This window comes from Magnolia sinica, chromosome 13 (genome assembly GCF_029962835.1).
Source record: "Magnolia sinica isolate HGM2019 chromosome 13, MsV1, whole genome shotgun sequence".
Classification (NCBI taxonomy): Eukaryota; Viridiplantae; Streptophyta; class Magnoliopsida; order Magnoliales; family Magnoliaceae; genus Magnolia; species Magnolia sinica.
Window position 1 is genome coordinate 9,565,666 of NC_080585.1, and position 143,981 is coordinate 9,709,646.

Genomic DNA, 143,981 nt, shown 5'->3' on the forward strand with positions numbered 1-143,981 from the left:
CCCAGTGTAAACCGGCAAATTGTGGAATCCACTGTAGTTTCAGGTTGGGGGAACAATCCTTACCTTTCATTTATGGACAGTTGTTTTTTTTTAATAAGATGATAGGATAACTTTTTATTTCTAACCATCGAATAAATATCCAACAATCTAATTATATACATATAAAACGATACCCATAATTTGGACGGTTCAGATTGAATTATCTGTACGAGATATAAACAATTTCTCTGTAAGTTCTAACTCCCTGCGCATCATCCATCACACTCTGCCGGAGTATCAAAATATTTATCTACAAAGAATCAAAGCAAAACAAATGAATTATTAATGTTGATGCCTCAAACGTGAAAAGTGCCTGGATGCACCATAATGAACAAATTGGGCAAACGATTTAGTCATCTGGACCGTTGATCTTATGGTTTGTACTATGGATGAGGGATCTCTAAAAATTATTGGAGATTGGATCTTTCTGACCACTTTGATAAGTTCCCCATCTATAGAAGGTTGAAATAAAGGACAGCAACTGTTCATAATAAATACATAATATTTAGTGGATGGGATCTTTAAGGATGGCCGACTATCTTTAGGTTAGCCCCAATCTACATTCGGTTCTACAATATCAATGGACTGGATCGATGAACCGTGGGCCATACTTGTAAAAAATGGGCCCATCAGGACGATCTTCCCCTCCTCATGCATGAACAGTCTGTAAAATTCAGTCACAATCGTCCAAGCGTATGTTGGTGTCAAGGAATCGCGGCGTCACTATCCATCGTGCCTACTAAAAACGTCCCACCGTCACTAAAGCCTCCAATCCATCGCGCTGGATCTGATGGGTGTTTGTCGCCCAGTGGCTGAGACTTGGCAGGTGGCTGGGATGTGGATCCAGGCCGTCCACGTAGTAGGTTATGACTATAAGGGCCCGTTTGGCCGGTCGGATTGCAAGGGATTGGATGGTATTGGAAGGGATTGGAAGTTAAATCCCGGGATTGGCTGGGCGTGCCAAACAGAGTCGGTGATCTGATCCCAATCCCATGATCTTAAGACAATCCACTGACAACACCATCATTACCTTTAAATCCCATCCAATCCACCCTAATCCGTTCAAATTTGCCTGGGACGCGTTTGGTCCGAGGGATTGGAAGGGAAGGGAAGGTTTAATCCTGGGACTGGCCGGGCGTGCCAAACAGACTGGATATAGCAATTCGGTATATAGCAATCCCATGGATCTGAAGACAATCCACTTACAACACCATCATTACCTAAAAATCCATGCCATCCACCCTAATACCATTCAATCCCTTTCAATCCACCCCGCCAAACGGGCCCTAAATGGCCCACACTTCAAAGGATGACCTTACACAAAAGCTTCTATCGAATCCATTTTTATTGATCATCCATCTGGAGCATCCACAGGATGGATGCTCTGGATCCGCTGTCCCACCTGTTACTTGTCAAGTATCCATCAATGAAGTCCTCTCATGGTCGCAGGACTGCTTTGCAAGCATGATGCAGATGATACGTTGCGAGGCCACGTTGGAAAGGTAGTCTATCTGGAAAAGCATTGTCAGGGGATTCTATCCTGAGTGGGCCATGTGTTTTCCATCAAACGGTCCCAAACCAACTATCTGATTTCTTTGAGCAGTGGTAATGAAACCATCCTACAAGTAGGCTGACGTGAAAAAGTCAGTATTTCTAAAGAAGGATATCCCACCATGATTGTACCTCAAACATAGCGAAGGATGTTTCCATCACAACCTTTCAAAAGCTTCCCTCTGCTAAATCTCGGTAAAAAGAATTTACTTGTTTAGGGCCTGTTTGGACGCACAGTCAAAATTGGGTTGGGTTTTGTGGCATGTTTGGGGGCCATCCGACAGACATTGATTTAATCCCCGGGCTTCTTTGGATACTATCTCTCGAGGGTTATTTGGACAGATAGATGTAAGAGTACGGAGACGACGAAAGAGACAAGTATTATAATTATTTTTTAATAAAGAATAAAGCTTTATAAAGTTAAGAAAATATATTATCAAGTCATATAAATCCTTATCTTTTATATTTTGTTTTTTCTTTAAATGTGTTTTAAGAATCTTTACTCGATGATGAATTTACGGGAGTTTCAACACAAGATCATGGATTCAAGTATAAATTGTAGTGAAAAAAATCATTATGATGTGAGTGCGTGTGTTCAGAAAATATAAAATAAGACTTATCTTTTCAATTACCCTTTTAACTTCCCTCTTAATTTATTGTAATTATATTGTTGTTTTTCACCAATGCCATGTTTTTTTTTAGTTTGCATAATGAATAGTTGAAACTATCAAACTCCATCACCACGAATTAGATAAAACTCGATATAATGAACAAGTTTATAATACAAACACCCATGTCACTCGTGTTAGAAGGATTTGAGAAATTTACCACTGTACGACCCATTAATGGCTAATTTACACGCTCAAGCCCACCCCTTACCTGACCAGAATAAGCCCCAACTGTACAAATGACTTGCCCAAGGTTGAAAATGCCCCTGCTTTTTCAGCTTTATCAAGCTGAGGATCCATATCACTACGGATTATAACCGTAGTTATAGCTGTGGTGCTTTGCACTTTTCTCGCTTTATTTTTTATTTTTTATTTTTTACATGAAAAAATTTATTATACCTACATTTTTCCCTAATACATATTTATATAAATATGTATATATAAGCATATAAATGTTTTTATCTCTTTTCTTTTCATTTCTTTCTTTATCATTTAACAAGAATATCTTCTAAACCAAAATTAGTTACTTGACGTACCATATATGATTTGGGGGTAGGAGAAGCTACTTTAGCCAACCAACCTAATTATTTTCCAAGATTCCATTGAGTTGATGGTCAAAAATCCATTTCATTCACTTCGCAGTCAACTCAATTCATTTCACGGCCAATTCCCTTCACTTCACGGTGAATTCCATACATTTCGCGATCAATTCCCTTCACTTCACAGTCAATTTCATTCATTTCACGATCAATTCCCTTCACTTCACAGTTATTTCCATGCATTTCACAGTCAATTCCGGCGATTCCTCTTCATTTCACGGTCAATTCCCTTCACTTCACAGTCAATTCAATGCATTTCACAGTCAATTTTGGTAATTCTGTTTCATTTCACGGTCAATTCCAAGGATTCCGTTTCATTTCATGGTCATTTTCATGCATTTCACGGACAATTCCCTTCACTTCACGATCAATTATAGTGATTCTGTTTCATTTCATGGTCATTTCCATACATTTCACGGTCATTTCCATTCACTTCACGGTCAATTCGCTTCACTTTACGGTCATTTTCACGCATTTCACAGTCAATTCTGAAAATTCCGACGATTTCGTTTCATTTCACAGTCAATTCATTGCATTTCACAGCCAATTCCCTTCACTTCACGATCATTTTCATGCATTTCAAGGTCAATTCCGGTGATTCTCCTTCACTTCACGGTCAATTCCATGCATTTCACGATCAATTCCCTTTACTTTACGGTCAATTCAATGCATTTCAAGGTCAATTCCCTTCACTTCACGGTCAATTTAATGCATTTCACAGTCAACTCTAACGATTCCCCTTCACTTCACGGTCAATTCCATGTATTTCACGATCAATTCCCTTTACTTCATGGTCAATTCAATGCATTTCACGGTCAATTCCCTTCAATTCACGGTCAATTACATGCATTTCACGGTCAATTCCGACGATTCCCCTTCATTTTATGGTCCGAAATTATAGATTCTTAATATACAGCAATTCCAAAAAATTAACATTATACCCTCCGAAACTATCTCACATACACCATCTGCATTGACCTTCACGCCATTTGCTTTCAATGGGTCAGTATAAAAACGAAGTGGAGCCCAAACAGCTTTCAGTCGAACGGAGTCGACCCCATCTAGTCCCGGTCGACCCTGTGAAATGCATGGAATTGACCGTGAAATGCATTGAAATGACTGTGAAATGCATGGAATTGACCGTGAAGTGAAGGGGAATCGCCGTAATTGACCATAAAATTAAGGGAATTGACCGTAAAATGCATGAAATTGACCACAAAGTGAAGGGAATTGACCATGAAATGCATGGAATTGACTGTGAAGTGAAGGGGAATCGCCGGAATAACCATGAAATGCATGGAATTGACCGTGAAATGCATTGAATTGATTGTGAAATGAAGGGAATTGACCGTGAAATGCATGGAATTGACCGTGAAGTGAAGGGGAATTGCTGGAATTGACCGTGAAATACATGGAATTGACTGTGAAATGAAGGGAATTGACCGTAAAACGCATTGAATTAACCGTGAAGTAAAGAGAATTGACTGTGAAGTGAAGAGGAATTGATCGTGAAATGCATGGAAATGAGCGTGAAGTAAAGGGAATTGGCCGTGAAATGCATTGAATTGACCGTGAAGTGAAGGGAATTGAGTGTGAAATGCATGGAATTGATCGTGAAGTGAAGGGGAATCGCCTGAATTGACCGTGAAATGCATGGATTTGACTGTGAAATGAAGGAAATTGACTGTGAAATGTATTGAATTGACCGTGAAGTAAAGGGAATTGACCGTGAAATGCATGAAAATGATCGTGAAGTGAAGGGGAATCACCAGAATTGACCGTGAAATTCATGGAATTGACCGTGAAATGAAGGGAATTGACCGTGAAATGCATGGAATTGACCGTGAAATGAAGGAAATTGACCATGAAATGCATTGAATTGACTGTGAAGTTAAGGGAAATCGCCATAATTGACCATGAAATGCAAGGAAATGACCATAATGTGTAGGGAATTGATCGTGAAATGCATTGAATTGACCGCGAAATGAATGGAATTAACTGTGAAGGAGAATCGCTGAAATTGACCGTGAAATGAAGGGAATTGACCGTGAAATGCATTGAATTGACCGTGAAGTGAAGGGGAATCACCGGAATTAACCGTGAAATGCATTGAATTGACCATGAAGTAAAGGGAATTGACTGTGAAATGCATGGAATTGACCGTGAAATGCATGGAATTAATCGTGGAGTGAAGGGGAATTGCCAAAAAATTCCCTTCACTTCATGATCAATTCCGTACATTTCACGGTCAATTCCCTTCTCTTCATGGTCATTTCCATTCATTTCACGGTCAATCTCGGCGATTCCCTTTCACTTCACGGTTAATTCAATGCATTTCATGGTCAATTCCCTTCAATTCCGGTGATTGACCGTGAAATGCATGGAATTGATCGTGAAGTGTGAAGTGAAGGGGAATCGTCGGAATTGACCGTGAAATGCATGGAATTGACCATGAAGTGAAGGAGAATCACTAGGATTGACCGTGAAATGCATGGAATTGATCACGAAGTAAATGAAATAGATGAAATTGACCGCGAACTGATTGAAATTGACCGCGAAGTGAATGAAATGGATTTTCGACCATTGACCTGATGGAATCTTGGAAAATAACCAGGTTAGTTGGCTAAAGTAGCTTCTCCTACCCCAAAATCATATATGGTACGTCAAGTAACTAATTTTAGTTTAGAAGATATTCTTATTAAATGAATAAAGAAAGAAATGAAAAAAAAAGAGAGAGCAAAAAATTTATATGCTTACATATACATATTTATATAAATATGTGTTAGAGAAATTTGTAGGTAGAATAAAGTTCTCCATGTAAAAAAATTAAAATAAAATAAAATAAATCTAGAGACTGTTGCTGTGACAGTCTGTCTATGGCTATGGTTATAATCCGTATCCATAGGGGCTGCCAGATAAGCATGGCCCCGCCGGACAGGCTAACAATTGGGAGGGGGGCTGATAGTTCGACGAGCTCACCTCGGACAAACCTTTATGGCTACGGATTATGGTATCTATGGCTATCGTTATAATTCGTAGCCATAGGTTTAACTGTAGCATGCGACCTTACCATTATGCTTGAATGTCTATTGTTAAAACCCTTTTAGGGGTCACCGAAGTTTTGGATCATTATAAAATTTGTTTGTCCCTTTCATCTAGGTCTTTGTGATCTTATGAATAGATTGGATGGAAAATAAATGTTATGGTGGGCCCTACAAAAGTTTCAACAGTGGAAATCAATTTTCCGCTGCTCTTTATGTTGTGGTCCAGTTGATCTTTGGATATGATTTTTTATTTTTGATAATGCTCCGAAATGATCTTGAAATATGGATGAACGCTGTGGATATAATAAATACGTAGCTGTGGGGCCATGTAACTTTGATGTCTTTTGAACCGTCCGTACAACTCGGAGTTTAAGGAGCGTGAGTGCTCGTCTTCAAGCACTAGCCGATCCGCTTGAACGAAAAAGCAGGGGCATTTTTGACCTTTGGCAAGTTGTCCATATAGCTAGGGCTTATTCTGGTCAGGTAAAATGGGGTGGGCTTAAGCGGGTAAATGGGCCATAAATGGGTCGTACAATAGTAAATTCCTCAAGGATTTTTAACAATTGTTGCAAAAAAGCACTTGCATGCAACAAATGCATGTAATGCACAACTACAAAGGAAAATGAGCTAAAACAAAAGCTAAAGCTAATGAGGTGCATAAATTTATGTAATTCGACAGTATACTTACATCTATTGGGCAGCAACATATATATTATTTATTCTTCATTAAAATAAGAAAAACATAATTATTAGGGTTATCTCTCTTTCTCTTTGTATTAGTGTGATTTTTCTAAAATGAAAATAAATTCCCTTTTACTTACCTGCATATGTATGTAGGTGCAGATGGACGTGTATGGTGAAGCATACTTTCATTAAGCTTTTACACGTTCTTTCTCCTATATCCTATACTTATATAAAAGGAAGCATGTGTAGAAGGAAAACATTCTCCTAAGCATAGGCATGTTGCAAAATAATGTATATTTTTGTGCTCTCTGTCACTTGCCTTTTGTATTTTGACTCTTTGTTTTTTACTAATTTGCATTTCTTATCTTATGGTCGACTCATGTTTTTTCTTCAACATTGGAAAATGAGAATCAACCGAGGAAAGAAAACTATTTTTCTCTAGTTTGACTATTGCAAAAGCTAGCCAAGTAATTAGGTGAGAAAATAGATTTCATTTCCTCAAATTTTCTGGGAAAATATGTTATTTTCTTTGATCTTTAACGTAGAAAATAAAGATTTCTATATTTTCAAAAGGCAATTCTCACTTTTTGACTGTTAATTATTTTACATTTCTATTGAAATCATGCATGCTAAAATAAATTGGACAGTTAAACTGAACACTATGCCATATGCATGGGTTGTAAATGCATGTATATCATGTGTCAATACACTACCAGAGTTTTAAATAACTCTTTTACAGTTGCACAACCACACACGCGTCACGTCTGACCAGCTGCTTGTCCTCTCACGTGCATTGTAAAGGTTGAATTGTATCAAATAACCTGGAAAGCATATTTGAATTCCAGAAATTCCACACACGTGGGCGTCCTGTCCATCCACACACATGTTTTCATCAGGTGGGCCACATAATTTAGATTTTTTGGCCCAACGATGGGGGCGCTTCACACATTAGGTGGGCCAGGATGCAATAAACACACACACACACGAAGTATTATATTAACAATCAATTTACCTTATACACTGGCACACCTGACTGAAATTCGTACCTGAATTTGTTAGATTAAGATCTAAGCATTATACCAAACAAGATGGAAAGATCAGATCTGACACACATGTTCCTTATTGGCACATGTGCCTCAACGTAGATGGACAGGTCACCCCACGGCTGTGGTCCTGCGGAATTAGCCAATCTCTTCTAATATGCGCTTTTAGCCATTGGTATTTGGAAAACCAATATTCTAAAAATTCTAAAGACGTGGTATCCTTTTCAACAACTAGCAATTTTCGTTTGTCACTATCTTAATTAATAAACGTTAGCTTTTGTAAGTTGTAGCATTATGGTAAAGCATACCTTCTTCATGTTATTATCCCTTCTATATATATATATATATATATATATATATATATACACACACACACACACACGGAAACGCTCACCTGCGAACCAGTTCGTACATACTACGTACGAGCTTTTTTAAGAATCCATTATACGTGATGTGGATCCAAAATCTGAACCGTTCATGTGAAGCAGCACCTCCTGAAACCTCCCGGGCCCAAGTTTTACTTTGATCTAAAACTTTGATGGGCCATGAAAAATGAAAACAGTTTCCTCCCTTGATTTTCATTTCTTTTTGCTGTGGCCCACCAGAATATTATATCTGGGTGAAAATTTGTTACAAAAGGTTTTATGGGACTCCGCATCACATGGACCGTTCAGATTAGACACCCATGGCACGTGTGAAAAGGTGAGCACGTGCGTAGGTGCGTGGGGGAGCATGACTCATATATATATATATATATATATATATATATATATAGAAGTTAGCAGGTCACACAGCACATGTGCTAATTTGGCAAGAATGCGAGACGTCCGGCCAATGCATGATGTGTCCAAGCACGAAATGCTGGCGGCTTGGCAATTTTGGTGGGCCAACATGATTTTTGCTATGGTGGGCTACCTTGGGCACAGTTCAGAAATCCTGTGCACTTGCCTTATTATAAGGGTGGCAGTGGGAAGGAAGCCTGTCTAAACCAGCTTTGAGCTGGGCTTGGGTCCACATGCATGGCTCAATAATTTTTTAGGCCGGGTTCAGCTCGAGTTTATTTTAGTCAAAGTCGACTCAGGCTAGCCAAGCCCGACATGAAGGAAAAAATTACTTATGCTTTTAATTGAGTATAGCTTTGTGTTTATACATGAGATATGGCCTCAAAAGAAATTTTATAATTAATTACAACCTCATCAAATTTCTGTAAAAGGAAAATCAAGAAAAATGAATATGTCATTCATAAAAATAATCCTCACCCATCTATCTTGAATATGTATACTTGTTATATCCTATGAATCTAACATTATAATCATCCGTTGGGCAACCCATATATCTTAAATATGCATACATCTTGTATCTTACAAATCCAACATTATAATCCTCAGTTGGGCAACCCATCTATCTTGAATGCAGATGGTTGGTTTCATTCCTTTAAAATGGCTATCGTACATGTGTAGCCCACTTGATCAATGAATTAATTAAGAAATTTAAGCCGGAAATAGGGATTTTGTCGATGTGGGTTGGGTCAGGCCCGGCCTCACCAATTTATCAGGTTTAGACTTGGGCGGAGCTCGGGAATTGGGTCTTAAGTGCCAGTATGGGCCCAAGCCTAGCCCAGCCCAAACCTGGGCCATTGCCATCACTTGCTCAGCTGATGCATGTGCTGCATTGTCCATAGGTTCTTTTTATATTAAAAATATAACTCTCCCATTTTGGACTACATGATTACAATTTTTGGACTACATAATTACAATTAAGTAAAATGAATTGAACTCTTGATTGAGTGGCAGCCAAACATGCACTATAGATCTTTAAATGCTTATAGATTCTCCTGAAATAGAGGTTCAAATAGGGGTGGCAATGGGCCAGCTTTGGGTCCCATCACCTACGGCCTATCATAGATATATGGATCCCCTTTTTGGATCATCCAGGCCATTGATCTTATTGTCCATACATTGGATGGGCCACTCCTCAAGAAGCGATATGGATCTCGCACGAGTCTGTCACGCGACGCGTGTCCTCTCGCGAGCCCCGATGCGCGAGTCCGTTCGCAAGGCTCGCCCTTTGTAACTAACGAGGGACTCTCTCTCTCTCTCTCTCTCTCTCTCTCTCTCAACCAACATAATTCTTTCCCGCCCAAATTCATTTCGTACAAAAAGCCTCGAGGCTGTTGGTTCTGTTACGTTTCGCGCATTTGCATTTGCATTTGCCCCCCCCCCCCCCTCTCTCTCTCTCTCAAGAAGAAGAAAACCCTAGCCCTAACTCTGTGATTTTGGATCCAAACGAGGAAAAGAGAAGGGAAATGGCCGTCGCCGGGGCCTCTCTTCCCAGCTCTTCCCTCTACGTGGGTGATCTGGACCCCTCCATCTCCGACTCTGACCTCATACAATCCTTCTCCGCCGTGGGCCCCGTCGTTTCCGTCCGCGTCTGCCGAGACTCCATCTCCAAAGCCTCTCTCGGCTACGGCTACGTCAACTTCTTATCTCCCTCCGACGGTAAAATCTCTCTCTCTATATCTTCTTTCTTGGAAAGATGACAAGTTCGTTATAATTCGAACCATATCTGTGTGTGTGTGTGTGTGTGTGTGTGTGTGTGTTCTTGGTAAAATGGCATTGTCGTTATCATCCGAACGACGCTACTCTGCTTTTTCTCGATTTAGGATCGACGGTATTTCTCTCTTTCTTTTCTTGGTAAAATGGCATTTTCGTTATCATCCGAACGTTGCGGCTCTGCTTTTTCTCGATTTAGGACCGATGGTATTTCTCTCTTTCTTGGTAGAACGGCGAAATCGTACAAATTCAAACAGTTTCCGTATCTTCTTTCTTAGTAAAATAGAGAAAACAAAATTGTTTGAACAGCTCTGGTTTTGATTCCGGATCGGAAATGTTGATATTGTAATTCATTTAAATGATGCCATTGCTTTTGTTTCCGTTTGTCCCTATTCTATTGGTAAAATGGGATGACTGTAATTATCTGAAGAATGGCATTGCTTGTTTCGATTATGAAGCTTCCAAGGCTCTGGAATCTCTCAACCACACCCAGCTGAAAGGAAAGCAGATGCGAATCATGTGGTCATTTCGGGACCCACTTTCCAGGAAGAGCGGCGTGGCCAATCTTTTTGTTAATGTACCATTTCTTCTTCTTCTTCTTTATTTAATTTTTTTTTTTTTTTTTTGGTTCTTTTGTTGTCTTACCCTCCATTTTTGTTTCCCAGAATTTGGATCTTTCGATTGACAGCGCTGCTTTGCGTAAGATATTTGGGAAGTTTGGGAACATTCTTTCCTGTAAAGTGGCAGATGAGAATGGAAATAATAAGGGGTTTGGATTTGTTCAGTTCGATTCTGAGGAAGCTGCTCAATCTGCTGTGGAGGCGCTTCATGGTAGTCTTGTTTATGGAAAGAAAATGTGAGCAATCTTGATTTCTTTCGGTGTTTTAGTTAGGTTGTTGGCGTTTCTTCTTCCCTTTTGTTCTGTTTGAATTGGGTTTTGTGGGTTTTCTTTTTCTTCTTTATTATCTTTTTCTTTTCTTCAATTGGGTTAATGGTTCTCTTCTTTTAGGTTTTTGTTTCCCATCGAATTGGTTGGTGGGTTTTCTTTCTTTTTATTCATCATCTTTTTATCTGGATTTGATTCATGAGTTGTGTTTCTTATTCCTTCAACTTCTTGTTTAGTTGATTTTGTGGATGTTGACATTTAACATGGGAATTTGCAATTCCTTTATTTTCTTGATTTTCTCTTTCTAAATTCTTTTGTTTTGCAAAGGATTTCTTTATCAACTAGCTTCTACTTCGATTTGACTCTCACCATTCCTCCTGTTTCATTTTATTCTATTTTTCCTATTTGAACTGGGCTTGAAGATTTTCCATCATTTATTTATCTTTCTAAAATAGGTTTTGGTTTGCATGATAGCATTGTGCATTTGGGTTTGCTTTATTTCACGATCACCTTTTTTACCGAATTCTTTTCTGTCTATGTTCCTTTTGGAATGCTGTCCTATGATTTGGTTTCTTCACTGGAGTTGGACTCGTGGAAATTTTCCTTTCTTTGTTCTTCTTCTGAAATGGGTTTTGACTTGTATGTTTTAAATGACATTTTTCTTTTTGGTTCTGGTAAAGTCTTTACATTCATGTATTCAAAATTTGCCTTCTTGTTCAGTTACGTGTCTAAATTTGTCAAGAAGACTGAGAAGCAATCAGCCTGTGAAGAAACCAAGTTCACTAATCTATATGTAAAGAATCTGGAAAATGGGTTGACTGATGATCTCCTTCGGGAAAAGTTCTCTGTATTTGGGAAGATAATCAGTGCTGTTGTAATGAAGGATGATTATGGGAAGTCTCGGGGCTTTGGGTTTGTTAGCTTCGAGTTGCCAAAAGACGCTAAGAAGGCCATGGAGGCCATGAATGGTGCACAACTGGGTAAGTTATGTTCATTGTAGTTATTTCTGTTTCTCTAATTTGCAGGATCATGAGTTCATATGAATACTTACAGCAGGATCTTTGTTTGTTGGTCAGGATCAAAGAATCTCTATGTAGGAAGGGCTCAAAAGAAGGCTGAACGAGAGCAGATGCTAAGTTGCCAGTTCAAGGTAAGGCATAGCCAACAGTTTCTGAAGTTTCAGGTAAAAAAAATATTTGTATGGATCCATGATTGTTGTCAAACTTATGGTGAAGTTGTAATCTTAAATGTATTGTACTCTGCAGGGTTTGAATGTGTACGTGAAAAACCTCGTTGACTCTGTTGATGACAATGAATTATGCGAACTTTTCAGTACTTGCGGCAAAATAAGTTCAGCAAAAGTGATGCTCAATGATGAAGGATTGACTAGGGGATTCGGTTTTGTGAGTTTTTTCACTCCTGCTGATGCGGAAAAGGCCATTTCTACTTTTCATGGTAGCTTATCTGGTTTTCTTCTTTTTGGCGGTCTTCTCCATAGGACCTGTTTCTTAGTTGACTAATTTGAGCCCAACTTGTTCATCTAGGAACCATTGTCCATGGCAAGCCTCTGTATGTGGCTATAGCCCAGCGAAAAGAAGATCGTCAAGCTATATTGCAGCATCAGTATGCCAAACATATGGCTGCATTGCCATGCTCTTTCACATCTAAAATTACCCCCTCCAGTTATTCAGTAAATTGCCATCCTCCTCCCATGAGTGCTCTCTCGCAGATCAACCCGTATCAGCCAATCATATGCCAGGATTTTGGTCGGAGCCCAAGCATTCTTCCTCCAAGAAAACCGATTTATCCCACAATGGTATTTTTTTTTTTATAACTTTATTGATTCCTAACCTGTCATTCATAGCCACCAGTCAATGTGTTCTCTTTGATTCATCCACAAGTATAAATAATGGTAACATATACATTGTTTATTGTTTCTCCGCAGCTCTCAAGTAAACAATGGCAAACAAGCGAGTGGGTAAATGAGCTCCCACTTCTTGAGACTCCTCAGCATGCCGCGCTTTTTTCTTACATGCAACCCCCGCTTCATCAAGTAAATTCAGGGAAGGTGGGTCTTTTCTCTTTGATGTAACTGGGAATTTGTTTCACAACATAATAAACAATTGCTGCTGGACCATAATTATGTTCACATTAACTGTCCATATAACATGAGGCCATCCTACCCCAATTGAAAAATCTTATGAAGAGCTTCTCACTTCTATGCAGAATCATTGCCCGAATTTCTCATTTAAAACTTTTGATCTCTGAGGAAATTGGACCTTGTAGGAAAATCAAGATACAGACTAAGTCCAAAAAACAGGATTATAGTTTCTGATAACGAACAAATCAGTCATCAATAGCTCTTTCAATGGATCAGTAGTCAGGCCAACCCTACTCAATGGTAAAACTATGCTAGTCTAATGGGCTGATGACTAGGACTGTCTAATGGGCTGGCCTTGAAGAAGCAAAATCATAGTTTTACCATCAAAGTGAATTTGGAGCCAGAGGAAATGAAGGTCAGACAAAAACTTTAAGCAGCCAATCAACTTTAAGCAGTTGTGTTTTTCTAGTTAAAGACATCGATTGGTTTCCATGTCAGTTGAATGGTTAGACAATAAATCAACTTTAAGCAGCCAATCACGCATTCCATGTTTAATGCTGGTTTTGTGGAATGATAGAGTTTTTCTTCATTTTACAGCCAATGAAATACGCTGGTGGCAAAAACCATCAGGAGCCAAGGTGTGGGCCTTTTGAGAATCGAAAGTCATGCTTTTATAAGAGTAAGGTGAAAAAGCCAACTACAGGGCCTTCCAGTAAAGGATCAGAGGCATTAACAAAGACGCTATCAGGAGTGGCTCCTAGGCAGCATAAAAAAATTATTGGGGATTATCTTTACCCGCTGGTTCAGGAATATGAGGTGATTCTCTCAGGTTTAATTCATGAAATAATGTTTAAATGCAAAATTTTATTTCTGGTTGGCAAAAACACCCCAATTTCCAAATCATCTTGAACGAGAAGGTTCCTGTCCATACCAAATCATTTTCCCTTCAAGAAAGACTAATTGGTTAATCTTAGGTAAATGGGACAGTAGGCCACTTGATTGTGTAATGTGGGATTGCCTCTACTAATGACAGTCTCTCTCTATGTGATAGTATGAGTTTGCTGGGAAGATAACAGGGATGCTGTTGGAAATGAGTACCTCTGAACTACTTGCATTGGCGGAGTCACGGGACAAGCTGGCTGTGCGGGTCAAATCAGCAGTTGAAGCTCTGAGGGTGGTGAAGCCTAAGACTGGCGATTCACATGATGGTGATAGCAACATTATCCATCTTGACAGTCCCACTGTCAACTGATGGAGACTCTCTCTCTCTCTCTCTCTCTCTCTCTCGTCTGTATGCAGTTTCTTCCATCCGGTTTTGTGAGTTGTTGTTGTTTTGTTTTCTGAACATATACCATGTTTCATTGTCAAAGAATGGAGTTAAGAATACTGTAGATCTGCGACCGCAAGAGATATTCATCACTCTTCCTATAATCATGTACGTCTCTGTTATTTGGCTTGTTCTTTTTTTCAATTTGCCATTTAATTTTTTTTTTTTTTTAATTTGGAGTGGCACATAGCAAGTGACCCTCTCAACAACACCTAATGTTCAAATATTGGCCATATTATTGGTATCACGGGTTAGCAATATTAAAAGTTTTGCCTCCCATGAATCACAGATGGGACTGATTTTTGGGCCTTAGGCCTAACTTTTAGTGTTGCATGCAATGGTTAGAGAGGATTTCATTTAATCATCATGGTGGGCCTAGAGACAAAATCAAGGGTGGATGTGATGTGTGTATAAGATCAACACCCGTGCATTCAATGGGTCCCCTTTAGGTTATGGGATATCCCATACGGAACTTAGGTGGGCCATGCCATCTAAAATCATGTGAAGATGCGCCTAAAACCTATAAAAGCACTTGGTGGGGCCCACCTGAGTTTTGGATGTGGCCGAAATTTGGTCTGACTCATCCGATTGGGACACACACAATGGATGGTCTAGATTTGTGAACCACATCTCAGTGATTATGAATGTTTTAATGGGAGAGTAACCCCTCTCAACTGTTGTATGTGGTGTGGCCCACCCAAGTAATGAATTGACTTGATTTTTAATCCCATGGCCCACCACGGAATGGTGCATTTGACTGATGGGGTAGATGTTAGACACACATCGCAGTGGGCCCACACAGCTCAACCTCATGGGAAGCTCAAATGAGGTCGACCATATAGTACCATTATATATATATATATATATATATATATATTGATTTTTTTCAACAAAACATGATGGCCAAAAATGAAAACTTATTATGTATAATTGTTTCTCGCAATATTTTAATTCCTACATGTATAAACATGTCTTTTAATCTCTATTAAAATTCCACATTTTTCCCAATGTTTCCCCAAATAAATTTCCCACACCAATACATGTTTCTGTATCCCCAGTCATTGATACATGAAATATGTAACGATACTGAGACATTAAATACAATCGGCATTGCTCATCTGTTGCGCCTCACCAGTCTATGTCATTCTTTTAATAGGCTCTCCCATGGATGGGCCACATGACACATTCACTAACAGCCCTCACCATCAAGATGGTGTTTTAGTGACCTTTCTCTGTATGGTGGTGAAGGTCTCTAATCAGTGGGCTTGTTGCAACATGGCTGATCCCCCCACTAGATGAATGGTCTGGTGAACCGCTTGGTGAGGTATAAGAGATGAGAATACATCAATATCCAACAGGAATTGATCTGACCAGATTATCATATCCAAACACGGCCTTGTGTTTGAGAATACATCAATATTCACCAGATTGGGCAGAGTAAGTGGGCTTCAATTGGCAAATGCAATCACAAGACATGGAGTGTGGTCCATAAACTATCCTTCATCAATCTACCTTTTACATTTTCCAGTCCAAGGAAGGACGACTGAAAGCTTGAACAAAGTTGTTAATCATCAACCTTGTTCCTTGTAAGGAGTCCATATCAGCTTGCTCACGTCAACCTCAAGACCACCCCGGCCTGCTGCTTTTAGATGGCGATCTAGGACTTTTGGGTCTGCACAAATCACATGCTGCCCTTTCCTGTATTGGATTAGGTCTAGACTCTGTAGCGTGCTCAAGATATCATCAGCTTTTATGGCCGTCATATCACTGAGTTCCTGCACAAGAATGAAAGAAGACCCATCTCCCCATATATCATATCAAGGAAACAAGGTATCAATGGCAAGTGCAAGTACTAAAGATAATGAATATGTACCAAAGTAACAAGTAGGTGTTGTAATCCTAAATTAGGATGATCTGATGTTGGCGATATGTATAAAAGTGGAATGCCATGCAGGGAGCATGTTGCGCACACACTTGAACACCACCCTATCGTATAGGATCTTGGGCCATTCATAGGTCGAACCTGCTCTTAACATGCACCCAAAGTCATACAAGCCCAGCCGTCAGGCAGTCATTGACTTCACCTTTGTATCACACTTGCACATGTGCCCATATAGTTGAGAGCACTTTTCCTCAAGTACTTCACAACATGCCTCTATTCAAATTTTAAAAATCGGAAAAGAGAAAAGATGAAAAGAAGAAGGTGGCCACATCAGCAGCCCAGCATGGGAAGAACTAAAGCATTCGTGTATCAGTATTAGTGATTCATGTAGTTGGTTTTTATTTTTGTCCCAGTCAGGAAAAGAAAGAAGATAATTATTTATTTTTAATTTTATGAATGGCGATTATTGGAAAATGCAAAAACAAGAGCAACTGAATAAATGAAAACTACGCAGCCCAAAAATCTCACAACCTGGAAAAGAGGCCCACTATATCCAAATAGAATTTTAGGACCAAATGCCCACATCATCCAGGAAATCTGCAGCATTGTTAGCAGACCTGGGCATCTTGGAATAGGTCACCAAAAATAGGAGCAAATGTCTGCAGCCTCTTCTAGAGTATCAGCAAGCCTCCAGGGGAAGGAACCATCTCTAAGCCCATTTGATAACATTACTAGAGTTCCCTTTGATGATTAATTGCTATTTATGCAGTTAATTCGAATAGTTAACACATTTTCAAGAAGATGATGCTGTTAATTCATCTTATGAGATGTCTTAGGTTTGAACCATGCCTACCTTGATGGAGATGTTGCCTTTGTGTTTCTTCAGGATGTCTAGAAGAACCCTTGTCCAATACCCTCTGTAGCTCAAAAGTCCAAGGTCAGAAAGTGGTCGTTCAGGCGTCCCCACTTTGCCTTCTTTCTTTGAAAGCTCATAGGCTGCTTGACAATAGCATCTCATCAGTGGCCACTTTGAGTAGATACTCCAAAATAAAGGGTAAAGGATAAGTGGTTATGCAGACTATAGAAATGGCATCTGTGAATCATAATCATATTTACAAGGAAGCTATGCTGACCAAGGTCCTAGGGCACATTAAAACCAAGAGAAAATTCAAAGAGATAATCAAGGGCCTTTTGGATAGGAATCCTGGTGGATTTCTAAGTGCCCGTTTGGATGCATTGAAGAGTATTCGCAGAAATGCGTTTATGTGGAGAGAGAAGATTGCATCTTCCACATCCGGAATGTAGCTTGGCTAAAATAATTTCCATGAAATTCTGTTTCCATGGAAGCTCCCAAATGTTTCAAAGAAATGAAACTTTCCCATTTGAACTTTTCAATGCATCCAAACGGACCCTTAATATCTAGCAAGGGTGCCAACGTGTCATGTTCCCATGTGGGAGGAGCCCCCAGAAAGCTGGGCTTGATTTTTGGCACCAAAAAAAAAGGGTGGCGTGGAACCTTGTCCCTGACCTTTGGGTTTTGAGTTTGTAAAAGTAGGGGGAAGTAGTCCCCATGATTTAGTGATTGAATAGTTGATACCATGGGCAGATAGTTGATATTATGGCCTCCATTGTGGATGGCCCAAGCACCAAAAAATCCTCCAGATTGGAAAATTTGTAACGATTCAATAGTGGTCAACAAATAAACGGTCAAGAGAGGAAAAAACAGGAGTGCTTCACTTTCAACTACAATGGTCTAGAATCTTTCAATCTGGAGACTTGGTGCATGAGTCATCCACGCTGATGGCTGCCATATCAACGGTGTAGATAATTGAACCATGGGCCCTGCTTGTACACAATGAAAAGATTTCTCCTGTGCAAACAGGCCCTAAATATTCTTTATTAGTTACCCATACAGGAAAAAGAAGAAGAGACGAAAAATGGGAGAGAGCTTACAGAATGCAATTAGAAACTTTCCGTATCCTTTTCTCTGGTAAGGGGGAAGAGTGAGAATGCAAGCCAAATTATATGACTCTTCTGAGTGTTTTTCCTGCATAATCAGATGAAGAGTTGAAAGAAGTTTTTTTTTTTTAAAAATAAAAATAAATTATTGCATTCTAAAAAGAAGAAATTTTGAATTAAATAGGACATATAGGCGCATTCCCATAAATAACCTGAATTGAAAAAAAAAAGAGTCCAGAGTAGCAAAAAATTGGAAGATACTGAGAGTAATTGAAACATTCATAGCAAGCAATATGCAGAGAACAGGAGAAAAGCAAACAACTAGAGAACCTAATATTTGATAGCTTACATCAGAGACCCCTAGCTTCAAATTCCCCCAATAGTTGGCCACAAATTAAAAAGTTGTCATTGAAAGAAATGAAATCATATTCCAAACAGGCACTACCCAAAATAATGAAAAGAAATTGATAAAAACAAATTTTGAATTAAATAGGACATATAGGCGCATTCCCATAAATAACCTGAATTGAAAAAAAAAGAAGTCCAGAGTAGCAAAAAATTGGAAGATACTGAGAGTAATTGAAACATTCATAGCAAGCAATATGCAGAGAACAGGTGAAAAGCAAACAACTAGAGAACCTAATATTTGATAGCTTACATCAGAGACCCCTAGCTTCAAATTCCCCCAATAGTTGGCCACAAATTAAAAAGTTGTCATTGAAAGAAATGAAATCATATTCCAAACAGGCACTACCCAAAATAATGAAAAGAAATTGATAAAAACAAATTTTGAATTAAATAGGACATATAGGCGCATTCCCATAAATATCCTGAATTGAAAAAAAAAAGAGTCCAGAGTAGCAAAAAATTGGAAGATACTGAGAGTAATTGAAACATTCATAGCAAGCAATATGCAGAGAACAGGTGAAAAGCAAACAACTAGAGAACCTAATATTTGATAGCTTACATCAGAGACCCCTAGCTTCAAATTCCCCCAATAGTTGGCCACAAATTAAAAAGTTGTCATTGAAAGAAATGAAATCATATTCCAAACAGGCACTACCCAAAATAATGAAAAGAAATTGATAAAAACAAATTTTGAATTAAATAGGACATATAGGCGCATTCCCATAAATATCCTGAATTGAAAAAAAAAAGAGTCCAGAGTAGCAAAAAATTGGAAGATACTGAGAGTAATTGAAACATTCATAGCAAGCAATATGCAGAGAACAGGTGAAAAGCAAACAACTAGAGAACCTAATATTTGATAGCTTACATCAGAGACCCCTAGCTTCAAATTCCCCCAATAGTTGGCCACAAATTAAAAAGTTGTCATTGAAAGAAATGAAATCATATTCCAAACAGGCACTACCCAAAATAATGAAAAGAAATTGATAAAAACAAATTTTGAATTAAATAGGACATATAGGCGCATTCCCATAAATATCCTGAATTGAAAAAAAAAAGAGTCCAGAGTAGCAAAAAATTGGAAGATACTGAGAGTAATTGAAACATTCATAGCAAGCAATATGCAGAGAACAGGTGAAAAGCAAACAACTAGAGAACCTAATATTTGATAGCTTACATCAGAGACCCCTAGCTTCAAATTCCCCCAATAGTTGGCCACAAATTAAAAAGTTGTCATTGAAAGAAATGAAATCATATTCCAAACAGGCACTACCCAAAATAATGAAAAGAAATTGATAAAAACAAATTTTGAATTAAATAGGACATATAGGCGCATTCCCATAAATATCCTGAATTGAAAAAAAAAAGAGTCCAGAGTAGCAAAAAATTGGAAGATACTGAGAGTAATTGAAACATTCATAGCAAGCAATATGCAGAGAACAGGTGAAAAGCAAACAACTAGAGAACCTAATATTTGATAGCTTACATCAGAGACCCCTAGCTTCAAATTCCCCCAATAGTTGGCCACAAATTAAAAAGTTGTCATTGAAAGAAATGAAATCATATTCCAAACAGGCACTACCCAAAATAATGAAAAGAAATTGATAAAAACAAATTTTGAATTAAATAGGACATATAGGCGCATTCCCATAAATATCCTGAATTGAAAAAAAAAAGAGTCCAGAGTAGCAAAAAATTGGAAGATACTGAGAGTAATTGAAACATTCATAGCAAGCAATATGCAGAGAACAGGTGAAAAGCAAACAACTAGAGAACCTAATATTTGATAGCTTACATCAGAGACCCCTAGCTTCAAATTCCCCCAATAGTTGGCCACAAATTAAAAAGTTGTCATTGAAAGAAATGAAATCATATTCCAAACAGGCACTACCCAAAATAATGAAAAGAAATTGATAAAAACCATCAAAAAAAGCAAATACCTCATTTGTGAAAAGACAGAACAAAAAGAAGAAAGAGATGCAAATCATCTCCACATGATCAAGCACAAGCATATGGTCATAAAGCTGAATTTCCTCAGTTCTTGCTCTCCTCTCACTTCAATATTAGTTCTTGCTTTTTTATCTTATGGACAGCAAAATAGTGAATACACTATTTGTCTAAAATATTCATTAACTTGTTTTGTTTATCCATTGACTAAGCAAACACCTTCCATCATCTTATCACCAAACTTATTTCTTGACAAGGAAACCAATTGACATCATCCATGCAGTAAGTTACACTACCTTCCAGTTGTCAGCATAAGCAATTGAGACATACAATACTGATATGCAAGTCACAGAGAGTGTGATCTCTTTACATAGACATTCCATGATTTGCTGCTAATTCTGATATAGAAAAGCCCATGTTGCCTAGACAAAAATATCACACTGGCTTCCATATCTCGTTTTTCAGAAATATTTCCGTCTTTCATATTGCATCCATCTTTCATATTGCGTATAGTTTCAAGTTTAGCATGGAACTTCAGCACCAAGAGATGTTGGTTACTCATCCTTCTCATTCTCGTTTGTATAACTATGTTGCCTATGAACATAGTCAGAAAGTTATATGAACCCACTACCTTATATGCTGAAGCTAAAAAAGATGCTCCACTGGAAAACAAAATTAAGATAAACACCTTGTGGTGAGGCATATCATTCCATCAAGCTGATCTAAACAATTCAGAAAATCACAAGTATTACACTATTCTCCAACACACGATACAAGTGACCGGTTCTTTTTTACATGTATGAATAGTCTGAGGCTATCAAGCAATTTAGGGTATTGAAGAAAACAAATTCAAGTATGGCTTTACTTACAAAAGTTTAAATAGAAAATTCTCTGTACCACTCCTAACAAATTTATCTTTTACGTTGTGTAAAATGAATCTTATGTAATGAAAATCGATACACAATACAAGTTAAATATAGCAACAACCAGAGAGACATGTGGATACATTTACACCTCACAGTGAATTTTTTTTTATAGGTGTGCCTTACAGTTGGTAGCAAAAATAATTACACTGCAATATTATTTAGTAGCAAACATAATTACACTACCATATTACCTTGGAAAAATATCCAACCATGTGGCACCCTCTATCATCACATTCACATAATATGTAAAATAGAAACAGATCAACGTCATAGTAAAGTGTCTTGTGATCAAGAAACAGTTTCGCCAAATAGCAAAGATTCTGGCCATACACCTTGTTCTTCTTGCCATCAACCTGTTGAAAATTAATTCCATGATATTAAACAAAGGTGCTAAAATTCAGTCTCAAACAAACAGCAGTAAAATGACCAGATATAGTACTTGAAACATTCAACCAGAAGAAAGTAGTCAGGAACAAAACAAGATAAATAACAAGGTTACAAATAAATATCAAGCAGCAGATTCTAACAGAACTGGTGTTAAAGACTGCATCAAAACCAACACCTGAGCTAAAAATATTGTGAATATACCTTTCTTTTGGGAAGAATGGTGGTATGCCATGCAAGCTTGCATAAGGACAGGTAATATCAAGCAATAATTGAAATTAATGAAAGAGTTCAAAAATAGATAACAACTTAATACCGGCCTTCCCTACTCAATTAAAAAGAAGAAGAAGAAGAAGAAGAAAGGAAAAGAAAAAGAAAAAGAAATTGCATGTAAAATTAATTCAGAAAGGACAAGAGTAACCTGCCTCAAACATTGAGAGTGTGCCACTGCGGTAGATCTCATCACCTGGGGGATGCTTGAGATCACATTTCCTCTACACAGCAAAACCATTTTGGGTTAACATGAACACCCTTGTGATAGCCAAAAGAATACCCCAAGATTTAAATAAGAACAAAGAAACTCAATAATCCCATTAAACTCCACGACCACACGAGTCAAGTACAGTGGATCCCCTACAAGCAAACTCTCAGTATGTGGGTATGACAAGGATTGGTTCCAAGTTATGTGTCTAATCATGCTAAGCATTTGATGGCAATATTGCAAGTTGGGTCTGAGTACAATTGGCACAATTCATCATAAATTCCTATCACATTACTAGGTGTGAGGTTCAAAACACTAGCAAATCTAGAGTTTCCAGTCGCGAAAACCTTATCATTATCCAAGCATCTGACTCAGGTACAGTAGCTTTTTGAAGGATTCAAATATCATAATTCAATACCCAAATTTTAAGTATACAAATAAATCATCTGAATATTAAACAAAAGGTGAAAACAACCAATTAGGTCCTAAACTCCTAATTGATACTCAGACATAAAATAGAAGAAATTCAGGCTAGATGCTCTTACACATTTTTTTTTTTTTGGGAGAGATGCTCTTACGCATGCTCAACTACAATAACAGATATGCCAATTTCTTTCAGTGTATATAAACTAACAAGGCCAAAATCATCATTGATGTTAATCTTTTCTGGTCCACATTTGCAGTGTTTTTTGTTAGTGTTAAGCATTAGTGCCCCCAATAAGTGGGATGTGCAATGTCCAGTACACATCTGATGGATGCTGTTCAGAAGAAAGTGAGAAATGCACGCAATGTGAAATGCAATGACTCGAGAGTTGAATATAACATTTCATGAGAAAGGAAGTGGTCCATGCAATACCATAATAAAGCAGTTCACTCTTTAAAAAAATAAATTATAATAAGCAGTTCTTAAATAGAGTAAAATTAGAAAAAATTGAGCAGCTCACCATATGCCTCTGAAGCTGTTCCTTGCGCTTCATGAAGTTGAGGCAAAATTCACAAAAGTACAGCTTCAGAGTATCGTTGTATTCTGGTGGAAAAGGCGAGAAATACCATGTCTCAATCTCATATCTTCCAAGTTCTATGGTTGCTATGTTTTTCACTTTTGTAAATTCCTCGTGTTCACGTAAGCTGGCAGCATCAAGCTCTTCATGGCCCTGGCTAGGCAAAGGTGGTGTTAGATCAAGAGGAATTTATCAGAGTAGGTTGAACATAATAGAACAGCATTTACAAGCAACTCTTGCAAGGAATCAAGCTAATAATGATTAGGTTTTCCGTCAAAGACCTCTCTAATACCAACTGACGTAGATCGGGATCCTCAAATTGACAAAAAACCCATCTGTATGATTTTCCATGCAAAAGAGGGAATAAGAGGGGAAGGGGAATCAGAAAAATTCAAGGCAAGGAGAATCAGGGAAATTCAACCACTTGAGGTCTTGGTATCGATCCCTAGTGCATGTGGCTAACATGGAGTGTGTGTACTAACAAGCTAACCCAAAAAATAAAATAAAATAATAACAATAAATCAGGGAAATTCAACAAAACGGGATGTCCAAACACTCCCAAAATCAACTTAAGAAGACAAGAAAAGGGCTAGAGCAAGCTCATATCTCAAATCCCTCACTACTTCTCAAAATTCAATTAAAAAAAAAACAACCAAATATGTGATCAAAACAGACCTTTTTTGTAACCTGCTAATATTTGTGATTATTTTGATAATCACAAGTAACACCCAACTAATCAAAATTAACTCCAAAAAACAACCAACTGAGCATCCACCGTTCAACAGATAGCTTCAAGTTGCCCAAAGTAGTGTTTCATTGTTGGATGCCGGTGTGGAGATCTGATTTCTGCAACCATATATTTTTGTCCTGTGTCGATGTTTCAAACAAGCATGTACTAAACCAACTGTAACACAACCCTCTTAAGTGGAAACACCCCTAAATCTCACACAACATCAAGCAACACTGGCAAGTATGGCTTGGTAGTTTTAGTAGAACAAGAGTAAAAAAACGAAAAAGCATGAAATTTAACAGATCTAAAAAATAAAAATCAAATGCCATTAAGAAAAGAGAAGAAAAGGTAGACATGTGCGTAAAAGAACGGATATGGAATCAGATCACATTTCTTTTATCGGTGACGAGAATGCCATCGCAATAACAAATAGTCAACTACAGTAACACAACTAAACTGCAGCACATATTTACACATACCTCAACATGGGTCTCATCGATTTTACGTTTCTGGTGACGCGTCATTTTCAAGCTTGTTGCCTGAAAAGACCATGTGTAAGAAATTTCTTCGAAGCTGTAAAAATAAAGATACTTACCCATGAGATGTAAAGCAAAGGTGCATGAAACTGATAATGAAACAACTAGAAAACAAATGGAGATAGATACGGCAGAACTTAAATAAGAGGTGTTTCCTCATAAATCACAAGTCAGCAAAGAGAAGTTGTGTGGCATGGAAGTGCTCCTCAAATGCCACCCAAATAGACAGTATAAAATCGCCAGTGAGAAGACTCCCCATTATTATTTTTCATTTTTTGAAAGTTTAGAGGACTCTCTATACCAGGTTCATGGCATGAAAAGTAGCTGAAATACAACCATCTCAAGTGCAATATAATCTGCAGAGGAATGCCATTTGCAGCTGCACAAGAAGATGCATGACACAAACTCCCTTCATGTGCCAAAGTAGCACACAAGTGAATGTACCTAGTCCTAAAATCAGGCCAGTCCATGTATCAGAAGCACACATGTACTTTGAATGTGAACACTGGTAAACCATCCATTGGGTCCGTGCAGATCTTGCCCAATTGATGAATGGACCAACCTGCCCTTTGGACTAGCAAATTCATCAAGAGCCTGCCCTTATAAACAGACCAGACCTCACATGTATCTGGCCCCCATGTATACAGTGCAAGAAGCATTACTCATGCATTCTGAGAATAAAACTGGCATGGATACGGAGAACAATACCTTATCCTCGACCTTTTCATCAACATCAGTCTCCACTGTATCAAGATCAAGTTGTTCTAGCTTAACCCACTCGTCAAGCCTTCTATTGACTGCAAAAATAATGCACCCCAACTATAAATAGCAAACATTTAAGAGAGAGAGAGAGGAATTCGATTATGTGGTCTATGAGGTCGATATATAGTTCAGTTGAAAGGCATGTCAGAAGAATACAGTTACCAAAGAAATAATTTGTTGTTAGCAAAGTGGTAAGAGCGGTTGATTTTAATCATAAAAAAGGAAAAACATGTTGGAAGAACGCACAGTGTAATGTATGCAGATGGTTGTGGCTAATGTCCAGAAATCAACTTCTTTGCTATAAGTGGTGGAAAAAAACTATTGGGATGAGTGCTTCAAGCAAGCATTTCAGTTTTCGAGAGTGTTAAAGGTGAAAACCATACCATACCATTTCCAGTAGGACACAAAACAAAAATTGATTCAGGGAAGAAATGTATGTGACTTCTAGCTCAAGTTAGGAAAATTTTAACAGCCTGTCTCACCCCCCCAATGCTAACATTAAATGTCAATAAAGAGGAAATGGGTATCCGGTTTCCTCATGTATGACTGGAAAGTTATGTAAGGGCCTGTTTGGATTCATGGAAAGAAAAAAGGAAAGAAAACACCCTAAACCCATGAAACTCACTTTCCATTGTTTGTCAAACCTTTCTTTGTGAGAATTTGTGGGGAACAACATTTACCACTTTCTTTGTTGGAAAACAAACAAATTTAATTTCCCACCTCCACCCCTAAGAAATGCATTTTCTCACAATGGAAGGAAAATGGTTTCTCAAGGGTTTCCAAATGTGCCACCATTCATATTCAATCGTCTCACATGTCTAAAAAGCCATATGTGCTACCATCCATTTTCTCTTGCATCCCACATGTGCTAAAGTGCCACACGTGCCACTATCAATGTTGTCAAATCGCATATGCGATCGCATGCGAACAACACATGTTGTTCACATAAGCAATTGCATAATCGCACGTGTCATCGCAATTTTGTAAAATTTTTTGAAAAAAATTGAAAAAATTATAAATTTTTTTAAATTTTTTCTAAAAAATAGGAAAAACTTACCTAATTAGTACACATGATTGGATTGGGTTATTTTACTTATTTCATTATAGTTTAAGTGTTTTCATTAAGTTAAATATTTAATTACTTATATTATATTTACATAAATTTTAATAAAACAATCAACAAGCTACATTAAGAAAGAATTAATTATTAAAAACTTCAAACATAGAAATTTATTGATAAATGGATGACTTGAAACTACTCACAAGTTACAACTCACAAAATATAAAAAATAAACATACTTGAAATAGTTGTAAAGAGATTAGAGTAAGAGAGAAAGAGGTATAAGAGAGAGAGTGAGAGATCTACAGCTTTGGAGTAAAGAATAGTGAAAATGGAGGGGATATGAGTACCTATTTATAGACAGAAGTGCACCAAATTGGGAAAAAAAAAAATTGATTGTTGGGAAATATGCAATCGCTATGCAGTATGTAATCGCATACTCGCATATGCGATCGCATGTTGGTCGCATATTAAAGTATGCCATGGCATACTTGCCAGATCACATATACCATTATAGCATATGTGATTTGATCCACATCATGTGCATATGCGTATATGCGATCGCATTGCCACCATCCATCTTCTCATGTGCTAATGTGCCTCTTGTGCTACCATCCATCTTCTCATGTGCTAATGTGCCACATGAACGGTTCATCTTCTCTCACACCCAACATGTGCAAAGCGCTCCACATGTGCCAATGTACCATCGTCCATTTTCAATCACTCCAAATATGCCACATGTGCCAATGGTGCCAATGTGCACAAGTGCTGCCATCTAGCTTCAACTGCCCACGTGTTAAATGTGCCAATGAATGTCTTGTGCCATATGTGCCACCGTATAGCTTCAAGCACCTCGGATGTACCATGTGTGCCACAATTCAGCTTCAAGTACCCACATATGCAGCGTATGCCATTTGTGCCACTATCCATCTTTAAGCATCCCACATGTGCCACGTGCAAATTTGGCACATGATAATGACTATGTAGAATTATTTTCCAAGAATTATTTTTTTCCAAGCAACAAATTTAAAAATAGATGCTAAATTTCTGGAAAATCTTGCTGAAAAACAAAGAATAAAAATAATGTTTCCTTTCCCACAGTTTCCTGGAAAAAAGGTTTCCTAATAGAAACAATATTTCGTTTCCTATGCCTTCCATTAATCCAAACAAACCCTACTTGAAATTTTGAGCAAAGATCCTCTATATAAATGGCAGGGAAGGCAACTAGGGCTGTCAATGGGCTGGGCCTGGGCCAAGGAAAAACAAAATTTTGAATAAGCATTCCCAAACAGTTCAAAATCTGTACCGAAGCCAACCCCAGGCCTGGCCTTTTGACAGCCCTAAGGCAACTACAATTTGGTGCCTTCTTGATTCGGCAGTGCATCCAAACACACCATGAACGTGGGCCAACCTTGCACCCGCCTTTCAAAATTCCATTTAAAAAAAGATAATAATAATAATAAGAAAAGAAGCAGAAGAAGAGAAAATGCTAGATCAGCCCAAATATGTATTTGTATAGACATCCAAACAAGCCCTAAGTTTTCCTGCTACTTCAACACTTATCAACCTAAAACCCTAACCCTAAAACCCCTAAAGATCAGAAACGAAAACATATAAATTGAGAACAATTCCCCTAATTTTCCAGTCTATCAAACCGTTCTCGCCCAAATGAAAGCTAAAATCGATGGGAAAAAGGATAAGTACACGTAGTTTCAGTATAATGAACATAATTCTCAAATTCAATCCAAACCCTAACCCTAACCCTAGAAATGAATTCGAGGGATGGGGTCCACTCACATTCGGTGTAGTGGACATAGTATTCGTAGTCGTTAGGTCCGCCACACTGCATCTTCCGGCGCTCGATGACCTTGACGGGATGGTATTTCCCGTCCCTCCACCGGCACATGACGCGGGTCCCGACCTCGAGCGGCAGCACGCCCGCCGACTTCCTCTTCCTCGGCCCATCAGATTCCAGCGGATTGCCGGAGGAATCCTCGCCCGGCAGCGGCGGATCGTTGCCGTCGCTGTATTCGGGCCTGGGCTGTAGATTGCCGTTGCTGTCTGGGGTTCCGTCGTTCTCAACCGTTGATCCCGCCATCGAACCCATTTCAAGAAAATAACGCCTAGAGAGAGAGAAAGATACGGTAAAAGGCCTTTAAGACAGATTTCCTGGGAAAGCCTTTTCAGGAATTTCCTACGCAAGGATTCGGGGTGGGGCCCACTGCAATGCTCGTGAGAAATCCAACCCGTCCATCCGTTTTCGAGCTAATTTTAGGGTATGTTACCAAAGATAAGGTGGATCCAAAACTCATATAGGCCACACAAGAGGAAAAGGTGGGGATTTAGTGACCACCGTTGAAATACTTATATGGCCGCGAAAGTTTTGCATCGGTCTTAGTTTTTGTGTTTTTACTTCATTCTAGTGAAAATGACCTTATAAACGGTTTGGATGGCATATAAAGATTAAGGTGGAGACTAGAAAGTTTTCAACAGTAGGAATTTCTTTCACAACTGTTTCATCTCGTATGGCGCAGTTGAGTTTTGTATACTCCTCATATTTTGTCGCATGAGCTAAAATTAGCTCGAAAAATGGCTGGACGGGTTGGATTTCTCACAAACAACACGGTGGATCCCACCTTTCTTCCCAGCGCTGGAACTTCCTGCGAGGCTTTGCAGGAAATCCGCGTCCGTGCGAAATGAAACCGCGACTGGACGCGGTTTGGGTAGTGACGCTGCCACTAGCCAGTTGGCTAGTTGTCTCTGTTACGTGGGCCCCACCATGATCTGTGTGTTTTATCCCCACAGTCCATTCATTTTTACACATAATTTTAATAACCTCTCCCAAAAATTAGGCAGATCAAAATCTCAGGTGATCCACACCTGGGAAAACAGTAGTGATTGAATGTCTACATCCAACCTGTAGATTAGGTCATAAAGACTTAGATGAAGCCCAAAAAAACAAATATCAGCTTCATGATACAAAACTTTTGTAACCTCAGGAAGTTTTTTATGGTGGGAATTCAATCAACACTGTACGGCCCTCTTGAGATTTTGATCTACTTAATTATTCATATCATAAAATTATCTGGAAAAATTAATGGACGGCATGGATGAGAAACATACATCATGTTGGGTTCCACAGAGCACCGACACTAGCCATTGGCTAGTGGAAGCTGGAGTAGCCGATCCGTTTCCGGGATTCCGTAGTAACCCTCCTGTGGGCTACACCATGATGTATGATTTCTATACACGCCATCCACCCATTTTAAAATCTCATTTTAGAGTATCAAGCCAAAAATAAGGTAGATCCAAACCTCAAATGGATCACACTACAAGAAACATTGGATGTTGAATACTTACCGTTGAAAAGTTACTGCGGGATATAGTTTTGGATCAAACTGATTTTTAAAATTTCCCTTATCTAAATTTACTTAACTTTACGAACAGGTTAGATGGGAAATAAAAATCCCCTATGGGCAATAACAAGGTTTTAACTTTAGGAACAGGTTAGATGGGAAGTACAATTTGTTTTTTTGTTTTTTCCTGTTTTTTTGCAGTTTTATCCAGGCCTGCATTAACTTATCAAAGGCATGGTCAATAAAAATTACAGTGTATCTTACAGAGTTTTTAATGGTGAGCAGTGAATAACCATTTTTTTTTTTTGTTAGCTTGTTAGTATACCCCACTGTCAGTTCACACTTCAGGGAATCGATACCAAGACCTTATTGTTGAAACGAGGTATCTTTCACTTTGTCTACCACTCGAGCTATGGATCGGTGTGTCAGTGAATAACCATTGTTTCTTGGGACCCTGGCTTAAAATAATCTTTAAAAAAACAGATGTAGGGAGTGGATCTACAATGGGCCGCGTCTCACCCACATCGCTGGTTTGGGTCGCACGAAGTCGCGCTCCTAATTCGAGTCCGCCCGCGATGCTTTTTTTTCGAGAGGACATTCAGTATGATGAATGTCTGGCCGGACCCCACATCCTTGTGCATTTAAGGGTATGATGAATCAGTCCTGGACCGAATTTCAGGTGGGGAAGGCCTAAATTGGGAGTTATTGATAGACGCCGACTGTCGAATCATGTCAAACTGCCTGTCTGGATCCGGAAACATGGTCAATGATCAGTATGGATTCTTCACACCTTACAGATTAATCTATGATCATGCTGGATCATTTTATAACATGTCCGCCGTGCAATCCACGGCCTAAAATCACCCTGATCGGAGAAAATAAAGCCATCTGAGATCTTACGAAACGAATGACCATTATTACTGTCTATTCCCCATTCGATGATCACACGATCATGGTGATTCTGGGGCCATGTGAAATGTACAGGAAGCCCTGCATCATAGGTGGGCCCACCTGGACTGTATGGAGGAATTTGCACCAGAATAAGATACAGTTCTGTCCTAAAATCATGTTGGAGAGGAAATGTACGGAATTGAGTAATTCAGCTAATTTCATTGAAGAAGCCTTGTTTAGTAGGATGCTGAAATAGGGCCCCACACATTTCATTTTCAAGGTGGGCCGTGATCTATTTGCCATTGGACTACACCCATCTTGTGGGGCCCACCCCAAGATGGCTGTAAGTCCTACACTGTTGGATGCTGGAGTGTAGGGCTCACCTCCATCACATTTTTAAGGTGGGCCATGCCTTGATCCACTTGCTGTGGGAGGACTACAGTCATCTTGGAATTCCAAATCTTCTCCTCCAATGAGGCTTGACTCAGTACCAAAATCACATGGCAAATGTAGAGTTTTCCCTCTCTTCAACCAAATGAAAATTTCTAACCAAACTGAGTAAAAGCCTTGAAGACGATAATCAAAATGGCAAAATGAAAGACACTGTTATGTTTGACAAACAAATATAGAATCCAAAGCAGTGATTGCTGCAGTGGTGAATTGCTGTTCGGAAACAGATATTGAATCTGAAGCAGCGAGTGCTACGATGAAGATGATCTGCTGACAGGAGCTGTGTAATCACCTTGCACAAATCCAGTGAAAAATCCCTCTACCTGTAGGAAGTTGAAATCATCAATCATCGTAATAAGGCGCAGGTGCAAGCACGGTCAAGCAGCTCGGCTAGCAAGGAAGAGCATGAGCCTTCCGCCTCCCACTCGAAAAGACAGAAGTCCCTCCTAGCATTCATTCATGTAATTGTCTCCAAACAGAGGCATAGTACAAATGCTTGATCAGAAGGAAAAACAATGTTTGTTTGACCAATCAAATGTATGGCTGGGGCCCACTTTTCGGTATTCTTAACGCTCGTTTGATGGGTCCCATCAAGAGTTGGGCCATTCTCCGACATCTCCCCTATCAAATGAAAATTGGATTGAGTTCCTTTATCGTATGAAGTAAACTCTGTTGGGCCCACCATGAATGTATGTGGTTTATCCATGCCATCCATCCGTTTTTCCAGCTCATTTTAGGGGTTGAGCCCAAAATTGAAGCATATCCAAAGCTCGAGTGGACCACACCAAAGGAAACAGTGGGAATAATGATTTCCACCGTTCAAACCTTCCTAGGGCCCACAGCAATGTTTATTTGTCATCCAACCTGTTCATAAGATCACGCATACATGGATGAAGGGAAAACACAAATATCAGCATCGTTTCCTGTGGTGTGGTCCACTTGAGCTTTGGATATGCTTCAATTTTGCACTCAAGCCCTAAAATTATCTGGTAAAATGGATGGATGGAGTGGATAAAATACATAAATCACGGTGGGCCCCACAGAGTTTACTTGTTACTCAGTATGCAATTCGCTTTCCTATCAGATGATCCTAGTATCTGGTTGGAAGCTTTCAAATGGCCAATTATTGTTGAAACTGAGGTGATTTTTGGGTATTTTCCAACCATGATGGGACTGACCATATGACGGTTTGATCACCAAGAGGTGAGCCACCGCACAAGTGCAGTTGTCAGACTAAGCGAGTTCCCAATCAAAAGATAGAATATTCACCATCATGGCCTTGTCCTGGCAAACACTGCATATTGAGATTGAAGAGGCAATTCACAGCAACATAACACACCTGTGCGATGTCCTAGACAGTCACCAAGTGGGGCAACACATGTACCAAAACACGGACTATTATGATAAAGGTGACCAACGGTCTATATTCAAGGTGCATGTGCAGCCCACCTGATTAGTGGAACTTTATTTTGGTCTAGGGCATGTTCAAGATGGTCCCAGTGGAACTTGATTTTGGTCTAGGGCATGTTCAAGATGGTCCCAGTGGAACTTGATTTTGGTCTAGGGCATGTTCAGATGGTCCCAGATGATGAGCGGCTTTGACTCTGCGCATGTGTGCATGTAGGCACGTGGAGCATCAATTCGCCCCTTCAATATCTCCTAACACAAATCACCTCACATTTCTCTTGAATATTACCTCTGCTAAGGGCCCATTTGGACGCACCATCAAAACCAGGGTTGATAGATGAAACTCTCGTTTGGATCCGGAACCCTAGTTCTGTGGGCCATTTGGATCGCCACCCGCAAACTGTCTTTTTAAACCCATCAAGCAATTTAGGCAAAAATCAATCTGATTGGGCTTTTGCGGAAAAGCCATTTGTGACAGTTGCATCTAAACCGGTCCTAAATAAACCACTTCCATTTTACTGAATCTCATTGCAGATACTTCCTAATCTTCAATGAACTAATCTAACTGCTCTCGGGTGTGATTTACCTGGCCAGGCGAGTGTTTTAATGCGCGTCTTGCTTGACGCTTTCCCTTAGGAAGTCAAGCACAATAGAAGCTAACTCATCTCGATGGGAATTGTATCCATGGTTGGCTCCTTCTAGAATATGCAGCTTGTGGTTGGGAATAAGCTTGGCGAACTCCGATGCATCTTCCACTGGTATGATCTCATCTTCTGATCCATGCACAGTCAAGACCCTGTACATGATTTCTGCTTCTAGTTACAATAGCCAAGAAATTCATGTAAAAACTACATGTAGCTAATCATAAACACTGACCGGTGAGTCAGGCCCCATTGTTTAAAGCCAACCTAACCACGTGACCCATTAATCGCAACCGTTGGTTATTTCATTTTGAGATGCAGTTAATGGCCTGATATAGACAGAAAACCATCCCCAGCGGTGGTGTTGGTAGCATTTGAATGGGAAAAACTTCAACCAAGAGATGAACCCTCAAGCAGAAGGATCAGATCTTTGCTGATTTGAAATTCAATTAACAGCAAACAACTACCATGCTTTGGTTAGCTGGTTGTTAAGGTGCAACTTCTGCATCCATCACAGGCACGGAACTCTGTCCAATGCTCAAAAACCATAAAGAGGACATGCTAAATGAGATTTAGATTGTTTGTTCATTGGGTGGGACCTACCAAGGAGGGTCCATAGCTAAGGAATCACACTGAATGGATGGTGCTAACCATCCAATTGGTCCCTACTCCCTACAAATGAGCTCCAAAAGACAAGTGAAAAAGGATCTATACTCAATGGATAAAATACTTCTGTTTGGTGGGTTATGATTGTCCAATAAGTTATTTTCTTTTATTCATGGACGATCCATTGTAAGAACTGCCTGATGAATGGTTCAAATATTGTACAAGTTAGCCAGTTATATGGTGTCTTCATGACATAACAGTCTTTCTCTTTGTTAGTTTTTTGTAACATTATTACTACAACTCTACAAGGAACAACCACTTCCTATGCAGACAACAATAATTGTTTAACACTGGCACAAACAGAACAAAGGTTATCAGGGCCTTAGATGGATACATACAGGAGATATTGACAATGTTGCAACTTGCAATTACAGCTTGATTTCAAATTTGAAATCACAGGTAGCAAATCAGGCATGTTTATGATAGGAAGACAAGCTAACAGAATAATAGAACGTGGCCATGTGAATATTTAAGGGCCCATTTCAATGCCCCTGAAAAGAAGGATCATTTCTGGTTTATCAATGGAACCACTCCCAACAGTGGATCGGTTCCATGGATAAAGTGTAGATGATGATGATGATGCATCAAAATGTTAGGAGTGTTGTGATGTGAAAGTTTTGTACAAATGGGATCCTTTGACCATTGGTTCAGATTGTTTACCTAACAGGCTCCACTGTGAATGGGGATGGACAATCATCTTTGAGATGGGAAGACCCTTTACCTAATATTCTCCACCCTGGATGGGAATAGCACAAACATCTTTGGGATAATCTTGAGATTGGAAGATTGTTTACCTGATAAGCTCCGCTATGGCTCAAACATCTTCGAGCTTGGGAGATCCTGGCCATTCAATATTTGGCCTTTTTACCAGACCATTTCCCCCCCAAAAGATCTAGCCCCAGGTAGAAAGGAGCTTCAAAAGAAGGCGCGGAAGTCTCGGGTATGGGGAGAGCCGCTTGAGCATATATTTGTAGGCCACTGATCGAAGGATTCAGATCCTCAAAACCCAAGAGATTTTTGGATCATTCCACAAGAACTATGGGATTCATCATATCAATAGTTCTGGTCCTTCTGGATCACCAACCCATGGCCAGACTCATACAAACAACACGTCAGGACACACAAGTTCTGATACATCGAGACCTTATAGTTGCTCATTTGATGTATTTATCATCTGAACTAAATGATGGTTATGGTAGTGTATTGTTGAATATCATGCACACAGAATAAACACAAAGTATTAGAGAATGCATTCAACCTGCAGTCTTTGTCAATTGAAAGGCATGCTGCACGCATATCAGTATTTAGGCGATCCATCAAACTTTCCTCAGTGACACGGAACTCCACATTTCCTAAAATGCCATAAAATGTTAATCATATTTCTCAAAAAGAAAAGGAGAAGCAAACAAGACAAGGAAGGTAACCCGAGGATAGAAATACCAATAGCTCATAAGGGTCACATCATAGCTACATTAAACATTGTGAGGTTTGGTAGCCCCACAGACACCTTTACATGCCAGCCAGGAATGTGTACGGTACATCGTGCAGTGCATGAGGTGTGGGTCCACCATGCAGCAGATTCAACTGGCAGGTGAATCATGTAATGTTGAATGTGGACAGAGAAAGTTCTTTTAAACCATTAACTGTTTGAATAGAGGTTCAGCCGAACTCGTAAGTGGACCAACCTGATTTTTTTGTTCAAAGTCATCGACTCATCTGTACCAGATCCACCTTATGTGGATAAGATGCCCCACACATGACGTACTGTGTATAAAGGTGCTTGTGAGTCTAGCAAACCTCTTAACTTTTAAATGCATTATGGTAACCTAAAGTGCATTACAGTATAAAGCTTATCCATGCATGTGATGAATACCAAGTAAAACATTACCCGCTTCGTCCTTGACATCAATAAACCCATCATTCTTGATTCTTTGCATAAAATCTTTCCCTAAGCGATCTTCAATGCCTCGCTCGAGATTAAAGCGACCCGAGACATTGACAACCATAGGAACATCATGGTACATAGAAGCATATAAGACCACCACATTTCCTCCTGCGATATTCCATTTCAACGATCAATCCCTTTGTAAAACACACGAGGATGAACATTTAGCAAGTGTACTGAACTTTCTAGATTAGATAGCCATCTTCAGACTAGGGCTGCAACTTGGGTTTGGGTTGACCCAACCTGAGTTCCGTTCAGATTCTCAGGATCCTCGGGTTGGGTTAGGAATGGAGAACTCCGATCCAATTTGAAATCAGGTTGGTTTCAGATGGAGCATATTCAGGTCGGGTTAGGTCAGTTGGGAATAATCACATGTATTTGTTTCAGGTCAGGTCTGGTTTCAGGTTGATCCTCAACCCGAACGAAGCCACCCGAGTTGCACCTCTACTTAGAGACACAAAAATCATATCATAAACCATGAAACGAACCCCTCAATAAAAGATATTTATTCATTTAGAGAGAGAGAGAGAGAGAGAGAGAGAGAGAGAGAGAGAGAGAGAGAGAGAGAGAGAGAGAGAGAGAGAGAGAGAGAGAGAGAGAGAGAGAGAGAGAGAGAGAGAGAGAGAGAGAGAGAGAGAGAGAGAGAGAGAGAGAGAGAGAGAGAGAGAGAGAGAGAGAGAGATTCCCAAACTCAAATTCTGAATATAACCAACAAGATTTCCATCTGTTTGTGCATTGTCCTTTTGCGGGGTCAATATGGGTAGATATCCTATCCCGTTTCCATGTTTTATGGTCATTCCTGGGTACCGTCAACTCATTATTGGCTTGGCATGGGATGCAGTTTGGGAAGGCCAAGACTAGACTTTAGAGGATGGCCCTGCAGTTTGGTGGGCTTTGTGGGAAGAAAGGAATGCTAGATGTTTTGATAATTCCTCCAAAATGGCAGATAGTGTCTCTTCTAGGGTGAGGACGCTTGTCGTTGATTGGGCTACCTCCTCCAATTTATTGGGGGATTGTTGTATCGATTTTCTTGTTTATTCTCAGGTCCTCTCTCTTGGCGCCCCTCCTTTGCATTTCCTTTTTTTGGCTTTTTAATAAATTCTCAGTTACCTCTCGCAAAAAAAAATAAAAAATAATAATAATAAATAAATTGTTGGTCCACAAATCAGGGTTGACCATTAATCAAAATGACAATCAAATGTTTCACATATAATTTTTTGATCTCTTTCCTAATCAGTTTGAAAAGAAAAGGAAAGAGTCCGGTTATGCATTTCAGGACTAAATTTAACAAATTAGATCAAGAAGCTCAAAAACTGTGGTGTATTTCATCTATATGAAAGCATCGGCATCTAAAATGCAGATTTCTTGGACACTTTTTGAATGCTGGAGAGTAACTTGACATGTCATAAAAAATTACACAAAAAGAAAACTGCTTGGTGATTTGCCCACCTTTACTGTGGCCAATAATGGCACTTATTTCACGTTTTATCCCAGAAAAATATAGGACCACAGCATGCAAATCATCTGCCTCTTCTCGGTAGTTACCATACTGAAATGAACCTTCACTCTCCCTGGAATGCAGAAGATGATCAATTCCTTAATATTAGCTGAACCAAAATAAGAACAGCTCAGAAAGTATTTGAATTCCAAAAATTGACATCCACAACTAACAAAGATCTACAGAAAATTGAATGGAAAATAGAATTGAACATCAAATGTAAATACTGTTCAGTCATTTCTCACAGACAACACGCTGCTTCACAGAAAGCAAGGTCATCTGTTACCCCCACAGTCTTATGAAAAAAATTGGCAATGAACAACATAAACAAATGAAGACTGGCAAGTAATCAATAGAAAGTCCCAGTAATGGCTACTTATAAGAGTACTATCCCTGAAATATGAATGTGGCATGGGTGTGCAAGATCCAGGTCGTTCATCAGTGGGTCACTTCAGCATACTGAACTTGGACAATTGGTCATTTTTTACTGATCCTTTTTTTTTTAAAATATGCATAACCCACCTAATGACCACACAAGCCAATATTTGGACCACACATACACAGTGGGACCACCTTGATGAGCTATCTGGATCTCCCACAAGCATGCTAGGAAGCATAGGATCCATAGCTAGTAGCCTTCGCATTTCTCATTGATAAATCTGCTAACTGAACTTCTGTGTAGGATGATAGGATCTCCATGTCAGAAGACATGTTATGCTTATAAGGTTTGAGAAACATCAGAGATGGATTCCAACAGAGTAAATGAGATACTGACCAACTGATAGTCTCCTCAAAGAAATTCTCCCAGAAGTTTAAAAGGCTTTGAGAAACAACAGAGAATGGCAAGCTTTTTAGGGTTTTGATGAGCAGAAAGGGGGAAGGGGGCAGAGTAGTGCCCAAATGTTTAAAGCTTACAAACCCAGAAAAGTGGCATTCAGATTCCACATGGGTTTTAGGCACGAAGACACTTTATCACAGTCAAGTCATAAAATTTTGATCAACTCGAGAGGAATGGGCCAGGTTTACTTAGTCAATCCAGCTTTTCAAAGGGTTCTAAGAAAAGTATTACACGTATGACTCCTTTTTTTCTGCAAAATTTGATACACCTACAACACTGACCGGGTCTCAATCAAGTCACATTGACTACTGAATTCAATCAGATTTTTAAACCTTCACCCTAATCAATAAAAGTTGAGACAAACTAGAAATCAAAAGGGCCATTCTGTTCAAGTCAAGAAGTCCTAAACTATAATAGACAATTCACTTGGAGTGCCCTCAAAGTTCCATGACCTACAAGTTTAAGGCTTTTGTCAATGCAAATCATATCATATATTCAACTTCTTTTCATTTTTTCTTCATGCTATCCATTTACAAACTGTCCAAGCACTATCATAAGAGGAATAGATGATTCTCAACCCAGGTGCAAGATAGTAGTATCCTCAGGTGCTCGGTTTCTATAAGCAGCACCCATGGTTGGTGGTCCTTGGACTGTTGATCTGATGGGCCCCACAGTCGATGGACTAGAAACCCAAAAAAACTGCCAAAGCAGAAGATCCCCTCTTTCAATTTGTGGACTGTTGCTGTATTCCTTTTCTTAACTGTCTGCTTTCAGGTCACCAACCAAAAGGCTAGGATTGTCCCAATCAAAGAAATTTTTGGGGCATCCAGCATGGGCAAGTCAGATAAACAGTCTCGAACACCCATGCACGGGCCCCACTTGAACAAACTGAGGATTTGAGGATACCATGCATATCCTTAGGTCTAGTGACAAATAATTTCCTCCTATCATGATAACGAGAGGCAATACCAGAGTCTAATCCAAATGAACAGTTTCATACGTTCTATCGCCAAACAGCCAGTAGATAAAGTGGGGACCAAGGTAGAGGTTTTGTATTCCAACTTTTAAATAAAACTAGCTTACCCATTTCCAGAAAAATCAAAGCGGAAAGTACTGATTCCTTCTCTTGTCAAAGCAGCAGCAACACTTGCTATAGTTTTGCCTTCCTGGAGATATAAACACATAGGTCTATAAAATCATCCACACATACCACAAATCCAACACCATCAACAAACCAAATGCACAAACAGGAAACACACGGAATGCAGATTACTGAAACAGGAATAAGGATGACCAGATGGCCGTCTGACCAGGTTTGACCAGAAGAGCTTTTTCCAGTTTGGTCAATTCAAAATCTCCAAATCTAATAAGCCACTCAAACCAGACCAATCCAATCTGAGTCAGTACAAAAGGACCATGGAACTGTTAAAAATCAGCAGGTGGAACAGTTTGGACTGATTTTTTTTTTTTTCTTTTTCTTTATCCTTTTTGCACCCAAAAAAAAAACCCTTTTAGGTCTGAAAGTAATGTAAATGCAATTCGGAGCCCTGTACCTTCTCCACAGGAATACTAAGCTGGTTGCAGATCATTTCCAGTCTCTTGAACTAATTGCAATTCAGTTCTATTGCACACCGAATGCAACTTAATGCAATTGCCATTTCTAAAGAAAGCAAATTTTCAATTAGGTAAATTGGGCAATTCATAGACCATAGCCAAGTGAAACGCACATCTTCCCTTTGCCTAAGGCCCTGTTAGGGATCAAGGAAATGAGAATATGCATTTTGTAAATCCATGAACTTGTAATATTCATAGATTTGCATTGGATTTGGATTTGGCAAATTCCATTGGCTGGAAGTGAGGTGCAAATCCATGGATTTAGGGAGCATTTATCGTGAGGAAATAGCTTTTATCGCTTTTGAGAGAATCCCTTGTTTCGCGGATTTGTGTTTTCCATTCTCCTTAATGGCTCTCCAATAGAATTTTTTAAAAGCTCTAGGGGCCTTCGCCAAATGGACCCTTTATCCCCGTTTCTCTTCCTTATGGTGGTAGAGGCTCTAGGGAGAAGGTTTGCTAAGGGATAGGAGGAGCACTTCTTCAGGGGCTTTAAGGTGGAGGGGATGCCCAAGCCCATCTCTCACTTGCAATTTGCAAACGATACTCTATTATTCTGCAATGCATCTCCCGAAATGATGGATAATCTACGCACGTGTTTTGAGGGGGTGTCAGGTTTGAAAGTTAACATTGCAAAAAGCAAGATGGATGGGGTGTGGATGGATATGGATGAAGTTGAGCGATTGGTCGAAGGGCGCTCCTGGCTTCTTTTGTGGGGTTGCCTCTTTGTGTGAGTAAACCAGCCAAACATCTTTGAGATAAGGTGATCGAGAGATTTGAAAGAATGCTTTCAAGGTGGAAAAGCAGGTATCTCACTCTTGGTGGTCAAATTATGCTTAGTAAAGCGGCATTATCGAATCTCCCCCTATACTTCATGTCGCTTTTAAAATGCCCAACTCACGTGCTTTCAAGAATTGAAAAACTTAGAAGAGACTTCCTATGGCAAGGGGCGGAGGATAAGCAAAAATTCCATTTAGTGAGCTGGGAGAAGGTATGTAGGTCCTATGAAGAGGATGGAGCTGTTATTAAGGACCTTAAATCAATGAATTCAACATTGCTTGGGAAATGGCTTTGGAGTCTCGGGGAGGAAGGAGGAGCACTCAGGAAAGATGTTGAAAAAAGTAAGTAGAGATGCTTGAAAGAAGGTTGGTGGACAAGAGATTCGTCAATATATAAAGTGTTGGCCTTGTGGAAAGGTGTTTCTTCCATGAAAATGGCTTTCATGGAAGGTATAGGATTCTTGTTGGGGAATGGGAAAGAAATCAGATTTTGGGAAGATGAGTGGACAGGAACCACCTCGTTAAAAGCTGAATTTCCTACTATCATTCATTTGGCACCACATCCCGAGGTTAAGGTGGCGGATTGCTTCTCCTACATAGGTGGGGCGGTGGTTTGGGAATCTCCATGCAGGCAATTTCTCCATGATGTGGAGGTTGACGACCATGAGGCTCCCCTTCATCGCATTCATCTGTATACTCCTACCTATTCCAAAGCAAACAAGTTATTCTGGAGGGTCGACAAATCGGGTGTATTTTCAGTTAAGTCTCTCTATTCCCTTCTAAATAGGGAGGACCAATAGACGGAGGTTGTGTGCACTAAGGCAGTTTGGCACTATAATGTCCATCCCAAGATAGCGGCCTTCGGGTGGTTAGTAGGGAGGAAGAAAGTCCTTATTATAGAAAATCTCTGGAAGAGAGCTATGATCATTCCTTGTTGAAGTGATAAAGTCCCTCGATATACATTGATACACCACACTCTGACAGCTTAAGCTTTTGGAGTAAATGGGTGTTTGGCATGGTATCAGAGCGGAAGGTCCTATGTTCGAATCTCGAGAGCAGCAAATATGCTTCGCTAATATATTATTCTCCCATGGGCGGTCAAGAAAATCAGGTCCGGCCCAAGGATCGGGAAATTAAGCCCGGCCTATTTATGGTGTGAGTGTCCCTCCACCTTCGTCAATATGTTCCTATGCGGAGTTCCCACCTCGCACGTGCGGGGGGGTGTTGAAGTAAAGTCCCTCGATATTCATCGATACACCACACTCTGACAGCTTAAGCTTTTGGAGTAAATGGTTGTTTGACATTCCTAACATTTTCAGTTTATGTCTGCATGATGAGGAGATTGTCAACCACTTTTTTGTTCATTGCGATTTTGTGAGTCCAATTAGGGCATATATTTTGGGAAGGCTTCAGGTGATATGGACGGCTCTGGAATTGGTCAATCTTCTTTGGAAGGCTTGGCATGATGTAGGGCTTGGGAACACGAAGAAATTGCTTTGAAGAATGGCTCTCCTTGCTATATGGTGGGTTGTTTGGTAAGAAAGGAATGAGAGATGTTTTAACAACACCACGAAGTCGGTGGATCGTATTTCCCACAAGGTTAGATTTTGGGTCATCGAATGGGCTTCTTGTGTCTCTAAGTTGAAGGGATGTAACTGTGATTTTCCTGGCATGTAGTTCGGTCAACTCCTCGGCATTCCGATTTTGCTGCTGCTTTTCTTTTCTTTTCATCCCTTAATAACATCATCATCATCTTTCAAAAAAAAAAAGGAAAGTATTTAAATTCCTTCCATTCCCCGCCCTCTCTCTCTCTCTCAGAGGGCCACTGCCTCTCTAAACACTATGATAAGGAAACTCAATCTTGGGTCATGCCTTAGTAGAGCAGGTATACTATCAACTCGCTCACGAGCTGGGTGTTTCTCTTTTATGTCCAAGATTCAATCTCAGACCATGATGAAATTTCTACATTTATCATATAGTGGTCCAAGATTGAGAGTCTTGGACATAAAAGAGGATACACCCAAGTTGATAATGTGCCCGCTCAACCGAGACATGGCCTAGGATTGAGTCTCCTTATCATGGTATTTGGGGAGGTAGTGGCCCTGACACCTTACGCAGAGAGGGAGAGAGGAGGAGTTTAAATACGTGGAACTGCAGAATATACATGACAGAAAATCTTCCCACTAGTTCCATGCTGGAACCCTACACTTTTCTTCATGTGACAGAATTGTCTTGTGCAAAGGCTTCAAACTACTTAAATGGTCTCAAATGACCAGTCTGTAGTCAATTTTATCTTCTCTCTTTTTTTTAGAAGCCTAGGTGGGATACATTTAGGAAGTTCCTCGTTTTCAAGGGTGTTGCAAGACTCGCAACTCATTAGTGCCAAAATGCAAATGAGATGTGTTAGGGACCTTCCCCTACATACCTCACATGTGATTTTGGGAACGAAAAGGAAGCCCAGTCTATTTGAGTTCCATTTTCCATATCCCCCAAATACAAATTGCACCTTGTTGGATTAGAAGGCCTGCTAACTATTAAACGGTCGTGGAGTCTGCATAGTGGTGCAGGTTCTCTGCCTAGAGATGTTCTGGCTGTAAAAAAAAAAATGGCGTGGATGATAACAAGTGGGATGTCAATGTTAAAGTAGGTCTGCTGTTTGGAGCACCTTCGGTGTGAATAAGGTTTCCCTGACCCACAAAGATTTGTTCTGGAAGTTCCCCTCCTAAGGCGTTTTGTTGAACAACTAGTTTGGATAAATATCTAAATCTAATGCTGAACCACTAGCAGAGAAGGGGTTTCTCCCTTCCAGATCACTGTGCTATGTGTTTGCACCAAGAGGAAGATGTTCCCAATTGTTTTTGCAACAATTTCATGTGGAGTACTTGGGCTTTCATCTTCTAGAGTTAAGAATTCAATGGGTGGTCTTAGCAGGGTGGTTCGTTGGCCTACGGTGCAATCAGGAAACAGTTGTGGAAATTGGCAGCAAAAGGTCTGTGACTTGAAAGAAATGACCGAATTTTCAGGGGAAAAGTCACCCGTGTCTGGGGTGGCCAGGAGGATTATGGGTCTTATTGAAGCCTGGGGTAAGCTGGAGAGCCAGCTGCGGGGTTTCCATTCCTTTTTTCTTTCTTCAAATTGGGATAAGTCCCTACTCAGTGGCAGCTCTAGGCCTGCTGCTGCTGAGGGGTGGTCCCCAACCCCCCGGAGGATGGTTTAAATTGAATTTTGATGGCTGTTCGCCCAGCAATCTGGACCCAGCGGGGTGGGTTGGACTATTAGAGATACCAGTGGTTCAATGTTGGTAGAGTTGTCCGGCCCAATTGGCGTCCATGATTCCAGTAACAATGAGTTTGCTGCTTTCTTGCAAGGTGTTAAATGAGTTGCCAACTTCATGCTTAGCCCACTGATTCATTTAAGGGGACTTGAGCAATGTTATTAAGTGGGCTACAGAGTACAGATAGTCCCTTTCCAAGGTGTCTGCGAACCTTTTGGAGGTGGCGGCAGACGTTTACATTTATTCCCAATGCCTTTTTCTACATGAGTCTGCTATTTACAAAGCGAATTGCTCGGTGAAAGAAAGTGTCAGCAAGCCCTCGTGGTGTATTTCAGTCATGTTTGCTGGGGATGAGTTGCTTTCCATATTCTGGGCTCTGTTTGTTGTGGGGTTTTGGCCTGCCTTTTTTTATTTTTTCTTTTTTTTCCTTATGTCTTCTTTTTCTCTTTGAATAAAATTTCCATTAAAATAAAAAATTTAAAAAACAATTTAAAAAAAAAAAAAAAAAAAAAACTGCCATTGGTGCTACATCAAAACACTAATTGAATGGGCAATATATGGCTTACCAACTTGAAAACTGAAAACCAAATCCACTCGTAGTGTTTTTTTTTTTCTTCAATCCGTATTCAGGATACAGAACTTTGGGTTTGAATGAGAACTTACAACAGTGAAAACCATAATGTTCTCAAATATAAATGAAAAGGAACTTCATTTGCAAATGTGTACCTTTGAGGATTGGAATCCATGACAAATGACCACAAGCTCCCTAGAACCAGTTTCAAGCAAAATGCCCACAAGCTTCTCTCCCCGGTTGTTCGGTATGGTAATTTTTTGTTGTTGAATCCCTGGAAATAAATGGCTATAAGATTGTAAGGAACTTCCGAATGCATGAAAGACAAAGGTATGCCTGGATGCAGTATCAAATTGAATTTAAATTGCAGGTCTAATAAGTGGAAGGAACCAAATTGTGATTTCCTTAGCATTCATATCGATGTATGGACTCCGAATTGCAATTACATTATTTTTTCGATCTGAAAGAAATGTAATTGCAATTTCGGTGATACTTCCTCATCATGAACACAAGGAAATTATCGTTGATTTTTTGCTATTTCCTTGTGATTAACTGAATTGTCATAATCCAATTCGCTTAGGCCTCTAAATGCAAGCCTAAGGATCTTTTTGGTAGACACCTAAAAATGAGTTCATCCCATTCTAGTTTATCGTAATTATGTATTAGAGATGATATTTGTTTTTAGTAAGAATTAAAATAATCTTGATAACCAATAAGCATGATCTCTAATACATAATGGACATGCTCCAGTGGTAGGTACTATCCTAAACTTACGATGGTACCAAGCAGATGTGTACTTGATGTATGAAGCACATCCAACCCGTCCATCATATGCATGACCTCATGTTAACCCCAGATCTAGAAATCAGATCAATCGAAAACTCAGGCGGGCCATAGAAAAGGGAACAAGTTGGGAGGGAACTCTCGCCCTTTATTTGCACCAGGGCCCACCCGAGTTGCAAACAACCTGATTTTTGGTTTAACCCTTCATCCATGCCAAATAAAGGGTCTGAATGGCCTAGATTCCATATTAAAAATATGGTGTGAACCCCACAAATCAAGGGTGGGAGTCCCCTCTCAAATTGTTCCCTGTAATGTGGCCTACCCGATCCATGGATCAGCCTGACTTTTGGGCCTTAAAGGTAAACATGTGCTAATGCATCTGATGGATACAGTGCCACCCCCTGCCACACACACAAAATCAAGGGTAGGAGTCCCCTCTCAAATTGTTCCCTGCAGTGTGGCCCACCCGATCCATGGATCAGCCTGACTTTTGGGCCCCAAAGGTAACATGTGCTAATGCATCTGATGGATGGTTAGGATGCCATGAATGCATCACATGGGCACCACATATGCTTGATACCAGTGTTCAAAGGTATCACTACAAGTTTCGCTGGCTGGGTATATGGAAACAATATTGATATCGGCGATAATATCGCCAATAACTGAAAATGTGGGGAAACATGGGGAAAATGGTGAAATTTTTCAGTGAAACTTCAGGAGATGCTAAAATACACGTATATGCATATTTATGAATAAAAAATTACAAAAAAAAAAAGTACATAATAATTTTCCATTAAATATGGGGCTTCAAAAGCACGTCTTGTTGTAAGAAATTAGTCCAACCATCCCATTAATCCCATCTATCCATCTAACCATCTATCCAACCTTCCATTCAAACATCAATATTTCAGAAAATCGACAACACACGATATTTCGCCGAGAAATCGTCGACAACTAGAAAGGAAACAAAATAATGTGGTATCAATATCGCCCATGTTGTGTTAATGATACTCTCGTTGACAATTGGATCACTATATACAACCATGTGCCCATAAAAAAATTGACATGGAAATTTTTTAATAAACAGATTTTTGGCAATATTATCGAAACATTGCCGATACACTAGCGATACAAGTGGCACCTGGAATTTACATAGTCGAAAATATTGGCAATACAATAGAGATATTGATAGATTGGCGATACAAGCGAAACCTAGATTTTACATAGTAAAAGATATTGGTGATACATTGGTGATACTTAGTGATACATCGCCAAGACCTAGAATTTCTGATACTACCGGTGTTATCGGTATCGCCAAGCTAGAGATAGAGATAATATCGAGGATATTTCGATAATATCAAGGACACTCTGAACAATGCTTGATACCACTATAGCTTACTAGAGTACACCCCATACGTAATTACGATTAACAAAAATTAGATGAACTCATTTTTAGGCATCTTACAAAAAGGCCCTAAGGGTGCACATGGGATAGACTAACAAAAAGATCGGGACTGACTGACTAACCCAGCAAAGACTGTTGGATGCACAACTGAATTGAACTACAATAATTCAGTTGACGGAAGATGAAGTGACCAGATTGAAGTTACTTCCCCAAGTATACATTGCTAGACTTGGCTCCAAATAGCGATTACTTTCCTTTCAAGCGGACCCGAAAGGGACTACAATTCGAGGCTACTTCCTAATTCAGTCTTTTCCTCCTTATTGAACTGAATTTTCACAATTTGGTTCTATTTAGCATCCAAAGACAATCAAATCAGGGGGACAAAATGCAACATTCATCCTCAACATTCACTACCACGGATCTTCACTCCAAATTGCAATTCCATTACTTCCAAGTTGGACTTGAAAGAAACATAGCAACATTTAAAGCTCTACTTCTTCATTATGATATAAGGAAACATCATTAAAATGAGACCGGATCCAACACAAAGATATATATATATGGTACAAAAGTGCTTCTAACCACGTTTAAGTGCATCTTAGGGCGTTCAGGAGACAGGTAAAGGAATTTGTAATCATTACACTTTTTTATGGTAATAGGTAGCCCTTTCCAAGGGCCGTGGTGGCGTCCACAGGTCGCCCCTTCCGTGACTCGAACACGGGATGTGGCGTTGGCTCTAATACCAATTGTAAGAACCAAACCAATATGCCAGAAGCCCCAGGACTGATGGAACGCTTCAACCTAACCTTTTTAAACCACTGTGATAGTAATAGTTGTGAAACAAACACGTGAGACTATGCACTTGGATGAATCTCTCTCTCTCTCTCTCTCTCTCTCTCTCTCTCTCACATCTTACCGATATCTCCGCCTTGTTGCTGCTGGAAAGAGAAGGATTGTGCCATTCTCGTGGTGTTTGTACGGAAACGATGTCCTGGACGAGTACTGATCTGGTCCTGGGGCGGGAGTGTTTGGCAGTTGAAGTTGGGGTGGGCAGGTACGGACGAGCGCATCCAAGGCTCGTCACCGACATTTTTCTTCTCTATTAGGGAGAGGAGGAGGAATAATACCATAAAAAGAGCTGCATCTTTGCACAGTGTACAAGCGCTTTCAGTTCTCACATGTAAAGCGCAGGGTTACGTAATCCAGACGGTTGGTCTTTTGAGGTCCAATGTGGATGAAGCATTTCCAAAAGATCTCCCTCATGGTAAGATTCAAAGACCAATATCAGGACCTTTTTCAGTTCAATGTAGACCGTTGCTGTATTGCCTTTCGCGATGAAAACTATGATACTCTGGGAGAGTTGGACGATATGCAGGCGCTGAGAAATTGTACACGTGGAATAAAAGTAATCCAATTTGAACTGGATAAAATTCTTAGTCCCAGTTTAGATGTATCATTAACCAAAAATGGCACTTGTTTGATTATGTAATTGTCGTGTTATGCATATTTATTGGACGGTTGGAATGAAAAATGTCAAACTGTCTTATCTTACCAAACACGTGTCCACAAATCAAAGGCTGGGATTGTTCGATTAATCTGATGTTTGAATTGTTACTTAGTTACAGTGATTCAACAACTTATCCGATTTCAGTTAATGCATGCCATATGTACAATTTATGGGTGCCTGCTATCCCGTGTGTGGATGGGACCCTAACCGGAGCCCGTCCAGACGTATGCATTTGTATATCCACACCGTCCATCTGTTTTTTTTTTTAACTTTATTTTAAGACCATGGTCTCAAATTTTATTTTATTTTCAGATTATTTTAGACCATGTCTCAAAAATGAAGCAGATACGAATTTCACGTGACCACACCACATGAAACAGTTGTTATTGACCATTAAAAGCCTTTTGTAGGCCACAATGAAAAGGACTAAAGATTTGGCCAATCCAGCAATTTTACGTGCCATGAGGCAGCGCGGCAAATCAGATGAAGGATGCTGTTCTTCTTCCACACGAGAAACAACAGATCATCAGGCCCAAAAAATTAGGATTTCAGTTGAGCTAAGCAGGGCCCAGCCTTTTGTAGGTATAGAATGGCCCACCAACTAACGATTGGGCCACACCAAACTTGGCCCAGTCGCAAATTTTGCTATTGGGACTTAAAAACTTAGGCCAGGTCCGACCCACAGGCTCATCAGCCCTGATCATTAGGGACCCATGCTGGTAATAGGCCTAATTTTCAGCATCGAGGATCCACGGCGCGACTGAGACTAGACCCATTTTCAAGCCGTGGTCTCCATTCAAGCATGTGTTTTGAGCCTCACCACTACACAACGGATTTTAGACCATTGCCGGCCATTCTTGGTTTCCCTTATTTATACTCCACTTGGAGGTCACAGATCGCATGGCTAAGATCATCCAATTACCATGATTTCAAACTATACCACACCAAGACGATGTTCCATCGGCAGCTAAGATCGTTTGGTAAGCAAGAAGAAAATCTCTCCACAGCTTATTAAAAACAAAAAATAAAAAATACATAGAATCAGATGTTACCAGCCAATGCGGGTAGCCCGTTTGGATTGCAAATAAATTGGAGTTCTCAGGCCTGATTATAAAAAATGACTGCCTTTCTAATGTGCCCAAACAACAACAGCAACAAAACCAGCAGCAGCAGGTGTTCATGTCCTTGAAAGAGAGAACATAAGTTGCCCATTTGCATTTTTACCCATCTATACATACAATTGAAACTGGTGGTGGAGGATGCAGAAGTTTCAACGGCATCAGCACAAATACAATGCAATGGGCACTGAGGCATTGAAATTGCAAAGCAAACACAACGAAAAGTTTCTCCCTCATGAAAACCAACCGTGATACAACAGCTAACCCATTCGGTTCTGAAGCTCCTCCATTCATCATTTCTCAACTTTTGAGTTTTTTCGACGTGGTATGCTGCCTAGAAAGGGTTTCTGCTATAAGTTGCCGACCAAACAGGTGTGAGTTCTTGAGGAGCAGGTTTCTTGAGGACGAGTCCACCACGTAGCCATGACCCGTCATCCATTGCAATAACTGCAACAGCAGATCTTTCTTCTCTGGCTGCCCAATGTAACGTGATACAGCTACACGAAACACCGCCTGAGGGGAAAAATAATAATAACCATAAAAATGCTGCTTCTTTTTTTATTAATTTTTTAAAATCTTCGAGTGTAGGACCTATCACAGACCACCTTGCACAACATGTGCAAGTCCAGGTTGCTCATCAAGGGGAGCCCGTGTGCACAAGGGGCCCCACAAATCAGGCCTGCCCAGTCATCAGGTGGGCCACGTGTATGTCAAATGTGGACCACTGCTCAATTCTTTTTAATCATCCCAACTTTTTTCCTTCCACAAGTGACCACACCTGGGACTGAACTGTCCTGATTTCCAGGCCATTGCACATGCATGGTAGGGTCCCCTTCGATGAATGGCTCCAGGATTTGGGTAGCATTAACTGTTCTAGTGTGCTTACCTATGTATGTATGTATGTACGAACATATTTAGGTACGTGCACGCATGCAGTAGAAAGGTGAGAAGTAAAGAGTACCAAAACCAAATCCATGTGACAAATCCCTAACCCTAGGAAAAACAATGTGAGCACCGTTCAAGAAATCAAAACCAGCATATTTCCCAAACATTTCGTATTTTGAGTGAAACTCACCCAGAAACCCACTGAAAATCCCAAAAAAATCACCATCAATCCTCTAAAATCACCCATTTTCAGATCCCATATATTTTCTGCTTTAGATGACCACCCAGCCATACACAGCTGATGTCATCTGTACAACCTGATGGTCAGCAAGATCCCGACATTCGTAAGCGTGATTCCGACCTCCGGTGCATGGACGCCCCACCCCTTCTGATTCGAGAACAAATAGCGGAGAAGGAGAGAGTTTGGGCAATAAGATTATTAGCCCATGGACTAGCACTCGCTTTATATACAGGATAGATATGATATTCCACAAGTGTACTTATGTATCAAGGGTGCTTTCCAACTTATTCGTGAGTCAACCAAACTGAGATTTACATACCTCATCAATCCTCTGGCCAGAACCGTGCAATGCTTTGACCACATCATTTATCAAGTTTATATTACCCAATTTCATAAATGCCACAGCAAACTTCCTTAAGGAGAGCTTAGAAATCACCTCAGCATTGTCCTGTGGAACTGAAGATTGTTAGGAACTAGTTGATCAAAACCATTCACGACAAACATATAACAGGGCTCATAAAAACACCAAAAGCAATACCTTCATCACGACATATGCATCTTTCAGAAGCCCACCTGCAACTAAGATGTTTAGCATCTTCTCATGAAGGGCCTCGCACACTGTCCTCTTGCTATATCTCAACATATTGTAAACAGAAAAGGCTTCCGATGTGGTGCCAGCTTCTCCAAGTTGCAATATTAGAGAAGAACAAAGTTCCTGCAGATGCTAACAATTTTAGAGACTTCTACAGTTGTGTTTTTAAAAAATAATAATAATTTAAGTCATGAAGATAGTAAACTCTTTTCAGAATTTTAAAATCTCAGTTGTCTGAAATTTTATCAGCGGACTCTTGTTCATGCTTACCAGGGGGTATGGCATGCGCGATGCTTGTGGAGACAGGGAAAGAGAAATTGGAGGGAGAGAGATGGGACGGAAAGTGTTTGGCTAGGTGTAGGCTACAAGCAGAGATAGAAAGAAAGAATCACTGGAGCGATTTCAAACAGTACGCATCCCATCTCACAGTTTCTGGTGCTTTGACCCACTTGAGTTATTGATGTGCCCCAGTTTTGGCCTCCCATCCTAACATGAGCCACCAACACATGCATGGAGTGTATGTCACAAATACGTCAAGGTTGGCCCGGGGTGGTTTTTGTTGGACAAACTTCTTAAGAATTGCGTCATTTGTGGGCTACATGAGAAGATGAGAAAAGGGAGTGGTCTACTCTCGTGAGAAATGAAATGAGGGAAATACCCCTAGTTGAAAGGCTGGAGGCATCAACTGTTTTTTTTTTCTTTTCTTTTTTTAGTATCTCTTGACAAATAATTGCAGGGACCGACTTCTCGTGTCATATATAGTTGAGATATGAATACGCATGCAAACACCCTCGGTAATAGTTAATTTATTAACAAAAATGAGCACAAAGGCTCCATGTGCAAGATTCTTACATCCCTGTTAACATTGATCCATCATTTTAATCAGTGTCTTTTGTACAAGAAATCCACCCTATTACATTGTTGGCCATCCTATATACACTCGCCTCCAATGCACCTTCATTTTGGAAGCACCAATCATTTCTCTCCCTCCAAATAGTCCATATAACTGCCATCATTACTAACCTTCGCCAATTAACCTCCTTTTTCTTGTTGCCACCACAGGCCATGCTAGTAGAAGCTCGACTACGGGCCCTGGGATCACCCACGTTGTACGAAAGAAAGCGATAAATCTACCCCACACCTTCCTAGCGATGGGATGGTGAATAAATAGATGATCTACCATTTCGCTCCCTCATGCACATGAAGCAGCCATTACGAATAATTACCAATCCCTTCTGAAGGTTGTCGATGGTAAGGATCATATTCCGATACCAAGAACCATATAAACGCCACCACTTCAGGAGTGCTGCAAGACCACACAAAAGATAACCTCTCACTATCTTCGTTCAAAGCTGAGTCACATAGCAACACATTAAAGGAGCGGACCGTAAATCATACTAATCTTTCCCTTGACCAAAACATGGAGTCCTCCCCAGTTGCCACCTAATACAGTAAAGCCATTCATTCCAATAACTGAATATACTCCACCTCCTTATCCATTAAATTTATTCTACATGGTGGAGCCCGCACCATTAGGTCGCCTGCAAAGGAGACACATCTATCAACGGTTGCCTCCAAATCCTCAGCTACTCTTACTAAAGAAGTAAAAGGTATTGAAAGCGAGCACTCCCCTATCCACAAATCCTACTAGAATTAAATTCTTTTCCCATCACCACACGAGAATCAGACTCCAGCCTTAAAACTTTTTCATCACAGATGTGACTCTCTTCAATAGCTCGGACGCTCTATAAAGCAACAATGTTTTAACCCACCAACCACCATCTTGTAAGCCATATTTACTTGTTATTACTTTTCTCCGCAGATTTCCTCCCTCCTTCCCAAACCTCCATAGCCATCTACCTAACGGGCTTCATTTATCAACTCCAACCTTCTTACTCCAGCTCCACCAATTTCCTTCTTCCCTCGTGTGGTTTGTATACCTCTTCCCATCTCAAGAGATGGGACTTATGCTCTCCTCAGCTCCTTGCTATAGTAAGTTTCTTCTTAGTCGCTCAAATCTTTCCACCATAAATGCCAGGTATTTGAAAAGTGACATGAACTACACTAGTAGATTGACATATCTGCTTTTATCAGAGTCAACATACTCCAAAGTGATAGGTGTATGCTTTAACATCAAGATAGCTTTCTCTTTATCCTTTCAATTACCTTATTCTAAAGGTTTTTGTCCAGTTTACCAATGCATAAGGGAAGCTTGAAGTACTTTGATGGTAGAGAACCCGTCTTACACCCAAAAATCTCCACCAAAGCTGCTACCTCCTCTCCAGATGTGCACACGCCAAACAATTTGCTCTTGGCTATGTTAACTTTTAGACACAAGACCACCTAAAAACATCTTGCAATTTCCTTAGATTGTCCACGATGCTGGAGTTTGCTTCGCAAAATAGGATGGTATCATCCACAAACTATAGATGGGAGCTTGGGGGCACATCACCTCCCACCTTAAAACCTTTAATAAGGCCCACTTCCTGTTCTTTGTCGAGCATTTTACTCGGTGCTTCCACCGCCACTACAAAGAGAAATGGAGAGAGCGACTCTTGCTGTTCTTTGTCGAGCATTTTACTCGGTGCTTCCACCACCACTACAAATAGAAATAGAGAGAATGGGTCACCTTCTCACCACCACTACAAACAGAAATAGAGAGAATGGGTCACCTTCTCTTAAGCCTCTCGAAGCTCAAAAAAAGCCTTTTGGAGAACCATTTAGTAATACCAAAAATCTTGCTGAAACCACACACTCTTTGATCCAATTTCTCTACTTTTGGCCTCATCCCAATCTCCTCAACATATAGTCGAGGAATCCCTAGTCTACATGATCATACACCTTTTCAACATCTAACTTGCAAGTGATTGTTTTCACTCCTTCACTGTGCCTTGCATCTAGACATTTGTGGGAAATAAGAGTGATGTCTAGAATATGTCTTCATGATACGAATGCTCCTTGGGTTTCTAAGATAACCTTCTCCAATATCGCAAGGAATCTTGTGGCTGGCATTTTTGAGAGTATTTTGTACAGCCTGCAATTAAGCTAATAGGACGAAGATCTCATAGATTTTGTGCCCCTTCTATCTTCGGAATTAGGGCTATAAATGAAGCCCCTAGCTTTGATAAAAGGCGTCCTCTCTCCTAGAATTCAACAAATTTAGAAAGGTCAGCTACGTCCCAAAAAGTTTGGAAAAAGCTAAAGGAAACTCATCTGGACCTAGAGCTTTGTCCCCTTCCATATATGTCATCGCCGCCTTAACCTCTTCCATTGAAATTGGCTTCTCCAAACTTCCTGTTTCCAATGGTGTCAAGTCATCAACTGATTAAAAGACGGCTGGCCCAAGTGAGGCCTCTTCCATCCCTCATCCGTCAACATTTTTTTGTAAAATTCTACAATGATGTTGCACACTTGCATTTTACCTTCAATTCTCCCGCCGTTCACTAATACATTGTGGATCACATTGTTCCTAGCACAGGCACTTGCAATGTTGTGGAAATATTTGGGGTTTTTGTCCCTTTCCTTCAACCAAGTGGCACACAAACGTTGTCTCCATGCTATCTTGTCTTCCAACAACTGACTCATGTAGTCCTGAGAAAGCTTTACCCTTGTTGTACGTTCTTTTGTCATTATTTCACCCCCTTCTTCCTTCACATCCAAGGCTCGAATTTGTTGCAGTATGGCTTCGGTTTACGCTTCCCTTTCCCCCAATACTTCCTTTTTCCATTCAACAAGCTTTCTTTTGAGTAGCTGAAAGTTTTTGAATAGCCTGAGGCTCACATAGCCTTCCAGTTGGAATGAATTCCACCATTCTCACAACTGGTCCCTTTGTTTCCCTCTTCCATATACATTTTTTCATACTCAAGTTTTTCTATTGTTCGCTTCAGGTTAACACAAGTTGTCCCTTACTGGGAATTTTGTGCATCCCTTAGTGGCTCAGTTTTTGATAAACAAAACTATACATGAATAAATAATAGGTGCATGCACCATTGCACACTCATACAATGTTGTTGCTGCTTGCAACAATTCATATCGTTATTGTATGTGTTTTATCTTGTCGGTATCCTATTTTCATACCGTGTTTAACAACAATTAAGGGGTTGAATAAGAAATCAAATGGATGATGCTACTTCACAATCTCTGCTTGTTGGATCCCAGCTTACCTAACAAAAAAGCCATGCTATACATCTCTTTATCATTTTATTAAGGTTTCAAGTTTTCCCACCTTGTTCCTATTTTACATGCCAAGCGTTAAAAGTTTCTTGCATCCCTAACATTTCTATTTTAAGAATTATGTGAGACGAAAAAGAAAATCATCTGCTCCTTGTATGATAATTGCATAGTTCAAAAACTCAAAAACTCAACTCAATATCCAGCCGGGATCAGGTTGACTCAAAGACTGAATTTGACTTGACTCAATGTTTAAAATATTAAACTAGGATTAATATTTCACAAATGTAGATACTTAGAATAATAGGAGTATAAAAATAGTAATAAAATAAAAATAAAAATTGCAAAACTGCTTGGCTTGCTGGTGTGTAACTTTGTTTGTTTGAGTTTTGGAGTTCAAATCCTACTAATTGCACACTCGTTTTTTTATATAAAAATGAACTTACTCGGCGAGTGACTTGGTTTGAGTTGTGCCGAATCGACTGAGTAGGCGAGCCAACACGACCAGTCAACCCGGGTCTGAACCGAGTCAAGCTTGCCAACGAGTTTCGTGGTGACTCTGTTTGATTTTTCGTTCAGTCAAGTTGACTAGGCCGAGTTTCGAGTCAAGTAACCAAGTTTTAGAACTACACCATAATGCATGGGAGGGAAGGATGGAGCATTGTGTTTTCATATCCTTTTTTTTTTTTATAGGGGAAGAAGAACCAAAAGAACATGATTAAGAGCAACATGTTGGATGGTTCATAACAAAAATGGATATAAAAATGAATAGTAGCTTACCTCATCCAGTTGATGGCCTCTACTGTGCATGTCTTGAACCATCCGGTATGCAAGCTGATATAATTTCTCCTTATGGAAATACTTTATCAGAATGTGAAAAGTGCTCCCATCAGGAGAGATGGCCAATTCATCCATCTTTTTCAGCAACTGCATTACGCTCTTCATTTCACCTGCTCTGCAATAAGCTCTAAGCAGCGTATTCAACATAACCAAGTCATACTTGTCATAGCTGGCTTCAAAATCCTTGGCGAGCTGCGTTGCTTCTTCCAATAGCCCACTTCGAGTGAAGGCAGAAATCATGATACTGTGAGAATAGCCATCTGCATGTGTAAGAAGCAAAAATGATAATTCCAAGAAAGGCATTAGTTGTTAAAATCTGTAATCCAAACATAAGCGATGGACATTCAGCTTATTATTCTTGTGGGTTTCAGATATCAATGATGGTTCACATCATTAATCTTGACTTTAAAGAGTAAGCATCTAACCCTGAAAGGGTATTTCTATAGGGTTCTTGTATAATGCCCTTGTAAATGAGACAGTAGACTGAGTGAATGGTAGAGAAATCAATTTAACCACGTGATACATGCTAAGATTAGTTCAGACTTCCAAAGCATTCTTCTCATCCTTATTTATCATAAAGCTGCTTTAAATTTCTATTATTGCACGGATGCCTAACATGATAGAATAAACAGTGATTGTATAATTAGAAGTTTAATACATACAACCCAAATACATGGTGATTCTTAGAGACACGACACAAGACCATGTTCTGTAGTTTACGTCTTCTGAAGATTGGCAAATAAACCAAAGGCCTTGATCGTGGGTCACAGAAAGGGAAGAAAGGCAATCATCAGAACCAATGGAAAAAAAGATGGAACAGGCGCTGGATGGGACCAACAATGGAAAAACAAGAGAGAGAGAGAGAGAGAGAGAGAGAGAGAGAGAGAGAGTACTAACTAAAGGGATTTATTTGCTAATGATTTCGTGGATATGGTACGCTCAAAACACTATCAAACTGACTTTTACATCAAATTGGCAAAAGCAAGCAAATTTTAAAAGAATGCATACCAGATTTCACTTTTTTGTTCGTCATTTCCTCAAAAATTGCCTTGGCCTCGTGAATATGCCCTGCCTTTGCAAGGCTATCCATCAATAAACAATATGGCATCTACAAAAATGTGTTTAGTCAGCTCCATAAACAAGGAAAATCACACAAAAAGCGAAAAGGGAAAGATAGAAAATGCTACACTATCAAACATAAATGTAATGATATGAAATGGGAATGGGTGTATGAAAATAATTAGGGCAGGCTTAGATATCATTTCCCTATGTGTATGTATCTTTGTTTGTCATTGTTGTTTAGCCATCTCCCAGCAACTCAGTTGGCTTTTAAAAGGTCAAGTGGTGAACATTTACAATCATACCCTGGCCTTTGTGTGTATGTGCATGCACAAATGCAGAGAGAGAGAGAGAGAGAGAGAGAGAGAGAGATGTTAGACAACCACTAGATCATATCCTTTAAAGGTCTTGTCCAGTAGTAGGCCACATAAGTACTATTGATGCGGGACATGAAATTTTAAATATGATATGCGAGATTCCGGGCTTTAAATCATACTAGTTCAAAACAATCACACAAAATTCCACATCCCACATAGAGTCAAGCACTCAATCAAGGGGAATCTATGCGGGTCCAGGCGTACACATGCTAGGGCTAGATCAATTAAAGTTATAGACCAAACAATGCTCAAAGGATAGTAGATTCATCCACACATGCATAAGAATATTTCCTCAATCCAAGGGATTCACATGTTTCAATTCGAGAAACCCTAGAGTTTAAAAAGTAGAATAGAACTTGAGGATTCGAAATGATCTAGGGTTAGGGTTTTAGAAACAAGGCGAGAGATGAGTGAAATAAAGACGAGAAGGAACCTATGATCAGCCCGCGCGTGTGGACAACAAACCGGCCTAACGCACGTGCGTGGATGGCGGCCTGCAAGTGTGTGGGGCCCACGATTCTGGAATCAGTCAACTAGGGCCTGGTCTGCCAAGGTTGGGCCACCTTCCCTCCAAATTTCAGGTCAAACGAATGATCGACTTGAACGCGGTGCTCTGCCGAAGTTTCAGCCCTCCTGCAGGGCCAGATTTTGGAAATCTGTTGTACGGGAAAGATTAACTGCAAACGTGAGTGGATTTGATGAGGGATGCCCGTAAGAGATGAAGAATATGGAGGATAGGAGATGGGAGCGATTTGGGATGGGTGTGGTTTCGCACCATGGTAGTTAGCCCTTTGAAGAAGGGAGAGTTTTGCACCCAATTAGGTTTCCACAACTCAGAGAATTAGAGGAGCAGGAAAACGCAGAATTTTATTAATCATCTTCAATAATTAAAAAAAATCCTACAAGGGGTTGCCTATTTATAAGAAAAACCTATACCCCGAAAGCCGTGCCATGTGCGCATACTATTACTTAAAAGACGAAGTAATTAAAAATAACAACTAATCAATGCAATCTAAACCGTTCACGATGTTCCTAATAACGGTAATAAGTAAAACTTAAATTCCTAGGTCACCTAGGGTAGTGGGTCACGATCATGAGATCCAATGATGGGATCCACATGATGATCGGGTCCACCCCAAGGAGCCAAAACACAGTCCTCTAGCTAGGAGGCCCTCTATGGATATCGTCATCGATTCAGATCGAAGGAGGCACCATCCTCCTTGCGTACATGCGTAAGGGGGGGTGGGCATGTGCGCGAGATGTCCCCATCAACTATCAAGAATTCCAAATAATAGAATGGTTAACAAACCTATACGTATCTATACACAAAAAATAAAAAATAAAAATCCACACCACAGGTACCTCATCTTCAGCATAGCCCATAACTTCCAATTTGATTAATAATTCTCTTGATTTTTCAAAAAGGCCACCTCTAACATATACCTTCAGCAAAGTAGTCAAAATCACCTACAAGATGTAGTTGTGAAGTTAAAAAGAAGATTTATTAGGAGATTGAAAAATGAGAATCAGTTCAATAGATGCAACTGACCTGCATGAAAAATGGGGAAAAATCAAGAAGAACCAGATAATAATAGTAATAATAGTATAGGATGAGTGTAGCTGAAATAAGGATGCGGAGATGGATCAAAGCAAAGACAAGGATATAATTAGAAATGAATGCATTTGAGGGAACTTGGGAGTGGTGCCAATATGCAATAAGACGGGGGAAAGTAAACTCGGTTGGTTTGGTCATGTGGAATGGGGACCAAGAACTGGGCCAGTTAGGAGTGAGTTGATGCAAGTTCAAGGCTCAAAAAGGGTGAGGGCAAGGTCCAAAAGGAGGTGGGCGGACATAGTAAGAAAAGACTTGATGACATATGTTCTAACTGAAGTTATGGCCCTTGATAGAATGGAATGGCGGAAAAGGATTCATGTAGCTGACCCAATCAGTTGGATAAGGCTTAGATGATGGTGATGGTGATGACGGCAATGATACACGATGAGGTTCAATGATGTAGCTTTAGTGCATGGAAAGTTGGAAACTCATAATAAATCATGGGTAAAGAAGAAAACAAACCTTATTTGGTACTAACCCTGCAGATTTCATATTTTCGAGCAACTCATCAGCCTTTGCATAGTTTCCATCCACAGAATATGCATTAAGCAAGGAGCTGTAGTGGAATATATTAGGAGAATGACCTTCATTCTTCATCTGCTGAAAGAAGGCCTCCGCCTCTTGGCATAGATTATTTGAAGCACAAATAGCTAAAAGAGTCCCATATATTACAGTATCCATGTGCAAACCGCTACTTTCAAGTTCTTGGACAAGATGCATTGCCTTAGAGTACCCATTCTTAACTTTGACGCAGCCTGAAAGCAGCTAAGGTAACAAGATAAAATAGTGATGGAGATGAGAATAGTATACCTGGAAGCTTTTGCTAAACTACTAACAAAATAAAACACACAAAAGGAAAAACAAGTCAAGGTTATCAACACTAACTACATTATGCAAACAAAATCAATGGAAGAGAGTTACTGTGACATACAGTACTGTAAGTTACAGCATCTGGCATTAGACCATCCTTTTTCATCTGCTCAAACAACCTGATACTGCTGTCGAATTTTCCATTCTTAACCAGACAACCAAGAACAGAATTACAAACAGAGACATGGTTTCTTGTCAGTTCATCCTGTATACTATTGTAAACTTGTAGCGCTTTTACGGGATCACGAGCCATCCCCATGGATTTGATAAAACTGCTATATGATGCTACATTAATCTTCCCATGCTTTTGCATCCAATCGAATAGCTGCAACATATGCAAGACCATACAATCATCATCTTGGTCATCAGCATTCGGCGGCCACAACATACAACTCCATTCATCCACAAGGTTCTAGCCAGATATGTGTTTTATGAGTGAAAATGTAGATTCTGCATTCAATGAAACATCTCACCTAAATTCTACAATAAATGCATATATTTAAAAAATATAAAAAAAAATCATCTAACATCTGACAAGAATAATAGATGAAATTCTGGCAAGATTGTTAGAAACGGCTTCAAGCATCAATGAGCGAGAAGTTACATAAAACAAAGCAATAACTATTCAAAGCAGAGGATAGCTATTACTGATAATAAGTCATAGTATGATTTGCCAATGAATCATATTTATTTAAAAATAAAAATTAAAAATTAAAAAATAAAAATAAAATCAGTCCAAAATATAACCTCACTTTCTCTATTACAATATTAGTTTTGCACAAAAACCCATTTTGTGAGATTATGTTGTCATGTAAGGTGACATAACTAGATGAAATGCTGACTTGGAGACTTGGAGTATGAGGCTGAGGCATTCATTACATGTGAGTAAGGCTCTGATTTCTTTTGGATGTTAGAGCAATGGTCTTCTAAAGTGAAGGTTCAAAATCTATAATGTCAGAAATCATTGCTTAGACTTCTGAACTTTCACTTGGCCGAATCAATGAAAATGGTTTGTAATTTAATAAGTTCAGTTCTTCATAGAATGATAAATAACGAAGAAAAGTGAAAACTAAAACAATTGAAGCATGACTGGCTCAAGTTTTTTCCTTCTGTTACAGTCATTTCCAACATTAGAGAATCAAACACATCCCATTCTAATAATGAAGAAGACAGCATTGTTAAGTTAAGAGGAGAAAGCAATATTCAGTACAAAGCAATGCATTTTCTTTTTCGGGTTGAAGCACCTGAGAAACATCCTTCCATCTTTTCAAGTCTCCGAAATACCACAAGATGATATTCAAATCTTGCACCTGCAACGTCCCTTCAAATCTGTAAGCAGCAACTGTTGTTAGCTGTCTTGATGCTAACTACGCCATGTTTGGAAGCTCATTTGGACTGAACTATAATAAATTAATTGAATAATGGGGCTACCCCAACTCCATTCGTATTTCACAACAATGAATGAGGCCCCCCAAATTGCAACTAAGATCATTTTATGTCCCGCTTGAAATAAACACACGAAATTGCAGTTTGGGGTTTGGTCATCACTGTGAAGTAAACCAGCGCACCCTTGCAACGATCATTTCTTCTATATTGATTTGGAAATTTTGCAATTCAGCTAAATTGAGTATCCAAAGACACCATAGCAGTGTTTGGAAGCAGAATCAACTTCAATTGCAATAATTAGGTTCAGACTTGAAACAAAACCAATCTCAATAGCATAGAGAAACAACCAAACATTTGTAATTGAAGAAGATAAAAAATAAATACGACAGCTCACTTCCACTTTGTTGCAATTTATCGAAATCCAAACCAACCATGCATCCAAACGCAGCCTTAATCAATGGATTGAGATGGAAAACGGACGGTAATAGTTAAATTCAAATTTTGGGTGTGAATTGGAATGAAGGGATGAGAGACCTGGAAAGAGCAGAGCCCAAATCGGTGGATTTCTTTACTTCGGATACGGCAGATCGTCTGGCGGAGAAGGAAAGGCCATCGGTCTTCTCGGTGATGGCAATGGAAGAAGAAGAAGAGTCGTGGGATAGCTTTGGCTCGGTTTTCTCGACGGTTTTGTTGAAGGAAGAGAGACAGCAGATCTTGTTGTCGTTGTTGCTGCTGCTTTTGTTGTAGTAGTTGTTGTAGTTGCTGTGGAAGAAAAGCGGAGGGAAGGGAGACGAATGAAAATAGAGACTGTGAAATCCGCTTATGGCTGGAAAGCTCTGCATTTCTATTCACCTCCTTTCAGTCGGAGTACACAGGCGCTCGTAGTAGTATACATGTCGAGGATAGATATAGAAGAAGGAGCATTTCACCGCACGAGTGCCGACTTGACGCGTGTGTCCAAGTCCGTGCTCCAAGCCCGGCCCGCTAGGCCCGATCATGGCCCGGATGATTATGCAACCCGGGACGCGGATTAGCTACTGACGGGTTGAGTAGGGAGACTCGCTGAAGTGACGTCACTAAGTCTTGAGGGCCCACCATGATGTATGTTTTGCATCCACACCATCAATCCATTTGGATAGATCGTTTTAAGTCGATTTGTTTCGGGCTGTCAGGCTCGGGCCTAAGTTTTACTCTACAGATCGAGGTCAGGCAGACCTCAAATATCGTGCTTGATATATGAGCCGGGCTGGATCGAGCTTAGACGTGGTTGTTATACCCGGTCCAGTCGATAATTGATTTTTAATTTGTATAAATGAGATGACGGGCCAGCATTTTAGACTGTCTTGTGGGCCGTTAACAGCCCTACTGCTTGGCTATCTTAGAGTTGGGTTACACCACAATATTCTCTGAAATCAGTTTTGGTTCACTCATTATTTTTTTACGGAATTTTTCACTCATTATTTATGATCTCATTAATTTGTGACATGTGGAGAAGATATTTGTATCCAATGGTTATAGGAATCATCTACTTACAATGGTCAATAACATGCTGAGAGGACACGAGCATTACTCTGGCTATAAGTCATTTGGGACTATCTTTTCGATGTATCTAGGGGTAAATGGATTTGTACTGATATAGTTAGATGTAAATGGGATTAAAAATATTTACAATATTGTAGACATTGCATTTAAGCTAGTAACTTGACAATGTGTGAATGATTTTTAGGAATTGAACCTGAACTCTACACCCTATCTAAAATCATAGTTATTTCTCCAAACCCTGGCCAAACCCGAGCCATCTCATTACCTCAAATCTCAACTTAACTCAAGATCATCATCCAATCCAAAGTATGCCCAAACCTTCACTCACAATCAATTCATTTTTCAAATCATTTCGGGTCATAAATGAGGTCGCTTTCGAACCATTTTTTTTAGCCAAATATCCAAAACGGGCTTTGGGTCACTCTCCGGGCCCAACAAGCCCACCGGCCAAACTGTGGGAGCAACTGTACGCGATCAGTAATCCGGTTGCCGCCCCCTTTCGAAAAATGTGCGCGGAGCCAAATCAGTCAGAGGCAGTAATCTGATTACCGTCTTCTCTCGACAAATGTACCTGAAGCTATAACTGTTTCTCTCCTCGAAAGTCAACTCTGTCTGAACCTCTTTAACCCCAAAATTTATACTATTTACCATTTTACCAAGCCCTTCAACCTATAAATAGTGTCACATGGCGTCTCCTTTCTCTCTACCAATCCAAAACTATCACATCATTATTTACCCTTCATAAACCCTTAATTACACAAAAGTCATCCCAATGGGTTATAAATACTCCCCTCCTCTCTTCATTATAATAATAATTAAAAAAAAAAAAAAAAACCACCAATCCATCAAGAGAATGAGAGTGAGAGAGAGAAAGTAGATGAGAGTGAAAGGGTGTGATTGAGTTCTTAAGCTCCCATCTTTTTAGCCCTCCTTTAGCCTCATCCGGCCATCTCTTAGCCTCTCAGTCCTACTTAAGCTAATCATTCTCAACCATGGTACACCAAGACATCCAAGTCATTTCAAGTGTAAGCCAGATATTATGCAATCATCACTAGCATTTATATTTTATCAATCGCATCATTATTTCCCTTCTCAACCCCCCTACTTCTCGAGGTTGTCATTGAATATATACTATGTGACTTGTCATAATTCTGGATCTTGTCATATCAGAAACTCATGGTAGTCTAGTCCTCTTGCATTTCATTTTAACATCATCATATCTCTTCTTAAATCTCATCTATAGACATTCTCTAAACATATGCTCTATGACTTGCCAAAATTTCAGATCCTGCCACATCAAAAATATGTGTTTGCCTAATCTCATTTTAATACTTTGCATCTTATTATTTTATCCCCTAAAGATCAACTTATCACAATAAGTAGAGACCGTACACTTATATAAGCAAAGAGAATGCCTAACACCTTCCCTCTTTGTAATTGAGGTCCCTTACTCAGAATATCAAATTGCAGATCAATAGTCAATTTTAAGTAAGAGAGTCTTCAGACTCTCTAGCTTTATATATTTTGCAGGTTCTAGCCGAGTACAAGATTTTGAGTTATGTGACTAGTGGCAATTCCAAGTTTATTTGTATCATCAATCCAAATCAGCCCAATCACCCCTACCACAAAACACATCAATCAACGTGAGTGCTGATTTTCCTGCGTTCACAAACACACAGTTGTGATTTGTTTTAAAATTTTACGTAGTTTGTATCGATTGAATTTAAATGCCTCTCTTTACACTTAAAAAAAAAAGAAGTAAAATAGTCACACATTTGATAAATATGTTATTGTGCTACTAACCACTGTACATATGGCACGCTGATGATAATTCAAAATAATTTAATTATTGGTTGCAATAATAAAAGAGTGTTTGGATCATAAGTTACTTATGCGATAATTAGTTTATCTTTGAATATATTTATTCATCTGATAAGTATGTTTAGAAAACAATATATTTATCAACCAAAAAGTTAATATATATATATATATATATATATATATATATATATATATATATATATATATTCGATTTGAACATCGATCATTAGTATTTATTTCTCAAGTTTGTTTGGTCCCCTCACATCCACCATCCATCATGTGGAGCCAATCTTAGACGTGGACTATTCATTATGTCGGCCCCACCTTTTATGTAGAACATGCATCATATGGGGCCTAACTTGGATGTGGGTCATTCATCATTATGGTCTAACTATTAATGCGCACCACTCATTATGTAGGGCCCACTCTTGATATTGGTTAACCATCAAGTGGGCCCCACCAACAAGTGTTATTATCCATCATGTGGAGCCCACCTTTGATGTGGGTTGTCTGTCATGTGGGCCCCACCTCTGATGTGAGTCGTCCATCATGCAGGGCCTATTTTGGATGCGATCACTTATCATTAGGGTTGACCTTTTATGTGGACTGTTCATCGTATGGGACCCACCTTGATGTGGACCATCCATCATGTGGGGCCACCATTTTTAATTGCTCATCATGTGGAGCCCACTTTTGTTGTGGCATATCCATCATGTGGGCCGTACATTCAATGTGGGTTGGGCTCGCCTTGGATGTGGGACATTCTTCATTAGGGGCCAACCTTTTGATGTGGACCATCCATCATGTGGGGCCACTTCAATATGGGGCCATCCATCATGTAGTCCCCACCTTTGAAGCAAGTCATCCATCGTACCAACCCACTTTGGATGTAGGCTTTTTATCGTTGTGGGCTGACCTTTGACATGGACCATTCATAAGTAGGCTCACATTAATATGGGGCCATCCATCATGTAGGGCTCACATTTTACGTGGATTATCCACTGTGTGAGCTCAACCTTTAATGAAGATAATTCATTATGTGGAGCCTCTTTTGATGTGGACCATGAGCTAAAACCTACTTTGACATGGACTATGAGATGGGAGTAGAAAAGTCATAAGTTAAAAAACTAAAAATAATCGTTTATTAAGACAAATAACTTTTGTTACATAAATACTTTTAACATGATGCTTACCAAACAAAATTAAGTGAAAAACAGAAATTAATTGCTTAAGTTAAAAGTAACTTATTTGGTGGTACCCAGATAGCCATACGTCTGGATCTTAAGTTACTTAAGATAAGCCGGATCTTAAGTTACTTAAGATAAGCCACTTATTCCACGATAGCTTATCATAGTTTGTACTTATTAAAAAGATAAGTATGCTTGGCAAATAACATATATATACTAATCAACCTATCTTTTTATGTCTATCTTCAATAGGAAAAGTACGAAAGTAAAAAAATTAACTAAAGCAATTATGTGCTTTCAAATAAAGAAGTTACTTATAATTAATAAAAAACCAAACTTACTTGTTTGAAATAAGTCACATATCTATTCTTTTTATATGTCTATCTTCAGTAGGAAAAATAGAAAAGTTAAAAAATTAACTAAAGCAATTATGTGCTTTTAAATAAAGAAGTTACTTATAACTAATAAAAAACCAAACTTATTTATTTGAAATAAGTTACTTATCTATTGCTATTAATAAAAAAAGTATCTTATTTGGAGGTATCCAAATGGGCCTAAATGACATTAGTAGGATGATATGAATTGTCCCAACATTGGCCATCTAAATAAATAATTATAAAATGTTGATGAGTTAATCGATTGTGATCCTTATGTTTATGGCCCACACGAGGTGTGAGATTTCATCAATTTTAGCTAGATTATATATTTTAATGGGCTTATTACAACTATCACCTATCTACACTAGTTTGGGATGTTAAAGTTGATTTAGCTAATTGACAATTTCAAATACATTCTAATTACAAAATTTATATTCTTCACGTGGGCCACAATATACAAAGTAAATTCATGAATAAATTCTTTTCAAGCCATTCATTTTTATTTTTTTGATACCCCATGGCTCACTTGAGATGTGAAAATGGCCTATTTTTATTCCAAGTGGTGTATCTCACCTAATGGGAAGCTCATATCTCAAGCATGTGTAACAGCTGGTGATGTGCCATGTGGATGTAGATTTAAAATTCAAACTACAGGGTGTAAAGTTTTGCAATTCATTCATTTTACTGGTTTTGCTATTCTTCTTACTTTTTTTTTTTAATACTCATTTTAAAGGTTGGAGAGAATCGCATGTATAACGAAAGCATTACTAGGCTACTAATTTATAATAAATGTGACCTGCTATAATATCTTGAAATAATATAATTATTAACTACATTATTAAAATTATATTAATTTGATGATTAAGCAGTCTAAATATTAAACATTGGCCATGTAAATCAACAACTAAAAAGGTTGGTTAATCGCTCGATTGTGATCCTATGCTTGTAGTTTATCCATGGCTTAGAATTTTATTATTTTTTAATAAAGTATATGCATTTTAACGAACTCATTATAATAATTGTACACTAATTAAAAATATTAAAATTAATTAAGTAATAAAATTTAATATTAATTTATGAAGACATCGATATTTTCAATCCTAATGCATTTCAAATACAAGCTGTCAACGTAGCTAAAGCATGTGATGATTCGGAATTTAGATATTTGAAATACAACCTCCCAAACGGTCCCCTGTATGATCCAAAGGGATTTATCAAATTATCTCTCATGCCACGTGTCAAGTTATTTCAAAAGCAAAAAAAACAAAAAAACAGGATCGCACGGCAATTTCTGAATTCATCCGCGCTTCATGCTTTCCCGCCATCGCTTCTCCGTTCAACCATGCTTCATTCTGCGCCAGCAAAACCGGGCCCACACCGGCCCGCCTCTCCAAACCAACGCTCTCGATTCCTTCGATCTCCTCCTCCGTCAATCGTCCACCGTCCATCAATCCAAACAGCTCCACGCCCAGATCATCATTGCCGGTCTCCACCACTGGAGCTTCCTATCAGCAAGACTCATCTCCATCTACAGCAGTTTCAATCTCCTCTCGGATGCCCGCTTGATCTTCTCCGCTTCCGTTCTGACCGACCGAAACCCTAACCTGCTCTTATGGAATTCCATCTTGAGAGCCAATCTATCTCAGGGGCACTCTTCAGAAGCCTTCAATCTCTACTTGCAAATGCGGGAGCTCCGCGTGAGCCCCGATGGGTTCTCTTTTCCTTTGATCATAAGAGCTTGCGCTTCGATCAGGAACCCCAAATTGTGCAGGGCCGTTCATCATCATGTTATCCTGATGGGTTTTCAGTTTCATCTTCACGTGGGTAACGAATTGATCGGAATGTATGGGAAAATCGGACAGAAGGGCTGCGCACTCCAGGTGTTTGATAGAATGCCTCATAGAAGTGTTGTTTCTTGGAACACTTTGATTTCTTGCTACGCGATGAATTATGACTGTGATGGCGCCTTTGGGATGTTTGAGAGGATGGCATTGGAGAGGGTGGAACCAAATCCTGTGACGTGGACGTCGGTACTGTCAGCCCATGCTCGATGTGGGCGGTGGGAAGAAGTTGTGGGTCTTTATGGGGAGATGAGAACGAGAGGAAATGGGGCTACCGCCAAAGCGGTTGCTGTTGTTTTGTCTGTTTGTGCTGATTTGGATGCACTGGAGAAAGGCAAGGAGATTCATGGGTATGTTATTAGAATTGGTTTTGAGGATTATGTTTTTGTGAAGAACTCGCTTATATGTATGTATGGGAAACATGGGCAGGGAGAGGATGCGAGGGTGTTGTTTTCAGAAATGAAAATGAAGAGTTTAGTGAGTTGGAATGCTTTGATATCTTCCTATGCTGCAGGTGGCTTATGCGATGAGGCTTTTGAGGTTTTCTCACAGTTGGAGAAGACAGGGGAAGATTCCAATGTTAGACCGAATGTTGTAAGCTGGAGTGCAGTCATTGGTGGGTTTGCCTGGAGGGGGAGAGTGGATGAATCTCTGGAGCTCTTTTGTCAAATGCAATGTGTTGGAATTGAACCCAATTCGGTCACAATCGCTGGTGTTCTATCAGTGTGTGCAGAATTAGCGGCGTTGGGTCTTGGCCAGGAGATACATTGCCATGTGATCAGAGGTCAAATGGATGCAAATATACTAGTAGAAAACGGATTGCTCCATATGTATGCCAAATGCGGAAGCCTCAGAGATGGGAAGTTATTATTTGAAAGGATGGAGGAAAGAGATTTGATTTCATGGAACTCAATGATCACCGGTTATGGGATGCATGGATTTGGCAAGGATGCCCTCAGGGCTTTTGATGAGATGGTTGAAGCTGGTATCAAGCCTGATGGAATCACCTTTGTTGCTCTTCTGTCCGCATGTAGCCATGCTGGGTTAGTTGCTGAGGGCCGCTGGCTGTTTGATCAGATGACCAATGAGCTTATGCTTGTGCCCCAGATGGAGCATTATGCTTGCATGGTAGATCTTCTTGGACGTGCTGGATTACTGCAAGAGGCAAGTGAGTTTGTGAAGACAATGCCAATGAAACCCAATGCATGTGTCTGGGGGGCTCTTTTGAACTCATGCAGAATATACAAAAATACTACCGTGGCAGAAGAGGCTGCTTTGAGGATTCACGGCATTGAATCAGAGACGGCCGGCAGCTACATGCTGCTCTCGAATATTTATGCTGCATGCGGGAGGTGGGAGGACTCAGCTAGGGTGAGAGTGTTAACAAAGACAAGAGGTTTAAAGAAAAACCCGGGACAGAGTTGGATTGAGGTGAAGAAGAAGGTTTTTATGTTCTCGGCAGGGAATGCTTCACAACCAGGTCTGGAGGGAGTTCACGGCATTCTTGAGGATTTGGGTTTGAGAATGGAGGCTGAGGGGTACATACCCGATAACAGCTTTGTGCTGCAAAATGTGGGTGAAGAGGAGAAGAAGCAGATCTTATATGGGCATAGCGAGAAGCTAGCAATTGCTTTTGGACATGCTAATGTTCCTCCCAATATGCCCATTAGAGTCATGAAGAATCTTCGTGTTTGTGGTGATTGCCATAACTGGACCAAGTTCTTTTCCAAGATGACAGGCCGGAATGTGATTGTCAGAGATGGACATCGTTTCCATCATTTCATGGATGGGTCATGTTCTTGCAAAGACTACTGGTGAAGCTTCCAATTCTGACATGCTTTGATCAAGAGACCTTGAAATGCAAAATGACCGATTAAGCTAATGGTAATGTTCACAGTTTTATATTAGGCCCCATTTGGATCCTTATATTGGTCATCCTAAGATTTGCCAATATGTGCATTTTGTTGAATATTTTCAAAATAAAAAATGTTGGTTAATATAGTAATAAAGGAAAGACGCTCCAAGATGCGTTACAGAGTTGCTTTCTTTAAGTCAGTATTTGTGGGATATTTTCAAAATCAGAAAATATATTAAAAATATATTTTGGTTGTGAATTTTCAAAATAAAAAGTTTTTTGTTTTTATTTTTTCATTTTTTTTATTTTCATTTTCTCTAAAACTTTCGTTTTAAAACTTTTTATTCTTTGTAAATAAATTTCCTACCAACAGTCAATTATGACAAGTTGGTTACATGAGGGCATTTTGCCACCCAAGACCAAGGTTCATAACCCCACAAGCACCGTTGGCACATGCACACACACACACGCATGCACGCGCAGCGTGGACAGTGGGCTACTCAGGTGTGTTTCGTTGCTTTTTGGTTCAATCTGAACTTTGCACATATGCATGATTGTGAAGAACATGAGGAGCCTTAAAATTTTCCCTGTACAATCTAGACCCGACCAGGGGTTTGGATGGTGCAGATTGGTGCCTAGGTTGAGTGTTTGACCAGTTTGCTGACATGGTGCTTGGGCGGTGATTGCCTTTGCCCTTGTGGAGAGTTTAGCGTTGACCATCAGGTGGAGTGGCAGTTGTATTGACCAGTTTGAAATTGGTCAGGAGTCGCAATGAAGAGTCAAGGGGTGCCATGAAGACTACCTATGTCTATTCGAAAACAGACACAAGAAATAATCCAAGGGTCTCCTGGATGTCTATGTAAGTCAGGGTCTAGGGAGAGATTTTGTTACCAATACCAACACAATTCTATAAGAAAATTGTGCTTTTTGAAATCCTTTCTGTGCCGTTATTCGTGCCAAAAAATCTTCCTTAATTTTAGACTGTGTCTTTGTCACCACCGAAACAGAATACAGTATTCTCATTCTGTAAAATTTTTCACAGAGATGTTCGGGATCGATCACCAACACTGCTCATTGTAGATTGATAACAGGGAACTGGCCTCATTATATCTTAGAGTCAGTTTGCCGGTAACCCGGATTAGTAGACTCAGATTAAATTCATAGTGGGGCAAATACTGACTTAAGGAAAGCGAATCCGTAGTGCATCTTGAAGCCACTTTCCTGTTATATTGAAGCCACTTTCCTGTTATATTCAACTGTCTCATCATCGTCATCATCTGACCCTTATACAAATTAATTAGGGTCCGCTACATGAATCCTGTTCTGCCATTGGATTCATGATGGAAGTTGTGGCATAAGTTTAACTCTGGCTGCCAACCTGACACAATTATATTCAACTCTGTCAATTATAATTACTATATTAACAAACACAACGAACACATTTTAAACTGGATGAGCATAGAAATTAGTTTTAAATGCATATATTGGCCAATAGGAGGGGACATCTCTGCCTCATCTGGCCCCATCTGAACTTCGATTTTCAGTCAGTGTAGATGGAGAATCAATCCTTGTGAATAAACTGGATTCCAAATAAATGTCAAAGAGGATGGGATGGCTTGTTTCTGCATTTGATTTCTGAACATGCACATCTTTTACGGTACAACGTTCTTTCCATGCCGGTTGAGAAATCTGAAACATGATACATTGGCAGATGGTTGACAGTTATGGAACAAGCTGATCAGCAATGAGCTTATGATTCAAGACGGAGTAACACCTGCCTCATTCCCACTAGTGTTGATGATGATTGATGGTAATCGCATATACCATAATGTTTCAAGATAATATGCCATGCTCTAACCAGTGTCTATGATTGCAGACCGACAATCAACCTTGTGTTTGCAGTAAGAAGGGAGAAACAACTAAAGAGCCTTTGTTCTAATGCCATCTGTAAGCATTTTTGCAAACTCATTGCAGCACAGAACTTAAGGCTTCATTTAGTGTAGATTTCTATATATTCTTTGGTCAGCGGACAGTCATCAGTACAAAGTGCATCGTCTTTCCAAAAATCTGCTGCAAAATTCACATGAACTAGAGAGCCACTTCAGCCAGTTTTCGAATTTATTTAGTAGACTCACACAAACTGATGGACTGAATCCGATGAAGCACATGTGTGGCCCAGCTGTCCCCGATGAAAGGATATCCCGAAATCTTCACCAAATGGAACGTTCACTGATTATTTTTTTAATTTTTAAATTTTTTTTTTTTCTGGGAAACAATAGTTCAAGGACATTAATATTGAAACTTCTATTAAGCTGCAATTTGGTCATTGCAGTGTATACATCTTTGTGCTTGGCAGGTATTTGCGCACAGGAGTCGATACAGGCACATCAGCTTATGCAGCAGAAAAGATGGAAACCAAGACGAGCAAATCGAAAACGTAAATATTTGTTTCCATAGAGAAAAATTGATAGGTTCATGACTAGATGATGACACCTTCAGAAAAACACCCGTTTTCATTCTTCGGAGAAGATCCACATGCTGGAGGATGCTCTAACTGAGAATATGAAGAAGTAATTAACATTCAATTCAATCCGTGAGTTCTAAATGCCAAGATTTCCATTCCAATCTTCCCTCACCCTCTTGATGGGAGAGGATTATATTTGATAAAGGACTGAGTCATACTCATACAATTGGAAATGCATGATGAAGGGGTTCTAGACTTCTCTTGATGGTAGCATAGTTCTAAAAGTCAGTGGGTTGGCTTCATACTCAGGCGAGTCAACTTGACTCGACGAGATTTCATGGAAACGGGTGTGACTCGGTCGAGACTGGACAAGACTCGTCGACTTGACTCCCGAACTCAGTCGACCCTATGCTGTTGACTTGGCATGACTCAACCGAGTCACTCACACAGTCAATTTTTTGACCCTTTTGATAAAAAGGTTACCCCTACAGAGGAAATCAAACAGGCGACCTCAAGTAAAACAGCAGTGGCTACTACCAGCAGGCTACAAGGTGTTGTTGTGTTTAATCTTTTTAAAAAAAAAAAAAAATTGTTTATAACTATTTACTACAATTTAAATCTGAAAGCCATACTATAAATTTAATTATTTACGACTTGGTCGAGTCTTCATGTTGACCTGACCGGCTAGACATTGGGTTGAGTTAAGTTTTCGAGTTTTTGAACTATGGATGGCAGAGCTGCTGAAATTCCTAGATTGCCGCCGTCACGCCCACTAGCCTGATTGGAGCTGGAGAGTGACTGAAACCAATTTTCAAATTCTTGTCTCAGAAGTAAAATCCCATCAGAAATAGAGTGCTCGAAGAATAAAATGGGCCCAACTGATTTTTAGACCCAGTGTGCCTTTGGCCAAGTCGGGGCTGCACCTACAGCTTATGGGCTCAGGCCTAACTTGTTTAAGATACACTTTTGTGTAAAAAGTATGAAGTTTATACAAGGGGTGTATTCACCAGTGCTTGTGTTGTGAAAAACAATGATCGATGTGCAAGTATCTCATCGATGGTGATGAGAGTCGAGGCACAGGTCAAACTGCCTAAACGACTGGAGCATGTGATCAGCTTCAGGGTCCACAACCCATCACTGACCAATCTGATTTTAAAACCCATCATTTCCTTTATACAATCCCTTGTACCTTTTCTACTCTCTTGAAGTTGTTCATGTACTACTTCATCATATGCTCTCCTAAAACTGAAAAGAAAACGGTGTTTTGCTCTTTGGCCAAGCATTTGTACTGGTGAGGCCTGCTCCAGATCATTCATATACTGAGGCTTTACTGATGCCTGCTGCAAAAATTCTCCCTCATCACATAATCTCAGCCATCTGATTAGTGGTCTGCAAACGGTAAGCTTTAGCCAACAGCCAAAATTCAGCTGGTAAAAGAAAATCCCACCAGTAGTCTCGATGGGGGAGATTTTTCGGGCCATGGCCCGTTTGTGATGGGGCTCACCAGATTGATGCTGTGGATATTAAAAACACATGACAAATATAGATTTTCTGACCAGAACTATAGTAGAAACAAAGGAAGCCCAACACTATGCTAGATTGCACTCTATCCATCAAATGAATAAATGGTCAGATATCACATTACTGTTTTGGAGAAAAGAGAAACATATGGGGCCCGTAATGAGATCATTGAAAGAGAATGAGTAAAAAGTAGAATCTGATACAATTGCATTTGCGTCAAATACTGATATCGAATTTGACAACATCCCTTTAATGCAGAGAAAATCCAAACAAGGGCCACCCCTTCCAACTCTCAACAGCTTGCACTGCCTTCTGCAATCATTGTAAGAAAGACCCAAAAAGGATTTTGGGGTTCATGTGGGATGTTTTTTTCTTTTTTTCTTTCTTCTTTTTTAAATAATTGTCAAATGCAAACAGAAAATTCCAGGTGTACTCGAAACAAGGAGCACGTGTGCAAGATCAGAGTCGTTCATCAGGCAATCCCCACTTTGTAGTCCCTGTATGTCGAAAATCAGGCTGATCTTATCGTCAAGCGGGCATAACATTTTCATTGAATTTTGGACTTTGGGTTGATTTCTCTTGACCATTCATTTGTTTTGTACAGTGGTGATCACTTGATGAGTGTTGCTGATTCTTGGGACATGGCATCTTTGAAGTTTGGATTGTCTAATGAGTGGCATCAATCTGGCACACTCGTTTTTTTTTTTTCCCACATGTGAGGCATTGGGCCATCTTCATTACACATGTAGCAATTAATTGTGCTAGTAGGTCCATGCATTTGATGGGCCTAACTCATAAGTGGGTCATGTTGAAACTTTTACTCAATCCGATGGTCCTAACTGCTGGATCAACAAAGTTCTACTAATAAGAATGTGGGCCATGGTCTGTTTGGCTCTACTGATCCATTGGCAGGTTAATAATCAAATGATCATGATGGTTCAATTGGATAAATTGTTCACGGTGCATCTTTTGTGGGGCCACCAATCAGACCAGACAATCGAGATCACTGTAAAAGTGACCGCATATACAGCCCGCTAACCTCTCCAATTGTGATCTTGGGCCCACCAACAGGGTCTCCCAACCACCCAAATCAGGCGGATGCGTATTGCATGGTGATCCCAACACCTCATGTTGGGATGTAGCGGAATTTGATTGAGCCATGTTCATCTCTTAGAGATGGGCTGACCGAACAACTTTCAAACATGCTTTGTGTGGGCCCTATCTTTGACAAACCAATCAAATCCTGCCTCGTCCCAACACCACCAAGCCTGTTGATATTGGGGTCACCATTCAATCCGAGTCCAAATCAGGCAGACTGGAATAAGCAAACCGTATTTATGGGATTCTTAAACTGTACATCGATGTCATAAGTGCGCCCCACATGGTTTGAAGACCTTTGGTTTAGGTGGTTGGTCATGACCTTTCTCCATTTATTTCTTTGTTGGGCTCATTATGGTGGGATGTCTTTCGCAATAAAAAAGCCCATAACACTGTATATAATTGACTAGAAAATACAATACTTCCAATACCCCATTTTTATTTTATTTTTTGAAAATGGTGATCATAACTCTACAATCAAGGTCTATCAATGGCCAGTGGCCCACTTGAGTCCACTGCCTTATTAGGGAGCACAGGCCTGATATTCGGGACTGAAAATCAGGTCCAGCTCCATATATAATAGCAAAAAATGAGGCCAGACTGGGGCCCTGAAGTATAACATGGGAATTCATTAGTCCCGAAGCCCGACAGCCGAGGCCAGTCCATCAACACCTTTGAAAGAAACTGAAAAATCAGTCCGAGGTCCGAAATAACTGATTTTTACGCCTGCTTGGATGCACCATCAAAAGGGGCATTTGACACCTAAACAGTTTTATGAGCCAAACCAAAGTTCATGTCCTGCTTGTTGGCAGGAAAAGCTCCCACCTTCGTTGCTCCTCGGTAAAGTGTTTATACTTGTGAATTGACAGGATGTAGAAGTTAATGGATGGTTGACAGCTGCCCCCTTCACCTGGATGATGACCATTTAAGCACCTCCTAAAGCAAACAAAAGAAGACTACGTTATCAACTTTGTCCTGATACTACTTTTCCAGTGTTTTATTGCTTACTGAGGGCTTGCCTAAGGAAAAAAGAACAACTAGGGTTATATTCACCTATATGTTAGGGATGCACTTTTGCAAGCCCAATCTGATCGCCCCATTGTTAGGCGCTCAAAGGACTACTCCACCAAAAATTGACGAGTTGACTAGGCAAGTTGTGAATTGCATTTGGTCTAATGTAAATTCAATTCTGCATTTGGAAATGATGGCAAGAATTGAATTAATTTAGGTATTATATCATTCAATCTTAGCAGGAGATATTATGTTGATTTTTGGTGGATTTTGAAATCTACCATATCTATGGTCACATGCTGATGCATGTGTTTTTTCCACACTATTAATTTATGTGTCCTTGACACGATACAATCGAGTTGCATATGCATACAGGTGTTTTTTCCACGCCGGTGTAGATAGAGAGTTGTTGAAGGATTTAACTTAGAAGAGTCCCAAATGTAGAGAGAGATCACCTGATTCCATCTTCAGTTTCTGTATCAGGAGTGAGGAACTGCAAACGAGAGATACGAAGACAAAGGAGGTTTGGTAGGGGGAGTCCAAGACCCAATCACACCATTATCCTGAAAACTCTCCAACCAGCGCATTCGGGTTAGTGGAAGCCATAAAAAGACATGGAAAAGACTTAACTAAGATGGAATTCCCTTCCCAATAGTCCCACCAAAATCTGATGTTCATACCATTACCCAGCAAGAAGGTAAATCTTTCAAACACCATGGGGGCAATTCTTGCAAGACCCTTCCAAAGAAAAGAAGCACGATAAAACGAGGATTGTTTAGTCCACCAACCCTGAGAAGACATGCCATATTTAGCAGCAATAATCTGCCTCCAGAGAATCTCTTTTTCACGGAAAAATCTCCAAACGATAGCTTACTCTCCATTCTTTCGAGCAATCTGTCCCACAATGATAGAGGGGGTCTACCAATATACAAGGGTAAACTGAGACGGTGGGAAGACAGCTTACCTTGCATCCTATGGAAAAAGCTTAGGATACAGTTACCTCATAAGGGAGATTAATCCCCGAAACTTCTTTTTTAGACAAGATAACTTTTAGACATGAAACAACTTCAGGAGTATCATTAGTAAATTGAAGATGGGTGATCCGAAGATGGAAAATTTCCACTAAAAATCTAGAAAATATGCCTATATCTTGACTCCTCAAAAGCATCCCACTTAAAGCTTCGGATACAATGATAAAAAGAAAGGGCGACAATGGATCCCCTAGACGAAGGCCTCTGGACCCTTTAAAGTAGCCAAAAGGAGAACTGTTTATTAGAATCGAAATTTTGGGAGAGGAAATGAACACTCTGAACCACAACCTCCATTTTAGATTGAATTCCATTTTTTTCCAACATGTAGTCAAAAAAGGCCCAGTCCACATGATGATAGGCTTTTTGGAGGTCCAACTTACAAATGATCCCCACCTTTTTACCCGGGCATAGGAATGGAGACATTCATTAGCAATCAATGCACAATCCAATATCGCAATTATCAACAAAAACAAATTGAAAAGGAAAAATGATGGATCCTTACTCTTGCTCCGGTGGTAGACTCTTAGGAGTTTCAACACTGGGTCAAGGGTAGGGGTGCACACGGGTTGGTTTGGTCCAATTCTGGGGTGAAATTGGAACTAAACCGTTCCTTACGGTTCTAAGATATTCGAAACCGGAATCGGACCGTTGGCACCCTAGAACCGAACCGGAACCGAACCGTTAAAACCGGTTCGGTTTCACAGTTCTGGGCTTTTTATAACCCAGCCCAATTGCATGTTTAATTTTATTATCTAGCCCATGTCCATCCATGTTGTGTTTCATTTGATGAATGGTTTAGATATTGTATAAGGTGTGCAAAAATACATTTATGAAAATAATTAAATGGTGCATTATAAACCATAAATCATGAGTCAAATATGGAAACAATCAAAAGGTTCTTGGTTCGATTCCAAGTTCGGTTCCAGGTTTGGTTCCACGGTTCGGTTCTACGGATCAGATCCACGGTTTGATTATATGGATCGGTTCACGGCTCGGTTCGGTTCTACATACCCCCAAATTGAGAACCGAACTGATGTAACCGGTTCTTTGATTTTTGGAACCGGAACCGGAATCGGTACACTCTAGATGTGCCGTAAACTCCGGTAAATAGCCACAAAAAATCAAAAGTAGACTCACGAAAAACCGCAGTGATTGAGAATTGGCCCATCCAGCAATATTCCATGGTGCGACCGGAGGTATCCCACACAAAAAGGATTCCACCAATAGATCCCATGGAGTTAAGAGCCAACTAGTTCTTACCTTTCTTCCTCTACAAGGAATTAACAATACCTCTATTGACAAATTACAGCTTAGTTTCCTGCAAAACAAAAATGTTAGCTTTAGACTTATAATACATACGCTTAACTATGGCTCGCTAATGAGTAGAGTTGTACACGAGTTGAACCGAGTCAAGCTTGGCACAGCTCAACTCAGCTCAGCCACTAGTTGACTCTAGCTCGAACTCAGCTTTGCTTGGTCCTTGAGCCTGACTAGCAAGCTGTCAGCAGCTCGGTCTAATTCGAGCCTGCGCGGCATTTTCTCAAACACATGGAGTGCACCTTCAATTTCTTACAATATGCAAAACAACAACAACAATTTACATAAATTTCATCAAACACTCGGTAGGCTGCATCAAAATCAAGATAAATGGTATTTTTATCATGTAAGTTTTTATTTTTTATTTGTAGTCATTTGTTTCATATCCATACCTTCCTCCTCACTAGTCAATCCAGCGGAGCCAAAACAACACTTTATTGAGTCAGTTCATCAAATACTTAGTGAGCAACATCAATATCAAAATAACCAAGTCATCGAATTGGTTTGATTCAAGTTGAGGTTTGATCGGACAAGCTCGAAATCAGCTTGAAATTTTTTCATGCTCCAAAAATCAGCCCAACTTGGCTTGAACTCAGTTTCAAACTGAGCCAAATCAAGCTTTTTTTCAAATCGAGTCAAGCGAGCTAATTGATCTAACTCAATTCGTGTACAACTCTACTTACGAGGGCATCCAAGATCTGGCACGTTTCATGAGAGGATCTTTACTGGGAAACTAGTTTGTCCCTTCTTCCCTTTCTATCCCTCCAAATAGCTTCTAGCAGCCTGATGAGAGACCCCTAGATAAAAAAAATCCCTGTTACATTGGGTACCTTTATATGGAATTAGATGGTCAAAAAATGATAGTATTTCTTGTTATATTGGATTCTCCTAATACCATGTTTTTCTCAAAAGAAAATTTTGATCCCAAATGTGGAATTGGATGGTTTAAATACAATACTCTTCCAAAACATATAATCATTTTATAATAATGTGTTAATTCTACCTAATGCAATTCAATTTCATTTAATCGTGCGTTCTAAGCAAGCCCTAACGTCTGTAACCTTGAACAACAGGAAAGATGGGTTTCCACGTAGCATGCAAAATCGGGCTAAGGGGCACTCGTGGGCCCCTCCCAATTTAGGTCTGGATTGCAAACGTGGCAATTTTTATTCAATCCAAACATGGATCAGAATGGAATGCAATTCCGTTCATGGATGATTATCCAACCAGAGATGGCATTTAGTAGAGAGAGTGGATAGATTGGAGCACATGTGATTTGACCTATGGCCCACCTCTACGGATAAAACGTATGGGATACTTCTAATGAGTCAGCCATTACAAGATAGACACAAGTCATCTGAAATCATGACCATACATTCTCCACGTTTCTTGCATGCAATAGATTCTGTTCTAACGGATTGTGTGAAGGACCTCAGTAGTTAGAGAATTTGGATATGGTTGTTATCAATCGGAGATGATAGAGTCGTGGCAGACACATCTTTGCTGAGTACATGTGGCTGGGTGATGCATCAATCTGGGCCGTCCATCTATTGATGCCTATGGTGGATGGACCATCTTTCAGAAGTCACATGTATATTAAACAATTCCCTCCATCGCTTTTCTTCACTTTCCTGCATTGAATTTTGACCGTTGGAGTGTTTTTATTTACTGTCTCTTTGGAGGCCACCGATCAGATGGCTAGATTCATCTTATGAATGTGTATTTTTGAATCATTTGCTATCAAAACATGGGAAACTAGATGGACGGTTCAGATTGGTGCATCACCTGCTGTGGAGAGAGATGGCTCTACCATGTTCCGGTACTACCCGATCAACCGTATCATCTCTCAGAATATTGCATACTTGCATATGTGGCAAACCCGTCCTTAAAATGGATAAGGCCCCCAATTGTGAGAGGATGATGAATTAGACATGTAGGGCCTTTTTTTTTTTTTTTTTTTCTTGAGGATATACACAATCATCCATCCATCTTTCATTTTCTTGGCCTAATGAATTAGACATGTAGGGCCTACTTTTTGGTGATCCACATCGTTCATATGGTGGGCTCCATGTTTAGTTGGAGACCCAAAAATCCTCCATCTGATTATCCTAACCATCTGAGTGGGACCCAGCAAATGTCAACCGTAGGTTGTATGTCTCAGATGGGTAGGATCATCTGATATGGGAGATACTTGGGCGTGGAAAAACCGATGATATGGACCACCTGAATATTTGGTCGAGGGACGAGGATTGCGTCCTACCCCTGCCCGTCTCTAGCCACGAACCGGCAGTTCTGTAGGTGGGCCCACCGTGATGTATTTGTTTATCCACACTGTCCATCCCTTCTCTCAGACCATTTCAAGGTGTGTGCACAAAAATGAAGCAGATCCAACGCTTATGTGGACCACACCAAAGATGACTCTTTTTTAATGCTATGTACATTTAATGCAACCCAAGCTTATCATCTGGTGTGGTCAACTTGAGCGTTGGATCTGTCTCATTTTTATTCACATATCTTGAAATGTTCTGAGAGAAGGGATGGACGGCGTGGATAAACAGATCATACACCACGGTGGGCCAGCCCACAGAACTGCCCGTTCGTGGAGCCGGGCAGGGGTAGGACGCGATCTGCGTCCTTGCTTAGATTATCGAAAGGTGGGCCCATCTGTCTAGACAGAAAACTTTGTTTCTGTCCTTCTTACGGAACATGATGTAGTACCTGTTTCGAGAATATGGTCGCATACATGCAGTGTATGAACTTTCATATACAGCCACATCTTCCCTATCCACGTGTCATATTAATTAGGACATCCTAACCATAAAAAACATTGGCCACACCATGAATATTACTCAACCGTGAAAATCAGGCTAATCCACCTTCAATCAGCGGTCCATTGATTTTCAATGGTTTGACCCAATTGATTAGCAGACCAGCTCGATTTTTCTCCCCAGGGGATCTTCATATTGCGGCCCACCTTTCAGACGGCTCGGATGTTCCACACGAATGAAATTCTAGCCAAAAAGACAGGGCTGACTGCGAAAGCTCACATACAATGCCTGCCCCATGGTGGCCCACCATCTAACTCTCATGCCACCTAGACATCGACAAGGATTACACGTAGCCAAGTCAAAGCTCTTTTTCAACACACGGCGGCCAATATAGCTCAAGAACAAGACGCCCATCATGCTCACGTAGGTGGGCCCCACTCGACTTAGATGACGTGTCATTCTCATCCTCAAAAGATCAAATGCGGATGTAACTGATACAGGTAACACGTCAAGGAGAGCAGTTCACGTAAGTAATCTCAAAACCATATTCTAATTAAGAGATGGACGGTCAGCGATCAAACGGGTCCCAGGTGAGATAAATTAATTTAAAAAATTCAAAATATAAAATTACAAGTTGAATACCCATCTAAGACATGTGAATTAGTGATGAACGGATCTTGCATGGACCCATTTAATTAATTAAAGCTATTAAAATAAAACCAAATTAGAAAAAAAAATGTTATTGTCAAACCCCATCTAATAATTATAAAATACAAACACATGGTCATGTTCAACTGGTTGGACCGTTAATCTGCAGAGTCCAAGTGACAGGTAATTAACATCCTGTCATATCAATCCGGTCGGTTCATTAGGTGGGCCACACTTATAGCTTTTAAGGAAACCGGATTGCGTGCTAAGTAAACTTTGTTGGACCATCGTGAATGTGTGTAGATTATCCACACCATCCATCTGTTTTTTTTTTGCTCTAAAATTTAGAGGGTGACCCCAAAATTGAAGCATACACAAAGCTCAAGTGGACCATATCAAAGGAAAATTTAGGAATAATGATTTCAACCTTTGAAACCTTCCTAAGGCCTGCAGTGATGTTTATTTGTCATCAAAACTGTTGATAAGATCACATAGACATAGATGAAGGGAAGACACAGATATCAGATTGATCGGAAACTTATGTGGCCCTTATGAAGTTTTCAACAGTAGACGTTCTATTCACACTGTTTCTGATGGTGTGGTCCACATGAGATTTAGATATACTTTATTTTTGGGCTAAAGCTATAGAATTATATAGTATAATGGATGGACACAGTGGATAAAATACATAAATCACAGTGGGCCCCACAGAATTTACACAGTTAGCTTCCCTTTTTAGGGAAACTTTGAATGTCAACCATTTTCTTTCTTTCCTAATTATAGGAAGCCACCCAATGGTGTGATCCACTTGAGACTTGGATCTGCTTAAGGTTTGGGATTGAATAAAATGTGATGGAAAAATGGATGGACGGCATAAATATGCAACAAATTCATCAAAGTGGGCCCCACAGTCTGGGTAACAGGCCATGGTTTGGAGCTTAAACACATGACAAGATGGAACTTATCCACTGGTTGGATTTAACCCATATGAGAGAGAGAGAGAGAGAGAGAGAGAGAGAGAGAGAGAGGTGAAAGTAACATGAGCCTCGGTGGGCTGAACCTTGGTCCATATGTGCCAGGGGCTTCGTCCACCCAAAGAGGTTGGCAGGATATGGTAGAAAATGTAGAAAGAAAACAGACGAAGGGCTGCACCAAATGCTGTAACTTTTTGACAAAACACAAAACAACCCAAGACAAACACCCCACCAAAAAGTCTCCCTTTCTAGAAGTACCTGTAGACCTGGGCCATCCAATTCGCGGGCCACTTTATGGATGGATCATAGCTTGAAAATCGCTTTGATTGGATACAAGGGTTTGTATGGTGTGTGATATGAAAAGGAGAATTCTCTAAATATAATCAAGAACAAGTGGGCCTTGCTCATCAATGTATGATCTCCACCATTGTTTCTTAAGATAAGAAAAAAATGTTCACTTATTTAAGAGAGAGAGAGAGTCAACGAGATCCAGGCCATTTATGAAGTGGGTCCTAACTGGGCGTTCCATAATTCAATTATCGCATCCATCATGCTATCCAAACCATCATATTTACATTGGTTTCTTTTGTAATTTATTATTTGATTTTCCTTTAATCAGACCTTTTGATTTGATAAGTTATTTAAATAAGATGAAAGGAAAACGTCTACTTACTTTGATTTGATGCATCATATAATCTTTTTTAATAATTCGGTGTGCTTTCATTATTCTTACAAAGATGGCTTATCTTCCATGTTGAAGTCCGCAAGCGTAGGAGGTGGGCCACACACATCGCTTCAGCCAGTGTGGGGCCCATCTTCAAACCGTCCCACCAAGGATATATGTTTATGCAGATTAGTTGAAAGATGGTCACGCGTAACATTTTAGCAATTTCTTGATTTCAGCTTGTGTCACGCCTCAAAATTCGGGCACAAAGTGTGCACCCTTGAACTCGAGTTTCAATTCGTAACTTATATACAAAATGTACTAACTTAAATCCTTAATCAGTTTACTCAGAAGTGATAATTACATTTAGTCTAAGTTTCACCCCAACTCCAATCACACATACATAACACTCAGCACCAATCAATCAGGCATATATAAATCTTGACGACCCTAAAAATAATATAAATATTAAAAATCATTCATTTATTATATCATTATATTACAAATATCTTTATTCTAGACTAATATTATTTCAATTAGATTAATCTAAACAATTTCTTAAAATCTCAAAATTAATACCAGTATGCATTATACGCTAATCAAACTATTCTAACAAATAAATCACATAATCAAAAATGGTCTAATGCCGTCACTTCATCTTCAAATAAGTATGATCACGTTTCACATGGGTGGTGTTTAGGTGCGATAAATCTTTTCGGTTCTTGTACCACATCATCTGCTAATGACTCATTTGTACGGTTTTTCCATCAATAAAATAGTAAGCTAGCCAAGCTTAGTGAAATAACCCGTCATGGTTCATAATCATAACAATTAAAATAATATAAAAATGTATGTACAAGGATATTGATGCAAATGGTGTATGAATACATCAGATGGGATGATCGTCCATCTACTTGAGTTAGAGGTCATCAACCCGCATCCACCCGTTGGGTAGACTTCCACCTTTCGGTAAGCTTGGGCATAACCCACATCCGGTAACGCTTTACTAGGATTGACATTTCTTCTAGAGAAAGCCCCTAAGATCGACCATGTATTATGTAAATGCGATGAATGATGGATGACATATGAATATATCATTTTCATAACTATCATAAATACTTGTCTTGATTAATAAATTTAATGTATAATTATAGTTTCATGCAATTTGACACAGATTAGTATATAATTTACTGCATCATATAATATTGAAATAAAACACTCAAACTAGTACATCAATCATTTAAACCACCACAAATAATTTATTTTAATTCTAATGAATTATGAGACACGTTGGGTTACTCACCTAAATCTGGTAGTGTAGAATCTACAAGGTAATTAGGTTGGTTTGAATTCAGAGATCGTAATAATTATATCAACAACATTATTATTCATCTAGTTATTTTACATGGTGGGGTCCACCTTTGATATACATTTTAAGTGGTCAAACCCTAAATGATTAAATAGTTAAAATTATATGTTTATTAAATTTAATTATCAAGTTTAGATTTTCTTTTTAAGATCCTAAAATTAAATGTTAAATAATTAATCGGGGTGGCCCACCGGATGATTGGATCATCTAGATTCTTGAGGTCTTGACATATTTTGCCTTTACACATTAGATGAATTGTGTAGATCTAACCACATATACATTGATAGCTTATCTTGACTTTCTACGCTAAGTGAATTCAATCAGTTGCGCAGAAATCTCAACTTTCCTTATTAAATATTCATATATCTGACTAGTGTGGCCCATCCGATGGTCAGTTCGATTTGAAATTCAAGGCACTATTATCTTTTGGTGCTTAGAATCAAATGACCCGTTCAGATTTATTTTAACACAATCAGATTGCACCCATTAAATTCATTCATAAAATATTACTGAACAGATCTGAAATCATAAAGCATCATTTTGTTAAAATTGTCTTTACATACATATACAATGATGGTGTGGATGTTCTACACCATCTATTTTATAAATAAAAAAGAAATTAACAACATAATAAAAAATTAAAAAGATCCAAGGGTTGGAACTTACCTAATCAAGTCCTCTTAGAATCTCCCTAATTATTATTGTTATTTTAATAATCAATCCCTAAACCTCTCTATCAATTAAGAATGTCTCTACCGACTCAACTATTGGCTTGTTTTTATTTTTTATTTAAAAATAAAATCTTTAAATATTTATTTTAATTTTTCTAATGCACCAAAATTTAGGGTTGTTACATTATACCCCCGTTAAAATAACATCTCAAAATTTTCTAGTTTTAATGGTGCTGGTCACGCTTATGTTATGTATGGTTTTAGACATTGAATTGGTTTAATTTTTTTCTCTAGTAGTGAATTTATAAGTATGTAAAATTTGTCAAAAATTAAGGTTTATACAAGATTTAAAAATTCAGACAATGAGGGTTGTATAGAAATAAACATTTAAAAAAAAAAAAAACTAAATTTGGTTTAAATTTCTTTAAATTTCTAATTTCTTAATTATTTTCTTTTAAACTTGATTTATCAATTTACGATATGACCTTTAAATCACCTTAATTAGACTCGTACTTAATTAGTTATGAGTTTATCAAATCAGGTGATTTTCATTATTTAACAAAATATGAGGGGCAAAATTTTTGTTTAAAAATATTATGGGGTCCTAGGTTGGGTTTATAAGTTTCAGACATTACAAAAATCAATGATCTTATGTATTGCATCTCTCGAAATGACCAACGGAAAATCTTAAATTCAGATTGATAAATACAATGTTATTTACGGAATTTTAACATTCGAACCAAAAGTCAGAATGACTTGAAATTTGGAAAGTATATCATTAACTATCTAGTGAAAATAAAAATAAAAATAAAATTATTACTTTTACTAGGGTTTTCATCGCTGCTAAGGGGAAAAAAATCATGATATCCAACAGTCGTTTCTATCGTTTACAGTCTAGTGTTTAAATGTTTATAATTTCTTTACAACTCGAATCATCAAAAAATTTTATGAAGTTGTCCAGGGATATGTACATGACTCAAAAAAAATATTTGAAAATTATTTTGAGCAATAATTTTATCTGGTTTGATCAGGGATACTAAAATAGTCCAAATTTTTACTTTATAAAGTTGAAATTTGTTAGAAAATTAGAAATACCTTCCCCATACCTTGAAATTTGGGGAAGACTTCGTCCTATATCTGAAAAAAGATTCTATTAAGTTTGATATTTAATTTAATTTTTTTAAGTAATTTTTTTTTATACCAAATATGGACTTATGATCTTATAAGAAGGAATTTTTAGAATTTAGTAGGGATTATGGTTATTTTATATTATTTTATTTTATACTTTTTTCTTTAAATAAAATACTTCAAATAAAAATATTTATTTAACCAAAGGTAATTATCAAAATGAAAAATTCTATTAGTTAAATCTATAGAAAGCTAGTATGGGCAGATTGATTTTCAGTTTAATGACTATTGTTTCTATCACATTTTAATATATTAGAAATTTCAGATCATGTATAAAATTTTTTTAGAGATCTTATTATAAGTTTACTATGTCTTTGTAAAATCTTACTTAAAAATTCTAACTATATTTTAAAAAATAATAATTCCTGCAGTTAGACCTGTCAAAAATTTGATTAGTTATAACCAGCCTATACTAACTCACTTAAACGGTATAGTTACTCAAAGACTCGAATTTTATTATTATTTTTATCTTAATTTAGACTTGTCTATCTTCGATCAGGCTTTCGAATCGCCTCAATCAGAGTATCAATTTTACAGTTATAAATTTTACAAATTGGGTAATTCTTTCTGCCCATTGTTGTCCAGCAGAATTTTGTGAATTAAATATCTTTAAAATTTATTTTCGTTATATTAATCCATCTTAATATAAATTATATTCAAATAAGAGTGCCAAGAATCTAGATATTTATTTCTACATTTCACAAAAAAAATAGGAACTTAGATTTGGGTCTCTAAGTTTATCAATCCTTACATCAATCAAGAGAGATATCCTAATGAAATGTTTCTAATTTTAAGGGTTTACATTTTATGAAATTTAGTAGAGTACATAACCTACAGGTCACTCTAGGTTTTAGAAAAAATCTCTCTCTGATATCATTCTGTCATGCTCCAAAATCCGGGTATAGAGTGTGCACCCCCAGACTCGAGTTTCAATTAGTAACTCGTACACAAAGTGTACTAACTTAATTTCTTAATCAGTTTAATCAGAGGTGATAATTACATTCAATATAAGTTTCACCCCAACTCCAATCACACATATATAATATTTAGTACCAATCAACCAGGCATATATAAATCTTGATGACCCTAAAAATAATATAAATATTAAAAATCATTCATTTATTATATCATCATACTATAAATATATTTATTCAAAACTAATATTATTTCAATTAGATAAATCTAAACAATTTCTTAAAATCTCAAAATCAATACCAATATGCATTGTACGTTAATTAAACTATTCTAACAAATAAATCACATAATCAGAAATGGTCTAATGCCATAACTTCATCTCCAAATAAGTATGATCGCGTTTCACATGGGTCGTGTTCAGGTGCGATAAATCCTTCCGGTTCTTGCGTTACATCATCTACTAATAGCTCATCTGTATAGTTTTTTCATCAATAAAAAGGTAAGCTGGTTAGGCTTAATGAAATAATCCAGCATGGTTCATAAATATAGTAATTAAAATAACATAAAAATATATGTACAATGATATGGATGCAAATGATGTATCAATGCATCAGATGGGATGATCGTCCATCTGCTTAGGTTGGAGGTCGTCAACCTAGATCCACCCGCTTGGTAGGCTTCCACCTTTCGGTAGGCTTGGGCATAACTCGCATCTAGTAACATTTTACCAGGATCGACATTTCTTCCAGGAAGGGTCCCTACGATCGACTATGCATTATGCAAATGCGATAAATGATGGATGACGTATGAATATATCATTTTCATAACTGTCATAGATTATTGTCTTGATTAGTAAATTCAACGTACAATTATAATTTCATGCAATTTGGTACAGATTAACATATAATTTACCAAGTCATATAATATCAAAACAAAACACTCAGATTAGTACATCAATCATTTAAACCAGCACAAATAATTTATTTTAATTCTAATGAATTATGAGACACGTTGGGTTACTCACCTAAGTTTGGTAGCGTAGAATCTATAAGGTAATTAGGTTGGTTTGAATTTAGAAATCCTATCAGTTATATCAACAACATTATTATTCATTTAGTTATTTTACATGGTGGGGCCCACCTTTAATATACATCTTAAGTGGTCAAATCATAAATGATTAAATAATTAAATTTATATATTTATTAAATTTAATTATCATGATTTAGATTTTCGGGGTGGCCCACCGGATGATTGGATCATCCGAATTCTTAAGGTCTTGGCATATTTTACCTCTATACATTGGATGAATTGTGTGGATCCAACTACAAATACATTGATAGCCCATCTCCACTTTCTATGCTAAGTGATACCAATCAGTTGCGCAGAAGTCTCAACTTTTCTTATTAAACATTTATAGATCTAACTAGTGTGGCCTATCCGATGGTTAGATCTATCTGAAATTCAAGGCATTGTTATCTTTTTGGTGCTTAGGATCAAATGACCCGTTCAGATCTATCTTAACACAATCAGATTGCACCCATTAAATTTATTCCTAAAATATTACTGAACAAATCTGAAATCATAAAATATCATTTTATTAAAATTGTCTATACACACCTATACAATGCTAGTGTGGATGACCCACACAATCCATTGTATAGATTAAGAAAAAATTAACAACATAATAAAATTTTTTTATAAGATCCAAGGGTTGGAACTTACCTAATCAAACCCTCTTAAAATCTCTTCTCCATTTTTCTCTAGGGCTTCTATTTTGTATTATTTTTTAAAGAAACTTCAAACTTCTGTGATGAGCATATTCTCCCTTATCTTGAATTTAAATTTTTTTAATGACACTTGATAAAAAATTATTATTACTACTACAAATATTTAATTCTGTTTTTAATGACTCAAGTATTGACTTGATTTTATTTTTTCTTTAAATATTTATATTAGTTATTCTAATGCACCAAAATTTAAAGTTGTTACAGCTTGTTAGAAGATGCTATCTGTCTGATGTAGCATGTTTGTGTGAAATCAGGACTGTGCATCAGGTGGGGCCCAAAATATAAATTTCCCAGCCCCCAAAGGTATATTGTACAACTCATTAAATGGGCCACAAGTCTGCAGTGAACGTGGGCTGTTGAGTCTTTTTCTCAACATAAATTTTTATTATATGTCGTGTTCCAGATCGAGATTGGATTAGCCTGGTTTTTGGGCCAGTGCACGCTCGATGTGGGCCTCGTGGGATGAATGGCTTGGATCTCGTGAAGCTCTGTCCTATGGGAACGTTGGTAGGCAATTGCCTTTTTCAATTTTTGCTAGCTCAAACCGCTAATAAAATAATTAATCAATGCTAATAATACACTATAATTTATGAGGAGTGATCAAGTGCATTCGGACATGTACTTCAGCTTTAAGTGCATCAGTGTGCTTCTAAACAGGTAGACTGTCCAATCATCAATCTGGACCGTCCATTAAGTTCTGCCAACGCATCAGAGCCGCCCCATCAAAAGTATACATTGATCTGATGAACATTGGCCTAGCTTTTCACATTCCACATCACGGATGGATGGTAATGGTGATCTTAAGAGAGTAGCTCTTTGGGTACATATGCTATCCTAGGTCTCGATGCCATCTGATGGATTATTCATACATGATCCAAACCGTCCTTATTATGCAGGAGAAGTATTTCAATCTCTAAACCATGCATCCTTAAATGGGGCTCAAATGATTGCATTGCTATGATGATCTGAACCATCCGTCCGGTGGGCCACATGGTCGATGGTTAAAATAAAAGAAAGGGAACGGTCCACATTCAACTGGAAGTTTGCATGGGTTAAGATATCCACTCAACATGAACTTTTTGTCATGACCCATCCATCCCTAGTAGACCATATCAATGGTCAGATATTTCAGCCATAATCAATGAAGGCCATCCACCAACAAGTGATGGATGGCAGTTGTGTCACCCGCGTAATACTAACTTTTAATTTAGTGCATGTCATTAAAAGATTTCTGCTTACAACCCTAGCACACACCTCGACAAGCCAGCGCACGTGACAATCTCACGTGAATGTAGTTAATGAGAAATGATTGTAGGCTCTGTCTATAGAAACCCTTTCATACACCTAGTCGCATTTGGATAAGTTCGAATCCACATGACCATATGAACCGTCCATCTAATCTAATCCATTCTTGGTAGATCGTTGAAAGTTCTATAGATGATCGAACCATGAATTAAGAAGCTTGTGAACATAGATGGACAAGATCATTGCTAAAAGATAGATCTAGTCATGAAGCTTTAGAACCATCAAACTAGTGTGGCTTTTGCAAAGTAGCATAAGAAAAGTAGCTTGAACCAAGTGGACGGTCAGGATAGGTGATGTGGATGCCAGCAAGCTCAAATGCAACCAGGTGCATGGAAAGAGTTACATAAACTGGGCATTAATGAATGGTGTAGATCACCTACCCAAACAATCCGGCCGGTCAACTGTCAGGTATACCGCATATATATATATATATATATATATATATATATATATATATATAAATTGCACCGACCGAAAACACTGAGCAACATTTCTTTTCCACCGTCTATTGTTTTTTCTACAGGTGCAGCTCACCTGACATCTAATCACATCTTTCCATTAGGTGGGCTACACCTTTCAGACCTTGTACCTTAAAGATCAGGTCATTTCACAGATCAGGTGGGCCATAACATATAAACGAAATTGACTACCACCATCAGTTTACTTTCTAGATTGTTGCCCACCCTAGGAGTGAAACAGCCTGCTTTTTTAGACACAAGATCTAACCATGGTTTCTAATGAGATGGAAGGCTCAGATCTTCCCTGCTTGATCAGATCTTTTCATTAGGTCGACCACACTATTTAGATCTTGTGGCCCAACAATCAGGCCATTTGACACGTAAGCTAGTTTCTTTCTTTTTGTCTTTTCATCTTTCTCACTGAAGCCGTAGACGTGAAGAGTCTCTTTTACAGGTTGCAATCTTTCCTTAATGATTTTGCTTGCGAACCAATGAAAGTAGGCATTTTCATTAACCGTTTATCAGTAATATCATAAAAAACCATAACTAATCTTGATTAGTACATTTTATTATGATGACTTCTGTTGTTGGGGTTGGTTATTATGGTGGGCCCCACCTAAAGAATCTTATCTTAATTAGTTGAGAAGAGGATCACAAGCGACGGTCCTTATCGTCTGGACAACAAATCCACGTTCCTCTTTAAGTCAAGACAAGCGTATCCTTCAAACCATTGGAAAAATATGCTTAAGATGATGTATGGGCTTGATTCCCATATTAGTCATGCACCACTGTGGTGACTCTTCAAACGTACACATGGCATAGTTGCGGGGAGATCCAGGCCGTTGGAATCGCTGACCTAAATATTAATATAGCCCATAGAAAAAATTACGCTGAAAAAATGATAGTAATCATCTGATTTTCGCTTTGAAACTGGACCACTCGCCAATTTAACTCTGCCAGTAGTAGTTTTGTGCTCTCATTGCTGGGAGGGGATTAGGTGCGCCCCAGCCTCACCTACAAAAGTCCACCCCTTGCTGTGGGGCCCAACCTGATGTATGTTTTCTACATCTACACCATTCATCAGTTTTGCCGGATCATTTTAAGACATGAGCCAAAAAATGAAGAAAATCCCAATCTCAGGGGAATAATACTATTGGAAACAGTGGTGATTGAATTCCCCGCCATTAAAAACTTTCTAAGGCCATTGTAATGTTTCTATAATATTTATTTGCCATTCAACCTGTTGATAAGGTTACATAAACCTAGATAAAGGGAAAAAAAATCAAATATTAGCTTGAACCAAAACTTACGTGGCAAAATTAATGGTCCACCTTAGAATTGGATTTGCTTCTTTCTTTTTGGCTCATACTTAGGGCTGTCTGGAGTGGGTCTTGGCCCGTATCTTGGACTATTTTGAACCGGGCTCCCCTCATTGCTCGTTGATGCCTCAATAAAGGGTTATAGTGATGTTGAGTTGGCAGCGGACATAAAATTTCTATAAGTACTAATATCAATTTCACACACTACTACGACTAAGACTAGAAACTTCTAGTAGAAAAAAATTCACTAAATGCTCTACTGTTTAGCTGAAGATATAGTCTTTGACAGAGAAATGACAAAACAAGATTCATACAGTCAACCCAATTAGTCCGAGTAGGCTCAAATGATGATAATGATGATGACAATGATAAACCCTTTTAACTTTCATAATCATCCATTTGATAGTCACAAATTAGATTAAAGAATTGCATGACCAGTGTGATATTTTAGAGATAACGCTCCATCCATAGTACGAGACCCACAAGTTGAATGGTCTGGATAGCTGCACATAGGTGCCACGTAGGAGGATGATGAGTCACCACCATTTATATATGGTGCAAAACCAACATAGGACTAGCCCAGCTCCAAAATATTCCATAAACGTGTGGACCCATCCATTGAACTTTGGGCACCACCAAACTTTGAAAAATAATGTTTTACTAGCCTTCCTATGCATGCATGCTACATATGAAAATAAAAGAAAAGATATAAATACATATATGATATGATATTATAGACGTGTAGACTCATGCATTGAAATTTAGACGGTGTGTACAAGTTTTAAAATAATGTTTTAATCGTTTTCCATGTGTATAAGTAATGGACGTTGAAAAGGAGTGAGGCTGTTTACTACTTACTGCAGTCGTGCATGCACTTTTAAAAGAACATATGTTAATGCATGCTGCTTTTGCAAGTAAAAAGAGTGCAATGCCGGTACTTCCATGTTTAACAAAAGGAAAAGATAAAGTGCGCATGGTGTGCACTGAGAGAGTTAGTGCGCGCACCTCCCATTATCTGATCATTTTGATCGGGAATCATCAATATGATTTACAAAATGAGTGGTTTTAGATTTACAACATGAAAAATGCTTGCAAGACTCCCACCAACCGACTTGGTTTCCTTAGGAGAGTGAATTTGCTCATGGATTCTTATTGCTTACTATGTGAGCTTTGATTCTTGCTCTATTTATAAGTAGTGGGGTTGTTACTTGGGTTATGGCCAATCTTGTTGAAAATGAGTGGTTTTTGAAAAATAAAAAGAGAAAATTTGAAATTTTCAAAATTTCGAGATTTTGCCGCCAAAACACTTTTCTGAAAATTTCAAATCCAAAAGTGCGGTGTGCGCTTTGTCCCACATCGGAAATAGTTGAAATCCTTTTGTGGTTTATATGTGGACTTGTAAAGAGTATTCTTACTTAGAGTTTTTGGAGGAGGTGATAATCGGGTATGCACTGGAATACACGCACGCACACGCGCGCGCGCTCGGGCACGGGCACGGGTGTGGGTAAGGGTAGTGAGGCAATGTGTTTGTAGTGGCGTTAGATGGCGCGCTTTGCACTTAGCACGTGTGTGTCGCAGAGTGGTCGCTCCCTCACGACCTTACGCGAACCGGTGAGATGGGTCTGATAAGAGCCTTAAGGCGGTGTTGATCTGAAAATTTAAAATGAGCCTAGGTTTTATAGGTGACTGAGAACGGTCGGATCTTAAATATTCCTTACACAACAGCGGTGCTATACCTGATGCCTATATAAACTGGACCATTCCAATCCGATTTCATCATCTCAACACAACTCTCTCTCATCAAATCAGATAAAAAGCAAATCTCTATTATAGAATACTTTGATCATTTCTACTGTCTAAGTCTGCCAGAAGAGATCTACTGCGTTAAAATTGTTCCATAGTAAACCTATCGTGATTGTTGCACGCTGGATCCAGATAAGGCTTGTCTTATCCTGGAAGTAATTCGCCTGTAACCCATTAGCAGTAGATAAGGGGACGAATCACACTTTAAGGACATCGTATATTATACGTGATTCAACCTAGTGAAATATTTTTTCAATTTAATTTTTATTTTTTCAGTGTTTATTCCCAACAAATCTAAACTAATAGCTTGACATAATAAAAATAATTAGACTATCAGATTATCATTAAACACAATAAAACAAGTTTTAATAATTAAAACAAAATTTTAATAGCTAAAAATCTTTGAAAAGTTGAATAAAATATTTTAAGTATGGATAACAATAATAAAATCATTTAATAAGTTACCAATCTGCTGACAGCCTCCGTAATAACCCATTCTCGGCTCCCAGCGTATATACGCCAGATTCTGATCCTGGGATCCTACAAGGAGGATTTTCCAATGTACATTTGTCTCGTAATGAGCATAACCACAAGATTACCTAAATCACAAAGGCAACATCATAATCACATATCCACTAATATAATCGTTTGGATACAATACTGAAAGGGAAATACATATATAAAATAAATCAAAGCTCCAGGAGACCGCTGCACGCTCCAGGCTCAATGCTGCTGCAACCTAACATCACCTGCACGTATCTATCGTGCATAAGCTTATATAAAACTTAGTGGGTGGTGAGAGTGTATGCACAAGGTAAGTGCCAAGTAAGCAATATCAGAGTAATCAGAGTAAGCGGAAATACTGATAAACGCATAATCATACAATATCAGAAACACTAGCAAGATCATAAATCATACGAAATCAGAGTAATACCAATAACAGCATACGCAATGTGCATCGGCTATGCAAATGTGGAAGCCAAATATCAGATGCCGATGATGCAATACAATATGCAAATCATGTTAAGTCCGTCTAAGCCATATAAGTGCAAAAACATACTAACCCAAAATGTTAAGTACTGCGGATGCAATGTAATATGCGGTGCGAATGAAATGACCATGCTGGAATGTGAAGTCGGGATGATAGTACATAGTATCGTAAGCTATGGGATCCACCACAAGGGACTTCTATCCAAACCAGTCCCATACCTAAATTTGGATAATCAAACTCAATGTGGTAAACTCCTGATCTCAGGTTAGTCGCGCGCCCAACCGAAATCCTCGTCATGCGAAGGTTCATGTAACAAATAGTTACGCACCATCAGCCCAAGTGGATAGTGAATGAATGAATATGCAATTCTTGCTCAATAAGTCCACATATCAGTACGGTTACTCTGTGGGAAATCACCGGGGTCTATTACACTCCAAACCAGGTTGCCGCCCCATCACGCGCAACAATGTGAGTGAAAGAGACCTCACTATCCGCCTGCCAATATCGGGCTCAACTCGTCGATAACGGACTCATTCCTCGAGCTGGTCAGACTCAGCCTAGCATTGCCCCCTCCTCTCCGGCAAGTAAGGCCATACCCCCTTCCAACCGACCACGACACAGTGGGAGACGGGCCTAACGGTATACGGCCCTCATGCGCTCGTGCATCCACTCGGTCTAGACGTTGGAGCAACCTCTGGAACCAAGAGGGTTTAAGAACTTTCGCCCAGGGATATCTATAGCACCCCATGTAGAACAAATTTTCGGTATCCCATCTGGCCATCCACGATAAGCCTGTGGAGGCTACGGCCCTGATGTTGCTAGGGCGTACAGTAATCATAATGCGAGATGCATGAGTCTAGAATCCAATCATGCATCAATCCTGCGCATACCGTGTGCTCATGTGAGATTACCTCCGCCTATCGGGGAGTCTCATAACAACATGCTCAATGACATATGTAATGATCAACCTCATCTCATAACAAACATGCAGATGATGTGTATGAGCATGTATCATGATGCTATGCTGTCACATACTCGTTATCGACATCAACAATCAATCTCGACAATGTGGACATTTAACCAGCATTGCCCTCGAGGAATGACCCGCATAAAGCCTAATATATAGTAGACTCATGGTCTCATACAAGGACTTAATATACAACACCATGGGCCTTACTCAAGGGCCATATATACACAACAGGTGGGCCCTCCTCATGGGCTTTAAATACATGACATGTGGGCCCTACACGTAGGTCATGAATACATCAAACGCGTCATACATCACGGGCCTAATACATATCACAATGGCGTTGCCCATAGGCCACGAATACACAATAATGGGCCTTGCCCATGGGCCATGAATACATCACAGTAGGCCTCAACTATGGTTCGCATATACATCATATAGGTCTCGACAATCGGGATCGATCGATAATCAGAGTCGGTAAATCGGTGACGACAATCGGATCGATAATCAGAATCGGCAAATCGGTCACGACAATTGGATCGATCGATAATCAGAATCGGTAAATCGGTCAATCGGAGTCGGCAATCGGCCACGACAATTGGGATCGATCGATGATCAGAATCGGTAAGTCGGTCACGGCAATCGGAGTCGACAATCGGTCTCGACAATTGGGATCGATCGATAATCAGAATCGGTAAATCGGTCACGACAATCGGATCAATCGATAATCAGAATCGGTAAATCGGTCACGACAATCGGATCGATCGATAATCAGAATCGGTAAATCGGTCACAGCAATCGGAGTCGGCAATGGGATCGATCGATAATCAGAATCGGCAATTCGGTCACGGCAATCGGAGTCGGCAATCGGTCTCGACAATTGGGATCGATCGATAATCAGAGTCGGTAAATCGTCACGGCAATCGGTCTCGACAATTGGGATCGATCGATAATCAGAATCGGTAAATCGGTCACGACAATCAGATCGATCGATAATCAGAATCGGTAAATCGGTCACGACAATCGGATCGATCGATAATCAGAATCGGTAAATTGGTCACGACAATCGGAGTCGGCAATCGGTCTCGACAATTGGGATCGATCAATAATCAGAATCGGTAAATCAGTCACGGCAATCAAAAATTGGCAATCGGTCACGATAATCAGCCTCTATCGCTAATCGGTCAATCGGCCATGACAATAAAAATCGATCGATACTTAAAATCGGCAAATCGATCACGATATCTGACCTCGATCGATAATCGGTCAATCGGTCACGATAATCAAAATCGATCAATACTCAAAATTGACAAATCGGTCACGATAACCGGCCTTGATCGCTAATCGGTCAATCGGCCATGGCAATCAAAATCGATCGATACACAGAATCGGCAAATCGACATCGACGAGAATGACCTAACAAGGCCTAAGGGAAGGTCACAATGAGGACATCTAACCGTCATTGCTTATCAAGGTGGACATTCAACCAACATTGCTCCCAAGGAGTGGCCCATACAAAGGATCCACACACAACGCAACAGCCATACATACCTCGCATTGGGCCTCAACCATGGGCCTCGAATACATCACAATGGGCCTTGCCCATGGGCCATGAATACGTCACAATGGGCCCCGCCTATGGGCCTCAAATCCACAATAGGTGAGCCCTACACATGGGCCTTACATACATCAAGTGGGCTTCATCAATGGGCCGCACTAATGGACCTTATACACATCAAGTAGGCTACATCATAACAGGTACGTAACTGGTGTAAGGGTACTCCAGCCAATCCGTTTCCCACATGTGCATCAAGGTAAGTCCTAGCAACCAAGGACTGGACGGTGGAGATACATCACGTGGGTCCCACGTCCCACGTGGACCAATGAACAAAGTGGATATAGAATAAATACATCAAGGTGGGCCATGTTGGATGGGATAGATAAGACACAAAATTCCAAGTGGGGCCTCATCAGGACCGTCCAGATATGGACAGTGGGGATACAACATACATACGGCAAGATAGGCCCCCACCATAACGTCTATTTTTCCATCCAATCTGTCCATACGGTCAAACAAATATCATTGATCCAAAACTTTGGTACTCCCACGAAGTTTCAATGGTGGATGATCAATCCCCACCGACTTCTGCAATGTGGTCCACCTGATGGATGGCTGGATCTATCATACATTTCATGGTGGGTCCCATCCAGATAGACAACCAGGACGAAGCAAATATCCCAAGCGGGACCCACAAAATTTGCAGACAAGTACAACAGCTGGTACCAGCCCACCGTCCATCAGATGGACGGTTTGGATGAAGAACAAATGGACGGACAGTTGGATTTAAATACATGGATGGTGGGGATTTGAGCCACTAGCTGACGTAAACACATCAGCTATGGGCTGGTATGCTGGCAGACTAGCCAATCATCTCTCACGGTGGGTGGGTCCCACGGGCCTGCTGATGTCAAAACATCAGCCATACAGCTGGTGTGAGTTACGGCAGCCGGTCTGCTTTCATATGAGGTGGGTCCCACGTACATTAGGGCCCACCGTAATATTATATAAAAATATATATATATATATAATAAAATATTGCATAAGCCCAGCGTCAGGAGCACTGACGGACGGCCTGGATATTGTACAAACGTCAAGGTGGGGTCCACACGCCCCATCACATGCATCACGTGGTTTCCACCTGTGTAGGGACTCCGCTGTTAGACAGCATAGATAAAACACTTACATCACGTGTGAGGCTCTACAATTGGACGGTGCGCATCAGCACACATCACGGTGGGGTTTCCATTACACCGTTAAGAGCCACTGCACCGTCCAGACATCTCTGGACGGTGGGGATTTTAAAATACATGCATCAAGGTGGGTCCCACCCACACGTGTGGGGTGGGCCAAGATGGACGGGGTGCATACCAAACACATATCTCGTGATGGACCTGCATAAATTGCAGCGTCAATCCAGCAGCTAGGACGGTTGTAGGCCCACTGTCGAGGCCGGGACGTCCATTTGACGGACGGTCTGGGTGGTGCCTTGTCCAGGTGGCCCCATGTTTGGGCAAAATGGATGGACGGCATGGATGTACTCATACCTCAAGGTGTGGGACCCGGCACTTGCTGGCGTCAGTACGGCAGCAATCTGCTGCTCATCTAACAGATGGGCAGAGCTGGTAAAAATCACGGCGGGTTCCACCTATCTGTGGTGGATGGTAGTGATACACCACATCATGGTGCGTCCCACATTAATGAACTGTGTGAATAAATTACATACAATCTGGTGGGTCCACGTGGTGGCCCACCGAGCCGGGATCAAGCTGATATTTGTGATTTCCCTTAATCTAGATCGGGCAGCAGGGCAGGCCCATTGGCTGGACGGTCTGAATCATGCATGCACATAATAGGTGGGCCACCCCGACAAGAAAGGAGGGAGAGAGAGAGAGAGAGAAAGAGAGAAAGAAATCGGATTGTGGAGGGAACCCGCCACTATGGGTCCCCCAATACGATGCATACATCAAAATGGGTTTTACCATATGTGGGGGCCCTCAAACCATTAAAATCACACAAATTAATTCTTAGAAAACACCCACCTTTGGATCTCCTCTTCCTTCTTCCGCCAATGCATATTAGAGCTCCACGGAAAGAATTTCAACGGTTGAGATTGATAATAGAGGGTGGGATTGGATGGTAGGAAGGTGGGCCACACTAGTGTCTCTCCCATGGAAACCATGGACGGTTGCTTGGAGAGAATGAGGGAGAGAGAGAGATGGGTGAGTGATGTGTGAGTGATGGGTGAGTGATGGGAGAGTTGACTTTAGGGATGGGGGTTGTACTTGGGGATGGGTGAGTGATGGGTACTTGATTAATGAGATTGATGGGATTGATGTGATGGATTCTCGGGATTGCAACGCGCGGTGTTTTACTCGAACTGAACGCGGGCCCACATCTCCTGACCAGGGTACCGCATCGGCGTGCAAGACGCGGCATCAGAATCGCGGCGACAGCGCGGTCGCATTGATACAAGTCTCGGGTCAAGCCGACTCAGATATACGGGACACATTTTAGGGTCGCGCGTAACGGCGACAACCGATCGCGAGTCGCCGAAATTCGACCGAGAGGACCGCGGAGGCCTACGGAACGGTATGGGATAAAATACCGGTCTTACATTTTAAGTACAGATATCAATAATAAATCATTTAATAAGTTACTGATCTGATTAGATCTAACTTTAAATAAGCCATTGGGTAAACTTAGTAAATACCATGTTGGCCCATGCAAGAATTAGTGAACCCTAACTAACATCACTTAGCTATTAAAGTTCATAAGTAAGCCAAAGCTACCCAATCAAGATCCAAGACCCATATATGCTCTCTCATGTTTACATGTGTCCTAGGTATCTTTTATGGTGTTGGGGATTTGTGCTGCGGAATCACACAGATCTAGATCTAGGATAGCAATTCAATAGTAGCAAACAATCACAGAAGAACACAAAGACTTAACGTGGAAAACCTTTGCGGGAAAAAATGACGGCACAAAGCGACAGAAATCCACTACGGAAAGAAAATTACAAGAAAGAGGACTTACCCGATTCGAACAACCTCGAATCTCACCCTTGCTACACCCTTTAATAACCCTAAAAGCCTTTAGGAACCCTTGGAAAACTCTTAGAAAACTTTTTTAATACTTTAGAGTAGCCCTAGGGACTTCTATTTATAGTTTAAGAAACTCTATTTGCGCACCTAGTGCAGAAAAGTCCGAAAACCGCTTCAAATTTACGCAGTCCGCGCAAGATCTACGTAGTGTTGACTGGTCGAGCTGAGGCCTCGACTGGTCAAGGAACCCCCTCAACCAGTCGAGCCATCTCCTCGACTTGTCGAGCAGCCCGGACACCAAAAACATGTGCTCGCTGGACTTTGAGTCAAGCAGCTCCCTCGACCGGTCGAGCAACCCAAAAAAAAAAAACAGATTGAAGGCTTCTGACAACAATATCCACCAAGTCTTCAATCTTTAACCATGTAGCTCCTTGACCTCTTCTCTTATCTCTTTGCCACATCATAGCTTCAATCAATACTTCTTGTGCACACTCCGTCCTTCTTTTACGCCATCGCCAAGCCCAGAGAAGTTGCATAGAACTTGAACTTCTCTGTAGGAACGAGCTTGGTGAGCATGTTTGCTAGATTCACGCTGGTGTGAATATTTTTCAATGTGACGTCTCCTTCCTCAAGCACCTGTCGGATAAAGTGGTGACGAACATCAATATGTTTAGTACGTGAGTGATAAACAAATTTTTTAGTTAAATTGATAGCGATCTCGCTATCACAGTTAACCGGCATGGCTTTCTGTTGAAGTTCCAACCGATTTATCATGCCTCTGATCCAAAATGCATCCGTCACTGCCATATATTTTGCTTCGGTCGTGAAAAGAGCCACCACGGACTGAAGCTTCGACATCCAACTGATTGCTTCACCTGATAGTACAAACGAGTATCCTGAAGTAGATTTCCTGGAATCTATACTGCCTGCGTAGTCAGAATCCACATACCCTACCAACTTTGTCCATGTTTTCTCAAAAGTCAAGACGTAGTCATTCATACCTCGAATGTATCGAAGTAGCCATTTCACTGCTTCCCAATGTTGCTTACCAGGGTTTGACATGTATCTGCTCACAACACCGACTGCCTGTGAAATATCCGGTCTCATATAGACCATGGCTTACATTAAACTGCCAACCGCATTCGAATAGGGCACATGAGACATAACCTACTTTTCCTCATTGGATTTAGGACATTGTTCTGAGGAAAGCTTGAAGTGAGCTGCGTGGGGAATGCTCACCGGCTTTGCCTGATCCATCCCATACTTGATCAATACCTTTTCAAGGTATTCTGCCTGTGATAACCAAAGCCTGCTCCTCTTCCTATCTCTATGAATATCTATGCCGAGAACCCTCTTTGCAACCCCTAGATCTTTTATCTCGAATCTCCCTGATAACTGAGTCTTCAGTATGTTGATTTCAGACATATCATGACAGACGATCAACATATCATCAACATACAGTACTAGGATGATGAATTTTTCATTACTCAGTGTCTTGTAATAGACACAGTGATCGTATTCACTCCGAGTAAATTTCTGACTCACCATGAAAGAATTAAATTTTTTACACCACTGCCTAGGCGACTGTTTCAGGTCGCACAACGACCTCGTTAACCTGCAAACTTTTTTTCTCTACCTTTTTAACTTTGTAGCCCTTTGGTTGCTTTATGTAGATCTGTTCTACCAATTTCCCGTGCAGGAATGCAGTCTTCACATCCATCTGTTCCAGCTCGAGATCGTATTGGGCACTCAGCGCCAACACGAATCTGATAGATACCTGCTTTACCACTGGTGCAAATATCTCTGTGAAGTCAATTCCTTTTCTCTGAGCATGACCATTCGCTACCAACCTTGCTTTGTATTTATCCTGTTTCCTTTTGAATAACCACTTATATCCGATCGCTTTTCGGCCCACGGGAAGCTCTACCAGTTCCCATGTGTGATTTTTGTGCCACGAGTCCATCTCACATTGTATAGCCGCCTTCCACTTTTCTGCATCAAGTTCATCAAGAGCCTCCTGAATAATAGACGTGTCCCCCTCATCTGTGATGAGGGCATATGCGATATTAGAGTCGTCCCTATATCTTGCCGGTAACCTGCGATCACGCGGTGGGTTCCTTCTCATAGGTGCCTGCTCCACTTGATCATTTACCTTTGTCTTCGCATCCGTCTCTGCTTGAGTATCATCTGTATCAATCTGGACGTCTACGATCACCCTATTTAGTTCCTCTTGCTCTTCTTGATCATTCTTACGAAATAGAGAGCTTTCATCGAATCTGACGTCACGACTAGTGATGACCTTACGTGTGACCTTGTTGAATAACCTATAACCTTTCACACCAATGTCATGGCCAACAAAGATATTCTTTTTAGATCTATGGTCTAGCTTATCTCTCTCAACTGACGGTACGTGAGAGTAAGCCTCACAACCAAATATGCGTATATCTCAGTCCATAGGTCCTTGCCCAATGCAACATTACTTAACATGCATCTAGCCCTCTCAGCCACACCATTTTACTCGGGGGTGTGGCGCACTGTGTTGTGCCTGATGATCCCTTCATCCTTGCAATAATCATTAAACTCAGTGAAAGTAAATTCTCCACCATTATCAGTCCTTAAAACTTTTATTTTTCGCCCTTACTGTTTTTCCACTATTGCCTTCCATTGCTTGAATATGGTAAAAACTTCCTCGAGTAGTTGTCAATGAATGAAACAAACCATGACGACTCCCCAATGGAAACTTCTGGCGATGGCCCCCATACGTCAGAGTGCACATAATCAAGCACTCCCTTACAAATATGTTTGTCAGATTTAAAAGACAATCTAGATTGTTTACCATATATACAATGCTCGCATATATCTAAATTAGAATTTTTAAAAGGTGAAATCAAACATCGATCAGAAAGTACCTTCATGCCTCGCTCACTCATGTGGCCCAGACGAGCATGCCACATACGTAGAGACATGGAGTCTGCAATAACTGTTGCTGCTCCACCTGCCGAAGTGCTCCCAATCAACCTGTAAATGTTTCCGTGCCTCTGCGCTCTCATAACCACGAGTGCCCCTTTTGAAACTTTAAGGACACGATCAATACCAGTGAACTTGCACCCTATAGCCTCGAGTGCACGGAGAGAAATCAGACTTTTCTTCATATCAGGAATGTGTCTGACGTCGGTCAAGGTACGCTCCATCCCATCAAACATCTTGATGCTCACTGTGCCAATAACCACAACATTACAGGCATTGTCATTGCCCATAAAAACATGTCCACCATCGCATTCTTTATAACTGGCGAACAACTCTGATGAGGAGTCATGTGATATGACGCTCCTGTGTTTAGGATCCACTCATCTGTATGATTGTCGTGAACATGTCCGATCATGGACACAGACAGAACTTCACCACCACTTGTCTCTTCATCAGATGTGACAACATTGGCCTCCTCGGAAGAATTTGCTAAATTTTCTTTATTCGCTTTAGGATTTCTATAATCCTTCTTCATGTGTCCAAACAACCCACAATTCCAACACTTTAATTTTTCTTTGCCCCTGCCCTTGGATTTGGATTTAGGCCTTGAAGATCCTATACCTCGCTCAGAATCTCTGCCCCTCGTAATCGGTGCATCGGAAGATGCCCATATATCGCCGTTTAACTTTCTCATAACATTCCCTTGAATGACTGAGATAACAGTGTTAATACTTAGGGTTTTATTTGCGGTGCACATCGTGTCCCTGAAAGACTCATATGATGCAGGAAGAGAATTCAACAATATACATGCATGTTCCTTATCTTAGACTATTTCTTCCATATCCAGCAATTTGCACATCAATTTATTAAAGTTGCTGATATAGGCTTCTAGATCTCCACCCTCTGCCATCTTGAAGGTATAACACTGTAGCTTCAAGTGTAGGCGATTTTCAGAGGACTTCTTTGCATAAATGTTCTCTAACTTTGCCCACAAATTAGCCGCAGTTTTCTTCCTCAAAACATTATAGAGCACCTCATCTGTGAGACATAAACAGATAGAGGCTAAAGCATTACTATCAAGATTTTCTCATTCATCATCTTTCATGGTAGATTTTCGTTCCTCAAAAGCCTTAATCTCGCCTTGCTTGGTTAACATGCTAATCATCTTAACCTTCCATAACTCAAAATTATTTTTGTCTGAGTACTTCTCAATATCAAACTTGCCATTTCCCATTATTACTAATCCTGTAGATTTAGATCTGTGCCCCAATGATTTCTCTGATACTACTTGTTGGGGATTTGTTCTGGGGAATCACACAGATCTAGATCTAGGATAGCAATTCAGTAGTAGTAAGCAATCACAAGAGAACACAAAGATTTAACGTGGAAAACCCTTGCGGGAAAAAACCACGGCACAAAGCGACAGAAATCCACTATGAAAAGAAAATTATAAGAGAGAGGACTTACCCAATTCGAACAACCTCGAATCTCACCCTTGCTACACCCTTTAATAACCGTAAAACCCTTGGAAAACTCTTAGAAAGCTTTTTTTAATACTTTAAAATAGCCCTAGGGACTCCTATTTATATTTTAGGAAACTCTACTTACGCACCTAGTTCGGAAAATTCCGAAAACCGTGGTCGATGAACTCCTTCGACCGATCGAGCCATCCCCTCGACTAGTCGAGCAACCCGGACACCAAAAACATGTGCTCGCTGGACTTTGAGTTCAGCAGTGCTCGACTAGTCGAGTAGCTCCCTTGACCGGTTGAGCCTAACCCTCGACCAATCAAGCAACCCAAAAAAAAAAAAAAACAGATTGAAAGCTTCTGGCAACATATGCTCATTGGTTAAGATAATAAATTTATGAAGTACAACTTTCCACCGGATAGTGACCATTGTAACATATCAAGTTTCCAAAAGCCAAAATAATAACTCCTCACATATTCATTTCATATATAACTAATACTCATGATCATCAAGATCAATGACTTAGACTGGCCCTATCACATCCATATGATCATTAGATTAGACCGCACATTAATTTTTCAGGGCACAATACCAACATTGACTTGATGAGTTTAGTGCCATGTGGTGTGTATGTGTACCGAATCTAATTGCAATCTTTTCTTCATTTTTCTTGGTACCATTAAATCTAGTACCATACATTAGGTGGACCGCACCCTAGATGGGCCTTAATCCACAATCGCACCAGGTTGAAGATCCTGATTATCTAATGGGAGAAAACTGGATGGCCAGAAATAAAGTTAGGAGGAGCCATCTGTATTTAAAGGGCAAAATCCACCTAGCCAGTTGACTAAAAATTCGTATATAGACATTCAGCTGCCTCCAAACTCGCCAACCACCAGCTGATTTTCAACAAAATATCATTAATATCCAACCTACATATTGAATTCATGGACTTGCAGCCAAACGATTCATCAGGATCCATGTGGGACCCACAACACCAACTTCGTGAACCACCAAAACATGAGTCTACCCGTACGGAAAGTGCCCCCGCAGGACAATGTTCAGGTGCGCAAGTACTAGGACCGTACACTTGCTCGGTATAATTCACGGGCACCCCGTGAACCAAAGGTCTGTGGGGCCCACCATGATGTTTGTGTTATCTCGACTTTTGGCCATCCATTTCTTACCCTCATTTTAGGATTTTTTTTTTTTTTTTAACACACGCACACACACCCCACACACGCACGCCGTGGGATTTCACCACTGGTGGGTGCTCGGACCCTTGACCCGGTGTTGAAACTCCTCGGAGTCCACCGCCCGAGGACCCGGCGTGTTTGGATTTTAGGGTATAAATCCAAACACGAGCGAGATTCAAAACCTAAGTGCACCACATAAGTGAGGATTGAAGGGCCACCGATTAAACATCAGTGATTGGGTTAGATGGTATCTAAACATATGGCCATGCTTGAAAGTTGTTAGGTTGCATTACGTATTCAATAGGGCCATCCCAAACAGGGGCACGTTGCCCAATTCCGTAACATAGGATGACCATGACATCCATGGTACGTAGCAGGTCATCATCATGCAATCCCTGTCATCGGCACTCTAACTAGGACTCGTTTGATTTCTATAGTGGCCACGTGGCATGGTCAGAGACAGGCATGTTATCTACACATGGCCCAATAAAATCTTACTAAACTGGATCGGGATGGAAGTCGACGGTAGCAGAGATACTGATACACGGAGCGGATTACTTGAGACTTTATATTCGTCTAGGTGGGTGGGACCTTGGTTGTAAGGCCGCTGTGTTGTATGGGGGCTATATTTATATTGTTTTTGTTAAATTATTTTTCTAATAAATATGAGATCGTTCAAATTGAATATGCAACGGGAGAGTTATGATTATATTTGTCGTATAGGTGGCCGACAGTAAATAATGAATTTTGAGTCTACTTTTTGGACAATAAAATGGTATGCGAATGAAATTATTACAAAGTTATTTGGAAGCTTATCAAATTATATTTTCAATGCGTACAAAATTTTTCAAATTGAACATATAATCAAAAAGTTATTATTACTTTTAATGGATCGACGATCTATAGTGAATATTTGTAATTTATAGTGAAAATATCAATGATCCATAGTGAATATTGATTATTTACATAAAAAAATAATAATTCATGATGAAAATATTAGTGATCCACGGTGAATATAGGCAATCCATGATAAATATTGATAATCCACTATTCGACATTAATCCATTATAACATACTTTCATCTCAATATTTTTACATTATAAAAGTTCATCCATTAAAATATTATTTCATTATAAAATTTATCTATTAGGACGTTTTTACATTATAAAATTCATTAATTATAATAACATTTAATTTTAAAAATTCATTTATTACAATATTTTTCTACATACTCTTTTTTATTATTATTATTATTATTATTAAACTCCCACAATTTATATCTAATAAAAAAATTCTAAAAATGATTATAAAGGAAATCAATAAAGAAGATAGAAGGGAAGAAAAAAAAAAAAAAAAAAAATCATTTTTTCCTCATAAAGGTAAGAAGAAGAAAATGGCTAAATGGTCCTCATGTGAAAAGGTCTCACATTTTGAATCTATCTACATCTTATGTAGGGCCCACCAAGTTGTTGTGAAGCAAATCCAACTCATCTATATATAAAATGATTTTAATTTAAAATTATTAATCCAAGTTTAAGCAAAGATCTCATCACAAAATGGATCATACCGGAGGAAATAGTTCAAACTATGGCTTATAGAGAACTTCAAACAAAAAATAGAGAAAATCCTACCATAAATTCATGATTGCACAATTTAAATGAACAAATCATATCACTTAAAGAATGAACTAAATTTTAATTTTTAGTAGAGGCTATATATATATATATATATATATATATATATATATATATATATATATATATATATATACACACACACACACACATATGGAAAAGGTTCTATGTGTGAGCTCATGGGAACTTTCCATGAAGTCGATATGTGTGGATCCCATTGTGATGCGTGTTAACCATCAACATGATGTATTTGATGGGTCCCCTTTAAATTATGGGATATCCTAAAAGCAAGTCGCATATAAAACTTAAGTGGGCCGTACCATCTAAAATCACATGAAGACATGCCTAAAACATTAAAAGCACTTGGTGGGACTCACCTAAACTTGGTTTGAACCCTCATCCAGGTGGGACACACATAATGGATGGGCTTAATTTGTGAACCACATCTCGGTGGGCCCAACAAATGATTATGAATGTTTTAATGGAGGGTAACCCCTCCCAACTTTTGTATGTGGTGTGGCCCACACAAGTTATGGATTGACTTGATTTTTAAGCCCCATGCCTACAAATGGAATAGTGCATCTAACTGATGGGGTAGATGTTCAACATGCATCACGGTGGTGCCCACAAAGCTCAACCTCATGGGAAGTTCCCGTGAGCTCGACCGCATAGACCCTTTTTCCCACACACACACACACACAATAAATATATATAATAATAATAATAATAATAATAATAATAATAATAATAATAATAATAATAATAATGAAAAACTATTTTCATCGGTCAAAAAAATAAAAACAAAAAGTTGATTTCAGGAATACAGAAACTTAAATTTTGCAAAGACTAGCCACTGATGTTACCACGTTAGCATTTTGAGTAAATTGCGACTGTACGACCCATTTATGGCCCATTTAGGAAACTACGCCCACCTCATTTTCCTTCGCGAGAATACGCCCGAGCTGTACGGAAGGCTTGCCAAAGGTCGAAAATACCCCTGCTTGTTCCTTCAAGCGGATATGTGGCGCTCGAAGACAAGCGCTGACAGTAGTCTGACACTCCTCGAACTCCGAGTTGTACGAACGGTTCAAAAGATATCAGAATTACATGGGCCCCACAGTTACGTATTTATTATATCCACCCCGTTCATCCATAGTTCGAGATCATTTCGGAGCATTATCAAAAAAAAAAATCCTATCCAAAGATCAACTGGACCACACCACAAAGAGCATTGGGAAAATTGATTTTAACCGTTAAAAATTTTGTAGGGCCCACCATAACATTTATTTTCCATCCAATATATTCATAATGCCACATAGACCTGGATGAAGAGGAAAAACAAATTTTGTAATGGTCCAAAACTTCTGGGACCCCTAAAAGGGTTTCAATGGTAGACGTTCAATCTTCCACTGCCTTTTACAGTGTGGTCCACTTGATAGCTAAATCTGTCTTATTTTTCTTCCCAAGCGTTAGTACGAGTTCACAAAATAGATGGACGGTTTGGATATAACACATACCTCATAAAAGGACCCACAGAGGCGGTGGGGATTACAACAAGGAAAAAAAACAGCTGGTATCTTTGGCTACGGATTATAACCGTAGCGATAACCGCAGCCAATGCTTTTTCAATATGTCCTCTACTATACATCGAAGGTCTTTCGATATATACTTCGATATATCGAATGTCTTTCGATTAATCGGAAAAGGTCCAAAACTGTCCAGCAACTTTGCATAAAAAATCCTGCAATTTTCGATTAATCGAAGTGTATTCGATATGTATCGAAGATATAGCTACAGATTATAGCTGTAGCCATAACTGTAGTCCGTAAAAGTCTAAGCAAATTTTTTTATTTTTTACATGGAGAACTTTATTCTACCTACAATTTTCTCTAATACATATTTATATAAATATGTATATATAAGCATATAAAAAAAAATTCTCTCTTTTTTTCATTTATTTCTCTATTCATTCAACAAGAATATCTTATAAACCAAAATTAGTTACTTGATGTACCCTATATGATTTTGGGGTAGGAGAAGATACTTTAGCCAACTAACCGGTCATTTGCATGCATTTCACGGTCAATTCGCTTCAATTCATTTCATTCACTTTGCGGTCAATTTCAATCGGTTCGTGGTCATTTCCATGCATTTCACCGCCAATTCCCTCCACTTCACGGACAATTCCATGCATTTCACGGTCATCCCAAACAATTTCGGGTTGATTGACGGTCGTTTGAGCATTTCACGGTCGATTCCCTTCACTTCACGATCATTTGCATGCATTTCGCTCTCAAATCCTTCAAACCATGATCAATCCCATGCACTTCACGGTCATCCCAAACAATTAGTGTTGATTCACGGTCGTTTGAGGCATTTGCGGTCGATTCCCTTCACTTCACGGTCGATTACATGCAACCGCTGATCATGAATTGATGCGATTTGGCGAAATGCATGCAAATGACCGTGAAGTGAAGGGAATTGACCGAAATGCCTCGAAACGAGTGAATCAACAAGAAATTGTTTGGGGCGTGAAATGCATGGGAATGATCATGGTTTGAAGTGATTTGAGCGCGAAATGCATGCAACTGACCGTGAAGTGAAGGGAATTGACCGCGAAATGCCTCTAAATGACCGTGAATAAACACGGAATTGTTTGGGACGACCGTGAAATGCATGGGAATGATCATGGTTTGAAATGATTTGACTGTAAAATGAATGCAAATGATCGTCAAGTGAAGGGAATTAACCGCGAAATGCCTTAAAACGACCGTGAATCAACACGGAATTGTTTGGGACGACCATGAAATGCATGGGAATGATCATGGTTTGAAGCGAATTGATCGCGAAATGCATACAAATGACTGTGAAGTGAAGTGAATTGACTGCGAAATGCCTCGAAACGACCGTGAATCAACACGGAATTGTTTGGGACGACCGTGAAGTGCATGGGAATGATCATGGTTTGAAGCGATTTGACCGCGAAATGCATGCAACTGATCGTCTAGTGAAGGGAATTGACCATGAAATGCCTCGAAACGACCGTGAATCAACACGGAATTGTTTGGGATGACAGGGAAATGCATGGGAATGATCATGGTTTGAAGCGAATTGATCGCGAAATGCATGCAACTGACCGTGGAGTGAAGGGAATTGACCGCGAAATGCCTCGAAACGACCGTGAATCAACACGAAATTGTTTGGAATGACCGCTGAATGCATGGGAATGATCATGGTTTGAAGCGAATTGACCGCGAAATGCATGTAAATGACCGTGGAGTGAAGCGAATTGACCGCGAAATGCCTCGAAACGACCGTGAATCAACACGGAATTGTTTGGGACAACCGTGAAGTGCATGGGAATGATCATGGTTTGAAGCGAATTGGCATGAAATGCATGCAAATGGCCGTGAGTGAGGCGATTGGACATGCCTCAAAACGACCATGAATCAACATGGAATTGTTTGGGATGACGAGTGAAATGCATGGGAATGATCATGGTTTGAAGCGAATTAACCGCGAAAGCATGGAAATGGCCGTGGAGTGAAGCGAATGAATTGGCCGCGAAATGCCTCGAAACGCAATAGTGAATCAACACGGAATTGTTTGGGATGACAGAAAATGCATGGGAATGATCATGGTTTGAAGCAAATTGACCTCGAAATGCATTGAATTGACAGTGGAGTGAAGGGAATTGACCACGAAATGCCTCGAAACGAGTGAATCAACACGGAATTGTTTGGAATGACCGCGAAATGCATGAGAATGATCATGGTTTGAAGCGAATTGTCCGCGAAATGCATGTAAATGACCGTGGAGTGAAGCGAATTGATCACGAAATGCCTCGAAACGAGTGAATCAACACGGAATTGTTTGGGATGATGCGAAATGCATGGGAATGATCATGGTTTGAAGCGAATTGGCGAAATGCATGCAAATGGACCGTGGAGTGAAGGGAATTGGCCGCGAAATGCCTCGAAATGATAGTGAATCAACATGGAATTGTTTAGGATGACAGTGAAATGCATGGGAATGATCATGGTTTGAAGCGAATTGGCCAGCGAAATGCATCTGTTGGCCAGTGGAGTGAAGCGAATTGTGCGAAATGCCTCGAAGCAATAGTGAATCGACACGGAATTGTTTGGGATGACAGGGAAATGCATGGGAATGATCATGGTTTGAAGCGAATTGTGAAGTCATGATCGTGGAGTGAAGGGAATTGATGGCAAATGCTAAACGACAGTGAATCAACACGAAATTGTTTGGAATGACGCGAAATGCATGGGAATGATCATGGTTTGAAGCGAATTGTGAAATGCATGTAAATGGCCAGTGGAGTGAAGCGAATTGGCCATGAAATGCCTCGGAAACGATAGTGAATCAACACGGAATTGTTTGGGGCGACAGTGAAGTGCATGGGAATGATCATGGTTTGAAGCGAATTGGACCGCGAAATGCATGCGAATGGCCGGTGGAGTGAAGGGAATTGGCCATGAAATGCCTCGGAGGCAGTGAATCAACACGGAATTGTTTGGAATGATGAAATGCATGGGAATGATCATGGTTTGAAGCGGATCGCGAAATGCATGTAAATGGCCGTGGAGTGAAGAGAATTGACCGAAATTGACCAAGCGCCAGTGAATCAACACGGAATTGTTTGGGATGATGCGAAATACATGGGAATGATCATGGTTTGAAGCGAATTGAAAGCGAAATGGCCGTGGAGTGAAGGGAATTGGCCGAAATTCACCAAACGATAGTGAATCAACACGGAATTGTTTGGAATAATAGTGAAATGCATGGAAATGATCATGGTTTGAAGCGAATTGCGAAATGCATGGAAATGGACCGTGGAGTGAAGCGAATTGAAAGCGACGGCAGTGAATCAACACGGAATTGTTTGGGATGCCACGAAATGCATGGGAATGATCATGGTTTGAAGCGAATTGACCACGAAATGCATGCGAATGGCCAGTGGAGTGAAGGGAATTAGCGAAATGCCTCGAACGCAGTGAATCAACACGAATTGTTTGGGATGGCGAAATGCATAGGAATGATCATGGTTTGAAGCGATTTGGCCAGTGAAATGCATCTGTTGGCCAGTGGAGTGAAGGGAATTGGCGAAATGCCTCGAAAGTAGTGAATCGACACGGAATTGTTTGGAATGCGAAATGCATGGGAATGATCATGGTTTGAATTGAATCGAAATGCATGTAAATGGCCGTGGAGTGAAGCGAATTGGCCGTAAACCTCGAAACGGCCGTGAATCAACACGGAATTGTTTGGGATGAGTGAAATGCATGGGAATGATCATGGTTTGAAGCGATTTGGCACGAAATGCATGCGAATGGCCGTGAAGTGAAGGGTATTCACCGGAATTGACGAAACGACCGTGAATCAACACGGAATTGTTTGGGATGACTATGAAATGCATGGGAATGATCATGGTTTGAAGCGATTTGACCGCAAAATGCATGCAAATGACCATACAACTTAAGAGACTAGAAGAAGCACACTATGAACACAACTTGGAAAACATGGAGTGTGTACCGACATGGGTGTGTACTAACAAGCTAACCTAAAAAAGTAAAACAAAAAATATATATAAAAAAATAAAAAAACACATTAGAAAAAAAATAAAAAAATTGCACTAAAAAAGCAGTTCGACGCTGGACATTTTCTGACAATTTTCGATATATCGAAATCTAGTCGATATATCGATACCTCGATATATCGACATATACTCGATTATATCGATAATACAATTTAAAAAGTATTTTGTCGCTGGACAGTGTGTGACTATTTTCGATCAATCGAATAATAGTCGATATATCGGTCGGTTGTAAGGATGACTTACTAATATTATATCGACTAGATTTCGATATAATCGACAACTTACTCTACCATTAATCGATTAGGTTTCGATTATATCGAAGAGTTTCGATATATCGTGTTCTATTCGATATATCGAAGTGTAATTTTTCTATTTTTTTTCTAATGTATTTTTTTTATTTTTTATATATATATTTTTTTGTTTTACTTTTTTAGGTTAGCTTGTTAGTACACACCCATGTCGGTACACACTCCATGTTTTTCAAGTTGTATTTAAAGTGTGCTTCTTCTAGTCTCTTAAGTTGCATGGTCATTTGCATATATTTTGCGGTCAATTCGCTTCAAACCATGATCATTCTCATACATTTCACAGTCATCCCAAACAATTCCGTGTTGATTCAAGGTCGTTTCGAGGCATTTCGCGGTCAACACCCTTCACTCCACGGTCATTCCCATGCATTTCGCGGTCATCCCAAACAATTCCGTGTTGATTCACGGTCGTTTCGAGGCATTTCGCGGCCAATTTGCTTCACTCCACGATCATTTACATGCATTTCGCGGTCATTCCAAACAATTCCGTGTTGATTCACGGTCGTTTCGAGGCATTTCGCGGTCAATTCCCTTCACTCGACGGTCAGTTGCATGCATTTCGCGGTCAATTCGCTTCAAACCATGATCATTCCCATGCATTTCCTGTCATCCCAAACAATTCCGTGTTGATTCACGGTCATTTCGAGGCATTTCGCGTCAATTCCCTTCACTCACGGTCATTTACATGCATTTCAATTCAAACCATGATCATTCCCATGCATTTCGCGTCATCCCAAACAATTCCGTGTTGATTCACGCATCGTTTCGAGGCATTTCGCGTCAATTCGCTTCACTCCACGGTCATTTACATGCATTTCGCAATCGCTTCAAACCATGATCATTCCCATGCATTTCGCGGCCATCCCAAACAATTCCGTGTTGATTCACGGTCGTTTCGAGGCATTTCGCGGTCAATTCGCTTCACTCCACTGTCATTTACATGCATTTCGCGGTCAATTCGCTTCAAACCATACCATGTTATCCAAGTTGTGTTCATAGTGTGCTTCTTCTAGTCTTTTAAGTTGCACGGTCATTTACATGCATTTTGTGGTTAAATCGCTTCAAACCATGATCATTCCTATGCATTTCACAGTCATCCCAAACAATTCCGTGTTGATTCACGGTCGTTTAGAGGCATTTCGCGATCAATTAGCTTCACTTCATGGTCATTTGCAGCGTTTGATTCGCTTCAAACCATGATCATTCCCATGCATTTCGTCATCCCAAACAATTCCGTGTTGAGTCACGTTCGTTTCGAGGCATCACTTCGCGGTCAATTCCATTCAAACCATGATCATTCCCATGCATTTCATCATCCCAAACAATTCCGTGTTGATTCACGATCGTTTGGAGGCTCACGGCCAATTCCCTTCACTCCATGGTCATTTGCATGCATTTCGGCTCAATTTGAAACCATGATCATTCCCATGCATTTCGTCATCCCAAACAATTCCGTGTTGATTCACGATCGTTTGAGGCATTTCGCGGCCAATTCGCTTCACTCCACGGCCATTTACATGCATTGCATGCATTCGCTTCAAACCATGATCATTTCCATGCATTTCGCGGTCATTCCAAACAATTCCGTGTTGATTCACGCTTTCGAGGCATTTCGCGTCAATTCCCTTCACTCCACGGTCGTTTGCATGCGGTATATTCGCTTCAAACCATGATCATTCCCATGCATTTCCGTCATCCCAAACAATTCCGTGTTGATTCATGGTCGTTTCGAGGCATTTCGCGGTCAATTCGCTTCAGTCCACGGTCGATTGCATGCATTTCGCTAATTCGCTTCAAACCATGATCATTCCCATGCATTTCACTGTCATCCCAAAAAATGCGTGGTGATTAACGGTCGTTTCGAGGCATTTCGCGATCAATTCGCCTCACTTCACGATCGCATTTCGCGGTCAATCGCTTCAAACCATGATCATTCCCCACTTCACTGTCGTCCCAAACAATTCCGTGTTGATTCACGGTCGTTCGAGGCATTTCGCCAATTCCCTTCACTCCACGGTCATTTGCATGCATTTCGCGGTACATTCGATACAAACCATGATCATTCCCATGCATTTCGCGGTCATTCCAAACAATTCCGTGTTGATTCACGGTCGTTTCGAGGCATTTCGCGGTCAATTCCCTTCACTCCACGGTCAGTTGCATGCATTTCGCGGTCAATTCGCTTCAAACCATGATTATTCCCATGCATTTCCCTGTCATCCCAAACAATTCCGTGTTGATTCACGATCGTTTCGAGGCATTTCACGGTCAATTCCCTTCACTGCACGGTCAGTTGCATGCATTTCGCGGTCAAATCGCTTCAAACCATGATCATTCCCATGCACTTCACGGTCGTCCCAAACAATTCCGTGTTGATTCACGGTCGTTTCGAGGCATTTCGCGGTCAATTCCCTTCACTTCACGGTCATTTGTATGCATTTCGCGGTCAAAGCGCTTCAAACCATGATCATTCCCATGCATTTCACGGTCGTCCCAAACAATTCCGTGTTGATTCACGGTCGTTTCGAGGCATTTCGCGGTTAATTCCCTTCACTTGACGATCATTTGCATGCATTTTACGGTCAAATCACTTCAAACCATGATCATTCCCATGCATTTCACGGTCGTCCCAAACAATTCCGTGTTGATTCACTATTTAGAGGCATTTCGCGGTCAATTCCCTTCACTTCACGGTCGATTTGCTTCTTTTTCGCTCAAATCGCTTCAAACCATGATCATTCCCATGCATTTCACGCCGTCCCAAACAATTTCGTGTTGATTCACCGTCTCGAGGCATTTTGCGGTTAATTCCCTTCACTTCACGGTCATTTGCATGCTTGAATCGCATTGACCGCGAAATGTCTCAAAACGACTGTGAATCACGGAATCGCCGAGATTATCCGTGAAATGCATGGAATTGTCCGTGAAAGGGATTGACGGTGAAATGCATGGAATGACGAATTGACCTTGAAGTGAATGAAATGGATTTTCGACCATCGACCTGATGGAATCTTAGAAAATAACTAGGTTAGTTGGCTAAAGTATCTTCTCCTACCCCAAAATCATATAAGGTACATCAAGTAACTAATTTTGGTTTATAAGATATTCTTGTTGAATGAATAGAGAAATAAATGAAAAAAAGAGAGAATTTTTTTTTTTTATATGCTTATATATACATATTTATATAAATATGTATTAGAGAAAATTGTAGGTAGAATAAAGTTCTCCATGTAAAAAATAAAAACTAAAAAATAAAAAATAAAAAAATTTGCTTAGACTTTTACGGACTACAGTTATGGCTACAGCTATAATCTGTAGCTATATCTTCGATACATATCGAATACACTTCGATTAATCGAAAATTGCAGGATTTTTTATGCAAAGTTGCTGGACAGTTTTGGACCTTTTCCGATTAATCGAAAGACATTCGATATATCTAAGTATATATCGAAAGACATTCGATGTATAGTAGAGGACATATTGAAAAAGCATTGGTTGCGGTTATTACTACGGTTATAATCCGTAGCCAAAGATACCAGCTCTTTTTTTTCCTTGTTGTAATCCCTATCGCCTCTGTGGGTCCTTTTATGAGGTATGTGTTATATCCAAACCGTACATCTATTTTGTGAACTCGTACTAACGCTTGGGAAGAAAAATAAGACAGATTTAGCTATCAAGTGGACCACACTGTAAAAGGCAGTGGAAGATTGAACGTCAACCATTGAAACCCTTTTAGGGGTCCCAGAAGTTTTGGACCATTACAAAATTTGTTTTTCCTCTTCATCGAGGTATATGTGACATTATGAATATATTGGATGGAAAATAAATGTTATGGTGGGCCCTACAAAATTTTTAACGGTTAAAATCAATTTTCCCGTTGCTCTTTGTGGTGTGGTCCAGTTGATCTTTGGATAGGATTTTTTTTTTTTTTTTATAATGCTCCGAAATGATCTCGAACTATGGATGAACGTTGTGGATATAATAAATACGTAACTGTGGGGCCCATGTAACTCTGATATCTTTTGAACCGTTCGTACAACTCGGAGTTCGAGGAGTGTCAGCGCTTGCCTTCGAGCGCCACATATCCGCTTGAAGGAACAAGCAGGGGGCATTTTCGACCTTTGGCAAGCCTTCCGTACAGCTCGGGCGTATTCTCGCAGAGGAAAATGAGGTGGGCGTAGTTTCCTAAATGGGCCATAAATGGGTCGTACAGTCGCAAATTTCTCTTAGCATTTTCGACCAAAAACCTCATTCCCATCTCCCTATCCCTTCGTTTTCCGTAGAATGTGAAGCGCGGTCGTTCGGACACTCGCCACACACGTGGCATCAAATAATACGTGTAATATATCGGAACCGTTCATAATTAGGTACCCGCCTTATATAATAAATAATATTCGTATTATGCTAAGATGGTCCAATATCTGCTAAAATAAATAAAATGTTAAAAATAAAACAACGCATGAAAGTTATATGATCATGCAAGGAAGAACTAATGATCAAATGGACTTGAGTTATGGTCCATAACATCTAAAGAAAGAAGATCATTGATGAACGGATCCGATCCCTAACATGGGTTTCCATTTCCACGTGCGAAGCCGCGAGTGTTCTCAGCTTTGTTATTTCTCCTTCATAGAGGTACAGAGCACTGAGAAGACACGGAATCGGTGCTCCCAATGACTTTCACGCTTCCCTATTGGTTGCTGGTTTTGCTGACTGCTAGACAGCAAAACCGCATTAACAAATGCCACGTCGGAAAGCCGCGTGAATGATCCAGACCGTTCGTGACTGTGGAACTCCATTTCGGGTTACTGAGAGGTCCTCGCCCCGTGGGATCTCTAGATGAACGGTCTGGATCATGAGGTTGAGCCTCCTCGGCATTTACAAAGACGGAGTAATTGAACCCCTATCATTGCACCTGACAGATATCATCATCCAAGCCGTTGTCTGGTTTTTGGCCCATCAGATGGACGGTGTAGATGCTATACGGATATAGACTTTTGTGATGGACTCTTGACGTAGTAGAAAGGATTAGAAATGGCCGTGGACGTATGGTGGTCGAGATAGGGTATATGGATTGTAGATAGAAGGAAAAGCTGCTTGCCTTTTGAGGTATTATACAATGCTCCGCGGAAAGTTGGTATTTTACGGTCTGGAATTCGGTAGTGAATCCTCCCGTTCCAAGATCAGTACTGGCTGGTTCCGTGGCCTCCAAAACGATGTATGTGTTTTATACAGGTTGTCTACCCTTTTTTTTTTCATATCATTTTAGCACGTTAGCTAAAAACAATGAGGTTGATCTAAATCTCAAAGTGTTAGGAATTGAATTTTTGGATAAACCAAAAAATATCAAAATAAATCGAAATAAAATATTTCCCTAGGCTGAATCACATATAAAATACGCTGTCTTTAAATCGTGATTCGCCCCCTTATCAACTGCTGATGGGTTACAGGCGAATTGCTTTCAGGATAAGACAAACCTTATCTAGATCTAGCGTGTAGCAATTACGATAGGTCCATTATGGAATAATTTTTAACGTAGCAGATTTCTTCTAGTAGACTCAGACGATGGAGATTTTCTAAGTATTTTAGAATGGAGCTATGGATCATATCTGATTTGTTGGGAGAGATGGTATGTTGAGATGATGAAATCGGATTGAAATGGTCCAGTTTATATAAGCATCAGGTATAGCACCGTTGCTGTGTGGTATTCAATGGTTCAGAACATTTGAAAAACGTTTCTGGCCGTTTTCCATTAATCCCAGACGTTTCTGGTCGTCAGATCAGAAGATCTGATCGTTGGATCATCCTAGCTTGTCCGTTTTCGAACCGTTGTGGCTTTCAAGGTAGCCATCTGTTTTTAGAAAAGGCTGGACATTTTCGATTTAAGATCCAACTGTTCTCAGTCACCTATAAAACCCAGGCTCATTTTAGATTTTCAGATCCATCCCGCCCTAAGACTCTGACCAGACCCATCGCACCATCTCACGTAAGGTTGCGAGGGAGTGACCACTCTGCGACATGTGCGAAGTGCAAAGTGCGCCATCTAGCGTCACTACAGCCACACTGCTCACGCCCACGCCTGTGCTCGCCCGCGCGCATGCGTGTGTTCACACAATCCGTGTTTTATCTCCTCCAAAAACTCTAAGTACGAATACTCTTCACAAGTCCACATATAAACCACAAAAGTTTTTTTTTCACATTTCTAATGTGGGACAAAGCACACACACCACACTTTTTAATTCAAAAAATTTAAAAAGCGTTTTGGTGGGAAAATCCTGAAAATTTAAAAGATTCAAATTTTCATTTTTATTATTTTAAAAACCACTAATTTTTAACACAAAGTAGACCACACCACAGGAAACTGTGATGATTGAATGCCCACCATTAAAAGCTTATTGTAAGCTTTGGATTAAGTTGATATTTGCGGTGAATAAACATTACAGTGAACTTAGGAAGGTTTTATTGGTGAGCATTTAATCACCACTATTTCCTGTTGTGTGGTCCATCTGAGATTAGGATTTTCCTAATTTTTGAGGTTCATAAACTATAATGAGTTGATAAAATGAATGGACGGCATAGATAAAACAAATACATCATGTAGGCCCACATCGCTGACCAATGGAGGGGTCACTATCGAATCTGAGTCCGTATTTTACGGTCTTTAGTTTGTCCAGATGGGGCCAATCTTTTAGTGATCCAGATCTTTTATATGATGGGCCCACTATGGATCATCCAAGCACCATAACTCTTCCGCTGGTAGTCAACATATAGAAATTAGAAATAAAAAAGTCCATCCATATCAGACAAAAATAGCCTAATCATTCAATGGCTAGGATCTTTCAATCTGGTAGAGTTTAGGTCCATGGGCCTTTCACAATGGGAGCCATCACATCAATGGTACAACACCATGGGCCCACAGACCGACCTTGGACAATGCCCCATTGGGCTCTTTGATGGTACAACGCATTGCCACGCGGATCCATGGAAGCTCTTTTGTACTTCTTGCACTAAAACGGACAACGGAGACGTGTGGCTCATTGCCTTTTCCTCTCCCTTCCTCTCCCCGGCAAGTAAACCTTCAAATCACTTCTCTTTGATTCTTGAAAGCAAAAGCTTCTTATTTTCTCTCATTGTTAATGCATATGTACACATTCGACACTAATGATAATTAGTAATCTTAGCCACATGATTACAATAGTTGGTTGGTGGGGCCCACTATCATAAATTCCTTGAACGTAATCATAGCATCAAATAGCTCAATTAGAGTTCATACTGATGGATCAATGTGCATGAGACCCTCTAAATCCTAGCCGTTCGTGGTAGGGATCGGTCAAGCACCATCTTCCTAGGGGGATAATTGTTCTGAATCTACAAAATTTCTCTAAACTCCTCGTAGAGAAACGTCCAATCCATGAGGAAAAGAGAATATAAATAATTTTAAAATATTCAAAATAATTTTATTGATGATTAAAAACAAGATTACACCTATTTAAATAGGGATGTTAAGTCATGGAAAAAGTTCTAAAATTAAACTACAACTAAAACTCCTAGAATTCGTAGCTTACTATAAATAATAAACTTACTATTTTAGATGCCGTTGTGATTCCTACTAGTGCACATGGTTTTCGGTCAAAAATGGTAAGTGTCTTGTTTAGCTTCATCAAGCTATTCTCCTAATTATTCTAAGCACTTTTCATGTTGGGCATAACTCCTAAAGCTGACAGATGAAGATTTATAGGCAAACTAAAACTCATTATAAATATTAAAAATGAAATTAAAACATGAATTTGACGGTAGATCTGATGGTATTTCGTAAATTCGGTATAGGCAACCCGATGTAGTAGGGTTGGGTGGCTAAAGTAGCTCGGCCTACCCCAAAATTATATATGGTACGTCCGATAGCTCATTCTGATTTGCGAGATATGTCTGTTTTAAGTTCTGACGGTCTGGATCACTTATGTTGTCAATTGGGCCTGTTTTGATTCATCTTGACCATGAAACTGTCTGCAACTCACTTTATGTCAAAATCCCTCGTAGGCAGAGGGGGATTTTCCAAACTGAAAGGGCCAGATCGGGCCTTTACATTAGTGGACCGGAGTCTATGAAAAAGGATTAGCAACCCCATTGCTAGGAACGTGAGAAAACAAAACAAAATCCTACTTATAATCTAGAAGAATACTCTTTCATTGTAAATAATGGTCTAATACCACACTTACTTTTTCATTTGGATGACATTTAACGATCCAGATTACTGAAAATTTCATATAAAACCATAATGCAGCAGATGGGCCATGATCCATGATCATACGGATAGAGAACGCGCTGAAATTTTAATACATGATTCCTTTATATATTAGATAATCGCCACCGACTAAATACATACAAAAACACATTAAAAAAAAAAAATCATTTAAAAAAATATATTTAAAAAAAGGGTTCCTTTCACAAAAAGATCAACGACTAATATAATTTAGAGTGGTTTTAGCTCTAGATTATTATATCCATGCTATGCTTTTAGCCATGCGTTGGCTTAAAGCATACATGTGGTTGGTGAAGATGAGTGGTAGTGTCTAATCATGCCATCTTAATTTTTATGTGCCATGGGTTTAAAGTTGAAGGTATTTCATTGGGCGGTGTATAAAGGTTTTATATTCTGGAAAATGGGCCCCACAGATGGGTCATTCGGTGTATTGACATGTTTTGTCCCATGTTGGATAGACCATGGGCCAAAAATACTTTGGACGGGAGAATCTTAACCTTTACTCTAGTAGATTACAGATAGAAGGATGAGAAGACAAACACGTCAACGGTTCACACTTAAAACTAAACAAAGAGTCTCATGATTGATCCTTTGATTTGACAAGTTGGTAGCATGGTCCATTCCAAAGTGGGACCCAAGTGGTCAATTATCTAGAATCTATATTACGCAACCCTGTATTCAACTTGTCAGTGTTGAAATCTGCTTGCAAGAAATAGTTGCTTTTGATATAATGTGCAACTAATGTTTCTAATGAAGATATGCTATATATATATATATATTGTTTTGCACTAATTCAATCAAGTTGGGTCATACGCCTTGGATTGGATTTTCATAAGTGAGTATGATACGGAGGAGGTGTGTTAGAGTTTGCCTGATTCGGGGGTTGATTGGGTTGTTGGTAATATTGAAGATTGGACACATGATCCAAAGTCCTTTCAGCGACTTAAATTGCACTCTATTTGGACAAGTTGGTAGGGTTTTTAGGGCATGGTCCATTCCAATGTAGGACCCAAGTGATCAATTATCTAGAATCTATATTACGCAACCCTGTATGCAACTTGTCATTGTTGAAATCTACTTTTAATGAAACAGTTGCTTTTGATAAAATGTGCAACTAATGTTTTTAATAAAGATATGTTAGAATTCATATGTATATATATTGTTTTGCACTCTAATTTGATCAAGTTAGTCTAGGGCTTGGATTGAATTTTCGTATGTAAGTATGATATGCATGTATGTTAGAGTTTGCTTGACTCGAGGATTGATTGAGTTATTGGTGTTCAGATAGATTGGAGATTAGACACATGTTTAAGAATCCTTTTAACCACTTAAATTACACTATGTTCAGGTAGTTTATGAAAGGGTAGGAGGCTAAACCTTTTGAATGGATTCTTTTTACTTTGTATGAATAAATGTAAATCTACTACTTAAGGAATTGTTCTTTTAGTGTGATTTGTTATCGAAATTCAATAATAAAATAGAGGAAGAAGATTTAAGGTAAAAGTGTTCTTTTATTAATAATTTTTATAATAATAGCCTTTATGATCGGCTTAAAAGAGGATGATCTGTTCATTGTCTAATCGGCACCGAGGTTTGTAGCGGGACGATTATAATGTGTGAGATGGTTGTTTATTCATTACTCAGTCAGAATCAAGTCTCATGGCGATCTTTGTAAGCGTGTTAAAAATAGGTATAAACACACACACATGTATATGAAAAATGCTTAGATGCAACTAGTTGTATATCCAACTAAGTGGTGTGTGGGGGCTACCATGTTGTTTGTATGATGTCTTGTCCGTTTGACAAGGTTGTCCCACCATAAAAATAAGATACCCAAAAATTAAGATGATCCAACGTGTAAATGGGATGCTCTATGTGAATATGAAAATTTTTAAGTGTTATTTCAAGATTTCTTATGACGTGCCCCACCTAATATCTAGATCAACTTGATTTCTGGAGCATTTTATTTTCATAATAGAATAATCTTAATGGAGAGGCAATATGTTATATAAACACCTTGGTGGTTCCACATGCTAGTTAGTTTTGAGTAAGCATTACTACACACACATATAGTTGTGAGATGCTTACACGCAACTAATTGCAAGTCAAACTAGTTGGCGCGTTGGGCCAGTATGGTATTTGCATAACATTTTACAAATTTGGCATGGTTGCCCCCACCAAGAAAATGAGACGCTCCAAAAATTAGGTCGATATAGCTATTAGGTTGGGTAACGAACAACCACCCCTAAAAACTCTATATTCATGTGGAATGCATTTAATGGTTGGATCAACCTAATTTTTCAACCATGCTGGACCGCAAAATGTCATACAAATACTCCTCACATGCCAACTAGTTGGACACACGACTGTGTTATTTCATCTCAATTTTGAAGTTGGTGGCAACTCATCACCACACGTGGCACTGATGTACAACTACCTAGACCATCAAATCATTCAGAATTCATGGCTATTGAATCGGTGTTGAAAGTTAAATGGGTTAATACCATCAACTTAAGTCTAATTTTCAGCTATGCTCCATCACATTTTAGTCGGCTATCTAGACTAAATGGGTTATTGTAAAATAATATCATTTGGACAGTTAAAGAGTCAAAATCATTTTCTAAATGGTGCTGAACCAACATAGGAATCAAGCCCTAAAATGCGCATAATGTGTAAAAGTCACCACTAAGTTTATGTTTATGGCACCATGCTTGTAGTGCTGCACTAAGAAGGAACACATAAAAAGGCCCATTTTTCTCCATGTATAGCCTCTTTATCTAAGAATTTTTCTGTACAAAGATGAAAGATAACAAGCAATTCAGTTATAACTTACATGCTTTCTTGTTTTTGTTTTTTTTTTTTAAAGTTAATTTCAAATAGGTTTTGACAGATAACACCCTCCTTGTGTCTATTTTCAAACAAACCCATATATTTTTCATTTCTAATAAAAAAATTACAGTGCGCCTAACATTCATATGCAACATGACCAAACCTTGTTATCACGGTTAGGGTTTTATTGTTGACAATGGGAAAACACCTTTCTATCCTATAGAAGGCAGGGATTCAGTTATAACTTGTATGCTTTATTGTTATTAATTTTTTAAACAGATTTTGACAGATAGCACCCTCCCTGTAACTTGCATGCTTTGTTGTTATTAATTTTTTAAACAGATTTTGACAGATAGCACCCTCCTTCCTTATAACCTGCATGCTTTACCGTTATTGATTTTTTAAACAGTTTTTAACAGATAGCACCCTCCCTTTTAGCCTAAAAACAAATAACACCCTCCGTAATGCGTATTTCCAAATAATCCCTTCTGTTTTTCATTTCTGGTCAAATACTATAATGTGGCTAACATTCATCTGCAACATGACCAAACCTTTTTATAGAAGTTACATTTTTAATGTTGACCACGGGAAATTAAAACACCTTTTAATCCCGTAGTCTAGGGTTAAGAAAAGAGGAGAGCCTAGGGTTTTAGTGATTAAAGAGAGATGTGATACTGTCATTTTCATAGAGATTTTGTTAACCTGATTATGGTTGGATTTTCTGTCCAAAATTAGAAAATGGAAGGTATTATTCAGAAAACCATATGAATGTGCTATTTGTCTTTCTGTTAATAGAGAGGGTGCAATGGACAAAATCTAAAAATAAATCTATACATATTGAATTCTTCCAAATAACCAAAATGGGTCATTGGTACTTGTTACTTATGTTTGTAAAGAGATGGAACTCTTTGACCTCGGAAACTGATTGGGAAAGGGCCTCATTAAAATAGTGGCCCAACGGTAATGTATGTTGTTCATCCATTTAACTATAATATTTTAAAGCATGAAAGTAAAATTAAAAAGATTCAAAGCTCAAGTAGACCACACTATAGGAAATAGTGGTTTATGTAATATCCACTTTTAAAAGTAGTTTTCTGGCTGAGCTCACACATGGCATTTAATGCAGCAGTGCTCTAACATGGTCAATGATGATGTGGACGGATCATGATGTAGGAAAACAAGATTTTCCTACTTCTAGCAAGCAGAGTATCCAGATTCAAATATAAATATCAACTTGATTCAAAACTTTGGGACCCTCAGGAACTTATCAACCATAGATGTTCAATTTCCATCATTTCCTACTGTGTTGACAACTTGAGCTTTGAATTATCCTCATTTTTTTTGGCTCATCCTGAAAATAAGATGGTAGAAAGGCTGAATGGCATGGATAAGTCACATACAACATGATACGGTCCACAGCTTTACCTTCAAGTTTAGAGATGTATAATTTCAAACAAAACCCATCACTATCACATTTGGGAAGGTGTAGGAATTACAATAATTTCATCAGGGAAATTGAAAACCAAACAGACCCAAGCTTAAATATCTAAGCTAGAACCTATTTTAGATGTGTACAGAGATTCCCTCCTTGATGGACATTTAACAATGGGATTTGAAAATTGAATTTTGGAATGCTTGTTAGGATCGGCATGCATTGTGTCCCACAAGCTAACAACAAAATATCAAGTGTGGCCATTTTAAAGAATTTTCTTCCCCGTTATAAAAGCATGCGTGTCCTTGTTACAAACTACTTCCTATTTCAGCCATTCGTTAGTTGGCCACAAGCCACGTGTCTTAAATCTAACCCACATGAGGCTGAATGAGTAAAGCAGGATTTAGAAGATATCAAATGGCATTTTAAGATTAGTGGGAAAACTTGATTGGTTGCACGTTCCAATCGATCAATCTAAACCGTCCATAAAGTTCAGAAATCAATTCATGGGCTGTCAGTAAAAAATCCCACTGATTGGATGATCTAATCCGTCCTTGATTTGGCCTGTTTATCTCTAGCCATCCTTTATTCCAAGCCATGGATTGGGTTGTCACAGCTGCCTAACAAAAGTGATTCTTTAGAAATATAAGCAATTCATGATGGTCCCTAACATATGGATGGATCAAATTGTTGAAATGAACTATTTTTATGTGAATGATTTGGATCGTCCATGTTTAAGGCCATTGATCAATGGTTAATATTTTTCGAAACGGTGTGATGATTTCATGGTAACCGAGGAAAAGTGTGTTGAATCTGGTGAACAGTCTAGATCAATGGATGGGACTGTCTAAATGTCACAGTGCAACTAGGAGCACTATAGCTGGAGCATTTCTCCATGGGTAAGTTTCAATTTCTCCCCACACGTACCAATGTAGCATGCATGTGGGAAATCTATAGCGTCCATCTGGTGGATGCACTTTGAATGAACCATGGCCCAACAATCAAGTGGTCGGTCGGCGGGTCAAGTAGACTCGAACCAGCCCTACGAAAATCATCACTATCATAGTGTTGTACCCATTTGGGGTGGTGGCTCCTGTATGGACACGATGGACGGTTAAAAAACTTGCCCTACGGCTCAAATTCAACGTAAATATGTGGCCAATCTGATGATCGAACGGGCCTGATTTACAATACACAGTACAGATGGTGGGCCCGCATGATGAACGGCTTGTATTCCATCTCAATACACTTGAACGGCACGTGTGTGACTCCGGAAAGTAGAGCCCAGGCCGGGATGGACGCGGATGAACTGTGCACCCGCGCACAGGAAGTTCCTGTAGTCGAACGCTGTGTGGGTTCCACAGAGATGCCGGTGACTAATCCACTCCGTTCATCAGTTTTTCAAGATCACAAAAGGATATATTCTAAGAATTAAACAGATAAAAAATCCTGTGGGCCACACTACATGAAACAGATGGGATTGAACGCCCACCATTGGAAATTTTGTGGGGGGCATAGAAGTTTTGTATCAGGATAATGATATTTCCTACGGTTTATCTGAGTGTTAATAACCCTATGAACGGTTTGGATAGCATATAAACATCATGGTCTGCTCCAGGTAGGTTTCAACGGTGGGCGCTTCCGTTCCCTCCGTTGGTGTGGTGTGGCTCACACAAGTTTTGGACCTACCTGATGTTGGTAGAATCATCCTATTGTGGTATTTAAAAACTGATGGACGGAGTGGATTTAACCCGGAAATCTGTGGGCCCCACACAGCTTCCGACCACAGGAGCTTCCTGTTGCCCCGGGCACAGGCAATCCGCGACCTGGCAGCTGAGAGGTCACGATGCAAAAAAGAAGCACCACCACATGCTCTTTTGTAAATTATTATTTTTTTTTTTAAAAACGGATTGTAAAAGGTACGGTAGTCCACTCTCGTACTGATTTAGGTACCTCTAGAGCTCTACTCGGTACAAACGGTAAGACCACCACGGTATTTCCATGTGTCGTGTACCAAATAGATCTTCTGACATAAAATCATGCTGGTTTACACCCCAAGTGAGCCGTAGATTGCAGAACAAATGAATGGCTAGAAAAAAACAATTTTATCCGTCTATTTTTTTTACTGTGGCCCACCAGAGGAAATGACCTGATCTTTTAAGCAGATGATCAAATCACCATGGCCCACCTGATGGAAATCTTGGATCGACACACATTTGCCTGATTAGCATGATGCTTGCATATGGATGGGCACGGTTATAGACGTATATGAGCTCACAAAAACTTCTAACATTGTACGCCAGCTGGGTCACGGGACCCATCGTTTTCATTAACCTGGGCCGCGAGACCACCTAAAGTAGCATTTTAATGAACTACCAAACCAGACCATGGGATGAAATTCTTTTGGCGGGGAGCGTTAGCTTATATGATACTAAGGCACCGTATGATTCTTGATACTCAGGCACTTAGAAATTGCATGTGTGGCATACGTTAGCTCAATGCAAACTGTACAAAATTACAAAGCACACCGTCACTAAGCCAGAGCTCCAAGATCAGACTGGCTGGACAATCCTAACCTTTGATTGCTCGATGTTTGTTTATTTAAACAAGACCATTAAAGTCTTTCATTTTTAACCGTCCAATAAATGTCCACCAATCCGACGGTCAGACAATCAAATAATCTTTTTTTTTCCTGTTCATCATACATCCAAACTGACCATAAGTAGCAATTTCTGTGTAAGTTTGTAAGTGCCTGCGTATCATCCCCTACACGCTGCCGGAGCATCAACGTTTTCATCTTTTTTCACTGCTCATCAGTAGAGCCAGTACATTGAACCCGTGACAGTCTTTCAACTACGCAGTCCCTCGGTCGCTACTGGTCGGTGCTTTGTGGGCCCCACGATAATGTATGTGTTTTATCTATGCCGTCCATCCACTTTGAAAGATCATTTTAGTGCATTATACCAAAAATTAGCTGGATCCAACTCGGGAGGACCACACCACAGGAAACAGTAGTGATCGAATGCCCACCGTTAAAAAATTTTCCTCGCCTTATAATTGTTTTTTCCCTTCATCCACGTCTATGTAAACTAATCAATAGGTTGGATGACGAATAAACATTACAGTGGCCCCCCGGGAAGTTTTTAATGGTGAGCGTTCAATCACCCTATTTTCCTTTGGTGGGGTCCACCTGAGAGTTGGATCTGCCTCATCTTCGCTATGAATACTAAAATGATCTGTAAAAATGGCTGGACGGCGTAGATAAAACACCTACATCTCGGTTGGGGCCACAGAGCATCGACCAATAGCGCCGTCTAGCAGAGCCAGCACGCAATCCACGTCCGTCGTTCACTCGCAATCTTACAGAAATCTGTCACCTCTTGCGATGGAACCAAAATTGAGTTCGTTTTGCCTCTGTCCTGATTTATAATACAGCGTAGGTAGCTACTACGGGGCCCACATGCCAAGTATTCCAACAATCTGAACCGTCCGTGTTTTGGAATATGTCCTGTGACAGACACACGAAGAATTTTAACTGGAACAGATAATGTGATCAACAATGAAAAGAAAATTTTCAATGGTTGGCATTCAACTCTAAAAATCGAAAGTTAGGATCTTTAATGATGTTTTCTTATAAGATAATAGATTAATTACGATAGTAGAGATAACATGAACAGTTCAGATCATCGGAGTATCTTAGCATGTGGGCCTCAGCGGCTGGCTATACGTTGGATCCTGAGTCGCGATGGAGGCAAAACGAACACCCGAAAATAACATCGAATTAATCTCCACGCACTAGAACACTGTATTCGTTTCTCAGCATAGTGGTGACTGGATCCAGTTCCAGCATACACTTGGCATGTATCTATATTCATCCAGGCCGTCCAAAACGTGTTAAAATTCAATGGATGATATTGGATGATTTTGATAGTGGGTCATTTGTATTTTGGAGTGAGTTAAGGATAATTTTCAAAGTGGTGTAAAACGCACATATTAAGTCTTGTAAAAATATAAAATGACGCCACGCTGTCCTCCGACCGTAGATTGGAATCTTATCTGACACGAGGATTAAAATAAGTAAATCCTGGACGCCACTTTTCGTATTTGACAACACTAACGTGTGTGTTTGCCACGAATTATTGAATGGTTTCAACTCGTCCATCATGCCCATGGCTCGCATGCACTTAAATCTGGACCGTACAAACGATTAGATCATACTTCATGGATCTTAATAACGTTAGACTTATCGACCATCTTATCCATCAATCTCTCCTGTTGAATTTTCGACCACCGGCTTTTTTCAACCGTTCTTCCGGTGAACAAGTAACAGATGTTAATGATAATGAAGTCATTGTTCCACAACGGCCTAGCAATACCAACGGTCAGGATTGACTCGCTGGTGTGGGGCGTCCAATGTATGAGCTGCCTCAATTTAGTAATTGGCGCCCAACGCACTCGGATCCATAACCATGAACCGGAGTCCTGGTTCTGGTAGTAGGTAGGACTACCTAAAATCGCAGTCCTAAAGTCCTTCGCACATGGGCCCTGGTCAGCAACCGGGGTTGCTCATAGTACGGGCTGCGTTGAGTGTGTTGGCTTTTTATCTTACCCGTCCATTCATTGCTAGTTTCTTGGATGGTGGTCCCGCAAACTACGAATTTTAAGATCCTCTTTCATTTTACCCGCGCTTTTTTACCCTTCCCAATTCCAGATTTTCGTTCTCTATCATCCTCACCGTTAAAAAATGAAAAAAACAATAATTAAGAAAAACGTGGACAAATACCTAATTGGATGAGGATCCACGTCGGAGAAAGCTGGCCATAACAGTAATCTGGAATCATATGATGCTCGGCCGGTTTTCACTTTGTAGTATTAGTGGGGCGCATTGTTCGGTGATCCAAGCCGTTGATACTACGGCTCCTGCCATGGATGGTCCACTTACTATTTTTTAAAAAAAAATATGAGGAATCGTGACCATTCCATAGGTGGTAGGCAAGTAGACGGTTAATAGAGAAGATACATCAACGGTTCAAACTCATCCAGCGAAAAAGGGCATTATCAATTAAGGAGAGTTCTTTGGCCATCGACAGTGAAGACCATCATTTGAATGGTTTGGATCTAGGAACGATGGGAACCACGCTCTAGGCAATCTTCCGAAGTGGGGCCCACTTTCCTTCCATAGCCTACTTACTCTTCGTGGCTTTTAAAAGGGGTTGCAAAGCTCCATTTTTCTGCAATCCCAAACCCAACCCACACTCATTCTCTGCTTCTCTTCTCCTTTCAAAAGAGAAAAAGCAAAAAACCAGAAAAAAAAAACAAAAAAAAACCGTATAACAGCTGTTTTATTCTCTCTCTATCTCTCAAAAGAAGGGAAGAAAAAATCTCTTAGCTTTCAGCAGCTGGTCATGGAGTTGAAACTGCTAATGGGCAGCACCAACAGCAGATTCTTGCTATTGGTGTCGAGTATTACCACCTTGCTGTTATTTACATCTCTGCCCTCAGTCACATGCTCTGTTTCATATGACAAAAAGGCTATAATCGTAAATGGGCAGAGGAGGATTCTCATCTCTGGCTCCATCCACTACCCGAGGAGTGTTCCTGAGGTAAAAAGCTGCAATTTTTATGGAAATGTGGATCTTGGGTATCTTTGCCTTTTCCATTTTCAGCTCATTTTTTTAAAATTTTTAATTGGGTTTTGGTGGGTTGTAGATGTGGCCTGATCTTATTCAAAAAGCCAAAGATGGTGGCTTGGATGTTATACAAACCTATGTTTTCTGGAATGGTCATGAACCTTCTCCTGGCAAGGTATGAAATGCATTTTTTTTTTTTTTTGGGTTTTTTTAATTTTATTTATTTAAAATGATTTTTTGGGTTTTTCTTATTTTGTAGTATTACTTTGAGGGAAGGTATGATTTGGTTCGATTCATCAAGCTGATAAAACAAGCAGGCCTCTATGTTCATCTCAGGATTGGGCCCTATGCTTGTGCGGAATGGAATTTTGGGTAATTAGAAAAACCCATTTATTAAGAATCTATTTTTAAAAATCTTTTGAAATGTTATGGATTTGGACTTTAATTTATCTGTTTTTCCTCAGAGGGTTCCCTGTTTGGCTGAAATACGTTCCAGGCATTAGTTTCAGAACAGACAATGAGCCTTTCAAGGTTGGGTTTTTTTTTTTTTAAAAATTTTAATCGTACCTTTTTGGATTATTATTATTATTTTTTAAAATGATGTTGATTTTTTTAATGGGTGAATTGTCATGAAGGCGGCCATGGCCGGATTTACCAAGAAAATTGTGGAGATGATGAAGGCGGAGGAGTTGTTCGAAACACAAGGCGGCCCGATTATTCTGTCTCAGGTGAATGGACTCATTACCTGATTGGTTTTAGCCCTCTTTTTCTCTTTTCCGAATTGGGTTTGTGTCGTTTTACCCGTCCACACACATGAATCGTTGTTGGTTTTCATTTAGGCCGTTTCTTTCTTAATTTCATCGATCGGCTGTTGTATCGAGAAACTGATGGGCCCCTTTCCTCATTTGATCACAGATAGAGAACGAATATGGGCCTGTAGAATGGGAGATTGGTGCTCCTGGTCGGGCATACACGGAGTGGGCCGCGAAAATGGCTGTCGATCTCGGGACTGGCGTCCCATGGATCATGTGCAAGCAAGATGATGCACCTGATCCTATTGTAAGTGCCTCTTCCCTCTAACCCTTTTACTCTTTCCTCTTTTCCTGCAGCCTTTGTTGGTGCTTCCTTTCACTGTGGTTTTAGTAATTGAGGTCCCACTCATATGAGTGTGTCTGGTGTGGCTATGGAGCCCATGTTTGTTATCTCATTTCACATGGCTGGCCCAGTTTTTCACTTTGCGAGTCATCCATACCTGTTTTGTTTTCATCCTGCATTTAGCTTCCTATCCGTTTCAGAACTTTCAACTGTTAGAAACAATCATAGTATTCTGCTGTTGTTCTTCTCCTTATATTGGTTGCATTAGAGTGTTGAGAATCGGAGGCAAAAAAATTGCTGTTTCTTGTGAATTTGTTTTGGAACTGCTGATGAGAATTTGTGCACATATAGGATTTGGTTTCTTCGTATTGGCGTGTCTGTAATTTTCTTTCCTTTCTGTATTTTGCAACAGATAAACACCTGCAATGGTTTCTATTGTGACTACTTCTCACCCAACAAGGATTATAAACCCAAGATGTGGACTGAAGCCTGGACTGGCTGGTAATTGTTTGCTTGTATATACTGAGGTTTGCAAATCGGTTTTGGTGACCAATACGGGTTATCACCACTGTATTAGGCTGTTTTGGGTCAATATGGGCTGATACAGTTGCGTCATACATGGGCAACATTGATTTTGGACGATACATCAAACCATGGTTGCTCCTGAAATCTGCTGAATTCAATACCTGTCAGGGGTCACATTTCTAATTCATTTAGAACCAGGGAGCTATTTTTAGCTCAATAAGGCTTTCACTAGCTGATTATCCTTCCCGTCTTCTCATTTTTTAAATCACATTTGCAGGTTTACAGGATTTGGGGGTCCTGTTCCACACCGGCCAGTTGAAGATATGGCATTCTCTGTTGCAAAGTTTATACAGAAAGGGGGGTCATTTATTAATTACTACATGGTTAGTTTTCAGCTTCAATCCAACTAATGAATATTAATTGTAGATCAATTCAATTCAGAATCAGATTCCTAGCAATGTAACTTGGAACCATAACCAGATTTTATCTTTTCTTGCCCACTTCAGTACCATGGAGGAACCAATTTTGGCCGAACGGCTGGTGGTCCTTTTATTGCCACGAGCTATGACTACGATGCACCAATCGATGAATATGGTATGTTGAATCTTGTGCGTGCATCTGTTGAAATCATTTATCCAACACTTTCCCCATTCAACATGCTGGAAGTAATAGAGAAGGAGCCTACACTTCTCTTTAGATTACATATATGAGAAGAGTAATTTTCTATTCAGAGTCCTAGTTTTTTAAATTACACTTGATAGGAACTCCTGATATAGTCATGTCATGGTTGAATTGTGTAGAAAATATGTTATATGTCTGTTTCGCTGACTTTTGTTTTCTTTCCATTCATAGGGCTAGTAAGGCAACCCAAGTGGGGCCATTTGAAAGATCTGCACAGGGCCATCAAGATGTGCGAATCCGCCTTAGTTTCTGCTGATCCCACAGTGACGTCACTCGGGAATTATCAAGAGGTGGGGCTAAATCCTTTTCATGTCGTTTGCAAACATTCGGGTCTTAGATAGTTTTGGACTGACCCTTAATCTTTGGCCTGCAGTCTCATGTCTTTGAGTCAAAATCAGGAGCTTGCGCTGCATTCCTTGCAAACTATGACTCAAAATATTTCGTGAAAGTGGCATTCCGAGGCATGCACTACAATCTTCCTCCTTGGTCCATCAGCATCCTTCCCGACTGCAAAAACACAGTTTTCAACACTGCAAGGGTGAGGAAGATATTGGTGAATTGTGCACAGCATGTTTTTTTGGTATTGTCAAATGACTCATGCTTATCAAGTCTCTATACAGGTTGCCGTTCAGACATCCCAGATGATAATGACGCCAGTGAATAGTGATGGCTTTTCTTGGGTCACATACAACGAAGAGACTGCCTCCTACAACGATGATTCGATGACGGTGGATGGGCTGTTGGAGCAGATAAATGTTACAAGAGATGTTACAGATTATCTGTGGTACACAACAGAGTGAGTAGCCCACCTCTTTGAGATCTTCACAAACAAAGCAGCTCTCCAGTACTAACTCCTCTCCCTCTTAACTCCAGTGTCACAATAGACCCAGATGAAGGGTTTTTGAAGAAGGGTGAATACCCTGTCCTTTCAGTGTTATCAGCAGGCCACGCTTTGCATGTCTTTATCAATGGTGAATTATCAGGTTGGTTTTCATGGAATAGTTAGCATTTTGAAGTAACCCCTCCATATTGATTTTCAGCCGAGTCCTTCAGTACCATTTGGACACCCTCGAAAGGGACTCTTGAGGCCTAAACGCCATTTTGAGCCAAACCAAAGTTGGTGGTGTGCGTTCGGACGCACTTTGCAAACCCCCGTCTGATCCCTCACTCAACGAAATAGTCGCTAAAAATCCGACTCGACAAAGCCAATCAGATTGGTTTTCGGCAAATCAACTGAAAAAGAAGGCTTGAAAAGCCCATTTGCAGGAAGCCCCTTTTGCGTGCCCTAATGGAGTGCGTTTGGGTAGTGCAAAAAACCAAACCTCAATTAATGGGTATCAGTTCCGCTTTTTGGCCTGAACTGATATTTCTTTCATTTCAAGTGCCACTTGAAATGAACAAAATGTTATGTTGCCAGAAAAGCATCACGGCTGCCCCATCTCACACGGTACTTCCAACAGTACCCTTAGGGCCTGTTTGGATCCTTGTATTGGTCTATCCAAGATTGGCCAAACATGCACTTTAAACTGCATTGGTGTAAAAAATTAGTTTAAAATGCATGTATTGGCCAATCTAGGATTGATCAATACAAGGATCCAAATAGGCCCTTATAAAATTATGCAAACTACAATTCAGCTGAGAATGCATGTTTTCAAGAGCTTTTGCCTTTCTTTTTTTGGCAGGGACTGTTTATGGGAGTTTAGATAATCCAAAACTAACATTTACTGGCAATGTGAATCTGAGAGCTGGCAATAACAAGATCTCAGTTCTAAGCATAGCTGTTGGCCTTCCGGTTAGTTCAATATCCTTGCTGAATGTCCTTAACAGCATCTAGCATTCTAGTTGTTGAGAATTTCTTATAAGACTTGCAATTGCGATTGATTTTTAGAACGTGGGGACACATTTTGAGACATGGAATGCTGGGGTTCTCGGTCCAGTTATGTTGAACGGTCTCAATGAGGGGAGAAGAGATTTGTCATGGCAGAAATGGTCGTACAAGGTTCATGCCGTTCTCATCCTCTTTGGTTGTTTCCATCGACTTCTAAAAGGTTTCACAACCAAGTAATTTTGATTTTCCTGTGCAGGTTGGTTTGAAAGGTGAAGCTTTGCAACTACATTCGCTCAGTGGAAGTTCCTCCGTCGAGTGGGCATCTTTAATCGCCCAAAAGCAGCCCCTAACATGGTACAAGGTATGGAAGGAAAACATCAAACTAGACATTTTCCTTTGTTTCCGGAAAGGAGCTTCTTCCTTCCAAAATTGGCCATCATTACATCAGAATCAAATTGCTTTTTACAGTTCTCAATTCCAAAAAGAGAGACGATATTTTAAACCATAGTTCTAAAACTCACTGACTCCAAACTCGGCCCAGCCAATTCAATTCGATTTCGAGCTGAATTACATGGGAAATTGGTCCTGACATGGACCTTGGTTCTGATTAAGAAGACTTGTCGAGTTGGCCCAAAGACTATTTAAACTCAACACGACTAGGCAGTGATTTGAACCAAGTCACTGGCCTTGTGAATTCACTTTATTCAAAGAAATGAAAGAGGAGCAAATTGGAGCTGATCCTAGAACCTAACGAATCACAAGAATTGAGAGCCTTAACCAGCGTGCCACACATTGCATTGTTTTTTATTTCAGTATTTTATATTACTTATACCCTGTAAAAAGTTTAAAAATGATTACCAATTCATTTATTTTTAATATTAGAACTTTATTAAAATCGAGTCAATTTGGGTGGAGTCTTTGAGTCAACCTGACCCAGATGAAAATCGAGTTGAGTTTTCGAAATATGTTTTAAGCAGGTCTGATATAACATCGTTTCCATTTTCATGCTTTCAGACTATCTTCAGTGCCCCAGCTGGGAACGAGCCCTTGGCTTTAGACATGGGTAGCATGGGAAAAGGTCAAATATGGATAAATGGTCAGAGCATTGGCCGCTATTGGCCTGCTTATAAAGCATACGGTACTTGTGACGAATGTAGTTATAGTGGAACATACACTGAGAAGAAATGCCAAACTAATTGTGGGGAGGCCTCTCAAAGATGGTAAGATGCTGATTACTTTCAGTAATGGTCCCGTAGGGGGTTTATTCCTGAACTTCGATGGAATGACCGACAACTATGTTTTTACAGGTATCATGTCCCACGTTCATGGCTATACCCGACTGGGAATCTACTGGTTTTGTTTGAGGAATGGGGTGGTGATCCGACTGGGATTTCCTTGGTCAAACGGACGGTAGGAAGTGTTTGTGCTGATGTCTCTGAGTGGCAGCCTACTCTGAAGAAATGGCATATCAAGGCCTACGGGAAACCTGAAATGCCACAACGGCCGAAGGCCCATCTGTGGTGTGCCAATGGACAAAAGATTTCATCCATAAAGTTTGCTAGCTTCGGGACTCCAGAAGGAGTATGTGGAAGCTTCCAGGAGGGGAGCTGCCATGCCCACAAATCATACGATGCTTTTGAAAAGGTACATTTAAGTGTTTCATTTCTCTATCCATTCCGATCTTTCTAGAACATAGATAGGCTAACTAATCTTGACATAGTTATGCTACATCCAATATACTAACACCCAAGTTAGAGATTGCATTTTAAAAAAAAAAATCTTCGTCTTTGAGAAATCTAATGTGGGGATTTGTTGCAGAACTGCATTGGGCAGCAATGGTGCTCAGTAACGATATCCCCTGAAGTTTTCGGGGGAGACCCATGTCCCAATGTCATGAAGAAGCTCGCAGTCGAGGCCATCTGCCAGTAATAGGCTGAAATACCCAAATAAGTTAAAAAGACGACGTTGGTATTCTTCTTCAGTATTATATACATACACTCCAATAGTATTGGTTTTCTTAGTAATGGTAAAATATCCAAGATCGAGGCCAATGTTTTCAGCAGATTGGTGAAGTTGCACCAGCACACCCCGCAGACAGAAGCCTATGGATTGGGTGGGATCAGTGACAGGAAGATCTTATGTAAATACGTGAATTATCTGTTTGATAAACACCGCTTGTAAGTAATATGAAGAAGGAAGAATCATGTTTGAGTAAAGCTGACATGGGGCCGCAGATTTCAAGTTCCCGTGCGAATTTCTAGTTTCATAGGAGGGGTTGCAAGCCCTTGGCTTGCAAGGATTGGATTTTCTCATGTAATCAACCCTTTCTGTGCAAGCATTTGTTTCATTGCTTTATTAGATTCGAAGAGTCTAATGATTATGAGGTTCAAGCTTTTGTCATTGATTTATCATTGTAAGATTGAATCGATACAGTTAATAAAGTTGTGCTTGAAAGGTGTTGCAGTTTCTTTTTCCTATTGCAGTCTGCTGTAAGCATTTCGATGCATGAACTTGTGGTCATTTCTGTTTCTTCTTTGTTATAGGTGCATTTGGTTGCACAAATGTCAAGAAATTAAATAAATATTTGGTGCAACCAAATGCACCCTTCATCATTTTTTTTCAAAGTGCTAAACTAAATACATCCTCTGGTTCATGAATGTGGTTGAGTTGGTGTTCTAAATGCCAAACTATACAATGGTGTTACAGACTGTAGTTTAATGATTTTCTGTTACTACACAACAGGAGCAGCTGGATTGCAGATTTCTTATTTCATTCCAAAATGCTGGGTAAGGGTGTGTTTGGATGTTCATTTAATTCCAAATGCAATCACGGTGGATAGTCTGAAATTATGCTTACTTCCATTTTGATCCTTTTGCTCCAGTGGTAGACTCTCAGGAGTTTCAACACCTGGTCAAGGGTTCGAGTATCCATAGGTGGTGAAATCCCACTATGGCATGAGTGTGTGGGGGTGCATGTGTGCGTAAAAAATAATATATATATATATATATATATATATATATATACACAGAGTCATGCTCCCCTACGCACGTGCGCACCTTTACACACGTGCCATGGGTGTCTAATCTGAACGGTCCATGTGATGCGGAATCCCATAAAACCTCACGTGACAAATTTTCACCCTGATCTAATATTCTAGTGGGCCATAGAAAAGAAATGAAAATCAAGGGAGGAAACTGTTTTCATTTTTCATGGCCCATCAAAGTTTTAGATCAAAGTAAAACTTGGGCTTGGGGGGTTTCAGGAGGTGCTGCTTCACATGAACGGTTCAGATTTTGGATCCACATCACGTATGATGGGTTCTCAAAAAAGTTCGTACGTAGTACGTACGAACTGGTTCCCATATATATATATATATATATATATATATATATAATGCTTACTTCCATTTTATGGACTTGCATTGCATCGAAAGCAATTGCAATTATTGTGAGAATGAATGAAGTGAAGGCTCTAAAAGGGCAAGGGGAAGGCATGAAAGGATATGTGTGTATCCAAATCTGATCATACTGGGAATATCCGATATCTAAATTTGGTCCTGACATCCTATGAATATTTTAAAACACTACTTGAATTCGAAGTCCATCCAAATTCCATCTCGCTGCGCTGTTGATGCATTTTTTCTCTTTATATATATATATATATATATATATATATATATATATATATATATATATATATCCATTCGGTCTCGACATTGGGGCATCCGGTAAACCTGTAAACCTCCCATCAAAACCTAACCACACATTTAAAACAACACCATTATAAACAGGTCAGATTGGATCTTTATATATGTGTCTGATTGGCTTTTTATCAAATTGAATTGTTGTATATCCCAATCTGATCTGACTATAAACAGATCATGTTTTCAGTATCTGATAGACCCGATTAATAATTTTAATCCAATTTAATAGGATTGAATTCCAATCGGATCTGGTTCAAGATCTGATCCATTGACATTATGTGGAGGTAGTGAGAAAAGACCTGACATATAATATAACTGAAGTTATGGGCCCTGATAGGTAGCAAACCTCATTTAGTTGGAATAAGGCCTAGATGATGATGGTGGTGTGTGATATTTCACTTCCATTTTTTTGGATGTTAATGACTACAATTGTAACAAATGTACATCCAAACACATCTACATGAAATTGGAAAACAATGCAGTGGGCTTCTTAGCTATGTCAATTCTACCAGCTATCCTTGCCATTGATTTTCATAGAAGGAAAGCAACATGTAACAGCAGCACACTCAGCTTCTTTCTGTTACATGATGTTTTAAAACAAGTTCCATGCCATGATTTTTCCAAAGGTAAGACTAGTAGTTGTCATCTGAAACCTGACGATCCAAGCGGGGTTGCAGCAAGAAGCAGCACGCATCTCTTTGCCACAGAAAGAGTACAAAATGTTTCTAACTGCTTCCTCTCTGCTCCCCCCACCCCCAACTGCTTCCTCTTTACTCATGTCTATATGTGTTCATGTAGTTCTTGGATGCCAAAATTCTCTACCTTAAAATAACATTGCACCTTTTGAGTGTGAAATCCCATCATCCTTTTGTTTAGATCAACTGATAGGCCAAAAGCTGCCCATGAGCTAGAGCAATCTACATGTTGTGACTAGCACCTTCACTCAAACCCTGTCACCACTTCAAGCAAAAATCACAAACACCTTGTTTACACAACCAACAACTCCCGGCACTATTATGAATTATAAATGAAAGAAAATCAATTGGAAAAAAAAAATTAAAAAAATCATCAAGATAATTAGAGTCCACTAGTTGAAGGAAAATCAATTGGAAAAAAAAAAAAAACATCAAGATAATTAGAGTTCACTAGATTCAATATTTATATTATTCGCATCAATAAGCTTGTCCACGAGCAAAATTGTAAGCAAATGAATCCACTGTCAAAAGGAGATTATAAAAGTAACGTTGGTTATCTTTTATTCTTTATAACAAACCCTTTGCAAATACAATCAACTTCTCAACTTGCCATTGTTCTTGCCAGAAGTTGTCATTAGAAAACAATTATTACCAAGATTTCAGCCAAGAAGAAAAAACCCTTTTCACCTCTTCATTTTCTCTCTTAAACTCTATATAAATATATATATATATATATATATATATATATATATATATATATATATATATATATATATATATATATATATATATATAAAAAAACAAAAGGCCCAAATTCAATTTCACCCTTTACCTCGAATAACTAGGGTTGTCAATGGGCCAGGCTGGCTGTATGGGCTTCCGGGCTTAGCCTGCCTCAAGCTCAGCCTGGGTTGGATTATCAGGTCCAAGGGCTGGGTTCGGGCTTAAAACTCAAGCCTGTGTCTTGAGCAGGCTGGGCTTGGATTTTTCCGTCCAAAAGCCCATCATCCCACCCAGCCCATTAACATTTTTAAAAGCATCTAATACTTAAATTTTACACCCTCTCCCTCTCTCTCCACATATTGATGTCCTTGTATCCTTCATTCCATAGCAAAACCTCGTCTGCCCAAGATATCCAACAGCCAAGGCAGCAATGTGTAGGCTCATGTCCGGTGGTACTACCAACCCGAGGTGTCAATTGGGGCCGTCGGCAATTCCTTGAGGTTTTCCCCTCCAACGACTACGATGTTCAGATCGTCGACACAATCAAGGGCAAGTGCATCGTCCCCAGCTTCAAGAGCTACACCGAGCTCGACGTTGTTGGGAATTGAAAATGCTACAATCTTAAGTGGGACCACCATGAGTTGCACATTGGCCTGATAATCAGGTGGGCCCATGTTTGGCTTTCGCTCTCTCTCTAAGAATGACCGAGTTCGGGCTCGGACCAGGCCCTACAAATGTATTCTAGGTTAGATTTAAGCTGGACTATTTTGGCTTGTCACAAGCTTAGGCTAAGTTTTGGGCTTATGTTGAAGAATACGTGCTGGACTTGGACAAAGCTTGACTTGCGTGTTACATCTTGAAATGTAACTTAGCCTTACAAGCAAACTACTTGTGAATAAAAGGTCTAAAATACCTCCAAAGGTGTTCACATACATAGACTTATACTCCATGACTATATTAGAAGTCACGTATCATCTAAAATAGTAAAAAAATATAAAATTGATTTTGGTACGCACACTAACACCACCAACATATGCCGACAAGGTAAAAGAGTGGAATGTGGGCCCATTTAGGATAACTAGACATTAGTTTATCTGCACAGATTGTGTAAAGTTTCTTATAAATTGGTGTAGTGAATGATGCTCCAAAACTCGGCATTTTCAATCATCTAGGATGTCAATATAGTGGCCACCAACATGAAGTGGGCCATGTCCTATTATCTTCCCAATGATAATCCTTAGCCATTCGATTGCTATAGGTGGGTTGCAACATTTGACAAGGAAATAGATGGGCCTGATTGAAAACTTTGGACCGTCTGATGGGGAACATTTTGTCACGCTCCAAAATCTGGCACCTGAGTTGGCTAGGGCATGATCATAATTAAGTCTTATTTATTATAAGGTTTAAGAAAATCTAAATTAATTGTGAAAAGTCATATATATATCAGAGCCTAAAAAAATACCTGAAATATTATACATTTTGTTGTATCTATGATCACCGCAGGACCCACAGATTGGATGGTCCACAGATGCACAGTTTAAAAATTGCATATGTTCCCATCTAACCCTTTTACAACGAGTATGCGAATATAAGAAAATGATACAAGATGCCTTTGTACTCTCTTCTATGGCCTCAAGCTCAAGCATTGGGTTCTTTCTCAAAATGGTAGCCACTCCTTTTCTTGCCCAACATCATATCATGGCTTTATTCGTCTAACATGTGTCACTTGGATGGTACAAATGTACTGTGATCCGGACCGTCAATAGAGTGGGCCTTTTTGTGGATGTGACAGGAATCAAGGCTGTTTGTATCAGTTATGCATTAGGTGAGACCCTGGAATCACCGAACATGGTGTGGCCCTTACCGTGGGGCCCACCTTGAAGTATGTATTTTGTATCCATTCCGTTCATCTGTTTTTCCATATCATTTTAGGGTATTATTAAAAAAATGAAGCAGATCCAATCATCAAGTGGACTATACCATAGGAAAGTGTGGTGATTGACCATTACTGAGCCAGAAAAGTTTTGGATCAAGCTGATATTTGTCTCTTCCCTTCATCCAGGCTTAAGTGATCTTATCAACAGATTGGATGATAAATAAACACTATGAAAACATTAAGTTACGCCCTAAGAAGTTTTTAATGGTAGCGTGTTCAATCACCACTGCTTCCTATGGTATGGTCCACCTGATAATTGTATCTGCCTAATTTTTCGTTTGTTACTAGAAAATGATCTGGAAAAACGTATAGACGGAGTGGATATAGGATACATACATCAAGGTGGGCCACACGGTAAGGGCTGAACCATCTTCGGTGTGACCGGGGTCTCACCTAATCCGCTCCCGTAAAGATGAACGAGCGGCATATGGCAGTCCCTATATTTGCATACGCTATTTCCTGTGGTTTCTGGAAACGAACCATCAAACCATTGGCGACCATGGTCAATCGCCACTTCGAGCCGGTTCGTTGGACGAACCCAAGTGGGTGCGCGTCCGGAGCCCGTGAGGTTGACTTTCTACCATCTAACTCAAATCTTTCGCAAGAAATTCTTTCCT

At 39.7% G+C, this 143,981-nt stretch overlaps 6 protein-coding genes and 1 long non-coding RNA gene across 17 annotated transcripts; 3 read left to right on the top strand and 4 right to left on the bottom strand.

Annotated features, from left to right (window-relative positions):
- The first annotated feature begins 9,761 nt into the window (after positions 1-9,761).
- Positions 9,762-14,628, top strand: LOC131222729 (uncharacterized). The gene is made up of 10 exons (XM_058217895.1): positions 9,762-10,126; positions 10,639-10,757; positions 10,846-11,036; positions 11,787-12,046; positions 12,143-12,216; positions 12,332-12,521; positions 12,611-12,882; positions 13,012-13,134; positions 13,765-13,983; positions 14,219-14,628. Exons 1-10 carry the CDS (start codon positions 9,934-9,936, stop codon positions 14,417-14,419), a joined length of 1,842 nt encoding a protein of 613 aa, XP_058073878.1. The 5' UTR covers positions 9,762-9,933; the 3' UTR covers positions 14,420-14,628.
- Positions 14,629-15,844: 1,216 nt separating this feature from the next.
- On the bottom strand, positions 15,845-28,715 carry LOC131222730 (histone acetyltransferase of the MYST family 1-like). The gene is made up of 9 exons (XM_058217896.1): positions 28,368-28,715; positions 25,457-25,545; positions 24,692-24,751; positions 23,426-23,635; positions 22,426-22,494; positions 21,808-21,969; positions 18,330-18,423; positions 17,230-17,372; positions 15,845-16,269 (listed from the first exon to the last, which is right to left on the bottom strand). Exons 1-9 carry the CDS (start codon positions 28,675-28,677, stop codon positions 16,066-16,068), a joined length of 1,341 nt encoding a protein of 446 aa, XP_058073879.1. The 5' UTR covers positions 28,678-28,715; the 3' UTR covers positions 15,845-16,065.
- A 2,605-nt stretch (positions 28,716-31,320) lies between these two features.
- LOC131222731 (uncharacterized) lies at positions 31,321-47,806 on the bottom strand. 3 transcript variants are annotated; one of them, XM_058217897.1, is made up of 8 exons: positions 47,602-47,802; positions 44,653-44,771; positions 39,346-39,428; positions 37,376-37,497; positions 35,870-36,034; positions 35,240-35,333; positions 33,261-33,470; positions 31,321-31,590 (listed from the first exon to the last, which is right to left on the bottom strand). In XM_058217897.1, the coding sequence occupies exons 1-7, from the start codon at positions 47,753-47,755 to the stop codon at positions 33,278-33,280; spliced, it is 930 nt and encodes a 309-aa protein (XP_058073880.1). In that variant the 5' UTR covers positions 47,756-47,802; the 3' UTR covers positions 31,321-31,590; positions 33,261-33,277. The 3 variants fall into 3 exon arrangements, with proteins under 3 accessions (XP_058073880.1, XP_058073882.1, XP_058073881.1); XM_058217898.1 differs by lacking the exon at positions 31,321-31,590 and adding an exon at positions 31,616-31,736 and having other exon boundaries at positions 47,602-47,804; XM_058217899.1 differs by lacking the exon at positions 35,870-36,034 and having other exon boundaries at positions 47,602-47,806.
- Positions 47,807-49,240: 1,434 nt separating this feature from the next.
- Positions 49,241-62,239, bottom strand: LOC131222733 (pentatricopeptide repeat-containing protein At1g10910, chloroplastic). 3 transcript variants are annotated; one of them, XM_058217900.1, is made up of 10 exons: positions 61,880-62,238; positions 61,204-61,288; positions 60,021-60,284; positions 59,552-59,854; positions 58,837-58,941; positions 57,047-57,146; positions 55,979-56,298; positions 50,975-51,151; positions 50,756-50,884; positions 49,241-49,823 (listed from the first exon to the last, which is right to left on the bottom strand). In XM_058217900.1, the coding sequence occupies exons 1-10, from the start codon at positions 62,185-62,187 to the stop codon at positions 49,611-49,613; spliced, it is 2,004 nt and encodes a 667-aa protein (XP_058073883.1). In that variant the 5' UTR covers positions 62,188-62,238; the 3' UTR covers positions 49,241-49,610. The 3 variants fall into 3 exon arrangements, with proteins under 3 accessions (XP_058073883.1, XP_058073885.1, XP_058073884.1); XM_058217902.1 differs by lacking the exon at positions 50,756-50,884 and having other exon boundaries at positions 50,963-51,151; positions 61,880-62,239; XM_058217901.1 differs by lacking the exon at positions 58,837-58,941.
- Positions 62,240-67,223: 4,984 nt separating this feature from the next.
- LOC131222734 (putative pentatricopeptide repeat-containing protein At1g17630) lies at positions 67,224-73,112 on the top strand. 7 transcript variants are annotated; one of them, XM_058217906.1, is made up of 4 exons: positions 67,224-69,997; positions 71,680-71,778; positions 71,845-71,915; positions 72,281-73,112. In XM_058217906.1, exon 1 carries the CDS (start codon positions 67,583-67,585, stop codon positions 69,929-69,931), a length of 2,349 nt encoding a protein of 782 aa, XP_058073889.1. In that variant the 5' UTR covers positions 67,224-67,582; the 3' UTR covers positions 69,932-69,997; positions 71,680-71,778; positions 71,845-71,915; positions 72,281-73,112. The 7 variants fall into 7 exon arrangements, with proteins under 7 accessions (XP_058073889.1, XP_058073891.1, XP_058073890.1 ...); XM_058217908.1 differs by having other exon boundaries at positions 72,301-73,112; XM_058217907.1 differs by having other exon boundaries at positions 72,325-73,112.
- A 3,604-nt stretch (positions 73,113-76,716) lies between these two features.
- Positions 76,717-77,132, bottom strand: LOC131224034 (uncharacterized). Its single transcript, XR_009160805.1, has 2 exons — positions 77,027-77,132; positions 76,717-76,851 (listed from the first exon to the last, which is right to left on the bottom strand). It is a non-coding gene; the product is annotated as an uncharacterized LOC131224034 (long non-coding RNA).
- Positions 77,133-131,801: 54,669 nt separating this feature from the next.
- LOC131222736 (beta-galactosidase-like) lies at positions 131,802-138,775 on the top strand. Its single transcript, XM_058217910.1, has 19 exons — positions 131,802-132,151; positions 132,258-132,353; positions 132,438-132,550; positions 132,643-132,709; positions 132,814-132,906; positions 133,094-133,237; positions 133,686-133,774; positions 134,076-134,181; positions 134,305-134,392; positions 134,651-134,769; positions 134,853-135,017; positions 135,100-135,275; positions 135,353-135,462; positions 136,162-136,271; positions 136,368-136,478; positions 136,564-136,668; positions 137,322-137,527; positions 137,615-137,951; positions 138,126-138,775. The coding sequence occupies exons 1-19, from the start codon at positions 131,954-131,956 to the stop codon at positions 138,234-138,236; spliced, it is 2,544 nt and encodes an 847-aa protein (XP_058073893.1). The 5' UTR covers positions 131,802-131,953; the 3' UTR covers positions 138,237-138,775.
- Positions 138,776-143,981: the final 5,206 nt, after the last annotated feature.

What these genes read in the sequence shown, in the direction of transcription:
- LOC131222734 (XM_058217906.1), top strand. Translation starts at nt 67,583, where the DNA reads ATGCTTTCCCGCCATCGCTTCTCCGTTCAACCATGCTTCATTCTGCGC.
- LOC131222731 (XM_058217897.1), bottom strand. Translation starts at nt 47,755, where the DNA reads ATGCGCTCGTCCGTACCTGCCCACCCCAACTTCAACTGCCAAACACTC. An exon ending in ATGGATTCCAATCCTCAAAG is followed by an intron (nt 39,429 to 44,652) that starts GTACACATTTGC and finishes TTATATCTCCAG; the next exon opens with GAAGGCAAAACTATAGCAAG. An exon ending in TCAATTGACAAAGACTGCAG is followed by an intron (nt 33,471 to 35,239) that starts GTTGAATGCATT and finishes AATCATGTACAG; the next exon opens with GGTCTTGACTGTGCATGGAT.
- LOC131222730 (XM_058217896.1), bottom strand. Translation starts at nt 28,677, where the DNA reads ATGGGTTCGATGGCGGGATCAACGGTTGAGAACGACGGAACCCCAGAC. An exon ending in AACAGCTTCAGAGGCATATG is followed by an intron (nt 22,495 to 23,425) that starts GTGAGCTGCTCA and finishes TTTGCTGTGTAG; the next exon opens with AGGAAATGTGATCTCAAGCA. An exon ending in AAAGTTTCTAATTGCATTCT is followed by an intron (nt 17,373 to 18,329) that starts GTAAGCTCTCTC and finishes ATTGTCAAGCAG; the next exon opens with CCTATGAGCTTTCAAAGAAA.
- LOC131222736 (XM_058217910.1), top strand. Translation starts at nt 131,954, where the DNA reads ATGGAGTTGAAACTGCTAATGGGCAGCACCAACAGCAGATTCTTGCTA. An exon ending in ACTGAAGCCTGGACTGGCTG is followed by an intron (nt 133,775 to 134,075) that starts GTAATTGTTTGC and finishes TCACATTTGCAG; the next exon opens with GTTTACAGGATTTGGGGGTC. An exon ending in TATCTGTGGTACACAACAGA is followed by an intron (nt 135,276 to 135,352) that starts GTGAGTAGCCCA and finishes TCTTAACTCCAG; the next exon opens with TGTCACAATAGACCCAGATG.
- LOC131222729 (XM_058217895.1), top strand. Translation starts at nt 9,934, where the DNA reads ATGGCCGTCGCCGGGGCCTCTCTTCCCAGCTCTTCCCTCTACGTGGGT. An exon ending in CTTCTTATCTCCCTCCGACG is followed by an intron (nt 10,127 to 10,638) that starts GTAAAATCTCTC and finishes TCGATTATGAAG; the next exon opens with CTTCCAAGGCTCTGGAATCT. An exon ending in TGGCCAATCTTTTTGTTAAT is followed by an intron (nt 10,758 to 10,845) that starts GTACCATTTCTT and finishes TTTGTTTCCCAG; the next exon opens with AATTTGGATCTTTCGATTGA.
- LOC131222733 (XM_058217900.1), bottom strand. Translation starts at nt 62,187, where the DNA reads ATGCAGAGCTTTCCAGCCATAAGCGGATTTCACAGTCTCTATTTTCAT. An exon ending in TTGGGCTCTGCTCTTTCCAG is followed by an intron (nt 61,289 to 61,879) that starts GTCTCTCATCCC and finishes TGCTGCTTACAG; the next exon opens with ATTTGAAGGGACGTTGCAGG. An exon ending in GAGGCCATCAACTGGATGAG is followed by an intron (nt 51,152 to 55,978) that starts GTAAGCTACTAT and finishes TAGCATCTGCAG; the next exon opens with GAACTTTGTTCTTCTCTAAT.